The 144,179-nt window shown below is 43.4% G+C and overlaps 3 protein-coding genes across 9 annotated transcripts in view; 2 read left to right on the top strand and 1 right to left on the bottom strand.

Annotated features, from left to right (window-relative positions):
* The window catches only part of SUCLA2 (succinate-CoA ligase ADP-forming subunit beta), a 69,958-nt gene extending 23,589 nt beyond the window's left edge, over positions 1–46,369 (bottom strand). Inside the window, exons 1-7 of the mRNA XM_069970007.1 lie at positions 46,228–46,369; positions 24,817–24,994; positions 20,332–20,431; positions 16,791–16,953; positions 10,738–10,866; positions 7,484–7,622; positions 2,809–2,970 (exon numbers count right to left, since the gene is read on the bottom strand). Coding sequence (XP_069826108.1) covers positions 2,809–2,970; positions 7,484–7,622; positions 10,738–10,866; positions 16,791–16,953; positions 20,332–20,431; positions 24,817–24,994; positions 46,228–46,311 — 955 coding nt within the window. The 5' untranslated portion in view covers positions 46,312–46,369. The remainder of the gene's footprint in view (positions 1–2,808; positions 2,971–7,483; positions 7,623–10,737; positions 10,867–16,790; positions 16,954–20,331; positions 20,432–24,816; positions 24,995–46,227) is intronic.
* Positions 46,370–57,379: 11,010 nt separating this feature from the next.
* On the top strand, positions 57,380–68,373 carry NUDT15 (nudix hydrolase 15). Its single transcript, XM_069972121.1, has 4 exons — positions 57,380–57,465; positions 61,814–62,010; positions 65,244–65,440; positions 68,119–68,373. The coding sequence occupies exons 2-4, from the start codon at positions 61,853–61,855 to the stop codon at positions 68,241–68,243; spliced, it is 480 nt and encodes a 159-aa protein (XP_069828222.1). The 5' UTR covers positions 57,380–57,465; positions 61,814–61,852; the 3' UTR covers positions 68,244–68,373.
* Positions 68,374–76,936: 8,563 nt separating this feature from the next.
* On the top strand, positions 76,937–129,267 carry PHF11 (PHD finger protein 11). 7 transcript variants are annotated; one of them, XM_069970006.1, is made up of 21 exons: positions 76,937–77,243; positions 79,885–80,010; positions 80,425–80,546; positions 82,607–82,644; positions 84,093–84,130; positions 85,666–85,712; positions 91,363–91,394; positions 93,058–93,143; positions 95,661–95,726; positions 98,256–98,284; positions 98,701–98,774; positions 100,646–100,701; positions 105,734–105,806; positions 106,529–106,581; positions 107,508–107,622; positions 111,143–111,180; positions 111,603–111,663; positions 113,394–113,452; positions 115,094–115,139; positions 116,887–117,001; positions 128,524–129,267. In XM_069970006.1, the coding sequence occupies exons 1-21, from the start codon at positions 77,133–77,135 to the stop codon at positions 128,921–128,923; spliced, it is 1,785 nt and encodes a 594-aa protein (XP_069826107.1). In that variant the 5' UTR covers positions 76,937–77,132; the 3' UTR covers positions 128,924–129,267. The 7 variants fall into 7 exon arrangements, with proteins under 7 accessions (XP_069826107.1, XP_069826103.1, XP_069826101.1 ...); XM_069970002.1 differs by having other exon boundaries at positions 76,941–77,243; positions 105,734–105,752; positions 107,508–108,414; XM_069970000.1 differs by having other exon boundaries at positions 76,941–77,243; positions 107,508–108,414.
* The last annotated feature ends 14,912 nt before the right edge of the window (positions 129,268–144,179 follow it).

Here is a 144,179-nt window from a genome sequence, read left to right as displayed (position 1 = left end):
AAATTATTCTTACAAAGGATAACCTGTTGCCAGGTGTCTGACTCCAGCCTATTCCCTTCTTCTCCATGACAGCACATGGATGCTTGGCCTATATTTTACCTAGAATTCCTGGCTCATTTCCTGACTAGGGGCTGTATTATTTCTGTAATGGGCGACACAGGTACAGCTTAAATTAATCATTCTGACATGTAACACCCTACAAAACAAACAAATTGCCATTATTCTTTTTCCTTTATGCTATGACCCTCAAGTGCAACTAAAAAGCTATGATCCATCTGCTTTGGTGACCTGCTGGAACTCTGTCAGGTGGAAACGCTGAAAATCAATAATGTTAGAGAATAATGCTGACATGAGGAAAAACCTGGAACCTGCATATTATTACTGACATCTGAAAAGCCGTGTATTATTACCTTATTGCCTCCCATACATGTCTGCTCTTTTAATGAAGTCTCGGTTCCATCCAGAGTTCAAATTAAGCATTTTGTGGAAAATTAATAGAAGACACAAAGCAATAGATAGACTATTTAAAGTATAGGTCTTTAATACTGTATATAGTTAAAAAAGTATACCTGTCATTTCAAACAACCTTGCAAACAATCAATAGTACAAGCAAAAGAAACTCTGTAATACGTTTATTTAGGCAAAAGAGCTTCTTTCTGTACTCACAAGGCTGTTTTCCCACCTCCTCCCCTCATTTCTTATCCGTTCATTTTCAAGAAATGGCCGTTCACATCACAAGCAAAGTCAAGACAGGTTTGCACTTCCCATAATAGTTCATGGAGGGGCTCAGTGGGATGAGTGAGCAGGAAGAGAAACAGCCTGTGCAATGTGCAGACTTTGTGGCCACAGAAAATGCTGGATTTACACTATAGACTGCCCAATGGTAATCTGGAACTTCTGACGATTTGATACAGTGAGGCAGGATTTCAGGATTTTGTTTTTAGTGTCTATATAGTGTATAGAAGGCCGCAGAGAGGCTAGTCTGTATCCACACTACAGCTGAGCATAGGCAGAGATAGAGTTTGCAGAGTTGTAACACAGGATTGGGGATAGAATAAACTATTGATAGAATGGCCAGATATAGTCCTGTTCTTCATATACATACTCAGCACAGCTGATCCTAAAACTTCCTCTGAAATGATACACCAGCTTGCATCCACCAATTGGATCAACCTTTCATCAACCTTTAGGGACTCTTGTTGCTAATAAAAGCACCGGGTAGCAGTGACTGCCTCCCCGCCTCTGCCTGTCAGTCACCCAGGTTATTAAACCTCATTCTCGGGTATACAGCTCTTGCTGCAGCCATGGCCATTACATGCCAGGGGCTGCTCAGGAGCTGTATACAGTGCTCCAGGGAACCATATCAGCCCAATTGGGCTTATTGGTTCCCTTTCAAGCAAACTTGCATACTTTTAAAAGTATTTAACTAGAGGGTACCTACAAGTTTAAGTATGTTAGTTGAGATGAGAATATCCCTTAAGGGTAGCTTCTTACGTACCGTATCGCAGCAGATTTTCTGCTGGGGATCTGCAGCAGATTTGACTAAATAAATGAACACAGCATTAAATCCGCACTGTCAAATCTGCTATGGATACGGTACTTGTGAAGCTACCTTAGGGTGCGTTCACACATACAAGATCTGCAGCAGATTTGATGGTGCAGATTTGCTTTAAATCTAATCTGGGTCATCAAATCTGCTGCGAATCTGCTGCAGATTCAAATCAGCTCCATCAAACCTGCTGCAGATCCTGTACGTGTGAACACACCATTAAGATATTTTATGCGATTATAGTTTTTAAAATTTTTAAATCATGATAAAAAAAAATCTTTTCAAGGGACAGAGTTACAGACAAAATTTTAATAAGCCATTATGACTATCTAAACACAACAATCAATGAGCTCAGGGAGACCAGCAAAAAAAAAAAAAAAAATCAAAAGGAGTACTCATTCAAAAGTCTCCATTGATACGCTGCCCCCTATTTGTGTCCAAATATTTACAACCGAGTGGGACTTAAGGGGCTACTTATTTGGTTGTGGTTTGGTGACAGGTTTCCAGGAGGGGTATCTGGCTATTCCTGTGTTTTGAGACTCGTAACTAAGACTCCATGGACCCCTTTTTTCACATTTGCATTTTTTTGGAGTCTGGCATATCTAATGCCCCTCACCATTTTTCCGGTATGGTAAACCTATTGAAACCTGGTATGTGAGACATGTGTCTAGTAAATCTCTGCTAAGTCTATACGGTCTAAGAATTAGACAACTTTTGATTGATTTGGCCTGTTCTCTGTCTATAGTCTGTTCCTGACTTTGGCTGTAATAATCTGATAATCTGTCAGACATCTTTTGGTGTAATAGGACCCTTACAACTTCGACTATGAGGAATGGCCTGATCAAATCTTACCCATATACCAGTGTCACCTATCATTTCAATCCTGCCTGTGATTATAGTAAGGCTAGGTTCACACTGCGTTTTTGCAATAGTTTTTTTTCATCAGTTTTTTGCAAAAAACGGATTAAAAAAAACGGATGCATTTGTGTGCATTAGTTTTTTATTGACTTCCATTGTAAAAAGAAAAAGGGATTAAAACGGATGTGTTTTTTTTTTAATGCGGACACAAAAGTAGTGTTAGCTACGTTGTGTCCGTCAAAAAAAAAGGATCCATTATGATCCATTTTTTTTACAATGGGTCGCTAAGGGGTTAATAATATAAATAGTAAAGTTAAATAAGACCACTGCTTAAAAATGTTAGAACAAGACAGTACATGTAACAGTATATAGGCTACACCAACAAAAGTACGAAGACTTACCAAGACAGCCAATATTACCATCCAGGCCAATGTAGTTGAGGTCAGCTTTAGCAGCTTGCTGGTCTCGCTCATCTTCTTGGGACCAATCACGGAGATCAAAAATACTCTTTTGTCTATATGCCGCATTGGAGTCAAAGTTTATCTTTGCGTCCATACACATCACTTCAGACAAAGAAGAAAGTTAATATTAAACCAAAAAGGTACAGGATATTAGATGTATTTAATAATATAACAATGACTGATAAAACCCACCTACATAAAGGGAGCAGGCACATAAGTGCTATATATTGCTTTAAAGGAAAACTCATTTCATGTCTATAAAGAGAGAGCTAAATGGATGTGTGCTGCCATAACCACAGTATGATGATTTAGCTGTATGGGCAATGCGTAGACACACACAATCCACATAAATGTACATCTCAGCACAAATTATTTTGGAAGCTGGGAAGGTTATTTAATGCAGATGACAAGTCAACTGGCAAAAGATAAACCCTAAAATAGAATGTTGACAGTAATGTTATGTGCAATGAGATTTTACAAGACCTAAAGTAGTACTTCAGTAGTACCGACAAACCAACAGCGTACACTATGAATAGACCTCATGCCAGCAATTTGCACTGGAGCATGATGACTTTTTAGCCATCTGTATGCAAAGCAATGAAAAGGTGACATGACTTCAAGAGCACTGAATGCCCTCAGCCTGCATTTGGCATGATGGAAAATAACAGGTAAACAGTATTTGTACACATAAGAATAACTGGAGGGCTATACGCAAAGTTAGAGAAGGCGCAGTAATGAAGGAAAAGACGACTGCTGCCAAACGCAGATAACAGGAAAACTAATACAAACAAATGCATTTATTTACATAATTACAAAGTGTTAGAACAACATTCTATTCCATTGTGATTTTCTATTTACAGCTAGCCAACAATGCACATAGCCTTTAGGGTACATCACACGGGTGCAAAACGTACACCTATAATGTTCTACGTCTCTGGGCTAAAGATTTGGTCTTAAAGCTTCCACTTGTCTTTAATGGGAGCTTTAGTGCTGAATCACCAGGCTGAAAAGAAGGGCCACGTTACGTCTTTTCCGCATGCTTCCCCCGCTCCTATCAAAGGGGTTATGGACTGGTCCAGTGCAGTGTATTTGTGTGAACATACCCTTGCGGGATCTAAGCTGCTGTTATGTGTCTACAGGGCAGGCGACACTGATAAAGTATCTTTATTACTTTCATTACCTTTAAAATTGCGCATTTTATTGTTATGTTAATTAATGTGTTTTGTAAAAGGGGGGGTGGGGGTGAACTTTAACCCGAGTGCACTGATCCACTGTCTCTCTACCTATTCATGAATATTCATGTAGCACTCTGTAGTGAAGGCACTATGGCCACTCATCACTGCAGAGCACAACAGTATTTATGAAGAGGAAGGGGGGTGCCCAATTGGTGCAGTCACATGAGCAAGCTGTAGGATCAAAAATAAGACTGTCCAATAAAAGCACCACTAATACAGTTGTGTACCTGCCATTAAAAATGTTAAAACTTTTTTTTTTTGTTAGGGTCTGAGTGTTCAATAGAACCAGAAAATGGAAAGCACACTGCTATGTACTGCAAGCTCTGATCAATCTCGGAGATTGAAATGGCAACGTTGACTTACACTGTACAATTATTATCCCGGTCAAAATAAACAGCTTTGGAAGAGACTTCTCCTTGCTCACTCTCCTGAGCGGTCGAGGTCTGAACACAGATCTCACCAATCAAAACCTTTTTCATTTAATTCATTTTATTTAGAATTGTGGAGAGAACAGGAATAAAATTGTTCAAATTGTTCAAAACGTAAGCAGTATTAGAACACAGGCACTACCAGACTTAGCAGTTTGGACTTACTATCCCCCAAGAGTCTCTGTAGGTGTAGGTGGTGCTCTGCACTGTATAAAGTCTATAATATAATGAAAGAAGGGAAGTCTTTGCAGCACTCACCATAAATTCACCTTTATTGCAAAAAACGCATAACAGGACAAACGAGGAGTGCTCCTTCCCCGGGCTACGTCTGTTTCAAGCCCTACGTCTGTTTCAAGCCTTGACAAAGCGCCGGAGGGCGTGAAACAGACGTACAGTGAAGAAGCGCTCCTCATTTGTCCAGCTATGCGTTTTTTGCAATAAAGGGGAATTTATAGGGAGTGCCACAAGGACTTCTCTTCTTTCATCAAATCCAATGTAAACAGATACTGCCAAATAACAAAAGCTTGTACTTTTTTTTTTTTATAATGGAAGTGTCATAACTGCATATTACTGGAGGTCAGTATTTTAAAAAAAAAATGGTCCTTTCAGGTAAATGCTGTAATTCTGTACTGAATGCTTGTAGATATCTGTTTCCCTTTTCATTTATAAGTCTTTTTCCATTATAAAACGTAATAAAATAAAAACCACCAAGGGCCGTGAATACTTTATATAGATAATTCAGCATAAGAAAAACAAGGCGGCAAGACTATAAAGATTTTATATATGCAACTTCATTTGTGAAACATTACCACATTGTATAGCTGGCTACTTTAAGAACAAGCTGCATCACCAAAATATATTTCATTTCTCCCACATACAATTTGTTTTATGACATTGAAAGGTTTCAATTATCTTAGTTTCAGCTATCGACCTTCCTCAGCAACAGAGCGTGAGTCAGAGCACTCGTGCAATACAGCAGGCGAGCCACTCAGGCATCTGAGCAGCAAGGTATAACCAATAGCAAAGGAAAGACATAAGACAATATGCTAAACAACCACCAAATATTGCGATTATTTCTGATACAAGAAGAAAACTGGAAAGGGCAAAAATTGGATTTTACCGCACACGTGGGTGGGGAATGAAAAGCGCATAGCATGTGGTGACTGAGATATATATGATCAGTGTACCGTCACCTGAAACCCCACACAGCTAATTTATACAATGAGAATGTAGGTGACAACCACATTAAGGTGACCTATATCTGCTATACCAGTACAATTGATTTGTGCATAATCTATTGTATAGTGCTGGCATTTAAGGAGGAACAAACTGCCTGTAGAGCTGAGAGACAGGATTGCGTGGAGGCAGAAGTCTGGAGGAGGGGGCAAAAACATTTCCGCTGCATCCTTAATTTAATGGAAGACATTTGGAACAACCAAGACTCTTTCTAGAGCTGACCCACACCAAACTATACAAATGGGGGCAGAAGGGCCTCAGTCACAGAGGTGCCCAAGAACCCTATAGTCGCTCTGCCTGAGCTTCAAAGATTCTGTGTTCAGGAGAAACTTGAAGGTCAACCATCACTGCAGCACTTTATGAGAATGAAGCCTCTCCGCAAGAGAAAGGAAAGGTTTAACATCTTGGCCTTGAATTCTAAGCACTGCTCATCACCGACCCAATACCATCCATACAGAGAAGCATGGCGGCGACATCACACTGTGGGGCTGTTCTTCAGTGGCTGGGACAGGGAGACTGGGTGAAGGTTGAGGTAAATCTTAATGGAACAAAGTACAGAAATAGTCTTAACGCGAACGTGCATTTTTTGTTTTTACATGAATAGCCTGGCCTTTTTTTGAACCGCCACATGATTGATTCTAATAGAGCCGTGTCACAGAGGAGAGGGCAGACCGTCACACTGGGGGCCGGCAGGCCCACCTCCACTGCTTCATGCCCCACAGTGCTCTGTAATAGAGCGGCGCAGTGCACGGGAATCGGGCTGCAGTTCAAAAAAGGGACTGCAACACCGGCATCCCCATGCCGACCTATCCATGTGAAAAAACAAAAAAGCAATTACCCAGTGGTAAATTCATTTTAATGAAAACCTGTTCCACAGTGCTCTGGATGCCAGACAACAAGACAATGATCCCAAGCCACACAGCCAAGACAACAGAGGAGTAGCTTAGGGGCCACTTTGTGAATGTCCTTGAGAATCCCAGCCAGAGACCTGACCTGAACCCAATGGAACATCTCTGGAGAGACCTGAAAATGGCTCCACTGATGGCAGAGACTGACAGAAAATCCCCAAATCTGGGTGTGTAAACTGTGTGTCATCATACCCAAGACCACCAGAGGCTGTAATCATTGCCAAAGGTGTTTTACCTAAGTACCGAGTAAGAGTAGAGGCTTTGTAATATTTTAGTTTTAGATTTTTAACATTGTGCTTTCTCTTTGTGATTATGGGGTATTCACTGTAGAACGATGGGGGAAAACATTTTATTTTAGCACAAGGCCTGAACATAAAATGTAAAAAAATGTGAAAGACTTTCTGACAGTATTGTATGTCCATAATGAGCTTCCTATTGAATTACATTCAATGCAAGTGGACAACACTGCACAGTTCACATGTCATTTTATCTTACATGTGTACTTTTTACAGGCCTAAACGGAAGTGACATTGTACTTCTTTTATATGTATTATGTGTGCACTTGTAAAATGGGCTGCATTCTAGAGAAAAAGAGAGACATAAAACTTCAAATGGAAAAACATGCCTCCAAAATATATATTAAAACACACATTTCAGAAATGCTTCTGCCTTGAAATACACTTGTATTCTACTTTTACTTTACACAAAATGCATATAAAACTATAAAAACAACTACATAAACCTTGTGATATCCAAAAGACAAAAGGACAACAAATGACTGTAGACCGTTTACAAAAGTGCTGTTTACCTATTCCGGATGCATCTTCAACCATGGGATTGATTTCAATCATTGTGGCATCGTACTTCATGAATAGGTTATACAAATTGATCATGCAAGCCGCCGCCTCATCCACCAGGTTCTCTGGGAAGCCCATTTTCTGTGCAAGCTAAAATAAAAAAAAGACAAATAAAACAAACAATTGCCGTCTGCTTTATCAGCTAAATTCCCTTGGAAAATAAACTTATTGTTTCCATTCCTATCTGCCATTCTTATGATGTAAATGCCTCAAACAATTATTGAAGTTCCAAATGGAATGTAAAAAAAAAAAAAAAAATCTATTAAAGCAATCAAGGACAAAGCACACAGACTGCTGGCATAGGCACGACGGATTGTTTTAATATATTTTCTTCAGGGGTTTTACATCAAAAATACATCCAAATGCTTATGGAGAATATTCAACCGCTTCGCTCATCTAAAAGGAGTAAAATTGCTGTAATAATCTAGCAAATTGCATGCATATGTAATGGTAAGATGGAAGGTACAGGACGGACATAATCTGTTACTGAATTTCACCTTAAGCCATGATAGTTGTCAAGCCATCAGTCAACAACGATCAAATCATCTGAGCGGTGATGGCATCAGGGACCTCATCAGCCCCATGTAACAGATGATCCTTCCAGTTCCTGCTAGAATTTTATTTTTTATTATAAATATGTCACACCTATAAACTTTACTAGGACAACTATCTAAAAGCAGCATAAAGCATACCTGTCGCAAAACCAACAGGAGCAATATGTTAACAATGTATGACGTAAACCAGTAACAAAATATACTTAAAGTAGAAGTGTGTATTTATACATATAAAAAAAAAAAAAAAAAAAGTGTATGTCCAACTTTAACCAAAAAAAAAAAAAAAAAAAAGTGCATCCGTAGTCTGCAATGCACAGACCTATTCATTAAAGAATAGTGATCCACACTGTAACCGCAGGTCCTGACTACGACCTGTTTATTTCTTTTTTTGAGTCATGTATCACGGCTCCATAACATGGACAGACGTGTGAGCCAGGCCTTTTAAACTAAAGGGTCTGTAGTGCTGTCTACTACTACAGACCATGTAAATGTAGAGTTAGTCCATGCCTAAAATTCATCTTGGAGATACGAGACAATGAACTCATTGAAAAAAAACAAGTTACATATTGTCCACATAAGGCTACGGGGAGTGGATGCAGTTATGATTTAGAAGGAAAATAAATTGCTGAAATATTGCTATTCCTTAATGGAGTGTTGAGGGAAGGTGAAAGTAGTAACAGGCTCTCACCTCCTTTGCTCCAGCGCCAGTATCCCACAGCTCCAGTCCTCCACGCTTCTGGGTCTGAGTGGGGACCTGGTGCGTGATCTGCCAGGCACGCTCAGTCAATCAGCAGCCCAGGCGGGACCCCACTATGGCTGCCGACTGACTGCGCAGGCCTGGCACCTCATGTCATGTCCCAGGTCCCCACTCTAAAACAAAAAGGTGCTCACTAATATGGGGTTACCAAGTTATTAGAACACACACTTTATAGGTACATAGGTTCTAGTGGGCTCCGTGGCCCTAAGTTAACCCCATAATATTAAAACATAACTTTTAATCAAGTGACAGATATAAGAGCGTGAAATTAAAAACACTAAACTGACAGTCCTGAAATATTAAGGGTCTGTCCACACGTACAGACTCGCAGTGTAAATCTTTCTGCGAGTCTGGCAGGTCCTGTCACTACATACTCGCAGCTGTCTGAAAGACTACTGCAAGTATGTAATTCTGCCGTCCCCTTAACCCTTTCAGCTCCCGCTCTGCTGCGTGTATACATTACCTCTCCTCGCTGCACGGGGTCCAGGCGTCCTGCTCTCCCGCCCAACCAATTAGTGTGTTGCCCAGCTGCAGCCATTGATTGGCTGGGTGGGAGAGCAGTACGCAGGGACCCCGTGCACTGCGTGCAGCAAGGGGAGGTAGTGTATACACGCAGCAAGTATGTAGTGACAGGGAACTGCCAGGACCTGCCAAAAAAATAAAATAAAAAAAGAGACACGGCACCGGCTTCTTAGCACCAGCGCAGTTTTATACATGGGCAATACTTAAATGAGAAGTCTGGTAAAAATTTAAGAAAAAAAAGTATTGTATTGCAGCCAAGAGTTATACAAATCCCCAATTTACACTTATTATGGGAAATGCTTATAAAGTCCATTTTTCCCTGCACTTACTACTGCATCAAGGCTTCACTACCTGGTTAATATGGTGATGTCACAACATGACTCCCAGAGCTGAGCGGGCTGTGGCTGCTGGAGAGGATAATGGCTGTGTCCCTCAGTGTCCCCCTGCCATCATCCTCTCCAGCAGCCACAGCCCGCACAGCTCTGGGAGTCGGGTCGTGACATCACCATGTTATCCAGGAAGTGAAGACTTGATTCAGTAGTAAGTGCAGGAAAAAAAGGACTTTATAAGCATTTCCCGTAATAAGTTTATATTGGGGATTTGTATAACTTTTAGGGGGCAATATAATACTTTAAATAAAAAGTTTCGCCGGACTTCTCCTTTAAGGCGAATGTTCCTCATGGTACATTCGCTTTAAGAAAACACACTATAGCCTATTCTTAAAAAATCGTCTGTAACATCAGGGACACTGAGGTTTACTGCTCTTTATACCTATGAATCTCCACACTCTTATCTGATTCTGCTGCTGATTCCCATTCCATCTATTCCCTACTGGTTACCAACCTACCAAATATCTTAGCAAGAATTGTAGTTTATTAAAATACTTTTCATCAAGTAATAGTTTTTAGACACATCAAAGCAGTAACTTCAAAAAGGCAGGCATACCCAGACTTTTTGGGGAGATTTATCAAACATGCTGTAAAGTAGAACAGGCTTAGTTGCCCCTAGCAACCAATCAGATTCCACATTTTTCAAAGAATCTGTGAGGAATGAAAGGTGGAGTCTGATTGGCAACTGAGCCAATTCTGCTTTACACCAGTTTGATAAATCTCCCCCTTTGTCTATGGCCATTTGCTCTGTAAGACCCTGCTTCTTAAAAGGGGTTACCTAAGATTAGAAAAAATTCGGCTACTTTCCTGCAAAAAAACCCCAGCACCACCCCTGTTCTCAGATTGTGTGTGGTATTACAATTCAGCTCCATTCACTTCAATTAAACTGCGCTGCAAAACCAACACCCAAATGAAGCGGTGGAAGAAAGCAGCAATGTTAAGCCTGGGTAACCTATTTAATCATTTTCAAGCAAATAACTTACCCTAACAGCTTGTTCCTTTTGGATACCTTGTACGATATCAATTGGCTCTTTCACAATTGCATCAGGATTTTCAGCAGCAACATCTTCAATGTTAACCCCACCTTGGGAACTTCCAATCAACACAGGGCCCTAAAGAAAAAAGGGAACATAATAAGAAAAGCAAAATCTGTGTAATTAAAGGGAACCTATCGGCATGAAATTGCTACCAAAAGTATTGGCATCATGTAATAGACAAATAGGGCGAGATTTATCAAACATGGTGTAAAGTGAATCTGGCTCAGTTGCCTCTAGCAACCAATCAGATTCCACCTTTCATTTCTCACAGACCCTTTGTAAAATGAAAGAAGGAATCTGATTGGTTGCTAAGGGCAATTGAGCCAGTTTCACTTTACACCATGTTTGATAAATCTCCCCCATAGACCGTAAATTAACGGTGCTGCAGCCTATGTCTGATTCTGCAGCGACGTTAAATTAGAAGTTGTGCCTGTATCATCACCAGCGGGTCCCGGATATCAGTGAAAGCCCAGGACCTGTTGCAACTCTCACGGCTCCGGTGCTTAGAGTTAAAGGACAAGTGCCATGAAAAACTTTTTCCCAGTAATTGAAGCAGATTACAAAGTTATATCACTCTGTAATGTGCTTCAATCACCCATCTGCCTCCCTTCCCTCTCTTTTTCCCCCCTCCACCCCCCACCAGGAAGTGTCCTAACTCACACAGAGCTAATGACTGTCGTCACCGTCACCAGGCAGCTCCTTCTTGTGAGGATGAGTCATCAGCAGGAGGGCTGGTCTAGGTCCTGTTACACCAGCCCCCCCTTCTTGTCAGGTGACTCAGCTTGCTCAGCTCCGATTGTCATTGCTTATCTTCTCTAGTGACATGACTCATTCATTCACTGAGTCCACGGCAGCAGGAGAGAGTATGAGGGGAGGGGGGAGCTGCCTATGTGCCGGACCCAGTCAGAGGGAAGAAAAGTATGATATGTGAAAAGTGATGGCTTGCAGTTGTTCAGCCAATGGGAGCTGAGCAAGCTGAGTCACCTGACAAGGCAGGGGAGGGGGGAGGCTGGTGTAACATGAGAAGGAGCTGAGAGAAGAGCTTGGTGACGGTGACGACAGTCATTAGGTCTGTGTGAGTTAGGAGACTTCCTGGTGGGGGGTGGAGGGGGGAAAAGACAGGGAAGGGAGGCAGATAGGTGATTGAAGCATATTACAGAGTTATATAACTTTGTAATGTGCTTCAATTACTGGGAAAAAGTTTTTCATGGCACTTGTCCTTTAACCCTATAGATACTGCTGTCAGCACGACCGCAGCATCTATAGGGCTTCAGAGGGAGAATTCTCTTTCCGGTAACCATTGGGGTTCTGCAAAGTGATCGCAGAGCCCCAATGGCAGCCATGGAAACCGGAAGCCTCAGGCTTCTGGCTTCTAGCTACAGAGGCTGTGGGAAACTGGAGGAAGAGAAGGCTGGCATGTGCGGTGCACGGCTGTAGTCTTTGCCCCCTCCCCACTCTGCCCTGCCTCTGTTACATGATTCTAACAGCAGCAGGGGATAGAGAGGAGGCAGAGCTATGGACATCAGCTTATGGGATCATTATGATCCCATAAGCCGATGTCTAAAAACGACCTGGGCATTGATGCATCAATGACCCATGATCTTGAAAGGGTTAAGGAGTCCAGTTCATTGAGTGACACTGCCCACTGGACTCCAAAACACAGAATGATCAGGGGTTTTAAATCAACAAGTTATACTAAATCTTTCCCCACAAAAGATATATATCAATCTAATCAGTCCCTACTGCTCTATAATATGATGTCTATAGATTGGATAGCATTGTCTTGGCGACAGATTCCCTTTAAATTCAATCCACTTAAAAATTTAGATAAAATAATAATAAAATAATAATAAATAATTTTATTTATATAGGGCCAACAAATTCCACAGGGCTTCACAATTCTTGGTGGCCATACATAAAGTCAGACATTACAGAGATACACATCAAGTAGAACATGAGAAGTAAGGGCCCTGCTCGCAAGAGCTTACAATCTATGGTTATTCTTTCAGAGACTAAATTATTTTATCATTTACGCCTGTTTGCAGGCATAAACCATAATAAATCAGCCACGGAAGGAGGCCATTTGGGATAATGAGGCCAACGTCATGGAAAAGGCCAGAGTTTTGTGTAAACTGATTGGTTAACGTAAAAATATGTGCCTTTTCCGTGGCAGTCTTGATTCATAGTGCCACCTGGAAAGCTGTTGTAAAGGAAAGATTAATCTGGAAGCTTGATCCAGGCCCCATAGTTACAGAAGGCTCCTGATGTTACAGTATAGAGTGTTTTCCTAGAGAACTGTATGCAACAAACGTTACAGGCTCTGCATGACAAATAATTCAGACAATAATGACAGAGAACAATACATAAAATGTCAGAAAATCCAGATCCTCGTCTTTATCACAAGCTTTATGCATTATCCATTTACTTCATCAATAGCTTTAACAAGCTGATAAAACATTTTTCAAAAAATCTAACTAAATGAAATGAACCATGAGGACTTTTTTTGTTTTTTTTCCCAAAGAAAATATATTGCCAGAAACCTAGCAGAAGGCAAGTTAGGTCAAGCAAAGTATAAAGCTGCTGTCAGTAACACACATTCCACATGAAGGGTAGGTGTGCCTGATCGTGACAAGACAGATCGTACACCAGCGTAGTAACAGCTGCGGTGCAGTCTGCATGGTGCACTGCTGCCACCTAGTGATCCAGTACCATATCGGAATGTGAGACACTGCAGAACATATGGGACGCAGAACTGCTATGTTAGCCATTGAACAGGAAGTTTTAATTAAGAGTAAAAATATACAATAGTGAAATAAAGTCATAAATATGTAAATTATGCCTATGTTCAATAAATGTCCTGTACAGAATACAGTATACATGTCAGGCGATAAGACAGTACAAACATTGAAGGGGTTAACCAGCAAAGGCCATCAACATTAGGTCAGCAGGGTTATGACTCCTGGCACCAGTTTGGAGGGGACATAATTTTTCCAATAACAACAACAATTTTAAAAGCCTTTTTCCCCCCACTTCCAGTATTATTTCATATGACTCATCTGAAGGATCTGACGGTGGCATGAGATAGCATCCACATCTGGATCTCCCACCGAGATCCTCAACAAGCAGGCCTTGAAACTTCATTTCAAAAGACATCAATGTGCACATTGTACACTTTTCTTCATCTAGAAATCAAGAGATTTTATAGCGTTCACATATCCCAGAAGTGTCAGGCCTGTTTTTATGTCTAACTTTGACGTGTGAAAAGTTTTGCCGAGACCCACAACAATAAGGACAAGAAGATGAGAGAAGTGTGATGCAGCACATTTCACTCCCCAGCTTACAGTAATCTTGGTCTAGGCAGCTCCATTGTAAGTCTATGGGGCTGCTTGGATGAAAATGATTGACATTGTTCCTATGATTGGTAAAGGTCATGTGATCAAAACTTTTTGACACGTCAAAAGTTTATTTTAAATGACAGGTACGGGTTGTGCTCCTGTTTGTCATCCATTTCTAGACATAGACATTGGGCAAGCATCAGTTCTCTATACAGGTGTCACAACTAATGCCACAAGACACACCACAGTGATACCATAGTTTCATATGAGGACAGTTTTATAATCACTTCCAATCTGAATATAAAAATGTGACTACAAAGTTGTACAATGATTTGTAGTGATCAGTCTACCTAAGGTTATGTTCCCACTACGGAATATGTGCCGGAATTTCAAGCAGAGGCAAGTTCCACCTGTCCTATAGACTCAATGATATTCTCAAACAAAATCTGATGTCTGCCTGCAGACATGCCAATTTTTTGGGCAGATGGCAGATTCCGTTTGAAAATATCATTGAGTTTATGGGACAGGTGGAACTTCTGCCTCATGCTTGAAATTCCGGCACATATTCCGTAGTGGGAGAATATCCTTAGGGAGTGCAAAGACCCCAAAGCCAGGATATTGGTGTGGATGTTGGCTATTCTGCCTACATAGACTTCACACTAAATATAGTCATATATAGTAAATAAAGTGATAAAGCAAGAAACAGCTCATACATAGACCTTCTCGACAGTCTTCAGTAGCCCTATGAATATCACCAAAGGTCCGTACCAAGGTGCTCAACTAGCAATTTTAATCAAACTTACTCACGTTTTTTTTACACATCTTTGATTAAAAACAAGTTAACATTTAAAAGGCAATGAGAGCAGATCCTATGGGGAATTCTTTAAAATGTTTGTTGTGATGTGATTTACAGAGCTTGTAGATTTCTGGAAAGAACTGTGAGGTATCTGTTCTCCAGGGTACGATAATGGTGGCTGCTAAACATCTGACAGTGTGATAAATCACTGCAGGCTTCTTCTAAAGAGATGAAGAGATGAGACACTCGCTCTGCTCTGGGGAAAGACTTCTGCACCACAAAGACTTCAAGGCACACAGCGTTGGCATATTAGTGTTGGGAGTCTCATAGAGCCATACACAGCATCAGCTTCATTAGCAAAATTCAATACAGAACACAATGAATTCACCATGTACAATATCTGTTCTACATAATGGAGAGCCATCAGTTTTCTGGACCCAAAGAATGAACATTTAAAGAAAAAAAAAAAGAAAAACATTGGGGGAATAAATAAAAACTAAGTGTAAACTTAAGGTGACCATACACCAACATTAACTGACAGCCTAACTATTGTTTCCACATCAGTCATCTCCTTTAACCGGCACCCGTCCTCCCCATACACAGGAACATTCGTTGTGGCCTGTGTTCTCTATAGGGAGGGGTAAGCCGCAGCCAGAGAGCTCTTGCTGCAGCTTACCTCTCCAGAAACAAAGGGGTCGGGTAGTGATTTTCCAGCAAGCCTGACTCCTTTCTCCGCCGACATTATCTGAAGAGCCATTTTTTTGCCATTTTAGCCATTATTTTACATTTTTGTTGCATCTTCATTTCACAGAAGGTTAAAAGGGGACTAAAATGCAGAACAAATTGCACCAGATTTTGATACAGTGACTCCTCTGTCTACTGTAATACACTTATCGCTGACCGAAATGTGAACAAGGTGGCCATTAACATGAACGGTTTCCACATTAACTTCCAGGTTTGGCTTTGCGTCACAGCAAAGGGGTATTCCCATCTGGAACTTTTATGGTATATGCACAGGATATGCCATGAAGGTCTGATAACTCTGGGTCCCTCAAGGTTAAGGGCCCCTCAGCCCGTTCAGACTGCTTGGAGCTGCCAAAAAACAGGAAAAGTTGTTACACTGTTTGGTTAAATCCCTTTAAAAAGGTAAAGTATACCTGTCACTTCAAAAGCTTTTGACCTAGAAAAATTTCAAAAGTTTTGATCAGAGTCTGACTGTTCAGACCAGACTACTTTCTGGAACAAGACAGGAGAGAAACACATGGCTCTGTGCTTCTCTCCCCAATCTGTGCGTGCGACCATGGCGGTCCTATAGACTTACATTAGGAGTCTGTTTATTGGGCATGGCACAGAGTCAAGCGTTTAGTGCAAACATCTCCTGGCTAGTTTTAGCGACAGCTCTTATTTTAGGTAAACAGCAAAGCATTGTAAGACAGTGGGACCCATCTCCAGCATTTCTTGTGGACATGCCATAAAATTCCAGGTGGGAAGAACCCTTCAAGATTTCCTTGTGGCTATCCTTTACATTCCTACTGCAAAGAAGATATGTAAAAAACATTAAGTTCTATAAATTTGGCCATGAATTGCCGTCAGTTTGCTGTACTTTGCATAAAAGTAATTCCAACCAATGCAGAATTTACCATTAAGAAAAATAATCCAAAATAAATGCACATAAAAGCATGAAAATAGAATTCAGCAACACAATAGTTCTAGCCCTGCTGGATGACAGGGTTATCTTATATGGATGAGGCACTGAAGAAGCCGATCAGTTATTTTGACTTGTCTGAGCGAGAAATTGGCGGTGATTGCTCTTTACAGCCGACGCTGCCCCTATACCTTATAAACTTTATAAGAATGCAGAAACTCACTTGAAATGACCTTTCCATGGTGATTGCAAAGTAATATTCTCTCCTGGGATATCTGCGCTCACAGATGAACACATGGTTACATATCCTGCCCTTCTCTCCGGTCTGTTTTGTGAATAGCTTTTTTCCAATCATCTGTGAGGAAATAGCTTTGGCTTCCTCTGGACTAAAATGAAAGAATAGAAAATGAAGGACCAGAATAAAGAACAATGTATTGTTATTTTCAGCACCCTGCTCTTCTCTTTCAGTGCCCCCAGCTCAGATGGATAAATACAGAAACGTCATGGGACTCATTCCCAGCATTGTCACCTTTATAAACTGAGCATCTCTGACATTTTAAACCCATGTATAGGAACAGAAGAAAACAGATTCTACTGAAATTAAATCACTGCAGCGGAACGACTGGAGAAGCTCTATTTTTGTGGCTGATGCATTGTAGTAGTTTTACCATATAAGCCTTGGAGTGGGCTCAATAGTGGCATCAAATTAAGCTGGACTACACTAGAAACTCACAATGTAAAGATAAATTCTCCATTAAACATTAAATAAAAAAAAATATACATGAAAAAAAAACCACACATTTTTCAGCTTTTTCTGTTTAGAAACAAACCTGTTTTTTCTCTATTCTTTGATTTGAAGCATCTGATAAAGAAATATGCAGCCATGTTTTTCTTTTCTCGGAAAAGTCTTTTGAAGGGTGCATTCATAAGTACAGGATCTGCAGCAGATTTGATGGTGCAGATTTAATGCTGTGTTCAGTTATTTAGATCAAATCTGCTGCGGATCCGCAGCATAAAATCTGCTGTGATAGGGTGTGTGTGTGAAGCTACCCAAATAGAATAACCTTGATTATCTTGTGACAATGGTGCCTGTCAAGAGGTGGGATATATTGGGCAGCGAGTGAAGTTAGTTCTTCAAGTTGATGTGTTGGAAGGGCTAGCGGGGAGCAAGCGACAGGTTTTCTGTTGTCCCCCAGTATTTCTGCAGTCATCTGTTTCATTCCAGCTCAGCTACAACCATACACTGGATTACTGCTACTGAGTAATGTGGCAACAAAACAGGAAACCAGTAGAGAACATGCTCTAAGGCGTGGATAGAATGTCAGTCGCTCCTGTGTTACTAAATTCCTGTAAACTACACAATATAACCCATTAGATCCTTCCAAGCAGAGACCTATCTTCCCCTAGCTTTACCCTCCTGTTAACCTCTATGCCCCTTTATTGTGTAGGCTCCTGCTAAAGATCTTATATTTGCCCTAAGAGACAAGGGGTACAGAGATATAGAAGGTGAGTTCATAGCACTCCTTGCTGCAGTTATACAGCTCCCCTAACCACACTGCCTGTCTCGTCTGTCTGCAGATTCTGTAGTGTTCAGAGAGTTGCAGCCCGACATTTGCTCTCCTCTGTGTTAGGGTGCGTGCACACTACGGAATGGTGACAGAAAACCCGTTGCGCATTCCACAGTTTGCACCCACCGGCGGACTGATGCAGGCGGGCGCGCGTGTCTCCGTCTGTGTAATAGTCTTCATTCTATGCACGGGCAGGGTCCGCCCTCCGTCCAAAGAATAGACATGTTCATTCTTAGGACGGATAAAAGGAATTCGCCCATGTATAGAATGGAGACCGACGGCGGGTTTTCCATCGCCATTCCGTAGTGTGCATGCACCCCAAGCTGAAACCTCTCAAAGGTGATAGACTGCAGCGGTGTCATATAACACCCTATAGTGTGAGGGGACAGAAATTCATAGAAGTGCATAGGGTACTGAGGATGAATGTATGTCTATTACCGTCATCGGCGGCACAGTTCTGGTGCAGTTGTTAATATAATCGAGTCTCTGGTAAATCCGTTCGGCACACTGGCCCGACCCCAGAGTGCAGATCTGCCCCTGGCAATCCCATCCCATTAAATGATTATCAATGGAACCGCTGGCCAAGGGCAGGCCAGATTGGTGCTCCAAACAGCCTTACCGGAGACACAATTACATTAATAACTGCATGGGAACGGCGTTGAGGATAAGGGTAACAGACATCCTCAGCTCCCTGCGCACAATAGGGGGCTATTTGCTTAAAAGGAGAACTCCAGGCAAAATCAATTTTTTATGTTATTACATAAGCAAAATTAGACAAATTCGTAATGTATACTTATTATGGCAAACGCACATATAGTGCTACTTCCCTCAATTTCTCTAAAAAAAAAGTAACTTCACGACCCAGTCGATATACCTGAGGGGTCAAGCAGGGGGTGAAGTATAGAAGTAGAAGTCTATGTAAAAAGTATATGGAATATATATAATATAGTGGAATCATCGTGACGTTCCTTTTTTTTTTTTACAGATACTGAAGCCTGCCTGATCTACTAAATTGAAGGAAATTTATGTACATTTCTCATAATTAGTGTACACTAGGAATTTGTCTAACTTTGCTTATGTAATAACATATTAAAAAATGGATTTTGCCCGGAGTTCTCCTTTAAAGCGACTCTGTACCCAGAATCTGACCCCCACCCCCCAACCACTTGTACCTTCAGATAGCTGCTTTTAATCCAAGATCTGTCCTGGGGTCCGTTCGGCAGGTGATTGTCCTAAAAAAACAACTTTTAAACTTGCAGCCCTGTGCCCAACGGGAGTGTATGTACCCTAACTTTGCACCAACCCTTCATCCCTCCTCCCCACCCTCTTCATTATAGGAATGCCACTGGAACATTTTCGCCATGCTGAACATTGCACGGGTGCCTTAAAGATCTAGACCATGTTCAGTATTCACACAGCTGACGAATAGGAGACAATCTGCCTGGAGCATTCCTAATGATGAGGAGGGACAGAGAGGTTGTACCAGCCTTATGCATACACAATCTAGGCCACGCCCGTTGGGCACGGGGCTGCCAGTTTAAAAGTTGTTTTTTTAGGACAATAACTGCATCACCTGCCAAACGGACCCCAGGACACATCTTGGATTAAAAGCAGCTATCCGAAGGTACAAGCGGTCAGATTGTGGGTACAGAGTTGCTTCAATAAATCTTTATACAGTGAGCACTCCTAGTGGACACTGCCTGGAGTTTCAAACTGAGTCACAGAATAAAGAAAAGAAGGTTCAGATCTCAGACCCCCAAACCCCACACAACCCGTGTGCCCTTTTTCACATTACCTGCTTAAAGATTGATCCTTCATAAGGGAGCCTGCCTCTGTTTTAGCCATGTTCAGCAAAAAAACTGATGACAGGTTCCCTTTAAATTGTGAGTGAAAGAACAGACATCTGATCACTAAGTATATAACAAAGACCTGCAGAGAATGCTGGTAAAGAGGAAAAGCTACTTTATGTCTGCTGTATTGCAACTTTATTGTATTAAAAGGTGACTGCACTATCAGGGATATATTGAGGAGAAAGTACACCGTGGCTTGACAGCAAACACCGTCATTCTATCTATATATAGCTACATACAATATCTTTTAACTATATATTGATAAATTATTTTGTGTGAGCAACATTAATTAGTTAATATAAGATGTATATGTATAGTCTATGTCCAAGGGTAACAACACACTTACGAATAGACAATCTTTACTCCTCCTTTTAGGCCACCTTCAAATGAACCTTTTCCTCTTCCACCAGCCAGAACTTGGGCTTTTACAACCAAATCCTTGGAACCTTTAGAAAGAATTCAGAGAACTTGTTATAAGTTATCACATCAGCCCTATTACACGAGCCGATTCTTCCACTGCTAGAAATGTTCCTCCCTTGGCCAATAATCGACCTGTGTAATAGTGTCAGTGATCAGCCAAGGAGCCTGAAAACAACCAATCCTCGGCTGATCCCATCTTTTTTGTCGGCTTCCAAATTTATCGCTATCAGCCGCACACTGTGTAAACATGGGATGTGCAGCCGATAGCAATACAGTAATAGTCACTGCAAAAGGCATCTGCCTCCTTGCGCTGCCTCATATTGGGCCATGTTAAAGGGCCCTAAGACTTGCCAATAAGATCCAGCAGATTTGAGGAAACTTTATACAAAGATCTCTCATGTTAACTTCTTCTAAGACAACTGCTACAAACAGGATGCGGCCAGTTCCCACTGACTTATGAGCCAGTCCATCAGGTTCTCCGTTGCTGCAACAGGAAGAACAGTGCAGGTCGCAGCTGTATTCTCTCTCTAAAATTTGACAAAATTGCCAACAGAGGCTCCAAGCAAAGATTCCGACCGCTGTGTGAACACAGCCTAAAGCTGCTGTACAATGCAAGAACCCTGCTGAGTATATATATCTCGGTTTTCTTGGCTTCTATGTATAATATAGGTAAAACAAGTGAAACTGAAAAGGTTTATGGCTTTACAAGGCTTACTAATCTTGTATACTAATACTAGGTGATTATACTGATCACTAATCTTGGGGGGGAATCGCACAAGAACAGTATGAGTATGTACAAGGTGTACGGCTGGCTAGTCAAAAGGAATGCCTTCCAAGTTATTTTACCTGAAGGGTCATGTCAACTTTTATTCAGATCTCCCCATACTTAATAGTATGTTTAAGTAAAAAAATAAAGTATATACAGTAATATCTATTCCATCCACAATATTACTACAAGGAATAGCAGTAATGAACGGGGTGGAATGGACTGTGCTACCCCAGATTTCCTTCTACCAGGCCATATACATGTGTTTAGCGGTGGAACACAGTTACATGGAATCAGCCGACAAAGACGAAAAAAGGTGAAAAGGAACATATTAGACCTGAGCAATGTGTTTAAGAGTTGGAGGGTACTACTCCAATACAGCTAACATTAACCCTTAGAGGGGTTTTTTTTTTGCGTTTTTGTTTTTCCCTCCTTGTGCTTAAAAGGCCATAGCACTTGCATTTTTTCACCTAGAATCCCACATGAGCCCTTATTTTTTGCGCCACTAATTGTACTTTGCAATGACAGGCTGATTTTTTTTCATAAAGTACACTGCGAAACCAGAAAAAATTCAATGTGTGGTAAAATTGAAAAAAAAAAAAAAACGCATTTCTTTTATTTGGGTTTTTTTTATTTTTACACTGTCCGCCCTGGGATAAAACGGACTTGTTATATATGTTCCTCAAGTCATTACGATTACAACGATATGTAACATTTATAACTTTCATTGTATCTGATGGCCTGTAAAAAATTCAAACCATTGTTAACAAATATCTGTTCCTTAAAACCGCTCCATTCCCAGGCTTATAGCGCTTTTATCCTTTGGTCTATGGGGCTGTGTCAGGTGTCATTTTTTGCGCCATGATGTGATCTTTCTATCGGTACCTTGATTGCGCACATGCGACTTTTTGATCACTTTTTATTACAATTTTTCTGGATTTGATGCGACCAAAAATGCGCAATTTTGCACTTTGGGATTTTTTTGCGCTTACGCCGTTTACCATACGAGTTCGGGAATGTGATTAATTAATAGTTTGGGCGATTACGCACGCGGCGATACAAAACATGTTTATTTATTTTTATTTATAACATGGGAAAAGGGGGGTGATCAAACTTTTATTAGGGGGAGGTTTTTTTTTTATTAATAACACTTTTTTTTTACTTTTACTAGAAGCCCCCCTGGGGGACTTTTAGTATAAGTACACTGATCTCTTATTGAGATCTATGCTGCATAGATCGATGAGATAGGCACATTGATTGCTTCCAGCTGCTGCAGCCGGAAGCAATCGAGTGCCGAGCCGGGATCAGCGCCATTACAGCGCTGACCCCGGACGTGGTAAGATGTGTTCCCGAAGGAACGATCCACCCCACTAGACACCAGGGATCAGCTGCATCCGATCACTTTATTAGCGGGCACGGCGTTCAGACCGTGACCGCTAATAGCCGCAGTCCCGGGCTATGAGCATCACCCGGGACCGCGGCTGTTCAGAGCGCGGCGGCCGCTCTGAACACATGGAAGCGGCCCTGGACGTATGGGTACGTGTAGGGTCGCCTAAGGGTTAACGGAAAAGTCTTGCCCCCCCAAAAGTTATACAAATCACCAATATACACGTTTTATGGGAAATGCATATGAAATGTTTTTTTCCCTGCACTTACTACTGCATCAAGGCTTCACTTCCTGGATAACATGGTGATGTCACTTCCTGGATAACATGGTGATGTCACGCCCCGACTCCCAGAGCTGTGCGGGCTGTGGCTGCTGAAGAGGGTGATGGCAGAGGGATGCTCAGTGTCCCTCCAGTGCCCTGTGTCCCTCAGTGTCCCCCTGCCATCATCCTCTTCAGCAGTCACAGCCCGCACAGGAAGTGAAGCCTTGATGCAGTAGTGCAGGGAAAAAAAAGCACTTTATAAGCATTTCCTGTAATAAGTGAATATTGGTGATTTGTATAACTTTTGGGGAGCAATACAATACTTAAAGCGCAACTATAAAATATTTTGACCATTCAGTTTTAGTTAGCTTAGATCATGATAAGATTTTTTCCAATATACATTAATAACCTAAAATGAACAGTTTTTTAAATACAGAAGGCTGATTAAGCCCTTATAGCCCTCTCTGGCTGTGACTTATTTCTGCATTCCTGCTGGACACGCCCCCTCCCTGCAGATCCGTCCTGAGTGTATGGACTCTGACAGGAGGATCAGATAACAGCCCTGACACAGAGAGAAACATAAACAAAAACTCCTCCCCCACCTCCTAGCAGCATGTTCTCCCCCCTCCCCTCACAGAGGTGACTAAGCAAAGCTGAGGGTGTTGTGTGTGAGGAGCAGCGCAGGGGAAGAGCTGGAGCTGACATTATCCTACAGTGTAATGAGAGCAGATGACTGTATCTAATCCCACTGTGTGTGATACCATCGGCTGGGGCTCTGAATCTAATCTTACATTGTGATACTGTATGCTGGGGCTGTATCTAATCCCACTTTGTGTGATCCATCTGCTAAGGTGCTGGTCAGTGGATAGAGGGACGCAGCCAGGGAGATGAGGGATAGGCCACGCCCACATTCTCTCAGCCAGAAGAAAAATTCATTTATTCCTCTGAGCCAAACAACTGGGGATATCTCAGCGAGCGTACAAGCTAACAACGCAGTTTAGGACTCTTTTTAAAGGGTAACACGTGGGCTTTTTTATTTGAGGAATTTCATTTTTTGGCTACTGAAATTATAGTTACGCTTTAAATTATAAAAAAAATGCCAGATTTCTCCTTTAATGCTGTATAAAACATATTAAAACTTCATAATTGTAAGGTATACAACTTATTTCTTCTCTGCTCAGGTAATAGATGAACAAGAAAGAATAACAATACATAAGAGATTGAAAAAAACAAATACCTTTAATAGATATAAAAAGTTTGTTATGTTACATGTTAGTAGTGAATGTCAGTCTTCATAGAGATTTGCCAATAAATGTTCCAATCTAGATGACAGCGGATACAACTATGTTCGGTCGGTACCGTGCACAAGCCCTATTGGATCAGAGCTAGGCTTGTGCACAGTATAGACGCTGGCATGGTCATATCCATGGATACCTGAACTTCTGACAGTAGAATCATCAACATCAGGACAGGTACACTTAAAAGCCTTGTCAGGATAAGTCTGCACCTAGTATATTCACTCCCGACTATGCATCATATGACCTGGATGGACTCTCAATGCAAGTCTATGGGGCCATCTAGGTTTCAGAAACAAAGCAGGGAGAGGGGCATGCAGCAGCGTGGTCGTCCTCTTGTTCATTCTACTTATTGGTTTTACCATGATTAAGAAAAACGTTTAACACGTCCTTCGTGTTCTTGCACTGTTTATGTCCCTACAACATGTCAATAGTTATTATAATTGACAGGTACTCTTTAATTTTGCATTTAGGAACAGAATGAACAATAAAAAAAATAATTATCTGTGTAGTTATGTGCAGATATCAATTTTCTAAGTTTTGACCATTGTCTGCACTCTACACTATGACAACTATGGGATTGGTTTCCTCTCACAAAACAGACTGTGCATTTTAAAACTCAATATAATAAAATAATGTTCAATAAAACCCAAACTATTTGTAAAAGAAATAGAACAAAATCATAAAAGACACACTCATACCGATTTCTTTAGCTACGGAATAAGCTTCTTCTGGTGTTTGTGCAACAAAACCCTTTGGTATGGCAATCCCAGCCTCTTTAAGAAGTCCCATGCTAAGATACTCGTGCAGTGACAAGTTCCTGTGTTGCTGTGCTTGTACTCCATGAGAGCTGAACACACCGGGGAATCCACCGAGAACCTAGATGGAGGATTAAAAGGATATTTATACTTTACGAGCAACCACCAGAGATTCCTAGCAAAATTAATATGTGAAAATTGTAAAGTTTTCTAAGAACACATGACTGAAAGGTAAAAGCAGCAACTATCCCAGCGCATGGCAGACGTTCCAGCCCATCGGCAGTGCAGAGAGCGAGTCTGAGGAATCCTGGGAGAATAGTAAGCCAATGCAGATAACACCTCTAGCGAGAGTGTTAGGAGCTCATACGCTTTCCAGAGTAATAGGATTTTTCACACCTGACACTTCCCATTAATCTACCTATACTACAGAGCAAGACAGGTATATAAGAAACAGCATTTGATGTAGATAGAAATCTCTCTCTAATATATGAGAACCTAAACGTCGGTATTGTACTCTGGTAACCAATGAAATTTGTGGAGAACAAGACAGATGCCCACATTTCTTCCCGTATTTGCGGAGAACAAACATTGCTAAACTCTACGAACTTCTGCCTTTTGAGCACTTCTAGACAACAGTAAGGAGCAGGAAACGGCATTTTGTAATATAATGTGGTTACAGAGTCACAGCAGTAAGAATGGAGGGATGTGCGGACAAGATTACAGAAGTTGAACTGAAGAAAATGTGAGTCCGGCACTCCAAAAATAAGTTTAAAAAGTTATATGCTTTATTCAATCATTTAAAAAAACAGCAGAGGAACCAGTGCTGTGTGGCCTGATAGATTGACGCGTTTCGCGCATGCGCGCTTAGTCATAATCTAGTGAATGATGTGCAAGTGTGGGTTTAAAATCAAGTTGAGGCCAATAGAAGTGTTCCCACTGCAGACATGTGCAGGTGGGATGAGTGCATGCAATTAGCGTTCCGACTATGTGTTTGCACTACTCAGGAGATCTAGCGGTTAATACACATTGCAATTTATTAAGCATAAAATATGTACTCTGCGTGTAGTATCGCGATCTCCACATGTCGGAACGCTAATTGCATGCACTCATCCCACCTGCACATGTCTGCAGTGGGAACACTTCTATTGGCCTCAACTTGATTTTAAACCCACACTTGCACATCATTCACTAGATTATGACTAAGCGCGCATGCGCGAAACGCGTCAATCTATCAGGCCACACAGCACTGGTTGCTCTGCTGTTTTTTAAATGATTGAATAAAGCATATAACTTTTTAAACTTATTTTTGGAGTGCCGGACCCACATTTTCTTCAGTTCAACTTGTTTGCCGACGGCCAGCCACTGCCAGGAACCGTGTACCCTCTTGAATGCATTGAAATCCTGCCAACATAATATAGAGGTGAGCTGACTTCCATTTTGACTTTTACTAAGATTACAGAAGTGTTTTCACTCTTTTTATTATTATTATTTTTTTTTAAAGTAGGGGTGCCTTAAAAAAAAAATAAAATCAGCCCCAATTCCCTGCAACTATCATTCAGACAGCACCAAAACCCTGTCAGAAGAGGCAGCAGTGGGAACCAGGCACTATGGGAACAGCAGCGAGGGAGGATCAGGTCAGGTAAGCACTACTCTACAGTATTACGGCACACTGCCTCATTTGAAAAAAATAAAAATAAAAATGCTAATTTGACATTGAAATATATTTTATATACACACCCACCCACAAACATATACATATATCTCTCACAGTCAGAAAATCCTTTTAAATTAATATATAAGCATAAGGATATATTTTTCACACATATTCTTCATCAGAATATATGTACAGGATAGGACATCAATATTATATTGGCAGGAGTAAGGCTCCATTTACACAGACAGATTATCTGCCAAAAATTTGAAGCCAAAGCCAGGAATGGATATAAAAACAGGAGAAATCTCAGGCTTTCCTTTATGACCTGATCTGTTTATAGTCTGTTTATGGCTTTGGCTTTAAATCTTTGGCAGATAATCTGTCAGATAATCTTTCTGTGTAAATGGACCCTTACTGGCAGTCTCTTCACTGTTAACCAGTGCACTGTACAAGTGTACATTCAAGCTGACAGGGCAACAATGCAGGACCTAGCCCCACTGCTACTATTTCTATGATGACTGTAATTACAAGCACTGGTTCACATTTAAGAGGCTAAAATGTTCGTAAAAATGCTGCTGCACCGTCAAAATGCTTATTAACAAGAGTGCCGGGAAATAGAGCGCTGCCAAGGCTGAGTTTACACTGCGTTTTTGCAACCTGTTTAACTTATACATTTTATGGGAAAAACAGATGCAAGAACAGATGCAATTGTGTGTCATCCGTTTTTCCACTGACTTAAAAAAAAAAAAAAAAAAATGGATCGAAAAAGGATGTGTTTTTGTAACGGACACAAAAATAGTGTTGACTACATTTTTCTGTGTGTTAAAAGTAACCAATTAAAAACTAATACCCTGAACGGATTGCAAAAACGCAGTGTGAACCCAGCCTAATGGGCCTAATACACCGGTCGTTTAGAGGAGCAAACAAGCGCTCTCTGCGCTCTTTCCCGCTCGCTGCCGCCGCTAATAAACCCGGCAGCAGCGAGCGGGTGAGTGCGGGAGGGGGCGGCGGTGAGCTGCGGGGGGGCTGCCGGGGGGATCGCTGATCGTCCGGGCAGCCCATAGGATATAGCAGTGTCTGCTGCCGACGCTCCTATTCAATGGAGCGACGGCAGCAGATCGCTGCTATATCAGTCACGTTGAACATGTTGAAAAACAAGCGACTGCAACGATTAGCCGACATGAACGATGTCGGCTGATCGTTGCACTCTATTCCACGGGACGATTATCGTCCGTAGCGGCTGAATACGAACGATAATCGTTCCGTGGAATAGGGCCTTAATACTGATGTCCTATCCTACGGCCTCCCTCACATGGCTGTGAATTGCAGACCGTATTTTAGTCTACAGGCTAATGCTTATAATCGTGGGTTCCACAGTCCATGCATCTACCCAGACCTCGAGCCATAATGTGGTAGGGGCTCCGAAAGGCTTCTACAAGCTTCAGTCTGATTTTGGCTAACACTCCAAGGGCCATCCATGGTCTTGTAGGATGCAAAACCATTACAGACATGTGAAGGAGGCCTCCCTCCCTCCCTCCTCAAATCATCAGTCACTCTAAAACAGCTCACGTCAGCCTTTACAAGATGGACTAAAATTTCACTGAGGAATCATGTTACATGTTGCTCATAAAAGCCAAAAGAGAGGGGCTGTTGGAGAGCGTCAGAAGCAGACAGAGGGCGTTTGGAAACTTAATATGTTAGATCTAGAGATGAGCGAACCTCAAGCATGCTCGAGTCCATCCGAACCCGATCGTTCGGCATTTCATTAGCAGTGGCTGCTGAAGTTGGATAAAGCCCTAAGGCTATGTGGAAATCATGGATCTAGTCATTGGCTGTATCCATGTTTTCCAGACAACCTTAGAGCTTTTTCCAAGTTCATCAGCCCGAGCTAATCAAATGCCGAACGTTCGGGTTCGGATGGACTCGAGCATGCTCGAGGTTCGCTCATCTCTAGATCTAACATATTAAGTTTCCAAACGCCCTCTGTTTGGGTTCGGATCGACCCGAACCCGGTTTGCTCATCTCTAGTTAGATCTCATCACATCGGTCGATTCACAGCTTACACTGGTCAAGGCAACTCTATAACATCACCTATGCTGTTGCTGCTTCTTGGGGTGCGCTATGCAGATGGATATGAGCAGGATCTCCACTTCTGTGTATGCTCTGTGTATCCATTACAACACAAGGCAAAGTGACAATCCAATAGGTAGAAATGCACATATGGATATAGTAAATAAAAAATAGACAATCAACTTTATATAAGTATCAGACAACAACACAAAAAAAGTTAAAAGGCAATAAAAAGTAGAGATTTGTAATTTACTTCTATAAAAAAAAAAAAGTCTTCAAGTGCCTATCAGCTGCTGTATGTCGTGCAGGAAGTGGTATTCTTTCCAGTCTGGAGAAGAGGTTTTCTATGAGGATTTGCTGCTGCTCTGGACAGTTCCTGACCTGGACAGAGGTGGCAGCAGAGAGCACTGTGTCAGACTGGAAATAATACACCACTTCCTGTAGGACATACAGCAGCTGATAAGTACTGATAGACTGGAGATTTTTTTTAATAAAAATAATTACTTTTTATTATTAATAAAATAATTAACTTAAAAAAAAAAAAATTAAATTACAAATCTCTGACACCATTTGTTTTGAAAGAGTTTGTTTTTTAGCGAGCTACCCCTTTAAGATCCAGATTTTATCAAAGGGTGTAAAACTTACACTAGTTTAAACTGCCCACAGCAACCAATCACAGCTCCTATTTCATTCAACCAGAGCTGAAAGCTGAGCTGTGATTGGTTGCTGTGGGCAGTTTACACCAGTGTAATGGTGCATTTACACAGGAAGATTTATCTGACAAATTTTGGAAGCCAAAGCCAGGAATGGATTTGAAAAGAGGAGAAATCTCAGTCTTTCCTTTATGACCCGTTCCCTGTTTATGGTCTGTGCCTGGCTTTGCCTTCAAAAATCGGTCAGATAAATCTGCCTGTGTAAACGCACCAATAGTTTTACACCCTTTGATAACTCTCTTTGATAAAACAAACTCCAATCTAGCACCACTAAAATACCCAGTAACATGCAGTCCTGAAACAAAGTTAAAATATATATTTAAAAATAATTCTTAAGACGTTACTGGAAAAAAAGTGTTTTTTTGGACTCGGTTACAGTTGTAAGGTCAAAGGAGGACATGCAGAAAGGTCCCCTCCTATTCACCCAGTTACAGCTGAGAAGAATGGTACCAGAGATCGGCTTACGTAGGTTATTAATACCCGCTCTGGACAGTTTCTGCTTGAACAAGTATTCTAGACACAGTCCTCAGGGCGTCTACTAACAATCCGGGTGACTTCTCACAGCTCGTACGAGCAGCTGAGCACACAGCTAGTCACCCACCACCTCACATACCTAAAGAGCGGCTATTACACACATCAGTGGATTTTTAGTATTCAGGCCGAGCACAGAAATATGGCAGGAGGCTTTCACAGGAACTAATGTCGGCCAGGCTCTACCTTGAAGCTATAGAATTACAATCACATTCTTACTAACCCTCAGCCTCACTAACATCCCAGTGCTGTAGGGAACTGTATTTCACAAAACATTTACTATATTTAATACCTACATTGTACTAATATTTGCTATTTGGAGCATTATATTTTGTAATTTTACTTTTGTATTTTTTTTAAACGATTGTACCATAACAGCCTCTATTTTCCACCGTCCTTCTCAGAGCACTGGGGGCAGGCCCGGAGCTCCCCGGTGTGTTGATAACCCCTCCCGTCTGTAACGCGTCTTCATTCGAATCAAGCAGGGACGCGTCACCAAGGGTAGGGCCTCCAAGCCGAGCCAGTGCTCAAGCAGAAGACGGTGCAGAGCGTGGAAAGCGGGCAGGGTTTTGAAAAAAGGACTGCACCACCAGGATCCCCGCTCCGAGCAGGTACTGTAGAGAAAAATTTTGGTCCCTGTGATCGTACATTTGCGTTATGATTATATAAACATTAGTCAATATAGTTATATGCCCCATCATGGTGTATAGACATCATAGTTCAGGGACTTTAGCTACAAGTAATTGCTCCAGCTTTGATTTACCCCTCATAATAATCTGTGGTAGCTCTTAAATTAGAGTTTCTGTGATCAAGCATTGATTTTTGCAAGCACTGTGTGTCACTGTCACTTTAGAAAAACCTTTGACATGTCCTAGAGTCTTGGTGTTCAAATACCAATATATGTTAGATAGAGCCAATAGAAGCACTCAGCTTAGCCCTTCACTACCCAACTCGTTGTGATCTCTTCACAGACTTAAAACAGGGCCCATCGCCTGCGGTGAGACAGAAAAATCAGGGAGTGAAAAGCTTAGCCAACCTAATGACTGTCAGGACCTATAGTGTAGGTGCACTATACTCGCCTGATCCCGGCGTCCAGAGCGACGATCTGCGGTCGGCAGCGCGACTTACGGGTTCGGTCTGGTTCAGCTTCGTGTCTTCGGCAATTTCCGGAAATCCTCGGCTCTTCGGGCTTTGGAAGTCTTCGGCAGCTTTGCTCTACTTTCCCCTTGGGGGTGATCAGTGAATATTATTCCCCAATTTTTTTTTTCTTTTTATGCGCCCTAACGCCGCTGAGTGCTGATCAGCATCGCACGTAAGTGCGCCGCTGATCAGCAACTCCTCCTTTTGGCGTAGGGGCGTTTTTTCCCCCTATATCCTACCGCCACTGTCTGCTGATAAGTGCCGCACATTTATCAGCAACAACTTTCTTGGCGTAGGTAAATTCTTTTCTTACTGTCAAAAAAAACGTAAAAAACACTACATGAAATAAAGTTTTACACTACACATTTACATACCCCCATATACCAATCCCCATATAAAGATGGCCCCCAGGGTGTTTTCGGCGTCGGACGCATACGTTATTATTGCCTCCGACACCGAAACAGCCAGTGAGGATGTATGGGGGGGATCCTTTTTTCCCCCATTCATGCTCATCCTCATCATCCAGTGACGTGTCTGGGGGTAGCGTAGCGTACGCTGCCCCCCAGACACGTCTTTTCCGCCAGTACGGGGCCAATAAGAGATCACGGTATGGCGTGAAATTCTACACACTCTGTGAGAGTACCTCAGGGTACACTTACAGATTTAGGGTAGGTGCACACTGTGGAATGGCGAAGGATAACCCTTTGTGCATTCTGCAGCTGGCACCCTCCGGTGGACTGATGGAGGCGCGGGTCTCCGCCTGTGTCATAGACTCCATCCTATGCACAGGCTGATTCCATCGCCTGTCCAAAGAATGAACACATTCATTCTTTGGACAGAGGGCGGAATCTGCCTGTGCATAGAATGGAGTGTGACACGAGCGGAGACGTGCGACTAGATCAGTCCGCCAGCGGGTGCCAGCTGCGGAATGCACAAAGGGTTATCCTTCTCCATTCCGCAGTGTGCACGTACCCTTAGAGTGTATGAAGGAAGGGACAGCCGAATCCAGCCCCCAGATGCCCCCCCCCCCATTCTCGGAGTTAGTGGGAAGATCGTTTAGGAACTGACCTTCCCACTGCTGGATAAAGGTTACCACCTGTACGGGGATAACTTTTATACCAGCACCCCCCCCTCTTCCGGTCCCTCGCTGCCCGAGCTACTGTAGCTTGCGGCACAATCCGAAATATCAGAAGCAGTAATAAAGCCCTAATATTTAGCAGCCATGGAGCAGACCCGGCGCTTCTGGATATGAAGGACCCCGTATCGCACCAGGGCAACATTTTCCAGGTGACGTCCCCCACACTGGAAAACAGGAGACCCCAGAAGAAGTGCAGAGTGTGGGGTAACAGGGGGGTTAGGAAGGAGGCCATTTTCCAGTGTGACACCTGTCCTGATCACCCCGGCCTCTGCATACTGGATCGCTTCAAGGCGTACCACACGTCATCGGAGTTCATTGGAGTCACACGTCATTTTCTAAATTCTTTCCCTTATTCCTATTTCAGGGGTCACGTTGACCTGGGGATTATTCTAATTGCCATTATGGAGTCAGGAATTAATTTTTTCCCTGTAATGAGGCTACTGTCGTCTGCCATTATGCAATTACAAAGCCCCTGTGCGGCCAGGACAGTAGAAACCCCCCACAAGTGACCCCATTCTGGAAACTAAACCCCATAAGGAATCTAACAAGGGGGGCAGCCAGGATATGGCCCCCTGGTGACGGGCACATTTGTGCCGTGAAATTGAAAGAAATTGTATTTTTTATTTTCATGGCACATGTTCTACATATGTGCCCGTCACCACTGTGGTCCATATGCTCACTGCACCCCTTGTTACATTCCTTGGGGGTTGTAGTTTCCAGAATGGGGTCACTTGTGGGGGGTTTCTACTGTTCTGGTAGCACAGGAGCTTTGTAATTGCAACATGGCCTCCATCCTCCATTCTAGCCTCTAAATGGCGCTCTATCCCTTTGGTGGCTTGCCCTGTGCCCATATGGCACATTATATCCACATGTGGGGTATTTTCGTACTCAGGGGAAATTACCCCACACGTTTTGCATTCATTTTCTTTTTTAACCCCTTGTTAAAATGGAAAAAAATCAAGGCTAGACCAACATTTAGTGTAAAAATTAAACATTTTTTACACTAAATCATTGATGTTGTCTTGATTTTTTCATTTTCACAAGGGGTTAAAAGATTTAAAAAAAAAAAACACAAAATGTGTAGAGCAATTTCCCCTGAGTAAGAAAATACCCCACATGTGGACATAAAGCGCCAGGCGGGTGCAGGGTAAGCCTCCAAAGGGAAGGAGCGCCATTTGGTTTTTGGAGGCTGGATTTGGCTGGAATGGATTTCGAGGGCCTTGTTGTATTTAAAAGGCCCCTGTGTTGCCAAGACAGTTGACCCCCCCCCCCCTTGATGACGGTCACATTTGTGCTGTGAAAGTGAAAAAATGAAAATTTTCCCTTTCACGTCACATTGTTCCACATTTGTGCCCGTCACCAGTGGGGTACATATGCTCACTGCACCCCTTGTTAGATTACTTGAGGGGTATAGTTTCCAGAATGAGGTCACTTGTGGGGGGTTTCCAGTCTTTTCGCAGCACGAGGACTCTGTAAATGCGACGTGACCCTTGAAATCCATTCCAGTGAAATTCAGCTTCCAAAGGCTAAATGGCGCTCCTTCCCTTTGGAGGCTCGTCCTGCGCCCGCTTGGCACTTTATGTCCACATGTGGGGTATTTCCGTACTCGGGAGAAACTGCGCTACACATTTGGTGTTTTTTTTTTTTCTTTTATCCCCTTGTAAAAATAAAAAAATGAAGGCTAGAACAACATTTTAGTGTAAAAAATAGATTTTTTTCCTTTTTTACACCACATTGTTCCGAAAATCTGTGAAGCACCTGCGGGTTCCAGATGCTCACCGCACCCCTTGTTACATTCCTTGAGGGGTGTAGTTTTCTAAATGGTGTCCCTTTAGGGGTGTTTTTTATGTTTTGGCACCCCAGAGCCTCTGCCAACCTGAAGTGGTACAGTCAAAAATGACCAAATATAACAGAGACGTTGAAATTCTCTAGGCGCTCCCTTATATCTGAGGCTTGTGGTTGCATCAAATAGCGCATTAGGGCCACATATGGGGTATTTCTATAAACTGCAGAAACGGGGGAATCAATATTGGGGTGCATTTCTCTGGTAATAGGTTTATAATTATGAAAAATATTGGGTTACAATAAAATCTCTGCACAGAAAATTAAAAGTTTCAAATTTCTTACACACTTAGCTTTTATTTCTGTGACTCCCCTAAAGGGTTAAAAAACTTTCTGGATGTGCTTTTGCAGAGTTTGGGGGTGCAGTTTCTGAAAAGGGGTGCTTTGTGGGGCTTTCTAACATACAGTCCCCTCAAATACACTTTAAACCTGAACAGGTCCCTAAAAATATCTGATTTTGAAAATTTACTGAAAATTTGGAAAATTGCTGCTAATGTTTTAAGCTTTCTATTGTCTAAAAAAAATTAAACATAGTTGAATAAATGCTGCCACCATAAAGTAGACATGTTGCTAATGCTATTTAGTATATATAATTTATGTGGCATAACCATTTTCTGTATAAGCAGAAAAGTTTCAAATTTGGAAAAATGCATTTTTTCACAATTTTTCACGTTATTTTGGTGTTTTTCATAAAGATTCGTTATAAGTATCGACTCCAATTTACCAGAAATTTAAAGTACCATATGTCACGAGAAAACAATCTCAGAATCAGCCGGATAGGTAAAAGCATTCCCAAGTTATTAATGAATAAAGTGACACAGGTCATATTCATAAAATTTGTCTGTCCTTAAGGGGTTAAACAATTGTTTATCAATTGCTTGTATTTTCTAACAATTGTACTTTACACAATGAAATAAATTGCTCCATAAATTTTTTATTTGGATCACTTTAATATCACATAATTCTAATAACAGATCATTCATGCCTCTAAGGTACTCATGGAGACAAATTTTGCCGGAATTCTCCTTTAAGTGATTTATCTGCTCGTGTAAAACAGGCATGTCCAAACTTTTTTCGAAGAGTGCCAAATTTGATGAAGTGAACATGTGCGAGGGCCGACCATTTCACATGCTACATGCTATATGCTTTATAATACAGGCAGATAATAGCAAGCTGGATACCTGGGGGGCCGTAAAAGTTCGGAACGCGGGCCGCAAATGGCCCTCCGGCCGGACTTTGGACATGCCTGGTGTAAAAGGACCATTACATGGTTCCCTGCAAGGACCTTATCATGAATAGGGATGTCTGGGTTAGAAAATCTATTACTAATTTTTGTGTGATCAACTTATAATTAGCGCATCTGTCCAGAGTGACCAATACCTGTAGGATATAGTCACGCTGTATATTATGGAGGCAGTAACCATTAGGCAGTGGAGGATGACCTGGAAGGTGAATATCTTTTCCTTATGAAGGCAGAAAAACAGTACCACAGAAAAATAGAACCTGCTGTCTTCTTATTTCTCTATGTGGTACCATTTTTTAGCACTTTGATCAAAAGCCAATATGTAAATTATCTCATTTGGTGTAATGGGGGCATATGATGTCTCCTACTTATGCATATTCATCTATGCATTAAAACCAGATCTTGTGCACTAACAGCTCCTGTATGGTACTGTACCGTGAGATCTGGTGCAAAGAGGGAGATGTCTCTCTTATTCAAAGATGAATATGCATTAGTAGAAGGTGTCATATGAGCCAGCAGGTGGCCGAGACAGTGGTCTGAGGGGCAAGTAATGCCCGCAGTGCACTGAATAGGGTAATTTACATACTGGCTTCCAAACAAAATACTCAGAAACTGTCAAATAGTGAAAGAAGACCAGCACTGGAATCAGCAATTCTGCAGCTACATATCAGCAGGTTTGTATTTACAAACCTGCTGATAGTTTCCCTTTAACCCTTAGACGACCCAGGGCGTATAGTTACGCCATGAAGTCTGTCCCCAGACGACCTTGAGCGTAACTATACATCCTGGGTGTTTCTCCGGCGGAGGGCGCTTCATAGCAGGTGGGGGCCGGCTGCAATCAGCAGCCGGGACCTCACCGGTAATGACACGCTGCAGCGACCGCGCTGGCGGGTGTCATTAAATCCTTAAACGCCGCGATCGTTTAAGTGTAAGTGACAGGGGGAGTCCCCTGTCACTTACCGGTCGGGACCCCCGCAGTGTGATTGCGGGGGTCCCGATCGTTAAAACGGACCGCCGGAGGTCTCTCACCTGCCTCCATGCGGTCAGATCGGCGATCCGCTGCACTGAGCCTGCACAGGCAGACTCAATGAACAGATCGCCGATAACACTAATCAATGCTATGCCTATGGCATAGCAATGATCAGTGTAAGAATCAAAGTACTGTATGTAAAAGTCCCCCAAAGGGACTTCAAATGTGTAAAAAAAAAAGTTAAAAACACGAACACACTACCCCAAAACCCCTCCCCCAATAAAAGTTGAAATCACCCCCCTTTCCCATTATATAAATAAAACATATAAAAATAAACAAACATAATATACCGTAGCGTGCATAATTGTCCAATCTATTAAAATATAATAAGCGTCATTGCGAACGGTAAACGGCGTACACGAAAAGAGGGAAAAAAGGGCGCAGATTACCGATTTAATGTTACATTATATATAAAAAAATTAATAAAAAGTGATCAAAACTAGAGATCATGGCGGAAAAAATGACACCCCATAGATCCCCGTAGGTGAAAAAAATAAAACTGTTATAAGCGTCACAATAGGCCCATTTTATTAATATTTAATTACCAAAAAAAAAGATTTAATTAAAAAAATATATATATAACATTAAAGAATCTGCGTAAAACTGCATATGGCTGTGTTCGGACTGACCTATAGAATAATAGTATTTTACCATATAGTGCATTACGTAGAAACAGGAACCCCCCAAACGTTACCATATTGCATTCTTTTTTACGATTTCACCAATTTATATTTTCATAAATAATATATTTGGGATTCCATCATACATGTTACAGGGCTCCAGATGGCGACCAAAATGGTCGCCAATGCGACTGACATCTTGCAAATGGCGCCCAGATTTATTAATCTGGGCACCATTTGCGACTGGCCCCGGCGGCGGCGCGCTGTCTCTTAAAGGACAATGACCGCCTTCCGCACGCTGCACCGAAGCGTGTCCCCGCACACTGGGGACACGCTTCTCCAGTGACGTCATCCAGCACGTCCGTCATTCATTGGACGGACGTCCGCAGAGGCGCCACACTCCTCCAGCGCCTCTCCTCACCCGGGGGTTCTTCAAGTTCACCCCAGCGGCACCAAGCTTAGATTGTGGGTGAGTGGGTGAGTACAACCGGAGGGACGGCAGGGGTGGCGACCAGCCAGTAATGTGTGTGGGGGGACCGCGGCCTGGGCGGGGGATTGGTAGTGTGTCTGTTGTGATGGCGGCCAGGTGCGGTAGTCAGTGCGTGTGGGGTGCAAGGGGGGGGGGGTATGTATAGACTGCACAGTACCACTTCCCTCAGTGTCTGTATATATAGACTGCACAGCAGGGTGGATAAAAATCAATGATTTTTTTAAAAAAATCAAAAAAATCGGATTTTTTTGATTTAAATCGGATTTTTTTGATTTAAATCGGATTTTTTTCAATAAACTGCTTTTTGAGGAAAATATTTTACCATCCAAAGGTTCTTCCATCATGAGATAAAGCGGAGTTGTTTAACTCAGTAGAATAAAGGCTGTATATGTTCTCAAATGTTACAACATGAACAGAGTTGAGAAAAAGACCTTAATCCTATTGTTCTACAAACCTATGAATACAGAATCATCCCCTTCAGTACCAAGTCCAAGAAGTTAGACAATATGTTTCTGATTGTTTGGACTATTTTTTTTTTTTTTTTTGTTTAGCCAAATTAGTTAACATGGATGTTTGTTTAAGCAAATAACGTATGCTGTAATGTTGTTATTGTTTCAGTTGAATAAATCCATTTAAATTGTTATTAAGTTCAGGATTATTTTTCTCCTTCCTAAGTACAACAGAACAGTGGTGTCCAAATATGAATGATTAACCCATTAAACTTTGGAGAAAAAAGTAATATAAAAAGTGATTCTAAAAATCTTCATCTACTTGCATGTTAAAGTAGCAAGAACTAGTTTAGGTAGAAACTTTGATTTAAATCACTGATTTAAATCAAGCCTTCCTGACTAGTGATTTAAATCGTGATTTAAATCGTGATTTAAATCAGTTTGATTTAAAACAAATCCACCCTGCTGCACAGTACCACTTCCCTCAGTGTCTGTATATATAGACTGCACAGTACCACTTCCCTCAGTGTTTATGTATAGACTGCACAGTACCACTTCCCTCAGTGTGTATGTATAGACTGCACAGTACCACTTCCCTCAGTGTCTGTATATATAGACTGCACAGTACCACTTCCCTCAGTGTGTATGTATAGACTGCACAGTACCACTTCCCTCAGTGTCTGTATGTATAGACTGCACAGTACCACTTCCCTCAGTGTCTGTATGTATATACACTGCAGAGTACCACTTCCCTCAGTGTCTGTATGTATATACACTGCACAGTACCACTTCCCTCAGTGTTTGTATGTATATACACTGCACAATACCACTTCACTCAGTGTGTGTGTATGTATACACTGCACAGTACCACTTCCCATATACATTGCCACAGGGGCTATATGTCATCGGCTGCCGGGGGCTATATAGCTATATATATATATATATATATATATATATATATATATATATATATATATATATATAGTAGATCATTGCCGGTAAGATGGCAGCTGGCTGAGGGAACACACCGGCAGCAGGGGGGTATATGGTTGTCAAGTTGCAAGTTTCCATGTTGAACGTTTTCAAACTAAGAAAAGAAAGAATCTAAAGGAGGATGCTGCCGTGGCCTCTGCACACAGGAAGTCCCATTTAACATAACATTAATTTTACATGTTTTAAAATGTTGGCGACCAAATATTCTATTTGGCGCCTAAATTTTTCAGGTTAGAATTAGGATTGTACAGGAAACAAAGCACAGACACTTTTCTTAGGATGGTGTAACACATAGATTTTATTCATTCCATTTTCTGAGCCAAAGCCACACATAGGTCCAGCAGGAACCTATATTATATTTATATTTCCCATTCCTTCTAAACCCATTACTAACTTTGGCTCCAAAGATAATGAAAAAAACTCCCAATGTTTTCTAAAAAGTTAAAGCTGTGAGATACAGCAGCCTCTTGGATACAGAAAACAACAAACCGTGACCCTACTTACTTCTATGGAGGAGTTTTCTAGCCATGCTCTGTGACATGTGCAGGGATCCATTGTGAAGGACCCGATCCTCTATTTTCTATATACTGATAGTGATTATATAAATCTGACTGCCGGAAAGTTCTCTCTATAGGACTGGAATAGTCTGTTTATTACGTGGCTGGGCTCAACCTAGCTTTTTTTGCATCCATATTATAAGACACTAATATCTTTTCCTGAACTACTTTCTGTATAGTTTCACAAGCATAAAGATGAGTAAGGATTCACCATTAACTTGCAGTTCTCCAAAGTACAGTACAACAAAATTTCCAAAGGGAGGAAACAACTGCACAGGCTAGAGCTCAGATTACATACGCTCAATGTTTTGAAGGCCAAGTGGCTAAAATGGGTATCAGTTATCGGTGAATGTAAAGGTTACGGAAAGCTAGAAGGCTACTAGTCATGTACTCTGGAGTACGGGTCTGTATAGTAGCGTCTGGTAAATCAGTGAAGCGTACTACTACAACGTAACAGCCGGGCTCCTTGTGCTTGCGACACAGCTAATCTTAGATGTCAGTGCAAGGACACATGGCTCCTTCCTCACACCACAACACCCCCTCCCCTCCGTCACTGCATTTCCTCACAAGCCCAATACACAACTAACAACGTACTGATTTATCCTATGCGCATATGGTTTATGGAGCCAGATCACAAAGTACAGCAAGTGTTTAATAATAGACAGTCACAGAAAAGTAAACTATGTTAAGAGCTCATACACTTGGAGCTGTACAGAAGTAATAAGGCACCTGTAGAAATCTAGGGGGCCCATACCGTACCTCTGTTGTCATATAGAGGCTTAGAGATGACGTTTCTGTCTCCTCTAATAATGTCTGTCTGGACGCAACATTGGGACAAAGTCACCCGCAGATTTGTTGCTGAAAATTATTTACGTGGATTGGTTTTTTTTAGCGGCATGCATATTCTTTTCTGCAAGTTCTATGCCGCATGATGGGAATTGTAGTTTTGCAACAGCTGGAGGACCGAAGGCTCCCCATCCCTGCTCTATGCAAATGAATTAGTCACAGAAACCTCTGCAACATGTTGGTTCCAGACTAAGGGTGCGTTCACACGTACAGGATCTGCAGCAGATTTGATGGCCCAGAGTTACTTTGCATTGAATCTGCAACTTCAAATCTGCACCATCAAATCTGCTGCAGATCCTGTACGTGTGAACGCACCCTAAAGTAACACTGATGCATTTGTCTGTCCTGGCTCACAGGCCGTTTATCCTAAAATGGCAGCGTCACAGGAATGTACTAAACATTCATCAGACCTGGTCCGTCAAGCCACAACTTGTGGCCATATTACACTTTTCTAAAACCAGCCATAGAAAATAATTTTCTAGAACTTTCTATACCAAGGTGAAAGCAATATCTGTGGAAGTTACTTCCATTGTAATAGCGATTCTAGGCCATACAGTTACTAGGATTCATCCCTTTTACTATTCAGTGTGGCTCAACACTACCTGCATGAAAGTGGCTGATGACAACGACTGCTGTAAAAAGTCACTCAGCTAGAAGTTGAATGGTGGGGTGTTGAGTGCCTGCAGTTTGCAGCAGTGGATATAGACAAAACGTTGGCAGGCGCTGACCGATACTAGATATAGGACAAAGTTCAAAGCAGGTACTACTAAAAACACATTTATCTGTCTTAAGGGACAACGCGTTTTCTCAAGTCAGGATAAGAAGGCATTGTCCCGAAAAGCATTGTCCCTCGAGACAAATAAATATGTTTTTAGTAGTACCTGCTTTGAACTTTGTCCTATATCCACTATCAATCAGCGCCTGTCAAGGTTTCATCTAAATCATCCACTGCCAACTGGGGGAACTTAATACCCCACCATTCTACATATACCGGCTGCGACCTAGTGGCTCAGGATCCCAGCAACCTAGAAACCTGTGGCTGATCCAACCTACATTACTTATTTACATATTGAGATGTTGTGCTCTGAGTACATCATAAGGTGAGCAAGCAAATCCAAGTGCCTTTGTTTACACCACCTTTATCCCAGATTTCACCCTACAGTGCTTGCATACGTCTCTAAAGGGGTAGTGCGGCGTTTAACTTTTATTCACTAAATAACACACATTACAAAGTTATACAACTTTGTAATGTGTGTTATTAAAGTGAATGGCCCCCTTTCACGTGTCCCCCCCCCCACCCCGGAAGCCAATCGCGGCTAAGCAGCTGATGACGCGGCAGAGGGGGGCGGCATGAGGGATGGCTGAAGCGGTTAGGCCGGCCTCCCGAAGATTACGTCATCGACCCAAGATGGTGTCGACAGCAAACACGTAAGTACATTACAACTTTGTAATGTGTGTTATTTAGTAAATAAAAGTTAAACGCCACACTACCCCTTTAAGCTTCCCTCAGCTAGCTTCCCTCAGCTAGCAGTTGAGACTATCAGCCAACCTGTGGCTCTCCAGCTTCAATAAAAGTTTTACCCCCTGCATGCATAGCAACAGGAGGAACACCACCAATATTTTTAAGGAGGGCAATTTACACACGCTGTATCACAGCGGATTTCATGCTGCGAGTTCAATGACCTCCTGTGGGATCTCTGGGTCCAGGACACTCAGCCAATCACTGACTGAGACAAGCACCACAGACAGTGATTGGCTGAGAGGGCTGTTACTGAGCAGAAGACCCAGAGACGCCACAGGAGGGCATAAGAGAAGTCTGGACAGGTAAGAATGGCTTCTTTACTATTTTTTATTCTCACATTGGAATGAAAAGCCGCTGCAAAAATGGTGTGCCATAATGGTAATCAGATTTGCAGCAGATTTCTGTGTGAGAAATTCACAGCTTGATACGGTACTGTGAACGTACCTTTTAGGCTACAATGACACACAGGAGTTTTTCATACTCAAAGCCAGAAGTGAATCCAATTGGAAGCATATATTATTCTTTATATTTCCCAAAACTTTTGGATCCACTGAGCTTTGGCTCAGATATGAAACATAATACCCACAGGATGCTTTTTGTGATGCCGTGTTGTCAGGGCAGTTTATTAAAGCTAATTTTTCCACAGAAACGTTCCACGGAAAAAGAGGTTGTTTGCCCCCCCCCCCCATTTTATTCCTGGAATAACATAAAATAAGAACACACCAGAAAAACTGCCAAAAAGCAAGGAATACTCCCCAAAAAATGTACAATCTGAGTCTGATGGAATTCTAAATGCAGTGTTTGTATGTTTGGCAGGTTGTGGCACTTTTCCCCACAGGCCTCTGTAATTTTTCCTCTTTTCACTTACAAAGAAAAAAAAAAGTGAAACAAGTAAAATTGTACAGCGTGTCTTCTACATTACAAATCATGAGATTCAAAGAGGAACCACTAAATCACATGATCGATTATTGGAAATACAGTTATCCTTTAACTTACAATGGCCTCAAGATACAATATTTTCAACATACAATGTTCCTTTCTGGACCATCATAATTTGAGACCAGACTCAACACAACAATGCTACAGACAGTCAGGATCTGCAGCACATGTAAATAACTGGATGATGGAACTAGCCAATGGAACTGGCCATTTTACTGGTAAAACCCCAGTATTAGTGAAATGCATGCACTGGTTGGCTGTCTGGTATCTCCTCACTACAGTACAGTGTGATACTTCACGTCCTGTGCTGCTCTTTACCTGCGCCAGGATGAGTTGCACCTTTGGGCATCAGAAAAGGGAGACTTAATTTTATATTTCTGGGACCCAGAGAAAGAAATTTACAGTCTCTTGTAGCTCTTTCTGACTGTTATAAGTAAGGATTTTTCTGTATCCATATTAGTTAGCTGCTTATTTTCCTTCAAATTTTCATTTTTTCTCATTTTGGGGGGGTTTAGAACCAATTACCAGTTTTACATAGAGTTTTGGTCTCAACATTCAATGGTCGTCCTGGAATCAATTAATATTGTATGTTGAGGGACCACTGTACAAAAAAAAAAAACTCAGGTCCTAAGGCCCTCCTGCAAACAATGCAAATCCACAGTCCACAAAATGCACAAATGGGCCACGGAGCGTCATCTGTAGGCCACCTATGGACGTGAGGTCAGTAAAGTCTAAGGGCCACATGTATCATCCTGCGAACGGATGATTTTCAGCGGAAAGTGCCGTTTTGCGTATTTTTTCATACGCAAATGGCTGATCTGCGAATAAAATATTCGCAAATCGGCACTTTCCGCCGAGTACGCCAGGGGGGCGGAAAGGGGGCGTGTAGTGGGCGGAACGGAGGGCGCGGACTCAGAGTCCGCGCGATTTACCATCCGTTCCGCCCAAATATACGCCGAAAACCTACTCCAGTCCTCAGCTGGCGTAGATTTTCGGCGGTGCGCACGGGATTTATGTAGAGGCAGTCCGCGTCTACATAAATCTCCGTAGCACCGGAGCTGCGGGGCATTTTTAAGTCTGGCGTAAAAAACGCCGGACTTAATAAATGCCCCCCTAAGTGCCCAAACCACAAGAACAGTCCATATAGTTTTTTTGCAGTCTGAGCAAATGCATTGATTGTGGAATCCACTGTCACATGCACTAGCCTATAGACTAGAATAGGTCCAATCTTTTCCACAACTGCAATTAGAAATTATGTCTGTGTGAAAGAGCCGTGGGGGACATAATTGGGTGCTGATCTGCAAGATTGGAGGCTCATTTGCGGTACCTTTACACGGCACTATAAACTGACCAGATGGGCTGCATGAATGATCCTTGCATCACTCATGCAGCCCTGAAAACTGATAGCATAAATATGCGTGCTGTCAGTTTCCAGATCACAAGCAGCAGTCTATACTTACCAGCCACGCTGCTTATGATCCTGCGTCTGGTTCTCTGGTCCTTGCAATGGCTGTTTATTCAGACCCTGCCTCCTCCAGCTGTCCATCGTTCTGGAGGAGGGTGGGCCTGAAGTTGTAGCCACGGCCAGAGGACTGGGAAACCAGATGCTGGATTAACAAGCAGCGTGCAGGTAAGTATAGACTGCTGCTTGTAATCTGGAAATGGACAGAATGGATGTATACATATCCTATATACATATCTGTGCTGACAGTTTCCCTTTATCTTTTTGGGCCGCACATAACACTTTTTACACAGGACGATGTGCGGCCGAAAAAAATAAATTTTTGAGCAAACACAAAAGATGCGATCAGCCAATAATTGGGCAAGTTTGCCCGGTCTTCAGCTGATTGCTGTCACTTTGACACAGGCCGATTATTGGCTGCAGGAGCATTTGTAGTGGAACTCCTGGCTGATAATCGACCCATGTCAAAGCACCATTACACTAACACAAAGGGAGTTTATCTTCTGCATTGTAATGTATGCTATGTGTTGCTGGGGTTGTATTGGCTATGTAGGATTATAAGTGTTCTGGTTTTACAAGAATGGGCTCGCTAATTTTGCGCAGTGGCAGAGAAATATCTCCTAGTAAGGATACAGCCACACGTGCCATGTTTGCTGTGTTCAATCAGTTAGTTACATCGAATTACACATAAAATGTGCAGCAAACATGGCACATGTGCAAATACCATATACACACATTGCAAAAAAACACACAGACAAACCATAAACTGAGGTGCACAGTGCCATAAAAACAAATCACACTGCTTAACTGCACAGTTACATAAAAAATTAGCACAACGCATACACGCTAAGGGTGCCTTTACACAGAGAGATTAAGCTGACAGATTTTTGAAGCCAAAGCCAGGAATGGATTTGAAAAGGAGAAATTTTATGACCTGTTCCCTGTTTATAGTCTGTTCCTGGCTTTGGCTTCAAAAATCTGTCAGATAAATCTCTCTGTGTAAAGGCACCCTAAGCTAAAAACAAGAGTAGAGGCATTTATAAATTGTCATGGAAGTAACTACCAATAAAAACGCTGACGCTACATCCCCCTCTATATAGAAGAAAAAAAAAAGCCATTAATAAAACTATATGTGATGGAAGCCGAAAACATTATTTTATCGGCAACATAAACAAAGGGAGGAGAACCTTGTAATTTTACACGGAAGAAACACTGCCACCATGTCTACCTGCTCAGGGCAACGCGGGACGCGCTCAGGGCAAAGGTGCGTTTACACGTAACGATTATCGTGCTAATTTGCGCAATAACAAGTGAATTCGAACGTTAATCGTACGTGTAAACGCAGCAAACGACGAACGAGAAATCGTTCATTTTGATCTTACAACATGTTCTCAAATCGTCATTCGTAAAAAATTTGCAGATCGTTCCGTGTGAACAGTCGTTCGCCGATTTAACCAATGTGCGAGATAGGCTTAAGCGATCGCAAAACTATTTTCCGTACAATATATCATACCGTCTAAACGCTAATCGCTATGAAAAAAAATCGTTACTCCGACATCGTTAATCGTACGGTCAGGCGAATTATCGTTTCGTGTAAACGCACCTCAACGCGGGACGCGCTCAGGGCATAGCATTATTCCTCAAAATTGCCGCCCATAGCAACCAATCACAGCTCAGCTTTCATTCTACCAGTGCAGACTCACAAATGAAGCAGAGCTCGGATTGGTTGCTAAGAGTAACAGTTTTAGTAAACCCGCCCCCCATCTCTGTCACATGACCATTACTTGCCCTGGATAAGTCATTCTGCAGACCGCATAGAACCCCCCCCCCTAGGTTCATACACAGAGAATGCTGGATACGTTCCCTGAGACTAGCTCTCTGCTCCGCTGTGTAATACCGCACAGTCAGAATGGCGGCCAGGATGACAGCTGTACTGCGCTGAGCCGCAGGGCGCACACAGACGGCACCCAGGAAGGAGATTTATAACCTTGCAGAAGCCCGTATCTCTATCATTTCTACGTTTTAACGTGCAGACCGGCCCCGTCCCCGGACACCCTGCCGGGAAGTTGTAAAGCCCCTGAAGTACTGCACTAATCCCGCTGACACTGTAGTCACCTGCGCAGCACTGCCAAGGACAGCCCGGGGCGCCCGACTCCTGAGACCCGCTGACAGCCGGCTGTACATCATGGAGGCCGCCATCTTGTTCTCTGTTGTCTCTCTGACAGACACGCCTCGGCAGTCAACCCAGTGCGCAGGCGCGCCCCGCCAGTGTCATAAAGTGGCCGGCCTATAGCGCCGCACTCCGCGCGCCGGGAACCTTGTCTGACATAGACGCTCTACCCCGGGCAGTAGGTAGAAGGTCATACTCTATGGTGACAAGTTCTCGGTTGTTGCCTGGAGGGGCGGCGAAGTGCAGTCAGTCAGTCAGTCAGTCAGTCAGTCAGTCAGTTAGGTCTGATAGACAGAAGGGAACTGAGTTACAGCTAAAAGCTTTGGACTTATATTAGCTTAAAGGGGTTGTCCAGTGAAAATCTTTTTCTTTCAGATCAACTGATATCAGAAAGTTATATAGATTTGTAATTTACGTCTATTAAAAAATCTCAAGTCTTCCCATACTTATTAGCTGCTGTATGTCATGCAGGAAATGTTTTATTTTCAGTCTGACACAGTGCTCTCTGCTGACATCTCTGGCCGAGATAGGAACTCTGTCCTGGTTTTATATAAATTCCCATAGAAACCCTCCCCTGTTCTGGACAGTTCCTGTCTCGGCCGGAGATGTCAGCAGAGAGCACTGTGTCAGACTGAAAAGAAAACATTTCCTGCAGGACATACAGCAGCTAATAAGTATGGGAAGACTTGTGATTTTTTTTTTTAATATAAGTAAATTACAAATCTATATAAGTTTCTGATATCAGTTGATTTGAAAGAAAAAGTTTTTCTCTGGACAACCCCTTTAACTATGGGCGACTGTCTTGTGGTAGACCTTTCTGCTGTATTACAACACTTGCAGTAGACAAGCCAGCATGTACCGTTTCTCTTCATAAAGAACAATAAAGGCAATAAATTTATGAGTGGTGTGTGACTATGTAAGCGCTAACCCTGTCATCCACACCTTAGTGTACCTGAAAATGTCATCAAATTCCCATTCTATAGATCAGGGATGAAGAAGCTTTGGCCCTCTGGCTGTAGCAGAACTACAATTCCCATCAAGCCCGGACAGCCAAAGCTAAACTGGTCTGGCAACCTCACCACCCAGCATGGGATGCGTCTTTCTACACCGACCTGTAATAAGGGTATTCCAATTTGGGCCATTTACGGTGTATGGGGAGAAAATGGGCACTGTCACTTTAAGGGGGTACTCCGGGCAAAATGTATTTTTAATATGTTATTACATAAGGATATGGTGCGTTTACACAGACAGATTTATCTGACAAATTTTTTAAGCCCAAACCAGGAACAGACTATAAACAGACTGAGATTTCTCCTCTTTTTAAATCCATTCCTGGCTTTGGCTTCCAAAATTGGTCAGATAAATCTCTGTGTAAACGCACCAATAGTTATACAAATCCCTAATATACACTAATTATGGAAAATGCACATATGGTGCTATTTCCCTCAATTTAGTAAATCAGGCAGGCTTCAATTCCTCTAAAAAAACGTGACGTCACGTCTCAAGTGTAGGGTCCAGCAGGGGGCGCATGTATGCATCTATGTGGATGAATCAGTGCCTTCTCCCTTCCTGTGCTGCCCAGTGCTCTAATGTACCCCCTCCCTCCCATCCCGTTGCCTGTCTCCCTCCCTGCCTCCCCTATCCTATTACACCTGCTGCCCGATTCCAGTCAGCAGCGTGAGCGCTCCTTATCTGACGCTCACCCCACTGCGGAGGCCCCTCCCCCCAACTAGCTCACCTCGCCGCCCAGTCCCAGCGCGGTCAGCGCTCCTCCAACTAGCTCTGAGCTCACCCAGCCACCCCTGTGCAGGAGTGCTCATCCGCCGCTCACTCCTGGCGGGGAGAGCACTCCTGCACCTCCCCATCTAGCCCCCCGTCCTCTGACCTGCCCGGTCCCTTGCAGGAGTGCTCACCCGCCACCCGGTTGCGGTGCAGTGAGCGTTTCTGCACCTTCTCCCTATGCATCAACCTGTCCTCCCTCAGATACCCTGCAGCTGATACACAGAGCAGGACCGGGCAGCGGGGTGAGCGCTGAGGCGCAGTGGGGCATGGAGGCTGTCCTCGCTGCGCCTCAGCACTCACCCTGCTGCCCAGTCCTGCTCCTGCGCTGTGTATCAGCCGCAGAGTATCTGAGGGAGGACAGGTTGATGGTGGAGAGAGAAGGGCTCAGCCATGCGTTTCTCTGTTTGTTTTATTCCATCCTCGGCCGGATTTCATTGGCAGCTCCCCTACGGGATTCCTAGCAGCCAAAATCAGACCCCCAACCCTAATCCGAACGTTTAGTATTAGGGTTGGGGGTCGGATTAGGGTTACATTCCACTGATTTGTCATGTTCTAACCCTCCCCACAGCCCCAACCTTAACCCTAACCTTCCTGATTAGCACCAACCCCGGGGGTTAGGGTTGTTGTGTGGGCAGGTGGTAGTAACCCTAAGCCGACCCCCAACCCTAAAACTAAACGTTTGGATCAGGGTCGGGGCTCCGGCAGGGTCTGATTTTGGCTGCTAGGAAGCCCAGAGTGCAGCAGCCAATGAAATCCGGCTGGGGCGGGGCTTGACTGGAGAGCTGTGTGCGCATGCCCAGCGAGGTCCCTGTAAGGCACTTAGTCACACTCACTATCCATGTTCATTAGGCAGAGCTCTAGTGCTAAATATGAAGTATTTAAATATTTGCGTTCTGCTGAGTATTAATAATTATATCCAAGAAATACTTCCTGGAACTGCATAGGGCTAGCTGCAACCCACTCCACCACACTCCTCCCCCACCCAGGTGCATATAAAGCTATGAAGATACATATGTGCTCAAAAATTTCCACCTTTGGTCTATGTTCCCACACAGTATTTTTGCTCAGTATTTTGGTCAGCATTTTTGAATGAAAACCAGGAGTGGATTAAAAAAAACAGAGGCTATGTTCACACACTGTTGAAATTGAGTAGATGGCCGTCATTTAAAGACACCTAATTACCGTTATTTTAAAACAACGGACGTTGTTTTGAACTTACGGCTTTAGGCTATGTTCCCACTACGTATTTTTTCTTAATACGGAAAAATACGATACTTTGCTGCCTATGGGATCCTGGCCGGAGCGTATACACATAGTATATGCTCCGGCCGGGATCCTAGCGGTGCCGCAAACAACTGACATGTCAGTTTTCTGCAGCCGCTATTCAGTGAATAGCGGCGGGAGAAACCCATGTTAGTGAACATTGTGGAGCGAGCGGCTCCGTCCGCAAGCTCCATAGTGTGCTGTGGTGAATTGTGATGCAGGCGTGCACGGATGCGCCCGCATCAGAACTCTGGGGCTGAAAAGATCATCCGGCTGGTACTGCAGTCACGGAACGGCCGGTCTCATACGCTGTATGAACATAGCCTTAATTTCAACAGTGTGTGAACATTGTCTTTTTGTGTTTTCAATCCTCTCCTGGTTTTAGTGGAAAACTACTCACCAAAATACTGTGTGGGAACATAGCCTTGCAGTAATTTGTGCAAACATATGAGAGAATCCGTTTTGTAAATCAACTCTGTACCCCCACCCCCCGAAAAACAACTTGTACCTTCGGATAGCTGCTTTTAATCCAAGATCTGTCCTGGGGTCCATTCAGCAGGTAATGCAGTTATTGTCCTAAAAAACAACTTTTAATCTTGCAGCCTTGTGTCAAATTGCCGTGGCCTAGAATGTCTGTGCCCTAGGCCTGTGACACCTCTCCATGCCTCCTCCCCATCCTCTTTATCATTTGGAAGGCTCCTGGGTAGGATTTTTCCTAATCATCACTTATCTGAACGCTGCAGATGTACCTCAATGATCCAGTGGTAATTAGGAGAAATCCTTCTAGGGGCATTCCTAATGGTGAAGAGGGCGGGGAGGGGAGACGGAGAGGCGTCACAGGGCTAGGCCACAGTCAGGCTGATAGCATTGTATTTAAATGGCCACACTAACAATCATTTGTGCGGCCTGGATTCTCGATTAATGGTGCCTTGTAGAGGCACCGCAAGTGCTTAGGGCCACGGACGGTCAAGGATTGTTTAGTTCAAAAGGACCTCAAGACATGACCATCATACTGGATGAGAGAACAGATTAACTGTATCCAGTCATAGGTGACCCTATTTCATAGATCAAATGATTTGACAGCTTTTTGTTTTATGAACGCTTCGATGACATACAGATGGGCAGCAACATTATACTTTCCAGTGACCATATTACATTTCAGAATTCAATCATATTGCACTTTTTCATACAAACAGTGTTTTTTTTCTATTAGAATCATGCACATTAATATACTGTCCTCGGACATCAAACAATATGAATAGATTCTGATTTTATTAACAAAGACTATGTTGTGACCGTAATACCTGCAAGAGGAAATGAATACAGAACTAATACATTGTGCCAGCATTTTGCATAAAACAAATATTGTTTGCTGAAATATTAGATTATTGGAAAATATTATTTTAGACCTCACAAAGAGGCTAGATGGTCAGAGTTGCAGATAGCATCTTCTCCTCAGGGTCAGGGATGGATTATACATGGGGATCAATGGAGTGGCCTATATTCAGCATAGGTTGTTGTTAAAGGGGTACTCCGGGGGTCAGCCTTTTTTAACCCCTTCACGTCAGCAATCTGTATATATATGTTCCTATTGCACATGCCCCGTGCAGTAGGAATGTACATATACGTTCCTGACTGAGGGGGGCTTTATGATGATAGCGATCCCGCTCTCATCTGTGTACAGCCCCGGGGGTAATGAGAGTCAGCTGTGATCCCGCAGCTGACCCTTATTAACCCCTTAGTGACCGCCGAAACGGCGGTCACTAATGGGCCGTTGCCGCCGCTGTATTTCATCTTCCCCCACCGTGAATCCACGGTGGGGGGAGATGAAATAAGTAAAATCAGACCCCAGACCAGCCCCCCTAGTGCCCCGATCACTATCCCCCCTCCCCGCGGCGGCCATCAGATCCAAGATGGCCGCCGCCATCACTGTGAACAGAGTATATCTGTTCACAGTGATCAGAAGTGAAAAATAATGAAAACCCCATGCTCTCCGCCATTGGAGGTAGCGGAGAGCATGGGGCAGTCATCGGGACCCCCCCCCCCTGTGGGGTCCCGGTACAAGCGATCAGCGGTATATACTATATACCACTGATCGCTTGTGCCATGTGCTCCAGGCACTTTTAATCCCCTGTCACCATGAATGATTGGTGACAGGGTATAAAAAGTGATGTCCCCCCACCCCCCCTGTCACCCCCCTCCCCCAGTCACCCCCCCTACCCCATATACGTTACCTGATCCTGGAGCTCCTTCCTCTTCGGCGTCCTGGCTGGTTATGAAGTGCGCATGCGCTCCACAACCAGCCAGCTCTGAAAATTTTAAGTGACAGAGACCAATTTGGTCTCTGTCACTGAACTATGATTACTGTGATAGAAAATATCACAGTAATCATAGTAATACAGTGAAAATGAATGTATAAAGTACAAAAAGTGACAAACACACAAAAAAATAAAACACACACTTTTTATTATAGTAATAATTGCAGTTTACTCCCAAATTACCCCTAACCCCCCCCCCCCCAGATTACCCGTAACCACCGCAGGTTGCCCGTAACCACCGCACGTTGCCCGTAACCACCCCAGGTTGTCCGTAATCACGTCAGATTGCACGTAACCCCCCAGATTACCCGTAACCACCACACGTTGCCCGTAACCACCGCACGTTGCCCGTAACCACCGCACGTTGCCAGTGACCCCCTCCAGATTGTCCGTAATCACCCCAGATTGCCTGTAACCACCCCAAATTACATGTACCCACCCCAGATTACCTATAAGCACTTCAGTCTATCCGTAACAATTTTAGATTGTCTGTAACCCCCCCCCAGGTTGCCCGTAACCACCGCAGGTTTCGCATAACCACCCCAGGTTGCCCGTAATCATGCCAGATTACATGTAACCCCCCAGATTGCACACAACCACCGCAGGTTGCCTCTGACCATTGCACCTTGCCTCTGACCACCGCACGTCGCCTCTGACCACCGCACCTTGCCTCTGACCACCGCACGTCGCCTCTGACCACCGCACGTCGCCTCTGACCACCGCACCTTGCATCTGACCACTGCACCTTGCCTCTGACCACTGCACCTTGCCTCTAATTACCCCAAATTGCCAGTGACCCCCTCCAGATTGCCCGTAACCACGCCAGATTACTGGTACCCACCTCAGATTACCTATTAGCACTTCAGTTTATCCGTAACCACAGCAGGTTGCCTGTAACCACCCCAGATTGTCTGTAACCACCCCAGATTGTCTGTAACCACCCCAGATTGTCTGTAACCACCCCAGATTGTCCTCAACCACCCCAGATTGTCCTCAACCACCCCAGATTGTCCGTAACCACCCCAGATTGTCCATAACCACCCCACGTTGCCCGTAACCACAGCAGGTTGCCTGTAACCACCCTAGATTGTCTGTAACCACAGCAGGTTGTCCGTATTCAGCCCAACGTTGCCCGTAACCACCCCAGGTTGCCTGTAACCACCCCAGGTTGCCTGTAACCACCCCAGATTGTCCGTAACCACCCCAGATTGTCCGTAACCACCCCAGATTGTCCGCAACCACCCCAGATTGTCTGTAACCACCCCAGATTGTCCGTAACCACCCCAGATTGTCCGTAACCACCCCACGTTGCCCGTAACCACAGCAGGTTGCCTGTAACCACCCTAGATTGTCTGTGACCACAGCAGGTTGTCCGTATTCAGCCCACGTTGCCCGTAACCACCCCAGGTTGCCTGTAACCACCACAGGTTGTCTGTAACCACCCCAGATTGTCCATAACCACCCCAGATTGTCTGTAACCACCCCAGATTGTCTGTAACCACCCCAGATTGTCCGTAACACCCCAGATTGTCCGTAACCACCCCACGTTGCCTCTTACCACAGCAGGTTGCCTGTAACCACACCAGATTGTCTGTAACCACAGCAGGTTGTCCGCATCCACCCCACGTTGACCGTAACCACCCCAGGTTGCCTCTAACCACCCCAGGTTGCCGTAACCACAGCAGGTTGCCCGTGACCACCCCATGTTGACCGTATCCACCCCAGATTACCCGTAACCACCCCAGATTACCCGTAACCACCTCTAGATTACCCGGAACCACCCCAGACTGTCCGTAACCACCCCACATTACCTGTAATCTAATTTTTTTATTTTATTCTAGTAACTGTGCTATTCTAATAACTATTACTAGCTGCGGTTTTGCTCCAGCAAATTGGCACTCCTTCCCTTCTGAGCCCTGCTGTGTGCCCATACAGTGGTTTATGCCCACATATGGGGTACCGGTGTACTCAGGAGAACCTGCGTTACAGATTTTGGGGTACATTTTTTCTCCTGTTCCTTGTGAAATTTAGAAATTTCAAACTAAACCAACATATTATTAGAAAAAATCAAGTTTTTCATTTTTACTGGCCAATTTTAAACACTTTCCTCTAATACCTGTGGGGCCAAAATGCTCTTCCTACCCCAAGATGAATTCTTTGAGGGGTGTACTTTCCGAAATGGGGTGACTTTTGGGGGGGTTCTATTCTGTAGACATTACAGGGGCTCTGCAAACGCACCTGGTGCTCAGAAACTTCTTCAGAAAAATCTGCACAGAAAATGCTAATTGGCGCTGCTTCCCTTCTGAGCCCGGCTGTGTGCCCATACCGTGGTGGTTTATACCGACATATGAGGTACCTTTTTACTCAGGAGAACCTGCGTTACAAATTTTGTGGTACTTTTTTTCTCTTGTTCTTCGTGAAATTGAGAAATTTCAAACTAAAGGAATATATTATTGGAAAAATTCGAGTTTTTCATTTTTACTGTCTACTTTTGAATACTTTCCTCTAATACCTGTGGGGTCAAAATGCTCACCACACCCCAAAATGAATTCTTTGAGGGGTGTACTTTCCAAAATGGGGTGACTTATGGCGAGATTTTACTCCGCTGGCACTACAGGGGCTCTGCAAACGCACCTGGTGCTCAGAAACTTCTTCAGCAAAATCTGCAATGGAAAAGCTAATTGGCGCTCCCTTCCTTCTGAGCCCCGCTGTGTGCCCATACAGTGGTTTACGCCCACATATGGGGTACCGTAGTACTCAAGAAAACCTGCGTTACAAATTTTGGGGTGCTTTTTCTCTCATGTTCCTTTTGAAAATGAGAAACTTTAATCTAAACGTATATATTATTGGAAAATTTAAATTTTTCATTTTTTTACGGCCTAATGGTGAATACTTTCCTCCAGCCCCTGTAGGGTTAAAATGCTCATTATAACTCTAGATTAATTCTTTAAGGTGTCTAGTTTCCAAAATGGGGTCACTTATGGGGGTTCCAGTATACAAACCTCCTAAATCAACTTTAAAAAAAAACTGGTCTCTAAAAAAATCAGTTTTGGAAACTTTCACGAAAATGTGGTAATTTGCTGATAAATTTCTAAGCCCCGTAACACCCTAAAAAAGTAAAATATGTTTATGAAATGAAGCCAGAATAAAGAGGACATATCGGTAATGTGACTTAGTAACTAATTTATTTGCTACATCTTTCTTTTTTTTAGAAGCAGAGAATTTCAAAGTTCATAAAATGCTAATTTTTAAAATTTTTCATGATATTTTGATGTTTTCCACAAAAAACACACAAAGAAGTGACCAAATTTTGCCACTAATATAAAGTGCCATATATGACGAAAAAACAATCTCAGAATCGCTAGCATACGTTAAAGCATCACTGAGCTATAAGAGCATAAAGTGAGACAGGTCAGATTTTAAAAAATGAGCCTGGTCTTTTAGGTGCAAATAGCTTGGTCTTGAAGGGGTTAATATATTGCTGATGGTGCAGATAAAACAATAAACATGTTATCCTTATCTCTCTGAACTCCCTTGGTGTCCTCCTCTGGTGTCGCCATTGTCCCCTGCAGAGCCTACACTACTGAGACAAACACGTCTCAGTAATGACAGCCCGCTCAGCCAATCACTGGCCGCAGGGCTAATCCATCTCAGTCAGTGATTGGCTGAGAGGCCTATCACTCCCAAGACAAGTTTGTCTTGTAAGTGAAGGCTCTGCAGTCAGCAGGAGACACTGGCGACACTGCAACAGGACACCGAAGGAGCATGGACAGGTAAGGATAATATGTTAATTGTTTTATTTGTACCAGCAAAAACGTATTAAAAAAAAGCTGATTGCCAGACAACCCCTTTAAAGGTTGCCCCAACTAGCAAAGTTATTCTCTATTTTCAGGACAGGGAATAACTATCTGATCATGGGGATTGAAAGCAGTCAGACGTCCTATTTAGCGGCAGTTTCCATACAATATAAATAGGGCAGTGACAAGCATACTTAGACCACTGCTCCATTCTAATGAGAGACTCAGGACTATGTTCTCGAGGCAAATTGGAGATAACTTGTGAAACCCCAGAGAAGTCCGGAGTAAATAAACATTTTCAAGCAGTCAGGAACATATAAATAAACCCTAATTTCCTCTCCCCCTGCCTCTGTAATACTGTTGGGCTTGAGGATCTCCTGCTCCATCAATGTCATGACTCACCAGATGGATTGCCCGCTCAGCCAATTAGTGACTGGGGCGGGACACTGCTGCAGTCACTGATTGACTGAGTGGGCATCAACCGGGTCAGACATTTTCCCCGAAGTAGTGATGACATTAGAAGTCGTGAAAATGAATTCAGGAGGTGGTCCTGGAGCCTGTGACATGGCGGGCAGGGCGGATTCAAGGGTTTCTGCCCCGAGTGATAGCCGGCATCCCCCCGGAACAACCCCCCCCCCCCCGCCGCCGCCGCCGCAGCAGCAGCCATCTACTCACCTGTCCCACACCGCAGCCGGCACCCGATCTCTGCTGTCTCCACATCCCGTCAGGTCCCGCGATGTCACCCTGCAGCTGTCACGGACCTCCAGGCTGTAGTGTGAGTGGGGTGATCGGGTCGCGCGGGGCGGTCCCGCGCGACCCGATCACCCCAGCGCGTCCCCCACCGACCCCGGGCACTCACCACAGCCTGGAGGTCCGTGACAGCTGCAGGGTGACATCGCGGGACCTGACGGGATGTGGAGAGCGCGGGCGACGGGACAGGTGAGCGGCCGCTGTCATTTTTAAAATGACAGCAGGGGGGACATAATGCCGCCCCCTGCCGGACCGCAAATTCTGCCGCCTGAGGCGGAAGGCTCATTCCGCCTCATGGCAGAAGCGGGCCTGATGGCGGGGAGAGGTAAATAGTGCTTGTTTATTATGTTCCGCCAGCCTCTGCCTGCTTGCAAATAATTATTTTCTCCGGACTCCTCCTTTAAGTGCTATTGTTGACTTATGTCACCTGTTGGCTAACTTTCCCAAAGTGTGTTATGGTTGAGGCCAGAAGCATCTGATCTCATATCATGGATTGGGTTGTTCTTTCAATATACCAGAGAATCAGTAGTCTTCTCCAGTTGCATTGTTTATAACTTTGTAATGTGTGTTATTCTGTAACTAATTTCTTAGCGCCGCACTACCCCTTTAAGAATGACAAATGAGCAAATTCATTTTGAACCTGCTAGGACTGCACAGAAAATATAAAAAAACATATACTTAACACACGTAAAATAATAAACACATATGCTTTAATGGGAAGACTTTCTGTTTAATAAAGATATTGTTCATCAAGGATCATAATATTTTCAATTGTATTGAACCAAAAGACACTGACAATACTTCTGCCCCACTGTCTTTATCTGGTATCGGAGCTTCCTGCATCTGTGTCATCTGGACAGGATGGGAGTTTTAGGCGTGTTCTTGTGCAGCATCAGAGAATCAAAACAATCTGTCGTCTGTCTGTCTGTCTGTCTATCTATCTATCTCCTATCTATCTATCTATCTATCTATCTCCTATCTATCTATCTATCTATCTATCTATCTATCTATCTATCTATCTATCTAACTAACTATAGATCCATCCTCTATCTGCTGCTGCCTGATCCTCCCTGTATACATGCCATCCCCTCTGTGTACACTAGGTGTCACACTGCAGTCCCGTCCTGTACATGATCTGCTCTGTGCTTCTAGTGATGTCACATGCACCGCCCCCTAGAGCCGGAAGAGGGCTGTGCAGCACATTGCCGGCTTACACTGACTGTATGAGAGAGGTGCAGGGTGAGACCCGCATTGCTGCAGGGATATAGGCCAGGTAGGTGGTCGGGGCGGATCATTCAGCTGTAACCTCTGCAGGGATTGGCCATCAGGATCAGGCCAGTATTCACACCTGACACCTCTGCTTGTAGATCTCATGCTGCTAAGCTGCAATAGTTTGCCCCCACAGTGGGTACATGCTGCAGTCATTAAGAACTGCAAACTCTATATAGGATCTTTTTGTTCATACAGCATATTGATTGAAAATCCTGCCTCCAAATCTGCACTGAATCTGATGTGGGACACTAATGGTGCGTTTACACAGACAGATTTATCTGGCAGATCTTTGAAGCCAAAACCAGGAACAGACTATAAACAGGGATCAGGACATAAAGGAAAGACTGGGATCTATCCTCTTTTCAAATCCATTCCTGGCTTTGGCTTTCAAAATCTGTCAGATAAATCTTTCTGTGTAATCGCACCCTAATGCTGGGTTTACACGGAACGATTATCGTGCGAATTTGCGCAATAACGATCGAATTTCGAACGATAATTGTACGTGTAAACGCAGCGAATGATCGCACGACGAGCGAGAAATCGTTCATGTTGATATTTTAACTTGTTCTTAAATCGTCGTTCGCAAAAAATTCGCCGCTCTTTCCATGTAAACAGTCGTTGCGCGAAAGTCCCGCCGCCCAAAGTCCGGCCCCCCGCTCATCCGCAGCCCGCTCCGATCGCCCCCGCCGCCGCGGCGGCCAAGAACATACGTTACCTGCTCCGCGTCTCAGGTCTTCAAAATCCCCGGCTCCCCTCTTCAGCGCATTGATTGGCTGAAGAGGTGAGTCGGGAATTTCAAACGGCTCCTCTTCAGCCAATCAGTGCTCCTCTTCAGCACTGATTGGCTGAAGAGGAGGCGTTTGAATTTCCCGACTCCCCTCTTCAGCCAATCAATAAACGGCAGCACTGATTAGCTGAAGAGGGGAGCCGGGAAATTCAAACTGCCCCTGTGGCGATCGGAGCAGCGGCGGGAGAGGGGGCGATCAGAGCAGCGGGGGGGGGGGGGGGGGGGGGGGGGGGGATGATCGGGGCGGCGCAGGGGGCTGCGGTTGACCGTGGGGCCTGGCTGCGGATGAGTAAGGGGCCGAGCTGGGGGCGGGCCGGCTGAGGGCGCGTGATCGCAAAGCGATTTTTCTGTACGATATATCGTACCGTCTAAACGCTGATCGTTATAAAAAAAAAATCGGTACTTCAAAATCGTTAATCGTGCGATCGGGCCAATTATCGCTCCATGTAAACTTAGCATAAGGGTCCTATTACACGGAGCAATTTTTAACGATTAACAATTAATGGTGCGTTTACACGAAACGATAATTGGCCCGATCATACGATTAACAATGTCGGAGTAACGATTTTTTTTAACGATCAGCGTTTAGACGGTACGATATATCATACGGAAAAATCGTTTTGTGATCGCTCGCCCGCAGCCCGCCCCCCCCCCCCACGGTCAACCTCAGCCCCTTGCGCCACCCCCGCCGCTGCTCTGATCGCCACCCCCGTTTGAAATTCCCGGCTCCCCTCTTCAGCCAATCAATGCAAGGCAGCACTGATTGAAATTCCCGTCTCGCCTCTTCAGCCAAACGGCACCTCTTCAGCCAATCAGTGCTGCCGTGCTTTGATTGGCTGAAGAGGGGAGCCGGGAATTTCAAACGGCTCCTCTTCAGCCAATCACTGCTGAAGAGAAGCACTGATTGGCTGAAGAAGAGCCGTTTGAAATTCCCGGCTCCCCTCTTAAGCCAATCAATGCACTGAAGAGGGTAGTCGGGGATTTCTAAGACCTGCTACGCGGAGCAGGTAACGTATGCTCATGGCGGGGGCGATGGGAGCGGCGGCGGCGGGGGTGGCGATCAGATCGGCGGCGGCGATCGAGCCGGCGCAGGGGGCTGCGGATGAGCGGGGGGTCGGGCGGCCGGACGTTCGAGCGACGACTGTTTACACGGAACGATTGGCGAATTATCTGCGAACGACGATTTGATAACATGTTGAAAGATCAAAATAAACGATTTGTCGTTTGATCGTTCGCTGCATTTACACGTACGATTATCGTTCGAATTTGATCGTTATTGCGCAAATTCGCACCTTAATGATAAACGATCGCAAACGAGATTGTTTATCGCTAACCTGAAATTGTTCACAGAACGATAGTCATTAGATACGATCGTTACTATGATCGTTATTGCAAAATCGTTACTATGATCGTTATTGCAATTGTTACTATAATCGTTTATTCCTTCTGATCCCAGCAAAACAATGAACTTTGTGCAATTACACTGAACGATTAGTGAACTTGAGCGAATGAACGTGGAATTACAGCGAACGATTAGCGAACGTGTAACGATAATTTGGGGTTCACACTAGAGATGAGTGAACCTGGAGCATGCTGGAGTCTATCCGAACCCGAACTTTCGGCATTTGATTAGCGGGGGCTGCTGAGCTTGGATAAAGCCCTAAGGCTATGTGGAAATCAGGGATATAGTCATTGGCTGTATCCATGTTTTCCAGACAACCTTAGAGCTTTATCCAAGTGTAGCAGCCACCGCTAATTAAATGGCGAACGATCGGGTTCGGATGGACTTGAACTCGAACCCGGTTCGCTCATCTCTAGTTCAGACCTAAATCAACGATCAACGACATATGAACGATTTTTCTATCGTTGCCTGCAATTACACAGAACGATTATCGTTTAAATTCGTACGATATAACGATTTTTCGCACGATAATCGTCCTGAATAATAGGGCCCTAAGGGTAGCTTTCTGAGTGCCTTGGTGCCATCTATGAGCCATCATATGTGCCATGCTTCCTCCTGGAGCCTGGTTATATTCTGCCAAATCACTACTTGTATCCCGCATTATTGTATAGCCTGGTTTAGGGGAAATTAGTGTTTCTGCAACATCCAAGAGGTCAAACATATTTAGAATAATAGGAATTGTATCACAAACAACATTCATCACATAGGGGGAGATTTATCAAAGGGTGTAAAATTTAGACTGGTGCAAACTGCCCACAGCAACCAATCACAGCTCAGCTTTAGGCAGTGCTGAAAGGAAAGCTGAGCTGTGATTGGTTGCTGTGGGCAGTTTGCACCAGTCTAAATTTGACACCCTTTGATAAATCTCCCCCATAGTCACACTATTGGTGATGTGTCTTGTTGGGGGTCTGACTGCAAGGACCCCCGTGATCCTGTGTCCCTCTTGTTGAATAGAGTGGTGGTTTACCATCCCCGCTGCATTATTCAGTCCTAAGAGTCTGACCAAGATAGCCGAGTACAATGCTTGTCTATCTTCACCAGACTCCACTAGCCCTCCACTCGGCTATCTTCATCAGGTCCATAGAGCTGAATGGTGCCGCCACATGTATGTCCAACCGCCACTGTAGTCAGCCAGAGGGACACAGGACTCCCGTTCACATCATCCTGCAGATAGTTAATGAGTGCCCTTTGTGGGGAAAAGCCCTCTAAAGTGTAAGTAGGGACAGGGACTATGTAACGTGCTGTGGAATCAGTTGGCGCTATACAAATAAAAGCATTTGTGAAAATTGTTGGCTGGCCACTCAACCTGTCTCTAGGCTCTAGGCCTATAATCTCTTGTAATGAGATTGGGCGGCAGGACTTTTGACACATCTGGACTTCAAAAGTTTTTACAAATGAAACTACTACTTTAAAGGGGCATTCTGGGGACAAATAAATAGTTTTTAATCATTCCATTTTATAATATAACTTAATTATATAAAAAAAAAAATTACCTACATATCCACTTCCACTGAATGGCGGCTGTAAGGGGCGAGACGGCCCCTCTGCTGCCACTAGTGTTGGTGTCAGGAACTGCAGGGCTATCTAAGTCCCACAGTTCCCAATCCCCAGTGCTTTGCAAAGCAAGGTCCCGCCTCCCCTTTCCAGTGTACTGTATATTTCTATATACAGTCCTTGGGGGAGGAGGCTGCCTGACATGATCGCTGTGGCCATCAGCCTTTGTACAGTGAGCAGTGACTGCTATCACTGTCCGCTCTGCTTCTAGCACTGTGACTGGTGACAGCCATCACCGCTCACTGTGGAAAGGCTCCGGAGCTGTACTTTGGGGGAAAGGGACACTGTTCTGCGCGTCGCTGTTTGGCAGCACAAGAATAGAGCAGAGGATCGGGAGCTGCAGGGCTTAGAGTCTTGAAGTTCCCAACCTAAACGTTGTGTAAGGGCCCTGTCCCGTCCCTTAGTGCTGCCAGTCAATGGACGTGGGTATGTACTAAAACAACTATCAATTTTATTTTTTTTGTTTAATAAAGTTATATTACAAAGTAAGTTCCAGGACTCTCACTGTATATACAGGATATACTGACAGTATTTTTTGTTACACAGGTTCTGCAGTAAATGATTCTGGTACTTTTCTGACGGACAATGTCAGGGTCAGGAGCAAATGGTAGACCCGGAGTTGGAGTTGGCGTTGTGATTACTCATCCGTCCCATCCTGGCTGTGTTTTACTTGGGCAAAGAAAATCCAAAGGCTCGCCAGGGGCAGGCATGTACCAACTTCCAGGAGGACACCTAGAGTTTGGGTACAAGCAACTTATGTTCTCTAGCAGTCCATTAATAATACTGAACCTTTATTAGGACATGGCATTGCTAAGCAATAGTCCAGACATATTAGAGCAAATGAATAAAGGAATGAGGCCCAGGTAATAGTGGGTATTTCCTACACCTAAGAATATGAACCCTTTTCAAAATAAAAACAGAATAAAAATCCCTCACAAAGGGTTCAGTATGAATGTATAATGTAGTGTACACAATGTGATACACATTTTTCTCCCTTTCAACTGACCTAAAAACTATAGTTATCAAATACTGATTAAAGCTTGTTCCTTTTCTAGCACCACCACTCGCCATGTAAGAATATTAAGATGTTTATTTTCTGAATATTGTATGTGTATAGGGACATATTGTCACTCATAGGGTCAAGTATCCCGATCAAGATATTAAAGGGGTACTCCGGGCAAAATGTGTTTTTAAATATGTTATTACATAAAGAAAGTTATACAAATCCCTAATATACACTAATTATGGGAAATGCACATATTCTGCTATTTCCCTCACTTTAGTAGGTCAGGCAGGCTCACTTCCTCAAAAGAAAATGTGACGTCACGTCTCAAGTGTATGCAGCAGCAGGGGGCGCATGTAGAAGTATAGAAAACGAATAGACGTCTATTCTCCATCCCTCCCCTCCTCCCTGGGCTGGTAATGTCCCCCTCCCTCTGTCGCACCCCCCTGCCCGGTCCTATTATACTTGCTGCAGTGGCTCACCCCAACTAGCTGCCCCCTCTGATCCCATCTCTCCCCCGGCCGGTCCCCTGCAGGAGCACCGTGCACGGAAGCGGATGGCCGGGTGAGCGCTGAGACTGGCTCAGATTGCTTCATCTCAGCACTCACCCGGCCGCCCAGTTCCGTGCACGGTAAAGCAAGCTGCTTGGGAGAAGGTGCAGCTACTTGGGAAGAGGTGCATAAGCGCAAGTTGGAGGTAGGTGCAGGAGCTCTCACCCCGCCGCCTCGTTCCGGCACCTTCTCCCAAGCAGCTTGCTTCACCGTGCACGGAACCGGGCGGCCGGGTGAGCGTTGAGATGAAGCAATCTGAGCCAGTCTCAGCGCTCACCCGGCCATCCGCTTCCGTGCACGGTGAAGCAAGCTGCTTGGGAGAAGGTGCAGCTGATTGGGAAGAGGTGCATAAGCGCTCAGCCCGCCGGGACGGGGCGGCGGCGGGTGAGCGCTGTGCACGGTGCCAGGCGGCGGGCTGTGATGGAGGGGAGCAGACTCTGAGGAGGAGGTGCATGAGCGCTCACCCTGAAGGGCGGCGGGTGAGCGCTCGTGCAAGGGACCGGACACAGTGCTCAGACGAGGGGCGGCAAGTTGGGGGTAGGTGCAGGAGCTCTCACCCCACCGGAACGGGGCGGTGGGTGAGTGCTCCTGCAGGGGACCGGCCAGGGGAGAGATGGGCTCAGAGGGGGCAGCTAGTTGGTTGTGAGCCACTGCAGCAAGTATAATAGGACCGGGCAGGGGGTGGGACAGAGGGAGGGAGACATTACCAGCCCAGGGAGGGAGGGAGGGAGGGATGGAGAATAGACGTCTATTCCCTTTCTATACTTTTACATGCGCCCCCTGCTGCTGCATACACTTGAGACGTGACGTCACATTTTTTTTGAGGAAGTGAGCCTGCCTGACCTACTAAAGTGAGGGAAAAGCAGTATATGTGCATTTCCCATAATTAGTGTATATTAGGGATTTGTATAACTTTCTTTATGTAATAACATATTTAAAAACACATTTTGCCCGGAGTACCCCTTTAAGAACATTAGCTCTATTAACCCCTTAAGGTCAAAGCCAATTTTCGTTTTTGCGCTTTTGCTTTTTCCATTTTATGTTTAAAAGTCCATAGCGCTTGCATTTTTTCACCTAGAGACTTATATGAGCGCTTATTTTTTGCGAAACCAATTTTACTTTGCAATGACAGGCATTATTTTTCCATAACATATGCTGCGAAACCGGAAAAAAATAATTTGCGCTGTGAAATTGAAAAACAAAAGAATTTGTTTTGATTTCGGGGAGTTTTGCATTTACGCCATTCGCCCTATGGTAAAACGACTTTTTGATCACTTTTTATTACATTTGTTCTGAATTTGATGCGACCAAAAATGCACAATTTTGCACTTTGGAATTTTTTTGCGCTTACGCTGTTTACCGTGCGAGATCAGGAATGTGATTAATTAATAGTTTGGGCGATTACGTGCGCAGCGATACCAAACATGTTTATTTATTTGTTTATTTATTAATTTATATTTAGAAAATGGGAAAAGGGGGGTGATTTGGACTTTTATTAGGGGAGGGGATTTTTTATTAATAAAAACACTTTTTTACTTTTTTTTTTACATTAACTAGAAGTCCCCCTGGGGGACTTGTATATACACAGCAAAGATCGATTACATCGGTCATAGATTGCTTTGGCCTGCTGCAGGCCACAGCAATCTATTGCCGAGCCGGGATCAGCGTCAGTGCGACGCTGAGACCCTGGACGGCCAGAAGAACGGATCGGGGAGATCCGTCCCACTAGACACCAGGCATGTGAGTAATAAAGCCCTTCAATGCAGCTGTCATGTTCGACAGCTGCATTGAAGTGCTTAATTAGCCGGCACAGATTGCAGCAGGGAGCGGTGCCGTTCAGAGTGGGGTCCTGGCGGGACCCCGCTCTGAACACCCCCCGCGGCACCATGACGTACCAGGTACGTCATGGGTCGCTAAGGGGTTAAAGGGGTATTCCAGAGAAAGTAAAAATTCTGATCAACTGGTGTCACAAAGTTACAGATTTGTAAATTATTTCAATTAAAAATATCCAGTCTTCCAGTACTTATCACCTGATGTATGTCCTGCAGGTAGTGTTGTATTTTTCCAGTCTGACACAGTGCTCTCTGCTGCCACCTCTGTCTGTGACAGGAACTAGCGAGAGAAGGAGAGGTTTACTGTGGGGATTTTCTACTGCCCCCCTTTAAATCTGTCTTTCTAAAATCCAATTGTAGCATAAGATTGCACGCAGTCAGCTTGTATGTCAAACCATAAACACTGGTGGTCACTGGAACAATGACATTTTAGTAATTTCATCTATCAATATGTTATCATAGTCCTTAGTTTGCCCTGGTGACCTATAGATAACACCTACCCTAATAGCTCTGTATTAGTCTCAGCCAATACTCTGCCTCTGTTAGCCATTTCTTAGCCACCGCTCGGTTATTATTTTATGTCCTTGCAGTGAAAGCTGGGAGACGTGCGCTGAGCGGGAAACTCTTGAAGAAACCGGACTCCACCTAAAGAATGTTCGCTTTGCTTCAGTGGTGAATGCGATTAGTATTGAACATAATTATCATTTTATCACAATTATAATGAAAGGAGAAGTAGACATGGACTATCCATCAGAACCTACAAACCTAGAGCCTGAAAAAAACGAAGGTAAGGAACTATATACTCTATGTATGTTATAGTCTAAGCCATAGGCCAGGTATATTACCTAAACTGCATACTAAACCCATTACACAGTATTATGGACTAGTACATTCTCCTCTAGAAGCATTTCTTCTACAGGAGAATAGTTCTGAGATGGAGTAAGACATAATATTATTTGCTTTTCAAACACTTGTTATGGTGCCATATTATGGACCCATACAATACAGGTAAAGTGTACCTATTGTTTGTAAAAACTTTTTACATGTCATAGAGACATGTCAAAAGTTTTGATTGGTCCGGGTCTAAACACTCAGACCTGGACTGATCAAAACTTTTGACATGTTTCCATGTAAAAAGTTTTTACAAACGATAGGTACACTTTAGAGCAGCCCAGAGCATGAGGCCTTGAACCCTTAAAGACCCATGATGTACCAGAACGCCAGAAGGACCAGGCCTATGCAGCGATGTTGTCTCGGATGGGGGCGGGGCTATGTGGTGCATTAGCAAATAAGCCACGCCCCTTGACGCAGTAACAAGCGGATAAAAGTACACTTTTCACAAGAACAAGCACCATGATTAATAATCTGAAATAAGGTATGGAGACAGCTAAATTAGTCATTTAAACGTTTTTAATTATGTAGAAATGACAGAATGGGGTGACAGTGTCGCTTTAAGGAGTAACAGCTCAGCAATCTTCACATAGAGTCTTCCACAGGCAGGCTTTATGTGATAGTCGCTGATAACACTCATCAATGCTATGCAAAGGCCAATGTATGCAATCTAGTGATTGCATGTAATAGCCCCCTAGGGAACTTAAAAAGTGAAAAATGAAAATTTTAAATGTTTTTAAAAATGACACAGCCCCCCCCAATAAAGTTTACTTAACCCCCTTACCATTTTATATATAAAAGACATAAAAATAAACATATATTATATGTATCGTAGCATGCTTAACCCCTTAGCGACCCATGATGTATCTGATACGTCATGGTGTCGGGCAGGGTGTTCAGAGAGGGGTCCTGCTGGGACCCCGCTCTGAACGGCGCTGATCCCGGCTGACATGTGCAGCTGGGCAGTGCCTCTATTAGCCTCTAAGTCTCTAATTCTCTAAGCCTCTAAGTCTCTAATTAAGCCTCTAAGTGCAGCTGTCAAACCTGACCTCACGTCCCTGGTGTCGAAGTGGGACGGATCTCCCCCCTCCGCGATCGCGATCGTTCTTCGGAATGACGCTGATCCCGGCTCGGCAATAGATTGCTATGGCCTGCAGCAGGCCATAGCAATCTATGACCGATCTCATCGATCTTTGCTGTGTATATACACAGCATTGATCTCTATGAGAGATCATTGCTGTTTATATACAAGTCCCCCAGGGGGACTTCTAGTTACAGTAAAAATGTTTTTTTATTAATAAAAAATCCCCTCTCCTATTAAAAGTCCAAATCACCCCCCTTTTCCCATTTTATAAATATAAATAAATAAATAATAAATAAACAAATAAACAAACATGTTTGGTATCGCCGCGCGCGTAATCGCCCGAAATATTAATCACATTCCTGATCTCGCACGGTAAACTGCGTCAGCGCTAAAAAATTCCAAAGTGCAAAATTGCTCATTTTTGGTCGCATCAAATCCAGAAAAAATGTAATAAAAAGTGATCAAAAAGTCGTATATGCGCAATCATGGCGCAAAAAATGACACCTCACACAGTCCCATAGACCAAAGGATAAAAGCTCTGTAAGCCTGGTAATAGAGCGATTTTAAGGAACATATATCTGTTAACAATGGTTTGAATTTTTTACAAGCCATCAGATAATATAAAAGTTATGGCTGGGTTCACACTATGTATATTTCAGTCAGTATTGTGGTCCTCATAGCAACCAAAACCAGGAGTGGATTAAAAACACAGAAAGGCTCTGTTCACATAATGTTGTAATTGAGTGGATGGCCGCCATATAACGGTAAATAACTTCCATTATTTCAATACAACAGCCGTTGTTTTAAATTAACAGCACATATTTGCCATTAAATGACGGCCATCCACTCAATTACAACATTATGTGAACAAATCCTTTCTGTGTTTTCAATCCACTCCTTGTTTTGGTTGCTATACAGCCTCAAACATACAGCCTCAAATATACGTAGTGTGAACATAGCCTATACATGTTACATATGGTTGTAATCGTAACGACTTGAGGAACATGCATAACCAGTCAGTTTTACCATAGGGTGAACCACGTAAATGCAAAACTCCCCGAAATCAAAATAAATTCCTTTTTTTTTTCAATTTGACAGCGCAAATTATTTTTTTCCGGTTTCGCAGCATATGTTATGGAAAAATAATGCCTGTCATTGCAAAGTACAATTGGTTTCGCAAAAAATAAGCGCTTATGTTCGTCTCTAGGTGAAAAAATGCAAGCGCTATGGCCTTTTAAACATAAAGTGGAAAAAGTAAAAGTGCAAAAACGAAAATTGGCTTTGACCTTAAGGGGTTAATATTGTCCATTCTATAAAATTATTACAATATTGTTCCCACCATGCGGTGCACAACGTAAATAAAAAAAGCAAAAAAAAGAAAGAAAATTGGCCTTTCATTAAGGCCAAAATCCACTGTGTTAGAATGGATTACGAAGGACTATAAATATATCATTGTCATTTTTCAACTTCTTTTCACTTTTGTCTTGCAGGCTGGAATTGGGTCAAGTGGGAAGAATTTCCTCCAGACGACCAACTATTCTGGGCCTTATGTTGCTTGAGAAAGCAGGGATATAATCCTTTTAGTGAAGATTTTGATCATCTACGTCCAGTATAGAAATGAATCTGTTTAGCTATTTTATGCATTTACTTAGATGTACGAATTATTTATCACTTCATTTGTTTATCAGAATATAATATGATGCATTGAGATATGTCTTATTTATAAGTATAAAGTGGCCATGGAAGGAGGACTTTAAGATTTTTTAATAAACTATACAAACTATATAATATATCTTCCTTTCCTGTGTTTTGTGTACAGATGACCTTTGCTAGTCCCTTTCTTAAAATACAAAAAAGGTTAAATGTCACTGAGGTCACCCAGGTCACTGAGCTTTCATCTCAGTTACAGCCCCTGCTAGTTTAACATACAGTAATTATAAGGTGAGATGTGCGTCTAACACTGATACATTTTAAAGGGGTACTCCAGTGTGGGGGGCGGGTCCCGTATCGCGGCGCTCCGGTGCCTGGTTCCACGCTCCAGTGCCCACCCACGCTAGACCCGGAAGTGTTGGTGCATTATACTTACCACATTCATGTCGACCCCCGTCCGCCATCTTGGGACAATGACGTCATCTTCGGGAGGCCGGCCAAACCGCTCCATCCGTCCCTCATGCCGGCCCCCCTATGCCGCGTCACTAGCTGCTCAGCCGCAATTGGCTGAGCACAGTTATGCTCAGCCAATCGCGTCTGAGCAGCTGATGACGCAGCATAGGGGGGCCGCAGCATGAGGGACGGATGGAGCGGTTCGGCCGGCCTCCCGAAGATGACGTCATTGTCCCAAGAAGGTGGACGGGGGTCGACACGAATGCGGTAACTATAATGCACCAAAACTTCCGGGTCTAGCGTGGGTGGGGGGGAACACGGGGAAGGGGGCCATTCACATACATAACACACATTACAAAGTTGTATAACTTTGTAATGTTTGTTATTTTGTGAATAAATGATTAGTGCCGCACTACCCCTTTAATGTCCAGGATTATGTATTAGTACAGCTCACCCATAAGGGGGCAGCTTCAAACATTGAGCACTATGTCAACAACTAGGATGTGGTTCATCTATAATAAAGTTGTTACAGGTGACAATACACATACTGCCCATACAGTGCCAAAATCTTGTCTAACCTGAATGTTTAATCAGTTAAAACTGTATTTTCAGCATGAATGAATTACTATTAAATGTTTAGGGAAATCATAAACTGATGAATAGCAAATATAAAATAGGGAATTGCATGTGCAAGCACTCAAAGCCATATGTCAGTCCATAGCAGAAAGAAACAATGCAGCACTACCAATAGTTGATCACAGACTATAATTCCATCTTCACGGGTCATAGGATGGAGGTAAGAAGGTTGACGGATCGTTAAGCACACACACTATTGCACTTTCTCTCTGCCGCTATGTCACTCTGTAGTCCATTCCTTTGAAATGAGTATTCCAATAAAAAATAAAAAATCACACGGCATACATAGAACATTAACAAAATACAGAAGTACTGTATTTTCCGTTATATAAGATGACTGGGCATATAAGACGACCTCTAACTTTTTCAGTCAAAATATAGAGTTTGGGATATACTCGCCGTATAAGACTACCCCCTTCCAACGCAAACCTAATAAAAATTAATAAAATACATCAGACAGCAGCGAGATCTGAGAGGCAGAGAAGGAGGTACAGGAATACTGGTAGGATACAAGGCTGGGCCAGACAGGTGAAAGAGGCGTGTTTTTTCTGAGCACAGGGCCACTCTACTGTATCTCTTTTATCCATACCCCAGACACCTGCAGCTGCTCTGCCCTTCATGTGGTCGCCGCATACGGCGGGGATGCGGCAGTTTTTGAGCTCCCCCCACCGTTTATGGTGACTGTAGATTCTCCAGTCCGGTTTCCGAATTTTTCAGCACCCGCCCTATAAGACGACGCCTGACGTATAAGACGACCACTGGCTTTAGAGAAGATTTTCTTGGGTTAAAAAGTAGTCTTATACGCAGGAAAATACAGTATATACAATTCACCTTCATGCAAATAATCCATACTGATTACTTTGCTTCTGTCATCACCTTAATACTTTTTAAGGGTGCGTTCACACCTACAGGATCTGCAGCAGATTTGATGCTGTGTTCAGTTATTTAAATGAAATCAGCTGCAGATCCTGTAGGTGTGAACGCACCATAAATATACATGTCAAACCACTCATTTAACCCAAGGGGCCTAACTAGGGATGGTCCGAACCGGCCGAGGTTCGGGTTCGTACGAACCCGAACCCTCGGTAATGATTCCCGCTGTCTGCCCGCTCTGTGGAGAGGGTGGATACAGCCGGAGGACCGCCTGGAAAACTGGGATACAGCCATAGCTATAGGCTGTATCCCAGTTTTCCAGGCTATCCTCCCGCTGTATCCACCTGCTGCACGGAGCGGGCAGACAGCGGGAATCTGATGCCGAGCGTTCTGGTTTATAAGAACCCGAACCTCGGCCAGTTCGGACCATCCCTAGGCCTAATGCATCAGCTTGGACTATAATCTCTGTTTTCTTGTTTAAAGGGAACCAATCACACACAAATTGGCCATAAAGATAAGGAAACGTGCTGGTACATCAGCCAGCACGCTTCCTAACCATCCCCCTGTCCCCTCCGTCCCATGAACATTCAGCCCGCAAAGTTAGTTTAATAGTGTCCCGCGCTGTATGCAAATTACCATGTAAGTAGTCAAGGTGGGCGGGCGGCTGGTCAAGTAGTCCCGGTGGGCGGGGGCTTCGTCATGTAGTCACAGGCTCCTGGGCCGCCTCCGGTGCTGTAATCACGCCCCTCCGGGCGTGTTGTAAAGCGGCTCCTGGTGACGTCACTCGGGGGGGCCGGCATTGCACGTCGGCCACGCCGACGTCTTTACTAAGCTGCGCGTGCGCAGTACAGTGGGTGAAGCCGCTGCTGTACTACGCCGCGCAAGCGCAGTACAGCAGCGTCTTCTCAGGCTGCACTGCGCATGCGCAGCTTAGTAAAGACGTCGGCGTGGCCGACGTGCAATGCCGGCCCCCCCGAGTGACGTCACCAGGAGCCGCTTTACAACACGCCCGGAGGGGCGTGATTACAGCACCGGAGGCGGCCCAGGAGCCTGTGACTACATGACGAAGCCCCCGCCCACCGGGACTACTTGACCAGCCGCCCGCCCACCTTGACTACTTACATGGTAATTTGCATACAGCGCGGGACACTATTAAACTAACTTTGCGGGCTGAATGTTCATGGGACGGAGGGGACAGGGGGATGGTTAGGAAGCGTGCTGGCTGATGTACCAGCACGTTTCCTTATCTTTATGGCCAATTTGTGTGTGATTGGTTCCCTTTAATAACTGAGCTTGCTGATCTCCACCTCCCAATAAGCCACCAACATGTTTTAAGCCCCTAAAATGCATGCCCCATTGTGTGAATTACTTATATGCTGGATCAACCTGGAGCAACTTCTACCACACTACTGTATAGTATGGCATATACAACGATGATTGGCATTACTACATTACTAGCCTTACTGTTTTTACGTTGTTCAAACAGCTGCATTGGCCTCATTTACCCCTTCAGGACCGGGCTAATTTTTGTTTTTGCGCTTTCATTTTTTACGCCTAATGTTTAAAAAGCCATAGCACTTGCATTTTTTCACCTACAGACCCACATGAGCCCTTATTTTTTGCGACACCAATTGTACTTTGCAAAGGCAGACTTAATTTTTCCATAAAATATGCTTTGAAACTGGAAAAAAAAATATTTACTCAGTGAAATAAAAAAAAAAAGGGATTTGTTTTCAGGTTTATGCCATTAGCCCTATAAGAAAAACTGGCATGTTTTATATGATCCTCTAGACCAGGGGTACTCCACAACTTTTAGTGAAGGTCCACTTACCGGGGTCTATTGTCAGGTGAAGGTCCGAGCCGAACATCAGTAGGAAACGTGTTTTGTTACTTTTCACAAAGCTTGTTGAACTATTTACATACAGAATTGATGCTTATTAGTGGGGAAACTGGCATTTTTTCTCTCTCACCAGCCCTTTGAAATTAGGTACAAAGGGGGTGACTGCCCCAGTAGTATATAGCCCCCCTGTGCACTCCCCCAGTAGTATATAGCCCCCTGGGTGCACTCCCCCAGTTGTATATAGCCCCCCTGGGTGCTCTCCCCCCATAGAATATAGCCCCCCTGTGTGCTCTCCCCCTGTAGTATATAGCCCCCTGTGCGCTCTCCCCCTGTAGTATATAGCCCCCCTTTGTGCTCTCCCCCTGTAGTATATAGCCCCCCTTTGTGCTCTCCCCCTGTAGTATATAGCTCCTCTGTGTGCTCTCCCCAGTACATAGCCCCCGTGTGTGCTCTCCCCCAGTATATAGCCCCCCTGTGCGCTCTCCCCCAGTATATATCCCCACTGTGCGCTCTCCCCCAGTATATAGCCCCTCTGTGTGCTCTCGCCCAGTATATAGCCCCCCTGTGTGCTCTCCCCCAGTATATAGCCCCCCCTGTGTGCTCTTCCCCATAGTAAAGCCCCCCTGTGCGCTCTCCCCCAGCATATAGCCCCCCTGTGCGCTCTCCCCCAGTATATAGCCCCCGTGTGCACTCCCCCAGTATATAGCCCCCCTGTGCGCTCTCCCCCAGTATATACCCCCCCTGTGCGCTCTCTCCCAGTATATAGCCCCCCTGTGCGCTCTCCCCCAGTATATAGCCCCCTCTGTGCGCACTCCCCCAGTATTTAGCCCCTCTGTGTGCTCTCCCCCAGTATATAGACCCCCTGTGTGCTCTCCCCCAGTATATAGCCCCCCTGTGCGCTCTCCCCCAGTATTTAGCCCCTCTGTGTGCTCTCCCCCAGTATATAGACCCCCTGTGTGCTCTCCCCCAGTATATAGCCCCCCTGTGCGCTCTCCCCCTCCTATATAGCATAAAAAAAACCAAACACTGCGTCCTGCGTGTCCTCTTCTCCTTCTTCTGCGGCCGCACTGCAGTGGTCACTAAAGGTCGCTCTCCCCGCCAGCGCAGGAACGTCACTCGAGCGCCGGCACCAGAGGGGGCCTCTTGTGACCGCTGCGGCCACGAGAGTGACTGACAGGGAGGGAGACAATGGCTTCCTCCCTGTCAATGCTGCTGCTCGGTATCTATGAGCGCTCGTAACGAGCGCTCATAGATACTTACTGTGCAGGGAGCAGCGCCGCAGCCGGGGTCAGGACAGCTGGCCGCTGCGGTCCGGGTTCGGACCGTGGTCCACCAGTTGGGGACCCCTGCTCTAGACAGTACAATTACAACAATATGCAACTTGTGTAATTTTTTTTTTATCTCTATTTTCCATCGGTACCTTGCTTGCATATACTGTATGTGACTTTTTGATCCCTTTTTATTACAATTGTTCTGGATTTTATGTGACCAAAAATCATCAATTCTGCACTTTGGCGGATTTTATGCGCTTACACTGTTTACAGTGTGAGATCAAGAATGTGATAATTTAATAAATACACCTATAGTCAGAAGACTGGCATAATAAGACACACCTACATAATGGAAGGGCTCACTCTTATAGATGTTAGTGATAATTTAATAGTTCAGACGATTTTAAACGTTTATTAGGTGAGGGGATTTTTTTATTAATGAAAAACCTTTTTTATACTTTAACTTTTAGTTCCCCTGGGGGACTTTTATTATTACTGCACTGAGCTCTCAAAGAGATCAGTGCAGTATACTTATACAGCACTGATCGATTAGATCAGTGCTGTATTGCTCTGGGCTGCTGGAGCCCACTGCAATCCATTACCAAGCCTGGATCAGTGTCATTGTGATGCTGAGGCCCGGCGGGTTAAGATGAAGGGATCCCCCTCCGCGATTGCATCTTGGGGGGAGGCAAATACATTGCTTTCAAAAAGTCATACGGGTTGGGCAACGGCAGTTTCTAAAAAAAGCAAAAAAAAACACAAAAACAGCACTGTCTCCTTGCCTTTTTTCTTTTTGGACATTGTGAGCAGTGGGTCAAGTCCGGTGAGGCGAGCACCCTGTGAATTAATATATTGCATTTATAGTGCTGCTATTTTTAAAATTTTTCAAACTCTGCTGTTTCTGATACAAACCTTGGTGGCAGCAGAAGGGGCAGTGTCACCTCTTGCTGCTGCCAGTCAACGGAAGTGTATATAATATTATTTATTTATATAGTGCCAACAGATTCCACAGTGCTTCTTTTTTAGCACAATACAGTGGTTACATTACATACACACAGAACAGAATTAGACCAACTAAAAATAAAACCTGCTCACAAAAGCCTACAGACTAGAAGGACTAGGGGCAACACATTAAATCTTACACAAGTTTCAGCACCTGGGTCCTCACGTTAATAATAGGCAGCAGCGATTAACCCCTTACACAATGTGATTGCTACGTTTAAGTGTGACAGGAGCAGCTGTTACTTACAGATTGGGACCCCTGCAGTGATTGCGGGGGTCCTGATCATTTTCCCTGACCCCAGAAGTTTTATACTTACCCCTAGAGAGGAACGAACAGGGTTCGGGTCCATCCGAACCCGATTGTTCGGCATTTGATTAGCAGTGGCTGCTGAAGTTGGATAAAGCTCTAAGGTTGTCTGGAAAACATGGATACAGCCAATGACTATATCCATGTTTTCCACATAGCCTTAGGGCTTTATCCAACTTCAGCAGCCACCGCTAATCAAATGCCGAACGTTCGGGTTCGGATGGACACGAGCATGCTTGAGATTCGCTCATCTCTACTTACCTCCATGCATTCTGATTGGATATCTGGTCACAGAGTGCCAATAATACTGCAATAGCATAGCATTGAACATCAGTATGTGACCCAAGGAAGCCCGGGGCGATCTGAAGATCAACAAGGGGGGTACAGAGGTTGGACTCCCCGCAGTCTCTTACTTGCCCCCTATCCTGTGTGACTTTTAATCAGAGAACCCCTTTAATAATAATTATTTGCAAAAAAAAAAAGTTTTATTGTAAAAAAATAGTACATTAGAAAAACAATGAAAACATGGATATTGTTGTGACCAGACTGATGTCCCGCAGGTTAGGCCCCCTTCACACTTCAGGAAAATTTGTCAGTTTTTCTCGTCAGGATTTCCTCACCCATAGGGTTGCATTAAAAACTGACACCCTTTAGGATTTTTCCTAAAGGGTGTCTGTTTAGGAAAATAGGTCTTGAAATTATAGAACCTGTCATCAGGATTTCCTGTACAGATGTACCCATAGAAGTCTATGGGAGCTCAAGAAATCCTGAATACACTCCTGATGGTTTCCTAAAGGTAAGAATGGATTAGTCAGGAAATCCTGATGCTTTCCTGAAGTCTTCGAGGCTTCCTGATCAGGATTTCCTAACAGTTAAAAGTGACATAGATGTGTGAAGAGGTATATGGGGATATAAACGTGCTATAGCTCTTAGAAGGTGAGGAGGAAAAAACAAAAAATGCAAAAATGAAAATCGGCATCTGTTTATTTGGGCCATTTTGGGCTTGGTCATGAAGAGGTTAAAGTGAATGTACCATTAGGTACATACCTTTAGGTTTTTAGATGAATAGACCGGTGCCGCAGTCCTTTTTTTTGAACCATGGCCCGGATCCTGAGCACATCGCCAGTCTATTTCCGGGCACCGGCCTGATGCACTGGAGGTGGGCCCTCCTGCCCCCAGTGTGACCAAACCCCCCTCCTCTCTGTGACGCGGCTTCATAACAATCGACCTGTTCATGTAAAAAACTTGAAACAATGTACCTAATGCTTTAGGGATCCATAAAATTAAAGAGTGAATTGGCCTCTGTAATGATAAATGGCACATTTACTGTAGAAATACACCCTTGCCTACCCTAGGACTTAACCGCAGAACAAGTACTCTGTAAGGGTATAAACCCACACACCGTATATGCAGCGTATTTACTGCTGCGATATGCAGCAAATACGCAGATTAGATCTAAATAACTGAACACAGCATCAAATCTGCACCATCAAATCTGCACCATCAAATCTGCTGCGTATTTGCTGCGTATCTGGTGTGTGGGTTTGTACCCTAAGGGTGCTTTCACACCTACCGGATCCGCAGCTGGTCTCACTTCTGCGGAATCGTAGCGAGATCAGCTGCGGATCTGGTACCATTCACCCCTATGATAGCACATACTCGCAGCGGGATTGACATCCCGCTGTGAATATGTGCTTTAACCCCCCGCTTAAACAAACAACTAAAGTGCCCAAAAAGAAGGTAACCCCCCGCTGTCCGCAGCCCCCATCCCCGGCCGCATCCTGCAGCCCGCCGCCGAGAGCATACAGTACCTGCTCGGCGGCGCGGCTGCAGTGAGGCTGCCGGCTCCGGTCCCGCTCAGATCAGCTGAGCGGGATCGGAGCCTCACTGCAGCCGCGCCGCTGAGCAGGTAATGTATGCTCTCGGCGGCGGGCTGCAGGATGCGGCCGGGGATGGAGGGGGGATGCGGCGGCGGGCTGCAGGATGCGGCCGGGGATGGGGGGGGATGCTGCGGCGGGCTGCAGGATGCGGACGGGGATGGGGGGGGGGATGCGGCGGCGGGGCTGCGGACAGCGGGGGGTTAAAGCACATATTCACAGCCGGATGTCAATTTGTGCAGTAAATGTTGCAGGTCCTTGAGGTTTCCATAACATGTGGAGCTGAGGAAACCCTATCTACATGTATGGGATGCGGATATATATAGGATGAGCAATGTCCTTATATCTGACAGGAAAGTCATCGCCAGAGAATCCGTGTCAAATTACGTGAGGAGAACATTGCGCACTGTATGAGGCACAGGGGGAGCCCGTGTTTCCTCCTCCTCCAAATAACAATTCTCCACTGTCTTGTAGAAACTTGGGAAATCGAAAGTGGAAGTAGAAGAAGAACCAGAAACAGCGGGGGAGGGGGGGCGTCCCTGCTCCATCCGGGAGAAGAGGGAGCGGCGGCGGCGGCACACAGGGCTCCTCCACCATGGCTGCGCCGGGCACCTGCGCCCTCTGCAAGCAAACCGACACGAATGACATCACCGGGAAGCTGCTGGAAATACCGGATGCAGACATAGTGGCGCACTTCAACTGCATGGTGAGCAGAGGCCGTGCTACAGGCCTGTCCGGTGCGGACTGAGGAGACACGCCATGAGTGCGGATTACTGACAGGTCACCTGGTGTGTATGTGGTAACAGTGAGGCCGGAGCGGCAGGGTGTGGTAACTGCGCATGCGTGTGTGGTGGACGCGACTCAGGGAAGGGTCTGTAGTCGCAGGGTGCTGTGATCCCCCAGAGTAACCATGGTTACAGGATGAGCTTACACGCCTCATCTGTACCCTATACCCCACTGAGGCCATGTCACGGTAGGGAGCAGGTTACACACAGATTCTTATACAATCTCCATTAAAATCCATCATGTGGGGCATATATGACCGCACACTCACATAAACAAACACAAAAAGTCACACTTCTTTGCCCTAGCTTGTTCACCTGAATCAAGTGTAAAACATGGCACAAATGTGCCCGCTCATACGTTTCTGAGGCTTATGCTGCGTTTACACAGAGCGATAATTGGCCCGATCGTACGATTAACGATTTCGTAGTAAAAAAAATTTTCTATAACGGTCAGCGTTTATATCGTACGGAAAAATCGTTTTTTGCGATCATTTTGCGATCGCTTAAGCCTATCTCGCACATAGGTTAAATGGGTGAACGACTGTTTAAACGGAACGATCTGCAGAATTTTTGCGAACGACCAACGACGATTTGAGAACGATTGCTCACTCGTCGCTTGATCGTTCGCTGCGTTTACACGTACGATTATCGTTTGAATTGGATCGTTATCGTGCAAATTTGCTCGATAATTGTTACGTGTAAACGCAGCATTAGACACAACAATACTGAAAGGAGCAGGACATGGCGGTGGGGTTAGGATACACCGAGGCATGTAATAGTCATTGCAGCTGGCACCTGGGGTTGTCTTCTTAAAGTGTACCTTTCGGAACAAGCCCTGCCGGATCAGCGGCACATTCCTCTCTTTATCCTGAAGTTTCGGTATCCATGGTTATGAACCACGCCACAATAGAAATGTGCGCAACCTGCATTGGAGGTCACATGCATTTCTGTCATGGTTTGTAACCATGGATACCCGAACTTCCTGATGTAGGGAGGAGTGATGAGCGATTTTGCCGAATGTTTGAGTTTGTCCACACTTGAAGGTTCAGGATTGGATTTTGTGTGGCTGGAGATGTTGGATTTAGCCCTAGGGCTGCCAGGAAAACATGCATAAGGCCTTTGGCAGTATCCATGTTTTCCAGGACTTCCTAGGGCTGCATTCAACTTCTCCAGCCAATGGAAGTCAATTGCCGTGCCGCTGTAATTGTACAGCAAGCAGAGATTTAAACACTTTAGGTGCTCCTGGCATCATAAGGATACATGATGTCTTGATGTCTTTCATTCTCCTGTGCAACGTCATGTTCCGTGGCTTCTAATTTTCATAGGGGTCCATGAAGTATTCCATGATCTTTTTTTTTTAGAACTATACCCTGGCAGGTTGCAAATGGAAAAATAAAGAATTGTTATCTTTCCCTCTTTCTGCTACTTCCATTTTCGTGGAGCTCCCGATCCCCGTGCACAGCACTTCTGGAATATGGGTTGGCATCTAGAGTTGTTCATTCAGCCAATCTGTGGTTGAAGAAGTTACATTGACTTATAGGGCCACTTAAAGCATAAGTGTGGCGAAAATTTTTATTCAAGTATTGTATTGCCCCCTAAGAGTTATACAAATCACCAATATTTACTTATTATGGGAAATGCACATAAAGTGCTTCTTTCCCTGCGCTTACTACTGCATCAAGGCTTCACTTCCTGGATAAAATGGTGATGTCACGACCCGACTCCTAGAGCTGTGCGGGCTGTGGCAGCTGGAGAGGATGATGGCAGGGGGACACTGAGGGACACAGGACACTGGAGGGACACTGAGCATCCCTCTGCCATCATTCTTTCCAGCAGCCATAGCTCGCACAGCTCTGGGAGTCGGGTCGTGACATCACCATGTTATCCAGGAAGTGAAGCCTTGATGCAGTAGTAAGTGCAGGGAAAAAAGCACTTTATGTGCATTTTCTGTAATAAGTGTATATTGGGGATTTATATAACTTTTGGGAGGCAGTACAATACTTTCATACAAATTTTCGCCAGACTTCTCCTTTAATATGGTGGTTTGGGCAGTCTCCCGACAGGAGCCACCCCTTGGCTGGGCCCTTCCCGGAGGGATATCTGGCTATCCTGTGTTTTGAGCAGGGCTGTGGAGTCGGTAAGCCGCAGCTCCGACTCCGACTCTTGAATTGGCATTGCTCCCACCTAGCCAGAATCCTGCTCCACACTGATGAGGGGCAGCAGAGAGCAACGTGTCAGACTGAACAGAATTGATCACTTTTTGCAGTACATTCAGCAGCTGCTAAGTACAGGAAGTAAATTACAAATCTTAATAACTTTCTGACACCAGTTGGTTTGAAAGAAAAAAAAATTCTTTGGAGTTCCCCTTTATGCCTAATACTGTTGTGTTGGGCAGGGTAAGAGAGGCAGATGTTGGGATTTATGTACCTCACCACTGCATCACTCCTGCTCACTGACTACTCACTAGACCAGTAGGCTGCAAACATAACAAAATAGTGTGGACCAAAAATGTTTATTTTTTCCGTTTTGACTAATATTCTTTTAATGCTTTATTTTCTTTAGATATATTCCCCTGCAGTGACAACAACAGTCTCACAAGAGTACTCACAAGACTCACAAGAGGACTCAGAAAGATTTCATTTTGATGTTAAGTCTGTGCAAAAAGAAATAAAGAGAGGAAAAAACCTGGTAAGCTTATTTACTAGAATGATTATAGTGATATTGTCCCCCCTTTCCATATTCTCAGCATTATTCTTAAGCTTATGTTCTAGACATTTCATATCTTACCATGTAAAGGATTTCTTGGTGGTCTCCCCCCTTTAAAATGCATGTTATTGTTGGTGGACGGTGGCGTATGGGCAGGGCTTTGTGCCCCATACCCCTGCCTACATCCATGCCACAGGCCCCACCCCTCTGTAATGTCATTGCCATCTAGGCCCCTCCCCCTCCGCAGCATCATAGGAATGGGCCGAACTAGAGGCATATGCAAAAATACTGCGAAGATGCCATCAACATCAGTGAGATTTTGTTTTTAAAGGCTAGGTAGTATGATGTGTAATTTTTTTCACTTTATACAATTAGTAAAAAAAAATTTATTTTCAGAGATGTACTTTATGTAAAAGAAACGGAGCCACTGTCGGCTGTGACATCAAAACCTGCAAGAGAAATTATCACTATCCTTGTGTAATAAAAGCTAAGGGTTCTCCAAGTCGATATAAATACGTGTGAGTTACATTTCCTTTTTTTTTTTTTTTTTTTCAAATTCATGTGCAAATTTACAGGTGTATTTACAATATGGCCAAGGTTAGAAAAAGGAAGAATAGTAGCATCCACAGAAAATCTATTACTAAGACAAACAGATAAGGCAACAGACTAAAGCGGCTCCCTGATTTAGGCGCTGGCTCCTGTAGCTCACTGCTTGTGTGCTGCTACTGTCATCCATGGTGCAGGATTTTAATATAGGACTCAATTCTTTTAACCAAGCCCTGTATTTTATTACAGTGCAGGTAATGACGGCATGGTGACAGAGGAGGCAGGCTTAGCTGTGGCAGCTTGGCACTGGCTTTTAGATACTTAAAGGGGTTGTCTAGCGAAAAACTTTTTCTTTCATATCAACTGGTGTCAGTCATATAGATTTGTAATTTGCTTCTATTAAAAAATCTGAATCTCAAGTCTTCCCATACTTCCCATCAGCTGCTTTATGTCCTGCAGGAAATGGTGCTTTCTTTTCAGTCTGACACAGTGCTCTCTGCTGACATCTCTGGCCGAGATTTTCTAGAGAAAACCTCTCCTGTTCTGGACAGTTCCTGTCTCAGCCAGCGATGTCAGCAGAGAGTAGTGTGTCAGACTGAAAATAAAACAACATTTCCTGCAGGACATATAGTAGCTAATAAGTATGGGAGCCTATACTTCACCTGTTCCCCGCTCCGGCTTGCTTCTGTGGTTCCCGACACGTCCCGCTCGGCGCACTGACTGGCTGAGCGGGACGTGAAGACACTGGGAGCCCCAAAGCAAGCCGGAGCGGGGACCAGGTGAAGTATAGGCTCCAGCGGCGGGGGGTTAACGGGGCCGGCTGCTGTCAAACTCGCAGCGGGACGTACATCCTGCTGCGAGTTTGTCTGCCCATAGGGCGTACAGGTCACGGATCTGCAGCGGATCCGTTACGTGTGAACGCACCCTAAATGGTCACTGTCATTAAAAAAGAAACAGTTTGACATGTCAGAGAGATGTCAGAAGTTTTGATCGTTCAGGGTCTAAGTGTTTAGGCTGCGACCAATCAGGAGAGAGTTGTATGCATCTCTATGAGAGCGCTGTCATAGAGATGCATAGAAGTCACTGAAATCTGTCCTCTGTAGACTTAGGACAGCCAGAGAAGAGACAACGTGGGTATGAGCGGGACCTGAATAGTGTTGGAGCACAGTAATAATGCTTTGATATAGAAATGCCATCATCCTGGGTAAATATACTGGCAGTCAGACTGCATCATTAAAGGGGTTATCCAGCGAAAATATTTTTCTTTCAAATCAACTGATATCAGAAAGTTATATAGACTTGTAATTTACTTCTATTAAAAAATCTCAAGTTTTCCCATACTTATTAGCTACTATATGTCCTGCAGGAAATGTTTTATTTTCAGTCTAACACAGTGCTCTCTGCTGACATCTCTGCCCGAGACAGGAACTCTATCTCAGTTTTCTATGAATCCCCATAGAAGACTAAAAATAAAACATTTCCTGCATGACATACAGCAGCTAATAAGTATGGGAAGACTTGAGATTCTTTAATAGAAGTAAATTACAAATCTATATAACTTTCTGACACCAGTTGATTTGAAAGAAAAAGATTTTTGCTGGACAACCCCTTTAAATAGGTTGAACACCTTTGCACAACTTTTATTTATGGTCTTCTTTTGAGGCCAGTGAGACACTTATATAAGGATGCCCTGACTCCATTATATATAGCTCCATTTTATAAGTGAGTGCCTTATTTCTCATTAGAAGGCCTTGCCATAACGTTGTGCAAAGGACTCTATAGTGTCAGGGTGTGTTCAGAGTTATTCTGCCTGCCTCTGTATGAAATGGGACTCGTATAGAGTTATGGTAAAGGCCTTATGCACCAGAATAGGAACACTGGAGTGGTAATATGGCAGTGTGCAGTAGTCACTTGGGCTTGTGTACTTTGCAGTGCTTGCATATTTTTATTTAATTCTTAAAGTAAACAGGTTCTATAATTTAAATATGTAAATGCCGTAAATTACACTTACTGAAATGAATCTTTTTTACAGTGTCTATTGTGCTGTTCATAAAAATAAGAAAAATAATGGTAAGTCATTTTTGTTGGAGCTACTTTTCTGTTATGTCTCATTGTCTGTCTGTGTATCTGAGGTTTAGTTATAATAGTTTTTGCACAACACATTAAGGGGCACATTTCTCAAAGTCCGTGCTTAGTGCAAACTTAAAAAAACACAAAATTTTGCGCAAAATGCAAAAACTGTGCACTTTTGTTTGTACCTTGTGCACCAAAATTTATCAATTGTTGTGCCCTGATTAGCCAAAAAACAGGCTAAAAATCTATGCCAGGTCCAAGCTGGCAAGATTTTATAGCCTATTGCATAGCAGCATTACTCTAGATAACATTCCACTAGATTTATCAAGAGGCATGCACCTCATTGTAAAACCTGCAACATTTTAAATTAGTTGTGCCTGAAAAAAGGAGCCGACATTGATAAATGTGCCCAAAATGTTCAGTGTATACATCTGAAAAATCTCCAGACGCTTGCTCTGAATAAAACCCTGTGACATATGCAACTACTGTTTATGCAAAAGGTCATCTACCCACTGACTTTACCTGGCAGTCGACTTTAGTATAAGTTGTATTAGCACCTTTATTACTATAGAAGCCTGGAGAGGACCAAGACCAGTATGGCAATTACCGGTGAATTGCATGTGATAAGGATTGGCTATGGCCACTAGTACTTATATGCCATCGGCAATTACAACCAGCACCAGGCCCTGCCACTTTTAACAAATTGCAAGTACCAGTGTTGCCTGCACTGTAGAATCACATGTGGCAACAGCGGGTCCACATCATTGTCTATAACAGGGATATCAAACTCAGGCCCTCCAGCTGTTGCAAAACTACAAGTCCCATCATGCCTGGACAGCTAAAGCTTTGGCTGTCCAGGCATGATGGGAATTGTAGTTTTGCAACAGCTGGAGGGCCTGAGTTTGACACGTCGGGTCTATAAGAATGCCCTCAACCACAAAATCAGGGAAAACTTCTATGGGTGGAATCTCCAGGACATATGATGGAAAAATTTTTGTGAGCTGCAGGTAACCTAAGGGCCCTATTACACTAGATCGGTGTTCACTTATTGAGCCCATACACGGCTTAATTATCACACAAGGGCTATATTTATCGTTAGCGATGTCCGCGCAATCCTTCATTTTTACATGATAAATAATAAAGTTCATTCTTACCTAGTCTCCCCGTTGTTCTGCAGCCTTTTGCCTGCGTTCCCCGCTCACCGCTGACATTGTACTCCCCATCTCTTTAGTGACAGGCCACTCACCACTGGCTGAGGCGGCACAACCTGTCACTGAAGAGAAGGGACCAGAAGCTCCAGCGGTGAGCGGCGAACACAGGCAAAAGGCTGCAGGACAACAGGGAAGACTAGGTAAGTATAAACTTTATTATTTTCACACAGTCATTAGCTGGTTGGTCACATCACTGAGTGCTGAACATTGTGTTGTTGTTGTTTTTTTAAATAGGAACAAAGGACTTTGAAAACGCTAAAAAGTGCATGCAGGTACAGTAGTATTGAAATTGTAATTATTACATGTCAAGTGTATTGTCACTTATTTTTGAATATTTTTTGGGGACATTTACTAAGAAGTATAATTTGAAGTATAATTAATGGTGGATTTTTGTTCCAGTATCTTGTGACTGATTTAATAAAATGTAGCACTGCCTGTGAATGTATCTAAGGAATAAGTCACAAAAATGCAAAAATTGCACACGCACATTAACCTGGTAGTGACCAGACATAGGCCTGCACCTGTTTTTGCGACTTTGTAAAAAGTTGCAAATTATAAATTGGCTGCTAATACCCGATAATGCAAACTTTTGGGTGAATAGGCAGATAAAAAAAAGTTGCATCAAAAAAAATTTGCCTGTAGAACTTAAATAGGTGCAAAGCCCTTGATAAATTTCCCCCTATGTTTTTTATATTTATTTTCCTATTTTATTGTTTTCATATTTTTTAGGAGCAGCCATCTTGCCTCAACTGTTTTTAACAGCGTTTAGATATATGCTTTACAGCAAGCCTTATGACCTTAGACACAATATTAGCATAATGGGTAGCTTTTCTATGCATGCTCTGTAATCTGTGCAGGTGCAGTATCATTCCACAGGGAGGGGTAGGCTGAGTGAATGGTAACTTATCTATATGGTGTCCTCCTTCACTGCACTCCTGTCTGTGGAGATATAGAGGAAAAATGAGGACGGGGACAGATACACATCCGGAACTTGTCCGTATTTGAAGGTCGGCAATTACAGACAGGATTACCGATGTGTAAACAACTCCTTAGAATGCAACAATAAAAATGAAGGAAAAAAGCTGGGTGGTAAGACCCAAACTGGTTAAAGGGTCTACTCTGAAATGTATTCAGGAGTAAGAAACCTTTTTTTAATGGTTTGGACTTTTTTTGTTAACTTTGTAAATTGTCCTAATCAATAAAGTGGGGCACTTACGGTACTCAAATACAACATCCTGACTGTGGCCCGTCCTCTGTAGTTATTTAGTTTGACAGCTGAAATTCTCCCATACTTTTGTGGCGATGAACAGCTCCCTCATCCATAAAATGGCTGGCTATAGAGGAGCATGTGATATTTAGGTCACTCTTCCTCCTCCACTGTTCTGCACTCTTTGCTTGTGCACACTGTACTGCTATGGAGGAGGCAGAGTGACATGTATATACCAAAAAAACTTAAAAGTGGCCAATTTAAATTACAATCACATGTTAAATTACAATCTGATGTAACATTAAGGCTGTGTTCCCAAGATGTACTCACAACGTCTGTTTTCTAGTGAATGGCCACTGTTTAACGCTAAACCACGGCCATTGTTGTAAAACTATGCCCGGAATTAAGGATCATTAACGATCATTAACGTTAATTCCGGGTGTGGTTTTACAACAATGGCCATTGTTTGCGCTTATCAGTGTGTAGCAGGAGGATAGCCTTAATGTGATACAATGCTCCATAGGTGCTGTTTGGATTAGTTGGTAATGTGACTGCTATTTTTATCTGTAAATGAATTCAAAGGTTTCTTTCTTTTGGTAGAGACGCGGAAAAAAAAAAAAGCTGCAGAACATGGCTGCTAAAAGAAGGTAAAATTGTAGAATAGTAGTAAATGTTACCATAATTAATATTAATAATAATATTTGATTCACATCATGTTAGAGATTTACATTTTTCAAACATGTCCTGTGCGTAGGTATGCTGCATTTTTAAATCAGAAACAGCATATGTTTGGAAAATGGGCTGAATGTAATCCAAGTTAGGTCAGGTGTACAAGTCTGTGATATATTGTTTGTAAACTGGCTGTGTATCACGGACTAAACTCTGTGAGAGTCCTTGCATCATAATCCATTATGATACAGTGACCTCTGGAACAGCTGAACCTCTTTACTGCAATAGCATAGTAATTAACTGTTCCGAAGCTCACTGTACCATAATAAATTATGATGCAGGGAGTCCCGTAGAGTTCAGTCTGCGATATACTAGAGCTTACGGACTGCATATCACGGACATGTGAATCTGGCCTTAGATTATGTTCATGCCACTGAAGCTATCAGGCCTACCAGAAACATATAAGACTGCACTTTATTTTTATAAGACTGCATTGACAGTGAGTTTCTATTGACCTTGTTAAGGATGTGATATTATGTATATTTAGTGAAGCCACTACAATATGGCGCTGACCTTATAAACATTCCTTAAAGCTTATGTAAGTAAACACTAGTGCTACGTAACTAACTGCTTTTGTACCTCAGCCAATAAAGTACTGACACGAACCTTAGTAGAAGAACCTCCCCCCCTCCCCCAGGATATATAAACTCACTGCCATCTTTGAATAAAGGAGATCCACCTTAACCATCAATGTGTCAGGGTGTTTGATTCTCAATGCGCACTATAAGGCTGGGTTCACACTACGTATATTTGAGGCTGTATGTTTGAGGCTGTATAGCATACAAAACAAGGAGTGGATTGAAAACACAGAAAGGCTCTGTTCACATAATGTTGTAATTGAGTGGATGGCCGTCATTTAATGGCAAATATGTGCTGTTATTTTAAAACAACGGCTGTTGTATTGAAATAATGGCAGTTATTTACTGTTATATGGCGGCCATCCACTCAATTTCAACATTGTGTGAACAGATCCTTTCTGTGTTTTCAATCCACTCCTGGTTTTGGTTGCTATGAGGACCTGACATGAGGACCAAATACAGCCTCAAATATACATAGTGTGAACCCAGCCTAAACTTGTAATTTGGAAAAGACAGTCTATATGACAGCACTCTTGAGGTGCATCCATAACAACCTATATCAGCTGATCACCCACCCAGATTAATTTTAAATGTTACATAGTGCAGTGACCAAGAGGATGCCATTTCCGACGAAATGTAGAGAGTTCCTCTCACTTAGACTCTATGCGCTATCCGTTAGCTACTGAGGAGAGCGAGACTCCCTCGTGTAGCAGAGTCCTGATCACTGGTGGCCATAGTGCTCGCATTTCCTACACGGTGCTTGTCTCACTAGCTGGAGGAGCACCGCTACAGGCGACTCCTAGGTGCACCTAGTGCAGATAGCTGCAGTGATCGCTATTTGTCACTTGATTGCACTGATATATATTATATATATCTGACTATTACGGTTTACTACTGAATACCTGGCCCATCCCTTTCAGGGTTGGCATATGGGTGATTACTGTAGTGCTCCTGTATAGTGGTTATATTAATTATTATAACACACTTATTTCTGGCAGCTGTGTTTGTAAATGATGTATCTCACCACACATGTTTTACCAGAATATTAATAAAAGTTAATTTTTATTAATTACTAGAAAATGTACCCGGCGCTGCCCGGGTATAAAGTGTCAGTGTGTTAATTAGATTTGTTCTAAGGTGCCCAGGAGGCCAAGCTAAAGGTATTGTTTCATCTGAGTTAATCAGTGGAATTAGTGTATACCTGTAGTGCATAGTTGGAGGGGTTCTGTATACCCACAATGTATAGTTTTTAGGGGTCTCGCATATCTGTAGTTCATAGTTGGGGGGCTGTATACCTATAGTGTATAGTTGGGGGGGGTCCTGTATACCTGTAGTGTGTAGTTGGGGTGGGGGGGCTGTATACCTGCAGTGTACAGTTGGTGAAGGTCCAGTATACCTGTACTGTATAGTTCGGGGGTCCTGTATACCTGTAGTATATAGTTGGTGCTGTATACCTGTAATGTATAGTTGGTGGAGGTCTTGTATACCTGTAGTTTATAGTTTGAGGGTCCTGGATACCTATAGTCTTTTATTTGTGGAGGTCTTGTATACCCGTAGTATATAGTTCAGGGGTCCTGTATACCTGTAGTGCATCGTTTGAGGGTCCTGTATAACTGTAGTATAGAGTTGGTGCTGTATACCTGTAATGTATAGTTGGTGGAGGTCTTGTATACCTGTAGTTTATAGTTTGAGGGTCCTGGATACCTATAGTCTTTTATTTGTGGAGGTCTTGTATACCCGTAGTATATAGTTCAGGGGTCCTGTATACCTGTAGTGCATCGTTTGAGGGTCCTGTATAACTGTAGTATAGAGTTGGTGGAGGTCCTGTATACCTGTAGTGTATAGTTTGGGGTCCTATATACCTGTAGTATATAGTTGGTGGAGTTCCTGTATACCTGTAGTGTATAGTTTGGGGTCCTGTATACCTGTAGTATATAGTTGGTGGAGGTCCTGTATACCTGAAGTATATAGTTGGTGGAGGTCCTGTATACCTGTAGTGTATAGTTTTGGGGTCCTGTATACCTGTAGTTTATAGTTTGTGGAGGTCCCGTGCACCTGTAGTGTATAGTTTTGGGGTCCTGTATACCTGTAGTGTCCTGTATACCTGCAGGGTCCTATTTACCCGTATGGCAGTGTTATTCAGTCACAGTGTGTCGGTATTGGTCATGTCTGGTATGGCGGTGTTATCCACTCACAGTATGGCGGTATTGGTCAGGTCTGGTGTGGCGGTGTTCTCCAGTCACAGTATGGTGGTATTGGTCAGGTCTGGTATGACAGTGTTATCCAGTCACTGTATGGCGGTATTGGTCAGGTCTGGTATGGCAGTGTTATCCAGTGACAGTATGGCAGTATTGGTCAGGTCTGGTATGACAGTGTTATCCAGTTACAGTGCGGTATTGGTCAGGTCTGGTATGACAGTGTTATCCAGTCACAGTATGGCGGTATTGGTCAGGTCTGGTATGGCGGTGTTATCCAGTCACAGTATGGCGGTATTGGTCAGGTCTAGTATGGCAGTGTTATCCAGTCACAGTATGGCCGTATTGGTCAGGTCTGGTGTGGCAGTGTTATCCAGTCACTGTATGGCGGTATTGGTCAGGTCTGGTATGACAGTGTTATCCAGTCACAGTATGGCGGTATTGGTCAGGTCTGGTATGACAGTGTTATCCAGCACAGTATGGCGGTATTGGTCAGGTCTGGTATGGCCGTGTTATCCAGTCACAGTTTGGCGGTATTGGTCAGGTCTGGTGTGGCAGTGTTACCCAGTCACAGTGTGGCGGTATTGGTCAGGTCTGGTGTGGCAGTGTTACCCAGTCAGTTTGGTATACCTGTAGTGCCCTGTATATACATGTACTGTATAGATGGAGTAGGGGGTCCTGTATATACATGTACTGTATAGATGGAGTAGGGGGTCCTGTATATACATGTACTGTATAGATGGAGTAGGGGGTGCTGTATATACATGTCCTGTATAGATGGAGTAGGGGGTCCTGTATATACATGTACTGTATAGATGGAGTAGGGGGTCCTGTATATACATGTACTGTATACATGGAGTAGGGGGTCTACCAGTTATTACTGTGGATGTTGTGAGGCAGCTTCCCTAGCAACCATCACTCCCTGTGAAAATGAAAGCAGTAATCCTATTGGTTGCTAAGGCTCCAACTGCCGTGTCTGCTGCAGCTAATTATATCACCTGTGTTTGCAGTGAGGAGATTTTCCCATTCATCTTTATGGGGCGCCTCTCTTTCCCCTCCCCCTCCCCTCCGGGAACGGGACCTTCGCAATAACCTTCCCGGGCACCCAATGTATCTGTGTGCCAAATTTGGGGTCAAATGGTTCAGGCGTTTGGAAGTCTATTTGGGACAGACAGACAGACAGACAGACTTTCATTTTTATGATATAGATTATTTTGAAGTGTATACCAAAACTTTTAGTGGGGGAGTTACAAGATAGAGGGAGCTTTTTTAGGCTGATGGCCCTATGTGTCCCCCCATAGATGAGGCACAATGGCAGGAGGTGTTGGGAATGGTCCCGATGTTGTCGCTATGAGAAGCTCCACGAATGCCACAACTATTTTTTGTTGCATAGGGTCTACAAACCCCCACACATCATGCATAAAATTGGTTATAGGCAGACATCTAAGTGCCCAAAATGTGATATAGAGGAAGCTCATATAATACATATGTTTTGGGAATGCCAAATGGGGAGCTGGATAGTTATTAGAGGGGCGTGCGATACGTTATACAACTGGTCTACGGCATTTCTATAGCATTGTCGCCACAGCGCTATGTATTGGGGCTACTGGACGATTTACAATTGGATGACAATACGGGGCTAGGGATGCAAAGAGTACTCTTCAAATCTAGGAAAAGCATAGCCTCCAAGTGGATTCAATGGGAGCCGCCTACTATATCTGAATTTTTAAACAGAATGAATATTATTATTAGAATGAAAAGAGGAGTATATGTTAAAAGGAAATGTCTTTGCAAGTTTGAACAAATATGGGGAAGGTGGCTAGACTCCCCAGGTATTCCAAGCCAGGTACTGTTACAAACATGCAGAAATCCCTTTCAACAATTTCTTAGTGCAATGGCCAGATAATAAGGGGAATAGTAGTAGGGACTGGGCGTTACAGAATGGAATCCCCTTTTCTTTTCATATCCCTGGGTAGGACATGGGAGCTTATCATCATATGTGTATTGGTGTGTGATGCTCTTATGTTTGGAATATTCTGAGAGACGGAACGGCACAGGGGGGGGGGGGGGAGGTTATATTTTTCCTAGTTTCTTAATGGTTTGATGTTACTGACACTGTACACATGTATGCTGTTTATTGTATACAATTTTAATGTATTTGTTATACTTTCTTGGACAAAACTGAATGTCAACTTTATACTGCACATGCTTGTATTGCAATGAGAGAGTTAATAAAAATTTATCTGATTTAAAGAAGGTATTAAAGGGGTATTCCGCTCAAACATATATTTTCATATGTTTCAGCCCATGGTAAGACTAACAATTCATTTCATACTTATCTATTCAGTCTCATTCTGAGACGGCTGATGTAAACAAGTCCCTATCTGCAACTTTGAAATGCTGGTCTGAGGACAGAAACGTCCTAATCACTGAGGTATACTAACTCACTGGAATAACTGTATGATGTGATGATCTATCTATTACTGATCGTATTTGGAATTGTCAACACTTCAATAAACCTTATGGCCTAAAGCGCATTCAAAAGAACTTTGTCTGCATGCAGTTGATGAATACTTGTATACTGTTATAGACTTTTCATCTTGCACCACGTAAGGAGTGCGAGATCATAGTTACTCCTCCAGGCTGTAACTCATGGTCACAGCGGGTCTCAGGACTTAGACCTGGTGTGATCTAAACTTTTGACATGTCTGGGCAACATGTGAAATGTTTTTATAAATTACAATAATACTTTCAAATTGTAAAGATAGCTGCAATCATTATATGTTATATTACAGGAAGAACAATATAAAGAAGCCGCTTAATAATGGTGAGAGGAGTTCTAAATTCATACTTTTTTTTCATAATGTTTAATATACAGTAATGTGTCTATAACAGATGTATGGCCTTTTGCACCTGTTAGCAGGGAAAATGTTCGCACTTTTAGCTGGGCTCACACTATGTATATTTGAGGCTGTATTTGTGAGGCTGTATAGCAACCAAAACCAGGAGTGGATTGAAAACACAGAAAGGCTATGTTCACATAATGTTGTAATTGAGTGGATGGCCGTCATTTAATGGCAAATTTTTGCTGTTATTTTAAAACAACGGCTGTTATATTGAAATAATGGCAGTTATTTACCGTTATATGGCGGCCATCCACTCAATTTCAACATTGTGTGAACAGAGCCTTTCTGTGTTTTCAATCCACTCCTGGTTTTGGTTGCTATGAGGACCTGACTTGAGGACCAAATACTGCCTGAAGTATACAGTGTGTGAACCCAGCCTTAACATTTAACTATTAAACCTGAACTCTAAATATTTAAAAGAAATTTAAGCAAAATGCAATCCCTCCAAGGACAGTATCTGCAAGAAGTTTGCATATTCTCTTAGTGTTTGTGTGGCTTTGCTCTGGGTACCCCGGTTTCCTCTCGCACTCCAAAACATACTGATAGGCGAATTTGAAATTTAGATTCTGAGTCCTAATGGGAACAGGTAATGATCTGAGGGATGACAGTCTTTGTAAAGCAGAATACTTTGGCGCTATGATGAAAACTTTTCTTATGTCCCTGTGACATGTCAAAAAATGTTTTAATGTGTCATGGTCTTGCTGCTGAGAACCTCACAGATTGGGAGAATGAAGAAAGCAGCACTCGGTAGTTTGCTTTACTTACATGCCATCGCTGCAAGCTGAAGAGTGAAATATGCTCGTTGTCCTGATCTGTGGGGTTTTAGAAGTGAAACTCTGACTGATCCAAACTTGACATGTCCCATTTAAAGTCTGCAACATGTCACAGACAAGATTTTTTAAATGCATTTTCTGCATTGACTTTAATGGTAAAGTCTGCAGGTGGTGCTGATTCTGCTGTAAATCTGCTGCAAATTGACTCTGGTTAGTCTTAAACAGTGTAGGGGTATACTGTGGTTAGCTCCCCAGCTCGCTGAGGCTACAGTCCCATCTAAAGCTTATTTATATAGCCCATGGACCCCTCTCGGCCCACCTTTTCACTCTGTGATCTCGCCCCTTGTCCCAATTGGGCTTTCAGACTGGCCTCAGGGTGCAGATAAATGGCCACTCTGTCATCTCTATGAAATGGTTTTAAGCTCTTGGTCTTCTTCTATAGCACCTCAATTTGGATGTACGGCTGGACCCTTTCATTGGGAGATGGATTGCAAGCAACCATGCATTCTCCATAGAGAATGAATGGGGCCGCCGAAGAGAGCCGAGTACAGCACTCGGTACTTTCCGGCATCTCCATAGAGAATGAATAAAGCCCGTACTGACCCGCGGCTGTGTTCAAAACAAAGGGCCGATCTGAATCACCGGGGTTCGGTCAGACCGCCTGCAATCTCTTATTTGTCCCCACTCCTGTGGAAAATCTCTTTAAGTAAAACCAAGATCAAAGTTTTCATTTCTGAGATGGTGTAATGTCATGCTAATGCATTTATACCATTTGGTATAAATTTCTTTATTTATATTTAATATTTTTCAGAGGTCACGTCCAATGAACAGGTAAATGAGCCGTCAGAATGCAGCTTCATTTTACCTATTCATACAATTGAAACAGAAGACTATGAGGTCAGTAGTGTTTTAAGTACTTTTTAGTATGTTAAAATTATAGCTTTGATTATAGTCCAGAACTGCAGTCAAAACGTGCTTCACTGTGCCGTGTTGCACAGACAGCTTTCCCAACTGAAATGTATATTCCAATAGGCTAATCTGATTACAAATAGATAAAAAGGGAGGCTCAGTATCGCTAACAATGCAAGCAGTAACGCTATCGTATGTCACGGTGTAGAGACCAGGGTTTGAACAGCTCCGCTCCCACTCAATGTAAAAATAATTTTTTTAAAATAAATTTAAAACATTTTTTTTCTTTAACCCCTTAACGACCGCGGGCGTATATTTACGCCCTGCGGTCGGTAAGGACGGTCGCCGCGCGGCCCCGCTCTGAACCGCAGCGGTCCCGGGTGCCGCTTGTAGCCCGGGACCGCCGGTATTAGCGGGCACGGTCCGATCGCCGTGCCCGCTAATACAGTAATCGGATGCAGCTGTCAAAGTTGACAGCTGCATCCGATTACCGGACGCAGCGTCATCCCTGGTGTCTAGTGGGGAGATCGCTCCTCCGGGATGTTATCCCGGAGGAGCGATCTCCGTAACTGAAGCCGGCCGGGGACCGCTCCAAGATGGCGCCGTCCCCGGCTCGGCACTCGTTTACTTCCGGCTGCAGCAACCGAAAGCAAACGAGTGCCTATCTCATGGATCTCTGCAGCATATCTATGCTGCAGAGATCTCAATGAGAGATCAGGGCACTTATACTAGAAGTCCCCTAGGGGTATAAGTGTAAAAGTAAAAAAAAAAGTGTTGCTATTAATAAAAAGCCCCCTCCCCTAATAAAAGTCTGAATCACCCCCCTTTTCCCAGGTTATTAATAAAAGTAAATAAATAAATAAACAAACAAACATGTTTGCTATCGCCGCGTGCGTAATCGCCCAAACTATTAATTAATCACATTCCTGATCTTGTACGGTAAACTGCGTAAGCGCAAAAAAATCCCAAAGTGCAAAATTGCGCATTTTTGGTCGCATCAAATCCAGAAAAATGTTAATAAAAAGCGATCAAAAAGTCGTATATGCGCAATCAAGGTACCAATAGAAAGAACATGTCATGGCGCAAAAAATGAAACCTGAAACAGCCCCATAGACCAAAGGATAAAAGCGCTATAAGCCTGGGAATGGAGCGATTTTAAGGAAGGTATATTTGTAAACAATGGTTTTAATTTTTTACAGGCCATCAGATACAAGAAAAGTTATACATGTTACATATCGTTTTAATCGTAACGACTTGTGGAACATATATAACAAGTCAGTTTTACCCCAGGGCGAACGGTGTAAAAACACACATCCACTAAAAACACAAAATGTGTTTTGTTTTTTTCAATTTCACCACACATTGAATTTTTTCCTGCTTTTGCAGTGTACTTTATGCAAAAATTCAGCCTGTCATTGCAAAGTACAATTAGTGGCGCAAAAAATAAGGGCTTATGTGGGTTTCTAGGTGAAAAAATGCAACTGCTATGGCCTTTTATGCACAAGGAGGAAAAAACAAAATCGCAAAAATAAAAATTGCCCCGGTCCTTAAAGGGTTAATAAACTTATATTACAGTGTTAAATAACTTTATTAAAAAAGAATGTTAAAAAATTGCTAAAATTCCCCTTTAAGGGTGCCTTCACACACACCGTATCCGCAGTGGATTTCATGCTGCGGATTTGCAGGGAATTCCACTGCGGATCGAGTGCTTGTTCATCCCAATGAGAATGCATACTCGCAGCGGTATTGACATTCCGCTGTGTGTATGTAAGTTAACCCCCGACGGACGGAGCATACATCACCTGCTCCCCACTACGGCTTGCTTCGGGGGTTCCTGACATCTGCTCAGCCAATCAATGCGCTGCCCCGCCATAGCCACTAATTGGCTGAGCGGGACGTCCTGCCGAGAACCCTTGAAGCAAGCCGGGGTGGGGAGGAGGTGATGTATGCTCCAGCCGGCGGGGGGTTTACTTACATACACGCAGTGGGATGTGAATCCCACTGTGAATATGTATTCTGATAGGGATGCACTGACACGGGATCCGCAGCATGAAATCCGCTGCGGATCCGGTGTGTGTGAAGGCACCCTTAATTTGTTAATGTAAGGAGGATAGAGGTTTGTTACCAGTATCTAATGGCTTATTCCCCCATTCAGTAAAACACAGATGGGGAAGCCCTATAGTGGACTCTGGGAGACGGGAAAGTGTTTAAATATTCGCGGCACAGTAATGACACAGCTGCATGTCTCTGTCATTACTGTGCTGCGAATATTCAAGCACTTTCCCCACTCCCGGCATGTTATTGATACATCATGTCGCACGGGGAAAGACTCCACTACAGGACTTCTCCGTCTGTGCCATACAAAAAACATAAATATATTGTTTGTAAAATGTTACTCTGGTACAAAAGAAACATTATTCCTAACAAAAATAACAAAAAGAGCTTTCATTAATGCCATGTTAATTATATATGCCTATTTGATTGCTTTTTTTGTTGTTCTTTCAGGGGCAGATTGACAAAATAAAGCAATTCTGGAGCCCGACTTGTTACAGACGTGACGATATCGAACATGTATAGTTTCAATTTTTTTAATGTTTTATGTAACAATTGATTTTGTAGGGGGAAGAAATTATATTATATTATTAAGTGGGTAGGGTGGTGTTGGGGGTTTAGTGTATAAATATATATAATATATACATATAATGTCTAATCACCGCGCTCTTCCTGTCAGCGCACTTCGAGGGGATGAATGACAGGCAGAGAGGTCCGTTACTGGCCTCTCTGCCTGTCAATAATCCCTCAGAGTGCGGTGACAGGCGGAGTGCGGTGACTAGACACGGGCGGGGAGCCGCCCAGATGACTACTTCCCTGCCTCTGCCTGTCACACGCCCGGGGGATTAAAGTGCTTTTTTCGGTTATACAGCTCCTGCCGCAGCCGGTACGTGCCGTGGCTGCTGCAGGAGCGGTATCCATGGGTTCAGGGCACCATTTCAGCCTGATTGGGCTGATTGGTTTCCTTTTAAATGCATTCTGAATAGATATTGTGAACAAAACCTATCCTCCAAGTTAATACTAGAGTTTAATATAACTGTAATGGATACAGTAAATGATAAAACAGAAGTATTTAAACTGCTGAAACAAGAAGGTTGTGAAGTTTTAAATGGTTGCCAAGGATAATAAAAAGAACCCAAAATATGCTTTACTTAAATAAATATGTGGGTATAGTGAAGGAGGAGGATAAGGAAAAGCCAATCTATTAAATACCTTCTTCTTAACTGTTTTTACTCAATACAACAGCAGGTGACATGACTAGGGATTATGTTAATTCTTCAAGGAAAAGTTTGTTGAATTTTAAAATTTGCTAACAGACAGGAGCAGAGGGGAATATTATAAACAAGTGTTACTTACCTCTCCCTTTGCCCCCAATGTACCGCATCACATGCTCCAGGATCCCCTAATTTTCCCTGGAACTAATTTTTTCCCACATTCAGATTTTGTCACGACTTGGGGGGATAAATGGCAGACCCCGGCTGATGGATAGCCCATCAGCCAGTCAGTGACTGCAGCAGTGTCCCACCCCAGTCACTGATTGGCTAAGCAGGCAATCCATCAGCCGAGTCGTAACGTCGCTGTGTCTGGGGTTCCAGAGCAGCGTGGGCACAGGGACAGGTACATTAAGCTTTTTTTAATTAAAGCTTACCTGTCATTAAAAAAATGTTGATATGGTATAAAAGCATATCAACAGTTTTTATCCCTCACGTGACCTGGGCAGGCTGATAATGTAAGTCTATGAGTTGTCAAGGCCTCATAGACACTAGGGGAGAGCACATGGCAGCTCGTACTACTAATCGGTCAGAGCATGAGGGCACCTTGTGCCTTAATGATAAAGAACCATGGGGCATTTGTACATGATGGTCTATACAGCCTGTATGTGACTCCAAACTGTATCCTATCCTAACCAGCAAGAACATGGCATTCCATTAATGATAATACTTCTTGTTGGAGGTTCACATCAACTACTTGAGATATTTTATGCAAACACCACCCAGAATTGACCATTTTGGGGGTGTCTCAAGATCATGTGGGGGGGTTTCTGAGGTGGGGGGTTTAGATATTGATTTAAATGATAATTGAACAGTTTGTGCATAAGTGTATCAGGGGTTCCATGATGTCTTAAAGAGGTTTTTAATGGAGCAAAGTTGGTAAAATCAGATGTGCACCACATATATGTTTAAAGGAGAACAAATGTGCTGTTTTTAGTAAAGTAATTTACATTGCTGTACTGTTTTTCTCCCCCATGGATTTAATCAGTCCCTGGTGGTCGTGTCTAAACTGTTATCCTGCTGTTGCCATACAACAGTACACACACTTTCCCGCAATCACCCTAACTTGCAGGCAAAGTGGAGACCAACTGCTAGTACTTCCTAGAGATTGCAGTTGAACTGAGCAAGCCTGGCCCACCTTAGTGGGTCATAACCAAGGGCAACAGGGATTAGTAAGTCTATATCTCTCATACAGGACTTTCTTAGAAATGTTTGTACGTTTGAATTAATGCATCAGTTTAGACCTAGTTTTCCTAATGACACAACCGCTTTAAACCTATTGCATCAAAATCCCTTTCCTTCTGATCCCTTCAGTGTGTCTGAACGTAAATATATGACCACACATGGGGTATTGTAGTGCTCAGGAAAAATAACTAAACAAAATGTGGCCTACTTTTTCTCCCATTAGGGAATATTCACACTGAGTAAAAGTGGCGGAATTCTGTGGCGGAGCTCTCCGCCTGCCTCAATGTCCCACAGTGACTCTATGGGAGGGCTCGCGTGCCTCCGCTCCTGCTGCTCTCCGCACAGAGAATTGACATGTCAATTCTTTGAGTGGAGAGCGACGGAAGTGGAGGCGCACAAGCCCTCCCATAGAGACACTGTGGGACACTGAGTTCTGCCGCTTTTACTCAGTGTGAACATACCCTTACACATTTTAGAACAATTAGTGTTTTTTGTTGCACCCCTGTGAATGAAATCCAAGTGGGGAAAGTTCAAATAATAATCAATAAATTCTATATACAGCGCTGGTTCACATATTATATTTCCTTTATAGGAGCCTGTTCCATCCACATCTGCCCAGTGGTAAGCTTTTCTAGGTTATGTATATATTAAATGTGTAATATGATTGTGCAGATAGTGTAACACTATAAATAATACAGACCTTTGTGGGGGAAAAAAACTCCCAACTTACCTCTACATACCCAGCAGCAGACACTCAATAGGTTGTGTATATTTGATGGATTTCATCACTTTCTGTGTACAGGGGGAGATTCAGGGTGAATCTGCAACAAAGTCTGCATTTAATGCATGTGTTTTTTGCTGCATATTTGTGACAGATGTGCATGAAAAAAAAATCTGATGCATCTGGATCACCCCAATGGGCTGTATTTAGTCCAAGTGCCTATGGCAGCACAAATTGTATATATTCCTGTATACAGGTTGTCTTAGAAGTAAGAAAACAACCATGTATAATGAATTTTATTCTTTTCTACATCCAGCATGAGTTCAGGAACAAGTTCAGAAGAAAGTGTTTCTTTACTGTCTCCACAAGTGAAGAAAGTTTTCTCACTCAGTACGTACTGTAATGCTTGTTATTACTGGGGGTAGATATTGGGGTTTATGGTAAACATTGGTGACGAGACTATATACACAAAACTACCGAATGTTCCCATTTCAACTCAATCAAAGGTAGAGCGCTGCCTGCGTGGTAAGAGATTGATGCTATTAGATGTGCTAGAAATATGCTCAAGCTCACCTACTTGCGTCACGCTGTGGGCACAAATCCAATACATGTCTACAAGTATTTCCTTCAATGGGGGCCACTGCTCCTCCTGAGGTTGCTATGGAATGGATACAAGGAGAAGGTGAAGAATAGATGTTTTGAGCACTGTGCCCTTCTGATGGGTCCCCCTATTAGATGTCTTAGCGAGACCTTCAAACCCATTTCCAGGGTACAGTTGCTTTATTGGTAGGGATAACAGGTTTTGAGAGCGCACTGCCCTCTTCAACAGATTTTCACCTTTTCCACGTAATTATGCTGCAGTTTTTGTTACTCCACAACTGTCTAAGCCTGTATTCACACTACATTCAGCTACCATGGTTGATGCCACTTTTATCAATGGTGACACTGAATATATATGAATATAATTGTTCCATATTTTTGACAAAGACTACCACTAAATAATGTATAGTGAATTGTACATACAGCATATACAGGCGTATTTATAAGCATAGTCAACTACACATTTCTTTACAGTTGCGACTGTGGATCTTGATATATCATAGGCAGCAATACGTCAAAATGAAACCCTTTGACTTAAATTTGTCTTTTAAAATCTATTGGCACTTTACCATGTTCGTTGGCAAATGGGTATTTACCTGATATAAACTTAGCCTCATTGTTATATTAATTGTGCAACAGTGGCATGAATAAGTCTAGTTGAGCTTTTTGTTGCTAAACCAGGAGTGGAATCCCCCCCCCCCCCCAAAAAAAAAGAAAAAGACAAGTCCTTCACACTACGTATATTTCAGTCAGTATTGTGGTCCTCATATTGCAACCAAAACCAGGAGTGGATTAAAAACACAGAAAGGATCTGTTCACACAATGGTGAAATTGAGTGGATGGCCGCCATATAACAGTAAATAACTGCCATTATTTCAATATAACAGCCGTTGTTTTAAAATAACAGCAAATATTTGCCATTAAATGGCGGCCATCCACTCAATTTCAACATTGTGTGAACAGAGCCTTTCTGTGTTTGCAATCCACTCCTGGTTTTGGTTGCAATATGTTGACCACAATACTGACTGAAATATACGTAGTGTGAACCCAGCCTTATAGTGTACCTGTCATCTCAAAAAACTTTTGACATGTCATAGAGACATGTCAAAAGTTTTGATCGGTCTGGATCTGAACACTCAGACCTGTTCCGATCGGGAGAACGAGCAGGGAAAGGACCGCGCTGCAGCAAATCCTCTCCCCGCTCTGTGTAAGAAAAAAAGAATCGGGCTCTGTAGAGCACCATTATAAGCCCGACTCTTTTTTCTAAAACAGAGTGGGAAGGGGACACACTGCAGCGCATGTTCTCCCGGCCTGTTCTCCGGATCGGTACAGGTTTGAACACTTAGTCCCGGAACGATCAAAAGTTTTAGCATGTCTCTTTGTCAATTAAAAAGTTTTTTTTGAAGCGACAGGTACACTTTAAATAAATAATGAATTGATTATCATGATTATTATTACTGTTGCAACATGGAATGTGATTTTCAGGATTTTTTTTATAGATTCCGTCTCTCACAGGTGAAGTGAACCTATGATAAATATTACAAACCACTCCATTCTTTGTAGGTGGGAAAACTTGCAAAATTAGCAGTGTATCAAATACTTATTTTCCCCATTGTACAAAACCATTTTTTTTAATTTAAAACTTGTGTTCCTTTATAAAGGTGGATTACCAAAAAGAAAAAAGAAGCACGCTTCAAAGAGTACACCTAGCAAGGAGGTATGCTTATTTTAGCATTTTGTAGAACTCATAAGTAATGTGCTAACAGCAGGCTAGATCACTCCAACCTGCTGTTATGATCCCGCTGCTGGATGCCTAAGAAAGAGCTTTATACCAGGGTATAGTTTCTTTATTAGTAAGTGAATGGATAACACGCTTTGAGAACTCACTGCTTTCTTTATCATATTTTCACCCTCTCCATATATCCATGCTACACTTTTTGTTACTCTGTTTTTCTAAGTCTGTATTCACACTGCATTTAGTGACCACTCTAACTGCTGTTAGACTAACCTGATTTTATGTTCCTAGAGAGCATGAAACTCTAAGAATTAAAGGGGTTATCCACTGTTAGAAAAACATGGCCAGTTTCTTTCAGAGACTGCACCACTCTTGTCTCCAGGTCAGGTGTGGTTTGCAATTAGGCTGCATTCACTTCAATGGAACTGTGTTGCAAAACCTGCACCCAAACCGGAGACAAGAGTTGAGCTGTCTTTGGAAGAAAGTGGCCATGTTTTTCTAACACTGAATAACTCCTTTTAGGATGCATTCACACGTAGAGGATCCGCAGCAGATTTGATGGCGCAGATTCAAAGCAAATCAAATCTGGGCTATGAAATCTGCTGCAGATCTGCAGCGAATCCTGTATGTGTGAACACACTCTTAAATTCCAGGCAAAATAATTTTTAAAAGTTATGAAAATTACTAATAGACACTTTTTTGTTGGGAAACGCACCTATAGTGCATTTACCCTGCACTTACTAAAGTATGGCGTGTTCAGGTTTCTGTAAAGTTGGTGATGTCACGTCACATAAACTGCCGACACCTGCTGCAGCGGTGGGACAGACTGGAGCAGCAGGAGTCGTCAGTTTATGTTACGTGATGTCACCAACTTTAGAGACCTGAACATGCCATGCCGTAGTAAGTGCAGGGAAAATGCACAATAGGTGCGTTTCCCAACATAAGTGTCTATTAGTAATTTTCATAACTTTTGTTGGGCAATACCATATCTTAAAATTATTTTGCCCAGACTTCCCCTTTAAGGTAATTTTCTCAAAGCCCTGTTACACCAATGTGAAAGTACATGTTAAAAGACCACAATGAGCCGATCAGTGTCAGCTGATTGTGGTCTTTAGACATTGAAAAATCACAATCACGTCAGTGAAGGTCTGCTCATTGTCTGTGCGTGTAAAAGCACAGGCAGCGAGTGGTGAATTAGGGGCAAGCGAGCGCTGACATGACAGGTCGCCGCCTGCTTTCCCCTCAATATTGTGCCGTGTTATATAGCCTTTACCGTCTACCTGAGCGCCGTTTTTGTTACATCAAAAGGATAAGTTTTATTGGGGGGAAAACCGTACAGTTGAAAGAAGACTTCAGTACCCTGTTGAGTCATCTCTAGCCTGGATACAATATAAGATACGACGGCAGGTATTCCCCGACTGCTGCTGTTATCATATTACAGTGTAGAAAGGACAGAGGTTGTAGAGCTGAACTGAGAGCAGGTCACATACTGGAGGCTCCCAGTCCTGCTGTATTCCTGTCCTCCACCACCTCAGGCTGCTGTGTGCCCCTCAAGTTTGCTTTGTGCCCAGACTCCCCCCCCCCCCCCCCCTTCTATCTGCTGTGTGCCCAGACTCCCCCCACTTCTAGCTGCTGTGTGCCCTAAAGCTTAAGGACTCCTCCTTGTATTGAATGAAAAAAATCTAGCTGTACCTCCAAAAAGTAAGGGTGACTACGTGTATACAACAGTAAAATGTGTATGTGTCTGTAACATATAAGCGATATGTGTAATGTATGTGTGTAATACCAATATATGTGTGTGATACTTATATGTCTTTGTAATCTATTCATATATGTGCGTATATGTGTAAAGTCTACGGGAGAGATTTATCAAACATGATGTAAAGTGAAACTGGCTCATTTGCCCCTAGCAACCAATCAGATTCCACCTTTCATTTTCTAAAGAGTTTGTGAGGAATGAAAGGTGTTTGATAAATTGATATTGTTTGATAAATCTCCCCCTATAAGTGTTTAAGGCTTGTTTGACATTTGTGTTGTTTTTTTTCTGTTTATCTGCTGAAAAAATGGAGATGGCGGATCCGCAGCAAAATAACAACATCAATTTTCACCTTGGGTACAAGAAAAGCTACATTAGGCCCTGGTCACACTAAAGAAAAGTAGCCTCTGAGAGCCATTTTATAAGGCAGCAGAAATCTAAGATTTATATATGGGTGCATAAATTTTGTATCAATGTGGATCATTTTACTTATTAGGTGGAATTAATAACATGTGAAATGTGTTTATGAAAATTTCACCTCTTCACACATCACAATTAAAAGTCTTTTACATATAATAAAAAATCTGAAAAATCAGGAATCTCTTCAGTGAAAACTCCTTTATTCATTGTAGTGAAAAAGGGGAAACAGGTTGGACTGTATGAATAATCTGCATGTAAATGTGACATAACATAAATCAGGACAAAGCAGACCCGACAAGTTTTCTGACAAGACAGCTGTGTGCGAGGCACAAAAATGAAAAGCTGTCTTCTCATAATGTAAAATCAGGTTTGGTTGTACACACCTTATTGTGGAATCATGGAAAGCACCATACTTTTGTAGTCAATTTGTGTTTTTTTTTACCTGTTTTTATTTGTATGACACACATTGTATTTGTATATAAAATATATCTTACTGTAGGCTAGCATGATACACATAGCTGTACACATAATTATTGCTTCCTTGGCTTTGGACCATTCTACCCATGGATGATCAGTGCGCTGAAGTCCTTTTATTCCAACCTCAACTAACATACTTAAAGCGACTCTGTACCCGCAATCTGACCCCCCAAAACCACTTATACCTTCAGATAGCTGCTTTTAATCCAAGATCTGTCCTGGGGTCCGTTCGGCAGGTGAAGCAGTTATTGTCCTAAAAAAATACTTTTTAACTTGAAACCCCGTACCAAACGGCATTCCTAATGATGAAGAGGGTGGGGAGGAGGGACGGAGGGGTGGTGCAAAGTTAGGGCACAGATACTCCCATTTGGCAGGGGGCTTCAAGTTTAACCCTTTAAGGACATGGCCCATTTTCGTTTTTACGTTTTCGGTTTTTCCTCCTTGTGTTTAAAAGGTCATAGCACTTGCATTTTTCCACCTAGAAACCCACATGACCCCTTATTTTTTGCGTCACTAATTGTACTTTGCAATTACAGGCTGAATTTTTGCATAAAGTACACTGCGAAACCAGAAAAAAATTCAAAGTGTGGTGAAATTGAAAAAAAAAACGCATTTCTTTTATTTGGGGGAAATGTGTTTTTACGCCATTCGCCCTGGGGTAAAACTGACTTGTTATGCATGTTCCTCAAGTCGTTACGATTAAAACGATATATAACATGTATAACTTATATTGTATCTGATGGCCTGTAAAAAATTCAAACCGTTGTTAACCAATATACGTTCCTTAAAATCGCTCCATTCCCAGGCTTATAGCGCTTTTATCCTTTGGTCTATGGGGCTGTGCGAGGTGTCATTTTTTGCGCCATGATGTGATCTTTCTATCGGTACCTTGATTGCGCATATACGACTTTTTGATCGCTTTATATTACATTTTTTCTGGATTTGATGCGACCAAAAATGCGCAATTTTGCACTTTGGGATTTTTTTGCGCTGACGCCGTTTACCGTACGAGATCAGGAATGTGATTAATTAATAGTTCGGGCGATTACGCACGCGGCGATAGCAAACATGTTTATTTATTTATTTGTTTACTTTTATTTAAAACCTGGGAAAAGGGGGGTGATTCAGACTTTTATTAGGGGAGGGGGCTTTTTACTATTAACAACACTTTTTTTTTTTTTTTACACATATACTAGAAGCCCCCCTGGGGGACTTCTAGTATATACACTGTGATCTCTCATTGAGATCTCTGCAGCATAGATATGCTGCAGAGATCCATGAGATCGGCACTCGTTTGCTTTCGGCTGCTGCAGCCGAAAACAAACGAGTGCCGAGCCGAGGACGGCGCCATCTTGGACGCGTCCCCGGCCGGCATCAGTAACGGAGATCGCTCCTCCGGGACAAGGTCCCGGAGGAGCGATCTCCCCCACTAGACACCAGGGAAACGTTGCCTCCGGTAATCGGAGGCAGCTGTCAACTTTGACAGCTGCCTCCGATTAGCTAATTAGCGGGCACGGCGATCCGACCGTGCCCGCTAATAGCAGCGGTCCCGGGCTACTCGCGGCACCCGGGATCGCGGCACTTCAAAGCGGGGCCGCCGCGCGGCCCCGCTTTGAAGTGCAAGTGAGGACATATGACGTAGGGGTACGTCATATGTCCTTAAGAGGTTAAAAGTATTTTTTTAGGAAAATAACTGCATCACCTGCCGAACGGACCCCAGGACAGATCTTGGATTAAAAGCAGCTATCTGAAGGTACAAGTGGTTTGGGGGGGTCAGATTGTGGGTACAGAGTTGCTTTAAACATGTAGGGCTCATCAATATTGTTTGCAAATACATTCATTTATCAAACTTGTATCCCTCTCCTGATATGCCGCTCTTTCCCTTCCATTGTTGACAGCTTATTGTCTTGGTTACAGACCATCTCTTTACTTTAAAAACAGTGGTCTGGCTGGTATATATATATATATATATATATATATATATATATATATATATATATATATATAGATGTGTAGAGAGATAATGTATTCACACTGTATAATATATAAAAATATGCATACTATAGCTGTATAGACAGCAGCAAGACCACTGCTTTTAGAGTAGACTGGTGGTCTGTAACCTAGGAAAAAGCAGTATATTAGGAGAAGGAGACAGTTTGTATTGTATTTGCAAAAATATCTATTTTGACATTATGTCCTGCAAGTATAACAAAATTAGTGGACATGGAAATAACTCTTTAATTTTCAGTTTGCATACAACAAGCATTTATGCAGCCCTAGCTATATGTTCCATAATTGCTGGAAAATTGCATTGGGCTATCCGGAGAAATTAATATTTTATTCTTGTTCTTGTATTGGCAGCTTACAGAGGTTCTGCAAGGTATGTCATCACAGGAGAGGAAAGATTTGTCTCAAATATATTCTGAGCTTGGGGGTGAGTAGAGATGTGTCCCCAGTTATCTTTCTACAGTGAATCTCATGAAAATGGGACAATTAATGGCTGTGATTCACTGGTTTCTAAGTGATAATAGCAGCTATTGGATCAATGTTAATAGGGAACAAGCATTTGCTAGTTTGTATGCTAAGCACTGGGCCTATTACTCAAGGCGATGTCAGCCTGTTTAGTGATACTCACCCCATGTAATAGGGCCCTATGGACACATTGGATAATTTTATATGGTTTGGGTTATCAGACCCAACATCAGGTTGGGGCCTACAGACATAATTTTGACTGTGAGGGTACAAACCCACTTGACGTATTTGCTGCGTGAATCAGTCTTAATAATAAGCAGGCAAAACGCAGGTTGGCTTTATACGATTGTTCTGTGTTAAAATACGCAATTGCGTATTTTTGAAGCGTGAAGCTACATGCGTTTTTCGCACAGGTTGTTAACAACTGATGCTTTGCTAACAACAAGCTTCACGCTTCAAAAATACGCAATTGCGTATTTTAATGCAGAACAATCGTATAAAGCCAACCTGCGTTTTGCCTGCTTATTTTTAAGACTGATTCACGCAGCAAATACGTCAAGTGGGTTTGTACCCTGAATGTGAGTCACATTGGCCTTAGTGTTGCCTTGTGGCGCACACATCATCTGTCTGACCACCTTCTTTTTTTGTTTAATAATTCTGAGAATAATTTGTTTTTAATCCTAGGCTCATACCAGGATCCAGCCATAGAAATGGATTCCACCTCTGAGAATCAAAATGTAAGTTCTGGGGGCTTCAGCACCTCTACATTATTGAACAGAATATGAAATGACATTTTTCTATAATTGTTGGGGCAATATAGAGACCACAGCTGTAGTCTAGCTGTAGAGTAACATGTAGTGGACCCTGGATGTGACTGCAATAGATTGCAGTTGTACGTTAATACCTATGACTGGAAAAGTACATTACAAAAAGTTTCCACGTAGCTCCAGCTCCCCAGGATGCATCTCTTTCACCATGTAGCCTCTACTTGTACATGCAGAGGTGGGATTTGTCTGCTTCCCCTCAGTTCCCGTCTGTGATTTTGACAACCATCTTGAAAAACTGGGGAGAAGCTGTGATCTTGTATTCCTGTTGCTAGCAAGAAGTGTTTGGTGTTTCACCATCGCCTGCTCCACTGCTCTGTAGCTAAAGCATCTCTGATTTATTGAGGGCAGGAGACAATGTAGTGATATTGAGAAGACACTGCTAGCCTCTCTCAGAAGATAGGGGAACTGGTTGACAAAATTTTGAATGCCATTCGCAGGTACATGACCCTGAGCAAGCTTTAGTGTTCCACATAGAAAACCACTTACGACTTCCTTCAGTACCTTCTGAATTTAAAATATTTGTAAGGATTTCTCATTTTTTTAATAAATACTTATTTCCCTTCATTTTGGTGGATGCATAGGCAATAGACAGCTCCAGTTCTCAAGCACCCTGAACAGGTGAACGGGTCATGTTTTGAAGATCTCCTTTGTATTTTACAGGTAATATAGTTACAGTCATTGCATCAGGTATCGCCACAGGTTATTTTTGTATAGGAGATCCTCAAATCATGACCTCTTGGGGGCCTGAGAAACACTGCAATAGACCATATGGCTCTATGCTAATGCCACAAAGCTAAAGTCAAGGGACCTCTTCACATTGTTTTCTTTTTCTTTAGGTAACAGAGTCTGCTGAAGATACATTGACTACTGATGTCACTGATGTATCAACAAGTTCCAGCAATGATGAAATAGACAAGACTCCAGAGACACTGCCTGACATAAATGTGCATGGTAATTCCCCAAGATGCTCTACTGAGGAAAACCAAGAACAGACTGTTAGTTCAAGAGATGAGAAGATACCAGACAACATGACACCTAGGTTTTCTAAAAAAGGGACAAAGTCATTAGATGGTGTAATTTCTAAGATCAGGACCACATTATTCCCACGGTCCTCAGACAGCAATATAAAAGACAGTTCATGTATGAGTACACCTGATACATCAGCATACCCGTGTAGTAGCAGAGATTTACCTGACACAGTGCTACTTGAATATCCTGAAGGTACACACAGGCCTGTAGTTAATGGCAGTAGCAGTGTGACACATTCAGATATACCTAGTAGCACTAGGATCCCACCAGAGCAGATACATTCTACTAACTGTGAAGATACATCCTCACAACCTACAAAGAGTACAGAAGCTAGTAAGTCTGTAAAGACTGATACATTGGTAGGATGTTCTTCAGATTTCATTAATGAACAACAAGCTACCAACCTTGGTGCACAAGGAAATTCAGACAGACCTCTTTCAGGACATCCTACTGTAAGAGAACCTGAGTCAGGTGTCTGCTCTTCTCTTACCCTGGAGAAAGATGGGAACAAAACAGAAGCATCTACCAATGTCAGTGATGCCTCTCTGGAGAATATGGAAAATGACTTGTCAGCATCGCAGCACTTTAATAGAGAAATTCTTCCTGTGGCAAGTCCCAGTAATGTTGCAACAAGGCAGAATGAAAAAAAAACAACCATTTCTAATTTCGTCAGTCCTAAACAGATAAAGGATATCTCAAGAAAACTTGTAACAGGTGGGTGGGTGAGTTTTGTTTACATAGTGGTTTGACAGCAAAGGTGCCCATACAAAAAAAACAGCTGAACCTGCTGCCTCTGGCAGGTTCAGCCACCTCTGTAAGGTATATGGCAGTCTTCCTACTCTCCACAAGATGTTGGTGGGGAGGAGGGTCAGGCATGTTGGATTTTCACCACATGATCTTTTTGTTCGGAGCAGTCTGGCTGTGGCTTAGCCCTTCCCACAGAAAACACAAGAACTTTCGGCAATGCTGTTCATGCTTTTCAATCCCTGGGTGCATTAAAGATACTTCCTTAATTTGGAAGGCTAGTGATAACCCAACCATCTATTCTGTCTTGAAGAGCATGATCTCCTCTCCCTTGAGTAACTGCAGACACACAGCCCCACTACCAAATTATTTTGGCTTGAGTATTCTCAACAATAATCTTACCTTGGCCCTCATGGGGGCCGCAGCTCTCTTAATTCACCTCTTCTTCCTTTGAATCTTTATTTTTAATGGAGTCAGCACCCAGACATACCATTTCCCTAATCTATAATCACTTCCAACAACATGAGATGGGCTTGCCCCTGGGTTCTGAAATGTGTGGGAAAGGGATGTGAATACTACCATTGTCCTTCAGACAGGTTGAAGGTCCATTTCTTTACACTCAAGCAGTCCACAGCGTGCAAGGCACAGGAACAGAACTATGAGCTACTCTCCTGTTGGTATTGTGTTCCGACAAAAGTACACTGTATATTTTCAACTGTGTTGGCACTGTGAAAAGGAGAGAGGTACTATTCTGCACATGTGGTGGGGGTTCGAAAAGTTGCTGCGGTTTTGGGAGTGAGTTTTTAATGTATACCATAAAATCTCTAGGAAGATATTTTCTCCTCTCCCAGATGCTACAGGTAGACGACAAAAGAGTCTTCGATTCTGTCTGACTGCAGCCAGATTGGTTATTCCACGTCACTGGTGCTCCTCTTATATCCTTACTATGACTGAATGGCATGGCAAAATGTCGCACCTCCATCACAAGAAGGAATTATCATCGGAAGTGCCTGGGACTAGTGCAAGCTACCTTGCCTTTTAGACACCTTGGGTTTTGTTTCTAGACTTACTTGCCTTTTATTTATCATTTGCATAAGTGATTAAATAGGTTTGGAGATTTGGTAGGTTTCTCCCCACGTTGGGGGTAAGGACTTCCCCAGTCAGAGCACTTTACTACATCCCCCTTCCCTTCCTCCCCTTTTCTTTCCCTCTTCTCTTTTGCACTTATTCCTGACCTCTACTCTTTTCCTTCTCAATACCCTTATCTACGATATATATTTCTTGTAGTTTTAGTTGTTGAATGCCGGTAAAGTGTTCTCTGCTGATGGCTTTTTGTACCCGCCTCTAGATGTACTCTGGAAGTATAGGAGTCCTTCCAAGGATACGCTTATACCTTGTTTGGATACAAGTACAACAATATGCCAGATGGGACCTCTTAAGGTCTTCTTGGGGGAACGGCACCATCCTAATTTCTTTTAAGATCGGCCTTGTTTGTTATCTGGTGTTGTTGTTGTTGTTGTTGTTGTTGTACAGTCTGTTTATATTATTATCACTATCTAAATGTAATAGTACATTAATAACTTATGCTAAGGATAGGTCACCAATATTTAAATATTTAAGTGCCAAATAATTTTTTACCCTTATAATGCAGTCTGAAAATTCAGATCCAGATATGTGATACTAATCAATGTTTTTCGTTCACCTATTGTCTGTGTATTTGATCCATACTTGTTTCTGTTATATGGGAACAAAGTTTACTGACAATAGCAATAGTTATAATTGCTGAGTTTGAAGCAGCATGCAGGATTTTCTTAAGGTGAGGGTTAAAAAAATTAATTATAAAGCTTTGGTCAGATTCTTAAAGGGTAACTGCAGCGAAAATTTTTCTCTTTACAAATCAACTGGTGTCAGAAAGTGCCAGAGATTTGTAATTTACTTTTATTAAAAAATCTCAGATCATAACAAAATCCCGGAACGGCGTGCAGCATTCAGTCTTCATAGCCCTTAACAAAGCCACTGATGTGGTGAAACCATTTAGTTAGGTAGGAGAAAGAGTGGGATCGAACCCTAGAGGTTCTTGGTGTGAAATACATAGATATGTCAGACATACAGCAGCTGATACGTACTGGAAGACTTGAGATTTTTTGATAGAATAGAATTACAAATCTCTGGTACTTTCTGACACCAGTTGATTTGAAAGATTTTTTTTTTCCGCTGGACAACCCTTTTAAGTGTTGTGCAGACTGCAATCCCCCCTATCCTCCCATTCATTCCTGTAGATCCTACTACAGCAGTGCACTGAGCAGAGTATATGGCTGCCAGGTTCATAGTATTCTCTTCTGAAACTGGGGCCCATACATCCTCTGCTCAGGACTCTGCTGTATTAGATGGGCAGACTGGTTCTCTTTAAAAAGCCTTATACATGGCTCCACTGTGGTGGAGGTAGGGCCGCATGAACATCCTTTATGTAGCCCATTTTTCTATCAATCTGAAAACACCTTAAACTTAGCAAACCAGTTCTTTCATTTACCGTTGATTTTTTTCATTCTACCAACCACTGCACACGGCAAGATGTGGCTGAATTAATATTGTCTATGAATATTTTTTGCAATTTTTGTGTAAATTATAATGTGATTGTCAATTTATTTCAGTTTTAGATATTTAAAATTTTATAATTTTCAATATGCTTTTATTTCAGGGACTTTTACTAGACAGCTGAAGAGTATTCTTCCACAGGTAACTGTTACTCTGGTAAATGTGTTTTTCAGGTCTTGCATATGGCTGCAGTTGATGTGTGACTTGGTAGCTTTCCATAACAGGAACTGTCCAGAGCAGAAGAGGTTTTGTCTATGGATTTGCTGCTGCTCTGGACAGTTCCTGACATAGACAGAGGTGGCAGCAGAGAGCACCGTGTCAGGGAAGAATACACCACTTCGTACATGACATACAGCAGCTGATAAGTACTTGAGATTGTGAGAAATAAGTCATTTACAAATTCATATAAGTTTCTGGCACCAGTTTATTTGAAAAAGAACAATTTTTGCCAGAGTTTCCTTTTACATTAGGATAGCTAATGTGTATCGGAGTGTTTATGGTCAGCATTTCTTTTTTCATATTATTTATTGATTCATCACTAATACTAGTGTCTCCTCCTTTAGATAAAAATTACTTTAGATTCTCCAAAAAGGAACCTAACCAAGAATACAGAACAAAAAGACGGTAATTGATTGTGACGTCATATGGAAAGGGATTGTCTTTACACTTTAACTGGTTGCCCACCTATGAGTATGCTTGTCATGAGCAGTAGATTAAGAGGTCAGCTGCACCACAAATACTCCTTAGGGTATAAACCCACACACCGTATATGCAGCGTATTTACTGCTGCGATACGCACCATGGAGTTTATTTGAGCAAAAATGCTGACAGCCAGATGTTAGCTGGAAGTCAGTGGAATTTTATGGAATGCCTTTTACATACTTGGCACTTTTTTCAGTGGTGTTTTTCTTTCTCCTCTGGCGTTTTTTAGGCCCAGTTTTTTTTTTAAATTGCAGCATGGTGGGGGTGTGGCCTGCAAATCTTTGTGTTTCTCTCCTATAGAGTTAAATTTAATCCTTCTGTTTGTGTCAAAAACGTCAAAGGCAAAAATGCCCAAAAAAAACCAAAACGTTTGCCAGCTTTTCTGCCATTTTTTTGGAGACCAAAAAAACTCCACACAAAAGCTGTGTGTGAAGCCACCCTTATACTGAGCGTGTGAGCACTGCTGCTGTGCCTGGTTGATCAGGAATAGAACAGTAAAGGCAGAACCGCTGTTACTTAACCCTTTGTATGATTATCAAGGCAGAGTGCGACATTAAATCCAGCACTACAAAAACATGGCCACTTTTCCCCCTACTGTTGTCTCCAGTTCGGGTCTGGTTTGCAATTAAGCTCCATTTACTTCAATGGAACTGAGTTTCAAAACCCCACCCAAACTGGAGACAACAGTAGGGGGAAAGTAGCCATGTTTTTGTAGCGCTGGGGGTTCCTCCTTTTATCATGAGTGACATGTTTGGTGTCCATACCTTATGGGCAGACAGTCCACTTGTTAGGCTGCACTACTGGGAAACAAGTTAAAAAATAAAGTCATGGAACCTACATAAAATATAAATAATTCTGCAAGTTAGGACCTGAAATGTCAAGATGGAAAATCAAAGAATTGCTCATGTCCTCAAGCATTGTCCTGGTTCTCATTGGGGTTAAAGGGGAACTGTCAGCAGGTTTGTGCCCCCTTCAGCTCTTTACCTGATGTTTACAGACCTGATCTTTTTTTTCTGTCCGTCTCACAGTTTCAGAGCATTTTGATGCGCAGCACATAAGCAAAGAGGTCCTTAGGAGCATCAGCCCCACAGAGCGTCCCACTCGGCCTGTCTGACGCCTTCTATGTATGTTCATATATATGTGCATCAGAGACCATGCAAAGGAGGAGGCGGAGGGGAGTGCTCTGTGGGGCCAGTGCTCCTAATGTCCTCATTTAGGCCCCCTTCACACGTCCAGGAAAAACCATCCGGATTTCCTATCAGGAAATCCGGACGGATTTCCGGACCCATACACTTTAATTAGTCACGGACACCCTTCCGGATTTTTCCGGAAGGGTGTCCGTTCCGGAAAATAGATCCAGAAAAAATAGGACATGTCCTATTTTTATCCGGAATTCCGGCCCGGACGCCCCCATAGAAGTCTATGGGAGTGCCGGAATCACGGGCACTTTCCTAATGTACATCAGGAAAGTGCCTGTGATTCCGGATAAGTGAGAGCCCGCCGGCCCCCGCAACCACGGGCACCACTACCTGCTGATAGCTCCCCTTTAAAGAAGTACCTAGGACTTTGGTATAGCATGCATTTATCGTTATAGAAAACCAAAAGGTTTTGCTGTTTTATACAATTGTATTATATTATTTGTACATTTGCAGGTCACGCCATCTCTGCAGAATCGCCACACTCTAGTACTGATGACCAATCAAGCACACGTGTAAGTTTTGATAAGAAGAAGTAACCACTAATGTATGATATTTAAGGATGGAGGGTCTGGAAAATTAAACAGTAACTCATTTTTTTTTATTTACAACATTTAGATATTTTGATCATTTTTTTTCAACATACTTTATTAGTGGAATTGTTCCCTTCCTGTGAAAAAGTTTTCTCCATTCCTGAAGCGCAGTTGTTATGTTCTTTGTGTACACAGTAGCTGTGATGGGGCAGTAGCTGCCCTGTCCCTCTAATTCTGTACTTCATGCTAGAGAGAGCATTGGGCACTTTAATATGGAGAGAGGATTCCGGCAAAGAAAAACTTTTACACAGAACGAAACCAATTCCAATACTAAAGTATATTTAAAAAATATATTAAAATTGCTTAAATGTTGTAATTTATAAAATGAAGAGTTACACTTTAAAAGCTGGCTCATAAAAAAGCTAATATGAATTGTTATCCCTCAGCATGTATAATGTATAATAGGATTTGAAAATCCTAGAGCACTGTGTCAGTATGAAAAGAAAACACCACTTCCTGCAGGACATACCACAGCTAATAAGTACAGGAAGACTTGAGATTTTTACATATAAGTAATTTACGAATCTATATAACTTTCTGGAGACAGTTGATTTGAAAAAAATAATTATTTGGCAGAGTACCACAGTTGCTGAATCAGGATCTGCCACAAGGTTTATACTGCCCTCAGATAGGGATGACTAATTCCTGGTGACAGCTTCCCTTTAGAAGCTCTCACTAAACATTAAAACTTAAAAGAAAAGTCCCATGAAATTCAAAAACGCAGGCAGGGGAGTCCTGGAACTTAATAAACAAAGTATACTTACCAGTCCTCATGCCTCTGTAGTGCCGCTCCTGGGTCCAGCTGATGGCCATCGGCTGTCATATTCATCTGGAATCCGGGTACTTCACATACCAGGCTCTTCCAGCTTTAACGGCATGTAACTGGCTCATTGCTATTCTGCTGTTTTATTTATTTCACAGGACTTCTCTTTTAAGCATTTTCTTTATTCATATGTACAAGACATATAATATCTTCTCATATTCATAATATAAGTATAAATAGCAAAGCTGTTGATAAAAGAATGCTCATTAAGACGTCCATCTGCCTGTAAGACATTGTCACAGTAGTCTAGACTGGGGATCTAAGCCTGGCTGTCAGAATAAGAAAGAGGAACTGCTCCGAAATATATACAAATAAAAAATACATTAGATAAAAACTTAAAAGGTAAAGAATATGAAATGTTAAAGAGACTCTCAATGATGTATCACTTACATTGTTCTGTGCGGCTGAGCCAGAGAGCTCCTCCTGAATAACATGAAGTAGTGCTCTCCATTATGTGCATGAGCCCAGTAGTCCTCGATATTCATGAGAAGCAGAAAACTCCGCCCACAGCTGCTGATATCTATCCATGGAGGGCAGGGGGAGGGGTGTGGTAACAATCCTATTCTCCTGCATATTAGGAAAACAGCTGAACAGAATGATGTAAGTAATACACTGATCTGTTCAGCATTTCTGTCACTAATTTATGCTGCCCTTATTTTAGGCGGAATAAACATAGTGACAGATTCCCTTTCGGTCTACAATATCAACAAGCAGATGACCTTCTCATTTTATACTTTCAGCCTAGAAATGATCTGTGTAAACCTTTGGAGAACCAGGAAAGAACTGGTATGTCTTATTGCTTTGGATAATTTTGTCTTGCAGTTTATTACTATATTTTCTGCTTTGGCTATATTTTGTAATCTTCACACCGAATAAAACATATATGTGATATCATAATAACCTAAAATTTACATGTAATACTATAGCAGCTTAACACCTCATTCACACGTCTGCAAAACTTGTTCGTTATGGCAGATCCACAATTATGGACAATTTTAGGATCCATAGGTTTTTATGTGTCTATTCACACATGTCGTAGTGTGGACACATAATCAAGGAACAGGTCACTCTCTATAATGTAGTGGTTTGTGAATTGCGAACCACTATGGATGCAATTGCAGACAGCACTGTGTACGTGTGATAATAGCCTTACTCACAGAAAAACAGGTCACCTGACTTACCTGACTAAAACAACTTGTCGTGTCATCACAGTTTGAATGATTAAGGGTACAAACCCACTTGACGTATTTGCTGCGTGAATCAGTCTTAAAAATAAGCAGGCAAAACGCAGGTTGGCTTTATACGATTGTTCTGCGTTAAAATACGCAATTGCATATTTTTGAAGCGTGAAGCTTGTTGTTAGAAAAGCATCAGTTGTTAACAACCTGTGCGGAAAACGCATGTAGCTTCACGCTTCAAAAATACGCAATTGCGTATTTTAACAACTGATGCTTTGCTAACAACAAGCTTCACGCTTCAAAAATACGCAATTGCGTATTTTAACGCAGAACAATCGTATAAAGCCAACCTGCGTTTTGCCTGCTTATTTTTAAGACTGATTCACGCAGCAAATACGTCAAGTGGGTTTGTACCCTAAATAGGTTTTTATGTCACAGCCAGTATACAGAGACCAACTGCTTCAGTGTGTAGTGTGGGCGCTGAACAGCTGATTGGCTCAGGTGCTGCATGTCAGAACCCCGCCGATCAGTGAATAATGAGCTATCATGTGGATAAATATTTAAAGTGTCACTGTCATTTTCTAAAACTTTTGCCATGTCATAGGGACATGTCAAAAGTTTTGACCCGTACCGATCGGGAGAAAGAGCCTGGAGAACACCACGCTAAATGCGGTCCTCTCCTGGCTCTGTCACCTTATCAGTCGGACTGATCAGTTGGGCTCCATAGAGATCCATTATAAGCCCAACTGATCATGTGACACAGAGCTGGGATAGAACCACACTTAGACCCCATTGGTACTCACACCCGGATCGTTCAAAGTGACACTTTAAGGGGAAGCCCCATGAAATTAAAAAAAGGCAGGCAAAGAATAAATAATAAACTAACCTATCTTCAAGCCCCATTGTGCCACTCCCCAGTCCCGCTGACAGCTGGTGGTGTCCTGCAGCTCTTCCAGCTGCAACATCATGTACCTGGCTGAGCGATTGCCCACTTAGCCAATCATTGACTGGGGCAGGACACTTGCCCAGTCACTGATTGGCTGAGCAGGCAATGGCTCAGCGGGGCCGTAAAGTTGCAGCTGGAAGAGCTGGGTACATGACATACCGGATTCCAGCCGAACATGTCTGCCATCAACAGGACCCGGGAGCGGTACAACAGAAATACAAGGACAGGTAAGTTTATTATTTTTCCGCACCTCCCTGTCATTTTTCAATTTTATGGTACTTCCTCTTTAACCACTTTGTTCTACCTGCTGTACATTTATAGCAGATGGTGTAGGGAATATATAGAGCTGGCTGTGACTATGCTGCAGTGCTTGGCATCAGAGATAATACTGCATTTCATTTTTTGACAGGTGGGCTAATTGAAGAAAATGATCAGGTGCCTCTGGAAAGCAGTGAATCCGATACCTCAAAGAGAAAGAGATCACAGGATTTAGAGGAGCTCATGCCAAACATGAAACGACAACAGTAAGTATCACTCATATGATTACAAGTAGCATCACTGGGGGATTGTATCTTGAAAAGAACAGGAAAGAGGACTGGTGAACAGTTCTTTTTTTCAAATTCAAGTTTTATTAAAGAATTTTCTAGAGTATAACAGAACAAGGAACAAAGTAAAGAGTCATAGTAAGAGTACAAAAACATGAGCAGAAAATGTAAAACGTGGACGATCAAGCGTGGCAATCCACAGACCCGGCCAATATATAACTGAGGAATCGGAAGAGAGTACATTACATACATCTACCAGAACATGGGGTAATTGCTTTTGGGGTAAGTGATCAACCATCAGAGAGAAAAGCTAAGCGCCAACATGCGTCTTGTCGTAATCCAATAGCCAACTGGTAGACACCCAGAGTGTCTATGGAGAGAGGGAGCAGGAGCGAAGAGGAGCAAAGGAAGGAGGGGGGCAAAGTGGGGGAGGGGGTGAGAGCGTGAAGAAAAGATAGGTAAATAGTAGAGAATTGATGAGAAAGACCTGAAGTATGTAGGCGATCCATACCTGAGTATCCAGTAGAGAGCATGGCCCATGTAGCCCGGGCTCCCTGGGGCCACACCAACCAGCCTTGATAAATGGCAGGAGGGGGAGGGTATGCGGGTCATGGCTGTGCTAAGCTGACCGTCCCGTATCGGCGCGAAGCAAGAAAGTCCAGCCAGGCAAACCAGGTGGAAGGTGTAAGAGGAGACCTCTTTCCAGTGCCTGGGAAACACGGTCTTAGCTGTTTGCAGCAAGTGTCGGGCGAGCGATCGTTTATATTTCTGCTGGGCCATGGGGAACATAAATAACAAGACGGATTCAGGAGTGTTGGGGATGAGGACACTGGTTATATCAGAAATGAGGGATAGTACCATCCTCCAGAAAGGCTGAAGGCAAGTACATCCCCACCAAGTATGTACCATGGTTCCAGGTGCTCTACTACATCTCCAACACACGTCTGAAACCGAGGGGAACCAGCTATGCAAGACCACGGGGACCCTGTACCACCTTGATAGGATTTTGTAGTACATCTTTTGCGCTCTCGTCGCGATAGATGTTTTGTGTGTGAGGAAAAAGCAGCGGGACCATTGCTCCGCGGTAAACTGCTTCCCAATTTCCGCTTCCCATTTCCTACAGAAGGGGGGGGGGGATCCTCGGGCCTAGTCGAGATCAGCTGTCCATAGATGGTGGCGATAGCGTGGGGAGGGGGGGAGGAGGCCATGCAAAGGCATTCAAAGTCTGTGAGGGAGCAAGAAAGGTGCTTACCCCTCGAGATGGAGGAATAAAAGCGACTAAGCTGCATGTAGGCGAACAGGGCTCTTTCCACTGGGGTGTCTTCGGTGAGGATGGCAGAGAGAGGTTTGAGGGAGCCCTTATCCAGGATGTGTGTGAAACGCAAGGGAGAGTGTCTGGAGAACCCCAAAAAGGGGGGAAAGAAGCTGCAGGGGGGAACTCCGGGTGATCTGTGATGGGCAGTAGGGGGCTCAAGGGATCAATTAGAGAGGCGTCGGCCCGACTCGTGTGGAGGCTTGCTAGCGAGTGGAGAAAGACATGGTGACAGTATCGGATAAAGAGTTGGACCATGTCCACAGGAGCGTGGCCAGGGATTTGGAAGAAAGTGCTTGGGCCAAACGGACCCATATCTTGGTTCTTTCATTATGGATCATATCTAAGATTCTAGCATGGACACATGCCAAATAGTATAAGCGGCAGTTCGGGAGACCAGTGCCCCCAATGAGTTTAGGTCTGGTGAGGGTCAGCCTGCCAAGGCGAGACTTTCTGGCAGCCCAGACAAAGGTCCCAAAGCATCTTTGGATTTGATGAAAAAATAAGGAGGGGATAGTAATCGGTATGGTTTGTAGTAAGTATAGGAGCCGGGGCAGTAAATTCATCTTGACAATGCTTATCCTGCCAAACCAAGAAAACTCAGGGCGGTCCCACTGGTCTAGGTCTTTACAGAACTGTGAGAGAAGGGGGGGGGGGGGGGAATTGGCCGAAAAGAAAAGGGTAAGATCCGGGGGAAGTTTGATTCCAAGTAGAGATGAGCGAACCGGGTTCGGGTTTGAGTCCATCCGAACGCGAACGTTTGGCATTTGATTAGCGGGGGCTGCTGAACTTGGATAAAGCTCTAAGGTTGTCTGGAAAACATGGATACAGCCAATGACTATATCCATGTTTTCCACATAGCCTTAGGCCTTAAATATGATTAAAATTAATTAAACTTTACCAGCCACCGCTAATCAAATGCCGAACGTTCGGGTTCGGATGGACTCGAGCATGCTCCAGGTTCGCTCATCTCTAATTCCGGTTGTTGGAGGCCGAGCATTTGTATTCTTTACCATCCACAGAAATGCCATGGATGTTTGGGTCTGCCCTAATAGAGGCCATCAAGTGCTCCATGACTAGGACATAGAGTAGTGGGCAGGGCTGTGGAGTTGGAGTTGTGGAGTCGAAGTCGGGGTTGGAGTTAGCTTTGGCTGGAGTCACTGTGTGACCCCTCTCTATATCACTATGTGTGACCCCTCTCTATATCACTATGTGTGACCCCTCTCTATATCACTATGGCTGACCTCTATATTACAGGGATCTGGCATTGTTAGCAGTGTTTCTTGTATGGTGAATATTTAGTTAGAAACATAGAAGACTGTCAGCAGGAAAAGATCACCTGCTCCATCTAGTCTAGTTCTGAGTTGTTCAGGACATGGAGGCTGGAGACTGGCTGCATCCACTGCACACACAAGAGAAGCTGCTTTATATGTTTCCTTATTCCCTCAGAAGTCGCCCCAGGATCATGTAGGACATTAGGGACAAGCTGCTGATCCAGTGTGATAAATAACTCCCCTGGTATATGACTGGCCATTTATGAAGGAGCAGGAGTCTGAGTCAGGAGTTGGAGTCGGTCCTGATAAAATTCAGGAGTCGGAGTTGGAGTCAGAGCTGTGGCTTACCGACTCCACAGCCTTGGTAGTGGGGATAGAGGGCATCCCTGACGGGTGCCGTTATGTATGGAAAATGGGTCGGACAGTGTTCCGTTGATTTTCAGTTGGGACAATGGAGACTGATATAGCGCCATAATTTTGGAAAGGAATACGGGGCCTAAGCCTATGTTGTGGAGGGTTTGTGCCAGGGAGGACCAGGAAATCCTGTCAAAGGCCTTTTCGGTGTCCAAAGATAAGATCATCACCAGGATATTTTGCAAGCGGGCATAATGCACTATATCAATGGTCTTTATAGTGTTATCCCTGGCCTCCCTCCCCGGCACAAACCCATCCTGGTCCGGATGTATTAAAGCTGGCAGAAGGGCGTTAAGGCGGTTGGCCAGGAGCTTATCGTAGATTTTGAAGTCGACATTTAGAAGGGAAATGGGGCGGTAGCTATTACATAATTGGGGGTCTTTACCGGGCTTGGGTATTACTACAATATGGGCCAGCGTGGAGTGTGTGGGAAAGGGGGAGTCCGGACAGATAGAATTAAATGCAGACAGTAGTAGGGGAGCTAAATGTGGCTGGAGATCTTTATAGAATTTGGCCGTGTAGCCGTCCGGCCCGGGACTTTTACCGCCTGGTAGGTCTTGAATTACTGAGGCTAGTTCTAGAGGGGAGAACGGGTCTTCTAGCGAAGCTAAAGTTTCGCTCGGAAGGGAGGGGATTGGCGAGGGCGGGGGAACAGAAGAGATCGTACAATTCCGAGTAGTACGAGTGAAATTGGGCTAGTATATCGGGTGTAGTTTGGGCTATGGTGTTAGTCTTGGTTTTGATAGAGGGAATGTGAGATTGGGCCATGCATGCTCAGTGATCTGGCTAACATCCGCCCACTCTTGTTTCCAAATTCATAAAAGCGGCTCCTACATACTTGGAGGGCTCTGCCCCATGAGGCTTCCAGTAGTTGTTTGACTTCTAGCCTGGCCGCCTGTAATTCCCTGAGAACCAAAACAGAGAGTGCTCGTTTGTGCGCCAGCTCAAGACTGGAGACCGCCTGGAGCACCCGGTTCAGCCTATGTGCCTTGTCTCTTTTCAGCTGGGCCAGTTTTCTCATCAGGACCCACCGTAGTACGCACTTAAGTGCTTCCCATTTGACGTAGGGGGCTGTGGGGTCATCAGCATGGTCTTGGAGGAAGTCCATGATGGATTGTTTGAGGTCTGCAATACAGACCGGGTCAGTTAGGAGAGATTCGTTCAACCTCCAAGACCAGGCCGATCTTGTAAGGTTGGGCACCTGTAGAGAGCAGAAGACTGGGGCGTGGTCTGACCAAAGGATGCTACCCAGTGTGGAGGAGGACAACCAGGGCAGGGAATTGTGTTGTAGCAATACATAGTCCAGGTGACTATACGTGTCGTGCGGGGCCGAGTAGAAGCTTTAATCGCCGTCTGTGGGGTGCAGCATCCGCCACGCATCGCACAGCTGAAGTTGCAGGAGCGCTCTCTTTACCCTTTTAATAGAAGAGTAGGAGAATCCAGAGCGACCAGAGGAGTTGTCCATGGTAGGGTCTAGGGTCATGTTCAGATCCCCACACAACACTACAGTCCCCCGGATCAGGGGCAGTGCCCGGTCAACCAGCTCTACTAGAAAGTCAGTTTGACCTTGGCTAGGGGCGTAGGCATTAATGATGGTAAATTCGTGGCCGGCTATGGAAAGAGATAGTATTATGTATCGCACGTCTGGGTCAGCGATGAAATGTAAAACAGAGCACGCAAGAGAGTGGTGGATAGCGATCGCCACACCCTTGGACCTGGATTCGGGGTTGTTGGCAAAATGCCATTGCGTGTAATGTTTGTGTTTGATGTTAGGGGCATGGCCTGATTTAAAGTGAGTCTCCTGTAGGCATGCTATGTGTATGCCTTTCTTGTGCAGATGGTGCAATACCTGGTTGCGTTTTTCAGGGGTGTTCCTCCCCTTACGTTGAAGGAGGCTATATGGAGTTCCGCCATCCTCATACAGGTTGGCGTAGCCCAGGGTGTCCGGGATAGGCGATAGGAAGCACTTATCTACAGTTGTATGGATCACCTGGGGGAAAGGAGAAGAGAAAAGAAGGCAGAGCAAGAGGAGCTATGAGGATGATTAGGAGAAGAAAAAAAAAGGGGGGGGGGGGAGGAAAACAGAGAGAGATTCAGACAATATATAAGCAGTAGTAAAGCGAACAAAAGAAAACAAAATACCAGAGAACACGTCCAGGATAATCCCAGAGCTGTCTCCCACCTATTTGGGGGAAGGAGGAAGGTAGGCAGGTGAGTAAATTGGGAAAGAAGTGAGGACCGAGTTCAGGTCCAATGGGCAGATGGGCGGAGCAACATAAGTAAGCTAGCTACAGAGTTCAAGCAACTGAGGTAGAGGGGTGGGTTCCATCTTCTGCGTGATCAGACGACCTGATGGATCTGTGTCTCGCATCTCGCCGTCTAGGGATCCTTGGGGGATCTTTTTGAGGACTTGAGAGTTGCCGTGGCGATGGGCGTTTCTGAGGAGCAGAAGTAAGCGTAGGCCATTCAGGAAGAACGGAATGGAACGGTTCGGCAGATCAAGGTCCTGCAGAAAGCCCGGCAGGTCGTCAGGTGAGTGGAGGGTGAGGGTTCGGTTCCTTCTGCGGACTGAGAGGGCAAATGGGAACCCCAGCGATATGGAATGTTCCGGTCTAGGGGGACAGACAGGATTGGTTTTAGTGCAGTTCGTTGCGCCAGGGTATGTCGGGAGAGGTCGAAGAACAGGAATATTGGAATGCCTTTGTAGGATAAGTTTCTCCTCTGTCTCGCACTCTGCAGAATTTCCTCCTTGATGGAATAAAAATGCACGCGACATATGACATTGCGTGGTCTCTGGTCATCGGGGTTAATAGGCCTTAGGGCTCTGTGTGCCCTATCGAGCTCAATATGGTTATCTGGAGGGCAATCAAGGAGGTCCCCAGGGGCAACCGACTCAGGCAGTCCTCTGATGCAGAGGTTAATCCTCCGATTTCTGTTTTCTATGTCATCGAGGTGCTGTTGTAGGGTAAACAGTTGGTCTGCATGTTGTCGTACTTGGGTCTGCAGGGCTTGAACTGTGGAAGAGGAGGATTCTTGTGCAGATTCAATGGAGGACACTTTAACTGAGAGAGAGGTAAGTTCCGTGCGAAACTGAGCAAACTCTTGTCTGCATTCCTCCACAATTTGCTTAGTCAGGGTAGTGAAGTCTTCTTTAGTGGGTAAAGAAGAGACCAGTGCGCAGAGATCCGCCATTGTGACAGAGTTAGTATCAGGGGGCTGTGGGACCTGTGACACGAAAATCGTCCGAGAGTCTATTGAAGTTAATGGTGACATACATGTGTGGAGGATAGCAGGCGTGTTGTCCAGACTGTTAGTGATAGTAGCACATACAGGGGGATACTCGGTGGGCAGTTGTGCCTGTTGCTGCTGGAGATAGGACACAGATTGCATGACAGGCACTGTAGGAGACACAGCCAGTTGGCGAGGAGACGCGCCCCAGGAAGATCCTGTGGACCAGTGGGGGGACTGTGCGGCGTTCAGCGCGCAAGCTGAGGATGCAGAGGGAGGGAGAGCAGTCCAGTCCGTATACTGTGGCAGCCGCATGGGGCTAGACTGTGCTGCATGGCTTAGAGGGTGGGTGACTCTAGGCTGCAGGCCCAGCGCTGCCTCTGGGGGCTGGGGACAGTCTCCGGTGAGGAGGTCCAGAAGGGGATGAGGAGAAGATGTGGGACTGACAGTCTCAGTGCCGCTCAGCCTGCGGAGATGGACCGAGAGGGTGGCCGGATTATGGGCCAAGATGGCGTCTTCCCGCCCAGAATCTCGTGCAGGTGCATCAGCAGGCTCTGGCTAAACTAGGGGGGTGAGAGTCTCCTGAGTGCCCGCGCTGCTGAATGCCGACTGGCATGGAGGGGAGCAGACCGACGGCATTGCAGTCAGGGGCCTGGTACAGGGGGGGGGATCCAACCTGGTTGTCCTGGAGCTTTGCTTCCTCCGTCTGCGTTCCATGCCGGCGGCCATCTTGGGAGCCGCGTAGCGCTGCTTCCAGCTGCAGGGAAGAGGTCTGAGGAGCTGGGGACCGCAGCTGACTGGAGGGGGCGGCTGACTCACCGTCCAAGGTACGCTCCGGCGGGGGGAAATGCTGTTCCACCGGCACCGGCGGGCGGGTCTCGGCTGTTGTAGGGACACCACCATTGAGAGGTGCCGAGGTAGCCATGTCTGAGGGCCGGTCACCGGTAGATGGCGGCTGGGACCGGGTGAAGTACGCCTCGATGTCAGGCTGGGGTGAAAGGGGGCGAGTGGGGGGCTTCCCCTTCACCTTCTTGGATGTTTTCCCCATGTTAAGAGCCTGGTATCCGCAGTGCAAACGGGTGCCTGTCCAGAGCTCAGAGGATGCACGTCCTCACACCACCATAGCTTGCCACGCCCCCACAGTTCTTTTTTTAAGTATACTCCTAGTAGGTCACCACCAAAATAAAAATCAATGCCTATCAATTATTCCTAGTGGCATACATAGTTGAGGACTGTCCATCCTGAAAAAACAGAATAATTTGTTGATATGAAAACTGGAATGTCCCCACTCTATAGACACCCATCCGTGTCGCAGTAACACAGGATGATGTCAGCTCTACCATTTACAGTGCTCTTTACTGGCATATAGCTACAAGCTCATATATAATAGGTTACTTTGTAGGTTAGCTTGGGGAGTGGCCACATACTGGCTACCTTTTATAAGGAAGACCAGTACCCCATGGCAGATTGATAGCTAGGCTTCCTGAGGATGCTATATCCTGAGGGGCTATATTTTTAACCGCTACTCCTGTTACTCACACACACACTATATATAAATCTTAACCAGCAGTGACATTAACTGTAGGGCTAAAAGAATCAAATTAAGTTTGCATGAGCATAAGGGCACAGGAGTATGTGCTTTTATGGTGCGTTCACACCTACAGGATCTGCAGCTGATTTTCTGCAGCAGATTTCATTTAAATAACTGAACACAGCATCAAATCTGCTGCAGATCCTGTAGGTGTGAACGCACCCTTAATATGTTTTTTTGTTGTTATTCCTAGTGCATTATTTTAAACAAGTAATTAAAAGGGAAGTTTTGGTCCCTAAAGGGGCTCTACTCGCCGGGCTTTGCCCATGGCATTGGTAAAAGGGTTCATATTGGACCCCCAACCTCCGATTAGGAGGATTTGTGATTGGTATTTAATGAATAACTGGCCTCCTTGTCTGCAATCACCCTACAGAGCACGCTGACAGGACAGAGAGCCGTGACTAGTCACAGCCCAGATGACGAGTTCACAGCTCTCTCCCTGCCTCGTGTGCAGTATTAAAATGCATTTTACTGCACATGAAGCCCATGGAGCCCGGATCCCCGAACACCACTGGAGAGCCAGCTGCCAGGTGCATGCAGCCATTCTGGGAGGCCAATCACCACAAATGTGTGGATTGGATCCCTTTAAAAGATACCTGTGGTTGTAAACAATGTCTACAAGCATCGTCAGAATGATCGGTGTACATTTAAGAAAGGCACAGATTTTTGTGCAACTATGTAGTTTCACAAAATTTTATGACTCTCTCCCACCAATCAGTCTATATATCGTTAACAAATTCACTATATATATACATATATATATATATATATATATATATATATATATATATATATATATACACACACACACACACTCTAGCTATGTATATATCAGCCAGCCCACTGCTTTTAGCCTTGGTCAGTAACCTAGAAAAAGACTAATCAACTAAGGGATGAAAAGAGCAGCATATTAGGAAAAGATGGCAAGCTTGCTAAATTAATGTATTTGCAAAAATGTTTAACTTGATGAGACCTACTACTTAGCTGAGATGGGAATGTCCCTTTAATAGAAAAAAAATATTAATAATATTTCAGGAAAATATATAATAATTAAAGGTGCAACTGCAATACAGCAACACACTGCAATTGCTAAGATATACAATGGGAAAAATAAGTATTTGATACACTGCTGATTTTGCAGGTTTTCCCACCAAGAATGGAGAGGTCTCTATTTTTAATTTATTTCATTTCATTTTAGCTTCACTTTAACATTGAGACAGAATACTTATTTTTTTGCATGAACTCTGCACTTATTACTTGTATTAAATTCCCATGTTTGAACTTGTTACTTGTATAAAAAAAAACACCTGTCCACACACAAGAGCTGTATAAGAACACCAGGGACAAAATTGTAGACCTGCACAAGGCTGGAATGGGCTACAGAACAATAAGCAAGCATGCAAGGTCACTCCTCCTGGGGTAAGGGTACTATTACACGGAACAAGAATCGGGCCGATTATCGTTTCATGTAATAAATACAACGATCATCTGCTGATCGTTGAAGTAGGTTCTGACCTATATTCGTTGGGCGCTGACCGCGCATCGCTACGTGTGATAGCGGTGCGCAGCTGGCGACTGACAATATACTTTACCTATCCATACTCCAGGGCTGCTCCTGCCGTCTGCTCCTCGCCGGGTCCCATGCGCTCTAGCTTCAGAGCGGCCTGTCAGCTGACAGGCCACCCGGCCAATCACAGGCCGCGGCTGTCCCGGCCTATGATTGGCTGAGCGGCCTGTCAGCTGACAGGCCACTCTGAAGCTAGAGCGCGCGGGACCCGGGGAGAAGCGGACCCTAGGAGGAGCCCTGAAGCGTGGATAGGTAATGTATAAAGTTAAGCAAGGGCTGCAAGGACATCGGTAACGATGTCCCTGCAGCCCTTGTTAAAAGATTATCGGGCCGTGTAATAGGCCCAGTAAACGAGCGACGATCTAGCAGATCGGCGCTCGTTTACAGGTATTATCGGGCCCCATTGGCCCGTGTAATAGTACACTAAGGGTGATTAAAAAAAGGTCAGGTATCAGCCCGAATCAGGGGAGTACCTGGTCAATAACCTGAAGAGAGCTGGGATTACAGTCTCTAAGATTACCGTAATAACATAAAGTGTCACGGATTAAAATCCTGCCGGGCACAAAGATCCCCAGTCACCATCTGGATGATCGAGAGGCGGCATGGGAGAGGGTCATGTGGTTAGATTAGATAGAACTTTTTTTTGGTATCAACTCCAGTCGCTGTGTTTGAAGGAAGAAGAAGGATGAGAGCATCCCCAAGGACACATGAACCATGGTGGTGAAAACATCATACTTCTGCGAAAAGGACAGGTCAACTGTCCGTATTGAAGAGAAGATGGGGCCGTGTATCATGAGATTTTGGCCAACAACCTCCTTCTCTCAATAAGAGCATTGAAGATGGGCTGTGGCTTGGTTGTCCAGCATAACAATGACCTATAATGCCAATCCAGGATAAATAAGGAGTGCCTCCGTAAGAAGCATTTCAAGGTCCTGGAGTGGCCTTGCCAGTCTCCAGACCTGAACCAAATAGAAAATCTTTGGAGGAAGCTGAAACTCAATGTTGCGTAGTGACAGCCCTGAAACCTGAAAGATATGAAAGAAGATCTGTATAAGGGAGTGGGACAAAATGCCTGCTGCAGTGTGTGCAAATTTGATTAAGAACTACAGGAAATGTCTGAGCTCTGTTATTGCAAACAAAGGTTTCTGTTCCAAATATTCTGTTCTGTTTTTCTATGGTATCAGATTCTGGATTTTGTTTTTATAGATTCTGTCTCTCATGGTTGAAGTGTACCTACGATAAAAATTACAGACCACCCCAATCTTTGTAGTTGAGGAAATTTGCTAAACCTTGCGGTACTTATTTTCCCCATTGTATGTAGAATATGGATCATTTTAAATTACAATACTGCCAACAAAATTAGGTACTTACCATACAATTTGATCAAATGTGTATACCATCCAACCCACGGTAAGGCGACCTCAGAAACCATTTAAAGCGACTCTGTACTCACAATCTGACCCCCCCCCCCCCCCCCCCCCCCCCCCCCCCCCCCAAAAAAAAACACTTGTACCTTCAGATAGCTGCTTTTAATCCAAGATCTGTCCTGTGGTCCGTCTGGCAGGTGATGCAAGTATTGTGCTAAAAATTTACCTTTAAACTGGCAGCCCCGTGCACTACGGGAGTGGCCTAGATTGTGTATGCATTAGGCTGGCACACCCTCTCTGTCCCTCCTCCCCGCCCTCCTCATCATTAGGAATTCTCCAGGCAGATTGCCTGCTATTCGTCAGCTGTGAGAGCCCGACACATGGGCTGTATCGTTAAGACACCTGTGCAATGTTCAGCATGGAAAGAATGTTCCAGTGGCATTCCTAATGATGAAGAGGAGGGACGGAGGGGTGGTGCAAAGTTAGGACACAGAGATACTCCCCTAGGGCACAGGGTTGTAAGTTTAAAAGTTGTTTTTTGGACAATAACTGCAACACCTGCCAAACGGACCCCAAGACAGATCTTGGATTAAAAGCAGCTATCCGAAGGTACAAGTGGTTTGGGGGGTCAGATTGTGGGTACAGAGTGGCTTCAAAGCAGGAGGGAGGGAAGGGGCAATGTAACCATTTTAACATTGGACTCCACAGTGAATTACTAGAGAGTACTAATTTCTCTTTTAACCTGTAGAACTGAAAGACCTGAACAGCTGGAGATCTTTGAAGACCAAACCGAATATCATTTAAGAGAAAATGTAACATCAGAGTCTGAATGTGCATCAGAACACCATTCTGGGCCTTCACGGATGACCCCACCATTAAGAAGACTGTCATTTGATTCTAGTTGTCAGAATGAAAGAGTCGATGATCTGGATGACATTGATGGATTTGGCCGTGCCGTTGCAGGCCAGTGTCGTCTCCTGCTACAGGAAAAACAAACCAAATATATGTCATATGTACTTGCTGCTGCAGATTTGTTTCGCAGACACTCAACCCTTCCTGAACTCGATATTTTAATAACCAACCTTCGGACTGTATTGGAGAAATCTCAGACTTCAACACACTGTAGTTCTTGTGGTTCATCAGTTTAATACAATTGTAAAAAAAAAAAAAAAAAAAGTTTTTATAATTTTTACAGCTTTTTTTTTTTTTAGAAATGTAAAGCACATGACTGGTACAAAATAAATTATAACAGTTTATTTAAGTATATCACTATTTAAAAAGTAGGGCCATTTTTTTCAAAACAATAGCCCAGAAGTCACATGTACAGGCGCTGTTACATGGGCTGACATGCAGTTAACTATTTTGCAGACAAGGCCGCATAAATGATTGATGGATTGTTCCCTGAGCTTACTGCCTTAACGTTCCTACTGTATGTCGTACATGTATAACAGGAATAAGTAGAAATAAAGCAAAGCACTTTGTTAGGATTTGACATCATCTGCTCTCAGTAAAGCCATGCTGGTTTGGGTCCATTAAAGGAGAAGTCAGGTGAAAATTTTTATTAAAGTATTGTATTGCCTACCAAAAGTTATACAAATCACCAATATACACTTACGCAAAATGCTTATAAAGTGTTTTTTTTCCTGCACTTACTACTGCATCAAGGCTTCACTTCCTGGCTAACATGGTGATGTCACTTCCTGGATAACATGGTAATGTCACTTCCTGGATAACATGGTGATGTCACTTCCTGGATAAAATGGTTATGTCACAACCCGACTCTCATTGCTGTTCGGGCTGTGGCTGCTGGAGAGGATGATGGAAGGGGGATGCTCAGTGTCCCTCCAGTGCCCTGTGTCCCTCAGTGTCCCCCTGCCATCATCCTCTCGAGCAGCCACAGCCCGCACAGCTCTGGGAGTCGGGTCGTGACATCACCATTTTATCCAGGAAGTGACATCACCATGTTATCCAGGAAGTGAAGCCTTGATGCAGTAGTAAGTGCAGGGGAAAAAGCACTTTATAAGCATTTCCTGTAATAACTGTATATTGGTGATTTGTATAACTTTTGGGGGGGGGGGCAATACAATACTTTGATAAAATTTTTCATCGGACTTCTCCTTTAAGTTTTTTATGTGATCATTAATGTCTTTTTTTTCTTTTTTTAAGTTTTCATTATTTTTACCACTGCAGCTATGTCTGTTTACTGTCTTCACTGGGTTGTTCTCTACTACCCTTCTTGTGGATGGGTATAACATTGGCCATTCTCCAATAATAAGAAACATCTCCTGTTAGGTGGGATTGGTTATACAGATCTGTCAGGGGCCAGCAACCAGAGATTGGATTTCTTTAAGAACTCTGGGGTGGACAACATCTAGACCCATTGCCTTATTCAACTTTAAATGGGCAAGTTCCCCTAAAACACTGCAGCTGAATCCATGCAGTTGGAGGCATTTCAACGTCCAGCCATATTTTCTTTCTGAAAGCTTCTAACATATCAGTTTTACTGCCAAGTGAGTGCCCTCAAAATAAAAACTCTAATTATGTGCACCTCTTAGTAAATCCGGTGGGATGAATGGGGACAGGGTCTAATTTAAGCCTAGTGCACCAGTACACCGCTGTTGATAAATGTCCCCCCAAAGTGTCTACATCCACAATACTACAAATAGATAACAATATAGGCATAAAAAATAATAAAACAGTAAAAGGCATAAATCAGTGATGGTGAACCTTTTAGTGACAGAGTTCCCCAACTGCAACCCAGAACCCATTAATTAATGGCAAAGTGCCAACCCAGCAGAGCAGGGACTCCCATCATTATGACTGGAGTCTGGGCTTTCCCGCATTACACAGCGGTGCTCTATGCTCTCCTGTGTACTGCACTGCCATATTGTTACTGACCAAATCCTGTATACTGAGATACTACCAATAATGCCAGTACACAAGGATTATTGCCACACCATAACCACTACTATTACCACCTTACTGTTACTGACCAAATCCAGTACAGTAATACCTCAGTTCCCAGACACCACGGTGTTCGAACAATTCGGTATTCGAACAGAATTTCCCCCTGAAGTTTTGCTCGTCACGCGAACATTGTTCAGGTGACAGTTATTGAGGTGTTGGGAAACATCAAGGTTACAGGAGTGGGGATTCCCGTCATTATGACGAGAATTACTGCTTCTTTACAGGATGTTCCCCGCAGCTCAGAGAAGCAGGAGTGCACTGCAAGTTTAAACGGCTGCCCGCTCCTGCCTTTTTCTCTCTGCTGCGAGGATTCCCATCATAATGATGAAAAACCCCTGCGTTGATGCCCAGCCCCCCCTCCCCCCGACTGCTCACCTCTGGCTACCTCTTCTGGCGGATCTGACTCCTCCACTGGCCTGTAGAAGCCTCCAGCACCCTTCTCTAGGCTTCCGGCTCCCGCTTCTTCCCGCCGCCTCTGCCGACCCAAGCCGTGGGGATCACCCTCGCCGGTGTGCCCCAGCTCCTGGCACCTCTCTCCAGGACCCTAGTTAAGGGTGCCGGGAGCTGCTCTGGCAGAGTCTGATCCGCCAGGGGAAGAGGGAGCTAGAGGCAGGTGTTTTCCCTGCAGCAGAAAGAGGGGCAGAAGCAGGCAGCTGTTTAAACTTACCACGCTCCTGCTTCTCTCAGTTGCGGGGAACACCCTGTAAAGAAGCATGGATTCCCATCATTTCTATACAAATTCTCCATATGCATTCGCCCTTCTCTTCCCTATATTGTATTTTTTTTTAACAATATTTTATAAGTGGCTTATGTAATATTTGAACATACAAATTGAAAATTCATTACATATTCAAAAAGAAAGTCACTCACAGGCAACAAAGGATTGTATGTTTACAATATCATACAGATACAATGAGCCTTTGTAATAACCTTAAAAGACATATTATCATATACAATACAACGTAGTTGTCATGAATGGAACTTTGGCGCAGTCCTCGGTGCGTAAGGTACGACCGAGACTGCGCTTTTGGCCATAATCTTCCATTTATTCTGTGTTTTGTTTGCCTTTGTTTTTGCCAGTCTGAACTGTGTCTTTTTCCTTCTGGTCTGCTAATTGTTTTCCCTGCCCCACCCGTGTCTGTGCTGCTAAGTTTCCTCTGGTCATGTAACAGTTAACCTGCCTTGCCTCAGTGATTGACAGCTGGTCCCTCCTATCATCTTCTGGACTTGGTTCCTGGTGTCCTATTTAAGACTTCAGCTTCTGCCTGTGCCTGGCCGGTTATTGACTTAGTCTCTGCCTGCTTGTAGTTCTGTTTCTTTGCTTCTCCTGATTTCTGCCTTGTATCTTTTGACCTCGCTTGCTTGCTGCCTGCCCCCGACCATATTGCCTGTTATTTGACTACTCTTTTGGATCCTGATTTTGTACCTTTTGCTGCCAGACTGTTGTGACCCGGATTGCTGACCATTCTTATTGTGTTTGTTCGTTTTGTCTTGTCTATTGTTTCACGTATCCAGGCCAGGGATCGCCGCCAAGTTGTCCGCTGCCATTTTAGGGCAGATTGCGGCAATTAGGTAGGGACAGTGGGCGGGGCTGAGCTCAGGGCTCACTGTCTCTGTGTGTTTGGTGTCACCGGTTCCTGACAGTAGTCTTACCAAAAAACATAGGTAGAAAAACAGTAACCTATAATATTACCTTAAAACATGGTATGGATGTCAGATATTCAAATATGCTACCAATAGAATGGAGAGAATTGTCTTTAACAGAGAAAGGGAAAAGCTTAAGATATTTGGAGTGTTCCCAGAGTTCCCTTTTGGGCGGCCATGCAATACCAATCAGTGTCCTTAAATTGATTAATGATAGAGTCTCTCTCTTCTATAGTAAAATCATGAATTAGAAATTGTGTCCATTTGGACATAAATGTTTTTGTTGATTTTTCTGTGGTGCGCAATACATCCAAAAGTTCCCAATGAAAGATCTCCTTCAGAGCGGAGATTACCTCAGAAATGTCTGGTAGAGTATCCAGTATCCAGTGTCTTAACAAACATTTCATGGAAACTAATAGAGTTAAATGAATTCCTTTAGAAGTAAGTAATTTAGGAGAGGGAGTAGTAGAGTCTATATCAATAAAATGAAAAAGATAACTAAGAGGGAGAAGTGGTATGGCATGGCCCCAAGTGGACAAAAGATAGAGCCGCACAGAGTCCCAAAATTCCTGCATTCGCGTGCAGGCCAAGGCACAATGAAACAAGTCTGCTTTAGGAAGTGAACATTTTGGGCAACTGTTTATGTGAGAAGTGTGGGAGTTGGAAAAAGGAATATTAAAGGCATATATAGCCTTGTGTATAAAGCGGAAATGTATTTCACGTAGAACCACATTAGGAGTGGCAGAATGCACTAGTTGAGATCCTCTCAATATTTGTTGGGTCAGATCCTCTGAAAAAATTACGGAGGACCATTTTTTTAAAAAATGTTGTCTAGATAAATTCTTTTGAGAGCGTGATCTAAGTTCTCCATATGTATGTGATAAAGAATTATGTACCGGTGGTGTTGGGAATAGATTATCAAATTCTATATCAGTTTCTGCTTCTGCTATGTCCCGCACTCTGGAAGAAAGAAATTCAATTATAGAATCGTATTGAGGTAAATGAAATGAAGACAATTTAAAACGTGATTTGACGATATCCCATGATAAGAAATTGTTGGAATTAGTATTCAGCAGATCCCCAACAGAAGAAACGTGCACTCTGCCACTCTGAGTAATCCAATTTGTCTGAGTCAGGTGGGTAAAGTGGTGAATGCCACAGAGGAAATCTTTTCAAAAGGCAAAAGGGTAAACCATATAATTTTCGTATCGCCTTCCATGTGGCAATGGTGTATTTAAAGATAACACTTCTCTTAATTTCTGGGGGTAGTTCTGGTAATTTAGCATGTAGCAGGGTGGGTAAAGGCCAAGGTGCTGCTAAAGCTTTCTCAAGTAAAATATTGGAGAAATATGACGTGTCCATAATCCAATCTTTAGCATGGCGAAAGAGAGCGGCTAAATTATATAATCTAATATCTGGGCATTGAGCGCCACCTTTAGAAGTAGGGAGACAGAGAGTGGAATAGGCAATACGAGGTCTCTTTGATTGCCAAATAAATTTAGTGAAATATGATTGGAGTAGGGAAACGTCAGAATGTTTGAGTAAAAGGGGTATTGTTTGCATTGGATATAACAGTTTTCCAAAACACATCATTTTGATTAAGTGGGTACGTCCTAGAATTGACAATGGTAGAGATTCCCATCTCTGGAGATCTTGTTTTATTCTCTTAATTATAGGGCGATAGTTCAGGGAATATAGTGAGGAGGGAGTTCTGCCAATCTGGATTCCAAGATAAGTAATATAGGATTTAGCGATGGAGACCCCCGCAGGACCCGAAGTAGACCTCTTATGTGGAGTTAGGTAAAGAAGTTGACTTTTATGTATATTGATTCTATACCCAGAGAAGGAACCAAAAAATTTTAAGGCATCTAATACTGCCGGAACATGTAGATCTGGGTTATCTAAATATATTAAAGTATCATCAGCAAAGCATGTACCTTTGATGACTTGGGAACCAACCCGTATGCCTGAGAAAAAGTCAGAAGAAATAAGATATCTAGCAAGAGGCTCCATCGCCAAATTGAACAATAGAGGGGATAGGGGGCAACCCTGTCTGGTACCTTTTTGTAAGGGAAAGCTATCTGAAAGGAAACCCGGGGTATGAATTCTAGCTTTCGGAGATGTGTATATTGTGGAAATAAAATCTTTGAATTGACCTGTGATACCAAATTTTGTTAAGGTCATGTCCAGCCACTCCCAGCTGATATTATCAAAAGCCTTTTCGGCGTCAATTGCCAACAGACCTGGAGAGTGGCTGGAACGACCCCCAGATTGGACACCAGACTGGGCCGCTAGTACCGTTCTTATATTAGTGACACCAGAACGTACTTTTATAAAGCCAACTTGTTGGCTGCCTATTAGTGATGGTAGGATGTCTGCCAATCTATTGGCCATAATCTTTGCCAACAATTTTAGGTCTAAATTTATTAAAGAGATTGGCCTGTACGAATTAGGAGATGTCGGATCCTTCCCCTATTTATGTAGTATTTTCATATATGCAGTATCTCCCGAGGACAGCATGTGATGGTCAGTCAGAATAGTTTGGAAAGTAGAACGAAGGGTAGGGGAGATGACAGAAGACATAGATTTATAAAATTCCGCACTATAGCCATCAGGGCCTGGAGCTTTGTTATTTTTAAGTGTAGATATAGTGGCAGTAATTTCCTCCAATGTGACTGGGGCGTTGAGAGAATCAAGAGAAGGTGTATCAAGAGAAGAGTTAAAGTGTCACTGTCGTGAAATTTTTTTTTGCAGAAATCAATAGTCCAGGCGATTTTAAGAAACTTTGTAATTGGGTTTATTATCCGAAAAATGCATTTTTATCATGAAAAAGCAGTTTGAAGCTCTCCCCCCAGTCTTCATTGTTCTCCTATGGAGAGAGCTAAAGAAAAGACCAAAACAGGACAACAAAGAGTTAATCTACAAATCCCTCACGGGATATCTCCTGTGACAGTCACCAGTGACCTGTCTGGGCTCGGATTACAGTTGTCACCCAGCTCAGTGCCTGTAATCCTCTGTTATCTGCTTTCTGCTGCCGGCTAACTCCCTCCTTCCTCCTCCCCCCTCCCCTCTCCCTAGAGCAGACTGGGGACGACTCCTGCAACAAGTCACAATTTTCAGATTTTTTTGGAGTGGATGAAAAAGAGGAAGGAGGGGGGGACCTGGGAAAAGGCTTTTTACATGCAGATAATGGCAGATTTGGCTAATAAACCCAATTACAACGTTTCTTAAAATCGCCTGGACTATTGATTTCTGCAAAAAAAAAAAATACGACAGTGACTCTTTAAGGTGTATCAAGGTAGAGTTAATGACTCTAGAAAGTTCTTACCAGCAGCTAGATCAAGCCTATCTTTGGAATATAGTGAGCAGTAAAATTGTTGTAAATGTTGTGATATGGCTTTAGGATCTTATGTGTATATTACCCGCTGTATCTTTGAGAGCAGGGATATGTGTAGTAGGTCTACGTCCTTTAGCAAGGTTAGCTAACATTTTCCCTGATTTATTACCATAGCGGAATAAACGGGATATGTATTGATCTCTATATATAGCATTGAGTCTTTCCTGTGCAATTTCGAAAGCTTGTCTAGCTAGATTTATTGTCATCTGTAGGGGAAGACAGGAAAAGAGTGTATGTAGAGCGCAGATCTTGGGAAAGTTGAAGATAGTTTTTACGTGCTTCACGTTTCTGGGCAGCCACATAAGAAATTATTTGGCCCCTTAGAACTGCTTTTGCAGTCTCCCAGAAAAGTATTGGGGATTGTGTATGTTGAGCATTGTTAGAATAGAAGTCTGACCACCATTTTTTTAATAGTTTGATAAATGATTCATCATTAGCTAAACGAGAAGGAAATCTCCAAATAATATCGGATCCCTTCTGAAAAATATCTCTTAATTGTAAACTAACAGGGGAGTGATCCGAAATTACTATATCATGAATTTCAGAGTCTTCTACTCTGCCAAGAGAGTCCGGTGACACTAAACAGTAGTCTATTCTTGACCAGGCCGTTTGGGAGTGAGAGTAAAAAGAGTATTCTCTACCATCTGGGTGTAGATGACGCCAAGAATCAGATAGGGAGGTAGAATTAAGGAAGTTGGATAAAATATTATCTGATGAAGTATATACAGTAGGGGTTTTAGTTCTTTTTCTATCTTCAGTTGTATTAAGAACAGTATTTAGATCTCCACCAACTATTTTTAGATTATTGTCATCTTGCAGAATGAGGTTTTCCAAGTTTTAAAAAAAATCAGGTCTCTGAGTGTTGGGACCATAAACGTTATATATGCTATATTTGCCCGCTGGAGTGTCAATAAGAAGATGACATATCCTGCCTTCATCATCTTGATATTGAGATAATACCGTACAGGTTAAACTTTTATGTGTAAGAATAACTACCCCGCCTTTACGGTTAATAGCTGGTGAACGATAAACTGCACCCACCCAAAAACGTTTGAGTCTGAAATAATCCGATTCAGTTAAATGTGTTTCTTGCAATAATACTATATCGGCCCTAAGTCTCTTAAGGTGTTTCAGTATAGAAGTCCTCTTAGATGGGGAACGTAGTCCCTTAACATACCAAGTAATAATTTCATACAATATTAATAGAAGAGGAGGTGTTAAGAAGAGACCCTGGAAGCACAATAATATAGTGGGTAACCCTTTCAGGTAGAAAAAGAGGATAGCATGTAGCATTTTCAAACAAACTAAAGGTGATATACCTAAGAATAAAACAGTTAACAATATAAACTAAGCGAATAAAGTGAGATGTGGACTTCACTTTTTTCGTATTGTCCAATGTTCGGAGCATTCGCAAACTCCGCATTATGGAGAAGAAATAAAGAGAAACAAATAACTGGTGGAGAGGTCACATCAACCTCCGCTCCACTAAATGAGTATATATATATATTAAAATTAAAGACATACACATCCCTACCCTCCTGAGAAATGTTTGAGTTGTCACAGGGAAGCAAATAAATAAAATAAAAGGGAGAGCCAGTATATAATGATTAGTACTTAAAGATGTTGTACTTAAACCTAAAACCATACAAGGTGGAATAATACATACACATACATATATATATATATATATATATATATACCTGTGTATATATATATACACATACGTACACACATACACATATACATACATAAATACATACATACACACACACACACCACCAAATGCATTACTACCTAGACTAAAGAAAATAATAATGTAGTAACAAGGTGTCCCTAATATAGTATTTAGTCAACATATTTAGGACTAAATAGAGAAAAAATACTCTTTGATGAGCAGCATAGCGTCCAACAGAATAGAGACGGAGTTCATAATCATTCCATTTTTTCTACCGTGTCAATAGGACCATCCAAACGTCGTCTCTTGTGCTTGTCTTGAATAGGTGGAGTGAGACCCTTTACATCTTTATAAGGCTGGGTTCACACTATGTATATTTGAGGCTGTATTTGGTCCTCATGTCAGGTCCTCATAGCAACCAAAACCAGGAGTGGATTGAAAACACAGAAAGGCTCTGTCCACACAATGTTGTAATTGAGTGGATGGCCGCCATATAACAGTAAATAACGGCCATTATTTCAATACCACAGCCGTTGTTTTAAAATAACAGCACATATTTGCCATTAAATGCCGGCCATCCACTCAATTACAACATTATGTAAATAGAGCCTTTCTGTGTTTTCAATCCACTCCTTGTTTTGGTTGCTATACAGCCTCAAACATACAGCCTCAAATATACGTAGTGTGAACATAGCCTTAAGGGAAGAAATGGCTTCCTCAGGAGAACTGTAAAGAGAGGCTGAACCATCCGATTTGAAAACTTTCAGTATGGCAGGATAAAGAAGAGCAAATCGTATTTGATTTTTCACCAATGTTGAGCAAATGTGTGCAAAAGCTTTACGTTTTTGAACCACTGCTGCGGAGTAGTCATTAAACATGAGGATTTTGTGGCCACGAATTGCAACATCAACTGTAGATTTTTTAAAGCTTTGTAAAATGTTGTTTTTATCATTATAATTCAGATACTTGACAATCACTTGTCTGGGTTTCTGTTCTTTTTTATTTGCATCTTACTTTTGTTTCGCTGGTGGGGGTCCCACACGGTGAGCTCTTTCCACAGTAATGTGACCGGGGATACCCAAGGCTTGGGGAATTTCTAGAGAACATATAGCATGTAATTGCATGGCTGGAATGGATTCAGGTAAACCTATAATACGGAATTGTTGCGCCTAGAGCGGTTCTCTAGATCATCAGTCTTAGTTTGTAATGAAGCTGTGACATTTCTATTCTGTTGTAGTTTTATTTTTGTAGAATGTATTTCATCTTCTAACAAGCTGACTCTCTCCTGAAGTTCAGTAATCTGTGAGGTATGTGTTGCTATATCTTCCTGTATGGTTGCTAGGGAGGAAACTATAGTGGCCTCAAGAGAGGATTTTATGTCATTTAATATCATCTTGGACATTTGAATTGCCAGTGCCTTGCAAGACATATTTAGTCCTGGTATTATGGTGTCACAGAGGTCCGGCTCTGGGGTTTGTGAGGTATGTGTTTCCTCTGTGTGTGCCTCAGCAGCAGCACCTCGTGTCGGCGCCATCTTAGGTGTCCCTGTGACAGAGCTGTGAGGTAAATGAAGGAGGGCTTATGGCGAGGTGTATAACTGGTTCCCCGCTTAATGAAGTGATGCCTCCGACTCCTCGGCACTTAGAGAAGTCAGAGATGTGGTCCGGCAGGGCCGATAATGTCAGGAGTCAGAGCGGGGAGCGATATTATGATCGGAGGGTGGAAGAGCTCACACACACTGCTGCCATCCCATACGTGCCGGAACCGGAAGTCCCCCCATATTGTATTAAGTGTCCTTTATGCCTCATACAGTATTAGGCCCCTTTGTGCAGACCCCATACAGTAAATAGCCCACTCTTAGAAGCCCCCATACAGAAGATGCTCCCATATAATAGATGGTCCCCATACAGTGGACCCCCCCCCATAATATACCCATATAGTAGATGGCCCCCTACAGTAGATCCCCCCTCCCTGTGCTGCTTCCATATAAAAGATGTCTCCTTAACAGTAAATATCTCCCCCCCCCCATGCTGCTCACATACAGTAGCTTCCCCCAACATGGTGCAGCTGACCTGTCTTTCGGGCCAGTCAAATTTGTTACACGCTGCCTGTGCCAGAAAATCCGTCCACCTGCATTCAGTCAGTTGTGTGTGCATCTTAATGGAGAATTCTGGCAAAAAGTTTTATCAAAGTATTGTATTGCCCCCCAAAAGTTATACAATTCCTCAATATACACTTATTACGGGAAATGCTTATAAAGTGCTTTTTTCCCTGCACTTACTACTGCAGCAAGGCTTCACTTCCTGGATAACATGGTAATGTCACGACCCAACACCCAGAGCTGTGCGGGCTGTGCAGCTGGAGAGGATGATGGCAGGGGTATGCTCATTGTCCCTCCAGTACCCTGTGTCCCCCTGCCATCATCCTTTCCAGCAGCCACAGCCCGCACAGCTATGGGAGTCGGGTCGTGACATCACCATGTTATCCAGGAAGTAAAGCCTTGATGCAGTAGTAAGTGCAGCGAAAAAAACACTTTATAAGCATTTCCCGTAATAAGTGTATATTGGGGATATGTATAACTTTTGGGGGGCAATACAATACTTAAATTAAAATTTGCGCTGGACTTCTCCTTTAAAGGCACACATGCATTTGAATAGTGCGCTGACCCAGGACAGAGCTGCACAGCTGTCAGGGTGACACTGGCGAGCACACCATATGGTTCGCTACAGTGGGTATATATCATACGTTCTAAATGTAGTTGTAAGTAATAAAAATATATATTTATGTAAAGCAAAAAATTTGTGATGCAGTGAAACACCTGGTATTACATGATTAAAGGGGTTATCCAGCGCTACAAAAACATGGCCACTTTGTTCCCCTCTCTTGTCTCCAGGTTGGGTGCAGGTTTTGCTACTCAGTTCCATTGAAGTGAATGGAGCTTAAAGGACAAGTGCCATGAAAAACTTTTACCCAGTAATTGAAGCACATTACAAAGTTATATAACTGTGTAATGTGCTTCAACCATCTATCTGCCTCCCTTCCCTGTCTTTTCCCCCCTCCACCCCCCCAGCAGGAAGTGTAAAAAACTCACACAGACCTAATTACTGTCGTCACCAAGCTCTTCTCTCAGCTTCTTGTGACGATGAGTCATCAGCAGGAGGGCTGCTCTAGCTCCTGTTACACCAGCCTCCCCCTTCCCTGCCTTGTCAGGTGACTCAGCTTGCTCAGCTCCGATTGGCTGAACAACTGCAAGTCATCTGAGTCCATGTCACTTGCTTATCTTCCATAGTGACATGACACCTTCACTCGGCAGCAGGAGAGAGTATGAGGGGAGGGGGGAGGCTGCCTATGTGCTGGGAGTCAGTCGGAGAGTAGATAAACAAGTGACATGACTCAGATGGCTTGCAGCTGTTCAGCCAATCGGAGCTGAGCAAGCTGAGTCACCTGACAAGGCAGGGGAGGGGGGAGGCTAGTGTAACAGGAGCTAGAGCAGCCCTCCTGCTGATGACTTATCGTCACAAGAAGAAGCTGAGAGAAGAGCTTGGTGACGACAGTAAATAGGTCTGTGTGAGTTTCCTACACTTCCTGCTGGGGGGTTGAGGGGGGGAAAGACAGGGAAGGGAGGCAGATAGGTGATTGAAGCATATTACAGAGTTATATAACTTTGTAATGTGCTTCAATTACTGAGAAAAAGTTTTTCATGGCACTTGTCCTTTAATTGGAAACTGCACCTGAACTGGAGACAAGAGTCGTGTTGTCTCTGAAAGAAAGTGGCCATGTTTTTGTAGCACTGGATAACCCCTTTAAACACAAGGAACAAAATCCTACAGACACAGAGCTTTAACTTCGTACAATTCATTGATATACACCACACATAAGGAGAACTGCAACAAAACACTTTATTAAAAACTGTTGAAATGACAAGCGCTAACTCGAAAACATTGGAAACCCCCTACTGCAAATTACAAGAATGGGGGAAAAATGAGTACCTCACTCAAGCCCTTTGGTTGAATGCTATCTACCCTCATCATCCACTGAATCTTTAGTTGACCTGTTTTCTCCAATCCCCACCTTGTGTACCCACATAGACCTTGTCAATAACTCTTACCTTCAGTAGAGCAGCATCACAATCATAGAAAAATGTCTTTTAACATATTTCATCTTTTTCAGCGTCTTCAATATTCAATTTCTGGGAATTCATTCCAAACATACATTAATTCACAGGGACAGCTGGCAGAGTAAACAACAACTTCCAAGTTACACATAATGTCTTGTGTAATTTAAAAATTTTAGACCCATTATTAGAAGAGAAATCAAATGTTCTTGCCTATATGTCATTGAAGGTATTCGGGGGAAGGCATTTACTTTATGTAGAATAAGTTAATATTTTCATAGTATAGATCGCATTTCATTTTATCCAGCATTATATGGTGTAATATACAGTGGTGTGAAAAAGTGTATGCCCCCTTCCTCATTTCCTGTTTTTTTGCATGTTTGTCACACTTACTGTTTTGGAACATCAAACCAATTTAAACAATAGTCAAGGACAACACAAGCAAATACAAAATGCAATTTGTAAATGAAGGTGTTTATTATTAAAGGAGAAAAAAAATCCAAACCATCATGGCCCTGTGTGAAAAAGTGATTGCCCCCCTTGTTAAAACATACTATAACTGTGGTTTATCACACAGTTCAATTTCTCTAGCCACACCCAGGCCTGATTATTGCCACACCTGTTCTCAATCAAGACATCACTTAAAAAGTAGCTGCCTGAAACAGTAAAGTCCACCAAAAGATCCTTAAAAGCTACACATCATGCCGAGATCCAAAGAAACTCAGGAACAATTGAGAAAGAAAGTAATTGGGATCTATCAGTCTGGAAAGGGTTATAAAGCCATTTCCAAAGCTTTGGGAATCCAGCGAACCACAGTGAGAGCCATTATCCTCAAATAGCGAAGACATGGAACAGTGGTGAACCTTCCCAGGAGTGGCCAGCCGCCCCCAAAATTACCCCAAGAGCGCAGCGACGACTCATCCAAGAGGTCACAAAAGACCCCACAACAACGTCCAAAGAACTGCAGGCCTCACTTGCCTCAGTTAAGGTCATGCCTCCACCATCAGAAAAAGACTGGGCAAAAATGGCCTGCATGGCAAAGTTCCAAGAAGAAAATCACTGCTGAGCAAAAAGAACATTAAAACTCGTCTCAATTTTTCCAAAACACATCTTGATGATCCCCAAGACTTTTGGGAAAACATCCTGTGGACCGATGAGACAAAAGTGGAACTCTTTGGAAGGTGTGTGTCCCATTACATTTGGCGTAAAAGGAACACTGCATTTCAGAATAAAAACATTATACCAACAGTAAAATGTGGTGGTAGTGTGATGGTCTGGGGCTGTTTTGCTGCGTCAGGATCTGGAAGACTTGCTGTGATAAATGGAACTATGAATTCTGCTGTCTACCAAAAGATCCTGAAGGAGAATGTCCGAACATCTGTTCGTGAACTCAAGCTGAAATGAACTTGGGTTCTACAGCAGGACAATGATCCTAAACACACCAGCAAGTCCACCACTGAATAGCTGAAGAAAAACAAAATGAAGACTTTGGAGTGGCCGAGCCAAAGTCCTGACCTGAATCCTATTGAGATGTTGTGGTATGACCTTAAAAAGGCTGCTCATTCTGGAAAACCCTCTAATGGAGCTGAATTAGAACAATTCTGCAAAGATGAGCAGGCCAAAATTCCTCCAGAACGCTGTAAAAGACTCATTGCAAGTTATCGCAAACGTTTGGTTGCAGTTGTTGCTGCTAAGGGTGGTCCAACCAGTTATTAGGTTTAGGGGGCAATCACTTTTTCACACAGGGCCATGATGGTTTGGATTTTTTTTCTCCTTTAATAATAAACACCTTCATTTACAAATTGCATTTTGTGTTTACTTGTGTTGTCCTTGACTATTGTTTAAATTGGTTTGATGTTCCGAAACACTTAAGTGTGACAAACATGCAAAAAAAAAACAGGAAATGAGGAAGGGGACAAACACTTTTTCACACCACTGTATGCCACCTGTTTTTTTATCTTTATGGTATTTATCCTTAGAACATAATTGTTCTCTTGTGTTGATCTTGCTCTATCAAGGCCTTTGGTACGCTCACATTTCTCATATCAGAGTTCATCAGATCTGTTGGCTAGATCTTGAGCCTGTTTATCAAAACATCATCATAAGAGCAGACTGTCTGTACATGTAACAATTGAGCAACAGGAATGGCTTCCTTTGAGGCCACAAAATAGAATACATGTAATCAGGGCCGTATTTACCACTAGGCACCCGTGATCCGGTGCCTAGGGCAGCACCTTGCAGGGGGGCAGCACCAGGGAGCAGGGGAAGGAAAAAACTATTTTTTTTTCCTCCCACCTCCTGTTCAGACTTGCCAGTAAATCTGGTGTCTTTTCCAAGGAGGTGGGGGGTATGGTGGTACTGGTCAGGTCTGGTAAGGCCAATCGGTGTGTGAAGATGGGGCGTCTTCAGGTTTAGTGCCTAGGGCAGCAGTAGATGTTAATACGGCCCTGCATGTAATGACGCATTACCTGAAGTCTCCTTTCTACACAGATCAGTTTGAACATGCCGTTGTTTGTCCTTGTAGATGTAGAGATCCAGGAATTCAATCAAACTCTTCCTCATTTCTGTGACATATAAACAAGATTATAGACCTCTCCAGGAATAAAT

This window comes from Dendropsophus ebraccatus, chromosome 5, assembly GCF_027789765.1.
Source record: "Dendropsophus ebraccatus isolate aDenEbr1 chromosome 5, aDenEbr1.pat, whole genome shotgun sequence".
Taxonomy (NCBI): domain Eukaryota; kingdom Metazoa; phylum Chordata; class Amphibia; order Anura; family Hylidae; genus Dendropsophus; species Dendropsophus ebraccatus.
This window is presented reverse-complemented; position numbering and strand designations above follow the sequence as displayed.

Coding starts and splice junctions, on each gene's coding strand:
- NUDT15 (XM_069972121.1), top strand. CDS start 61,853: ATGTCAGGGTCAGGAGCAAATGGTAGACCCGGAGTTGGAGTTGGCGTT. Junction 62,011..65,243: donor GGAGGACACCTAGAGTTTGG/GTACAAGCAACT, acceptor ATGTCCTTGCAG/TGAAAGCTGGGAGACGTGCG. Junction 65,441..68,118: donor AGAGCCTGAAAAAAACGAAG/GTAAGGAACTAT, acceptor TTTGTCTTGCAG/GCTGGAATTGGGTCAAGTGG.
- PHF11 (XM_069970000.1), top strand. CDS start 77,133: ATGGCTGCGCCGGGCACCTGCGCCCTCTGCAAGCAAACCGACACGAAT. Junction 85,713..91,362: donor AACATGGCTGCTAAAAGAAG/GTAAAATTGTAG, acceptor GTTATATTACAG/GAAGAACAATATAAAGAAGC. Junction 108,415..111,142: donor CTCAAGAAAACTTGTAACAG/GTGGGTGGGTGA, acceptor CTTTTATTTCAG/GGACTTTTACTAGACAGCTG.